We start from the raw sequence: 144,179 nt of genomic DNA on the forward strand, positions 1-144,179 counted from the left end.
ATAGCGTTTAATTTTGTATCGTGATAAACATGTTGCCTGGTAGCAATTTCAGCCACACTTTAAAGTGAAATGGGTAACGTAATGTCGAAACAAAAACTCACTCATCCTCCCCTACCGCATTCACCCCCCCCCCCAGCCCACAATGAAGCACTGTGATCATAGTAATAGAGATGACCAGAGAACCTTGGCACTTGGGCTGACTCCTGGCAGCTGGACTGGCAGGATTTAATAGTAAGGATACAGTTTTGTGATAGAGGTGAGTGGACCACGTTGTTTATTCCTGAAAGGATGCGTTTTGCCTGAGGTTGCTGTTTCTCATCGTTGCAGGCAAGCTGTGGAAGACTCAGCTGGCCTCTGCTGGTCTCAGAGGTCAGCAGGTATATTCACACGAGTTTTCTTGAAATCTACATGCCATTGCACAAACTCTTTTAGATTTCGTAAACTCGGTAAAACCATTTCATTTATTCAGGAATCAATATAGAAAGATCTAAAAGTTAATTCATGATATTTATCAAATGCCTATTTTTTGGGACACCATACCAAACCTTTCAAGGTTCATCACAACTGCGGACAATTTGTGATTCGTGAATGCCAGGTGTGCCAGATTTCGTATTCTAAGGCAAAGAAAATATATATATAAGCAAAATAGGTTAGTAGCTCAGCTTCTTTGTTGAGATTTATTTTCAAAAGCAAATGTGACTTATTTTTTCTTGGCAAACTAGGGCCTGTCCTGAGAAGCATAACCAGGTTGGTGAGAGGATCTAGAATCTTGTAATATGAAGAGCAGGTGAGGGAATTAGGGATTTTAGCCTGGGGAAGAGAAAACATAATGGGAACAAGATAGCTGTCTTTAAATGTTTGAAAAGCTGTCAGGTGGGAAAAGGATTAGACAGATTCTGTGAAACTCCAGAGGGCATAAATATGGGTGGAAGTTTCAAGGAAGCGGGTTTTGGTTGAAAGAAATTTCTAACAATTTGAGCTATAGATAAAACAAATGATGTGTTCTAAAACACCGCAGGGTGTGTTCAAGAAAGGAATTTCTGCACCAATTAATCCGTGGACGTTTGGATTAGATATCCTCTGAGGGGACTTTCAACTCTAAGACTGTGTTTCTTGGGGATGAAAATCACACTTTACACAAAGAGTTTGGTTTGCCATAACCAGTTACAACAGCAAACTTACAGATGTCTTGAGAAGCAAACTCAAACACTGCTTATGTGGACCTCTGAGCCCAACCCCTGCCCGCGTCTCCATTTTCGTCCAAGATCCTCTCTTCCCCACTGTCCAACTTGCAACCTTCTTGGTGGTTCTAGATTTTTCTTTTTTGGTGAGAACCACCTATAGGCCAATTCCTCTGCCTAGAATTTCTTCTTTTCACTTTTTCCTTAGCTGACTATGCCTCTCAACGTAAATGTCTCTGTTTCCAAAGAAGACATTCTTTTTCTTTTTCCCTGTTAATATTTACAGGTCCTGTGCAATGCTTTCATACATGTATACACTGCATAAGATCAAATCAAGGTGATTAGCATATTAATCACCTCAAATATTTATCAATTAGTTTTAGTGAGAATGTTCAAATTCCTCTTTTAGCTTCTTTGAAATGTACAGTACATTGCTGTTAACTATAGTGACCCTCCTGTCCATTAGAACACCACAACTTATTCCTCGTGTCTACCTGTAATCTTGGACCCATTGTCCAAACTCACCCATTTCCCCTGCCCCTTACCCTTCCTAGCCTCCGGTAACTTCCATTCTACTCTGTACTTCTATGAGCTTACCTTTTAAACATTCCATGTATGAGTGAGATCATAGTACCTGTCTTTCTGTGCCTGGCTTATTTCATTTAACATCATGTCCTCCAACTTCATTTGTGTTGTTGCAAATGGCAGGATTTCATTCTTTCTGATGGCTGAATACTATTCCAGGGTGTATTTGTACCACATTTTCTTTACCCACTCATCAGTTGATGGACACCTTGGTTGATTTCACATTTTGACTATTGTGGATAGCACTGCAGTGAGCGTGGAGGTGCAGAGATCTCTCTGACATGCTGGTTTTATTTCTTTTAGATATATACCTAGCAGTGGGATTGCTGGATCATATGGTAGTTCTGTTTTTTATTTGTTGAGGAATTGCTGTACTGTGTTCCATAATGGCTGTCCTAATTTACATTCCCATCAATGTTTGTTATTGTTTGACCTTTTGATAATAGAAATTCTAACTGGAATATGGTGATATCCCATTGTGATTTGGATTTGCATCTCCCTGATGATTAGTCATGTTGAGCTTTTTTTTTTAATATATGCCTATTGGCAAGTTGGATGTTGTCTTTTGAGAACTGTCTATTCAGGTCAGGGGAAGCCATTCTTGATTCAGTGGTTAACTTCGTCTGTGAAGACCCTGCATGGCTTGGCACATTGCCCTTTTAGAATACTCTTTACTCTGTTTGAGAATTATTTGTTCCCTGTCTGTTTTTCCTATAGGACTGGAGGCTGTATGAGGGCAGGAACATGTCCCTTGTTCTTGACTGCATTACCAGTTTTAGACAGTTCTGAGCAAAGGTTTCTGTTTAGAAACGTCTGCTAGATTAATGTTATTCTGGTGCATTTAAAAAATACTCATGTATTGATATTGAATTTACTTTTCAATTTTCAAGAACTCATATATTGTGTGGGGTAGCAATGTGTTGCTATGAGGGATGATGAACTGTGAAGATTTAGAAACTGGGAAGCTTTAAAAAATTTAAAGCTTTTAGTATCTTTACAAGGCTGAAGGATTTCTTTCTCATGATAATACCTTTGGAGTTCTTAGAATAGCTGTCCACACATAGCACCATAATTCTTCACCTAACCGGAACAAAAATGCATGATCAGAATTACCTGATTTTTGCACAGAGTGAGGCTAGCAGAGAAGACAATGCTAATAGTGAGACCAGATGAAAAGGTGATAAATAAGAAAGTCAAGAAATGACTTTGCACATAATTATACTTGGTTTACTTCTCAGCTGCAGTTGATCTCAGTTACCAGCTTGAGAGTCAAGCCATTCTTCTCCACTCTAAACTCTAATGACCTGGTCAGCTGACCAAACAGGAAAATGTTTGACTGTAAGCTCCAGGAGAGAAATTTATAATACTTTATTACAACCCAGTAATATTTACTTGTTTTATTGTCTGAAAAACTGTTCTTTCTTATACCTGCTGTTTTTGCCTGGGAAAAGTTAGTTTTCTTTCTCCAAGAGATTTTCCATCTGTTGACAGGCGTTCACACCAGTTGGCATGAAAGATCACGGAACAGCTTTCATGGTGGAGTTTGAATCCATGTTTATCATCTACAGTTAATTAGAGGTGATTTCCCTGAACTTCTTGGGTAGTTTTGAGACCAGATTGAGAGGAAGAGATTTTTCGTTTCTTTGTGTTTGTGTCACCACATGAAACAGTTTGTCTCCTCCTGCCCATCCATCCCCTTTTTGCTTTTGCTGTAAGAAATAATTCCAGTCTTGTGCTGCTAACTCTCCTGATAAAATTACTGGCCTTTTGTTAGGCAAAACAAACTAAACCCGTGGCCCAGATTCATTGATAATATGTTTGGGGTTAACTGCTTAGAGAGATCGTTAAAAGTTATTATTATCCAGAGAAGAGATAGCAATAATAGTTATGGACCATTTTGTAGCAATCACCACTGTCCTGGAAATATCAGCACAGAACTGTTGATTTTCCAGTGAAGAGAAGAGTAAGGCATAGAAGTAGTTGTCATGTGTGTAGCGCAGAGAATAAGGTTGATCCATTTTCAGTTATTTTTCCAGGACTGATGATGAGTCTTTGATGAGTCATCCTTACTCTCAGCTGGTTATGGTCAAGTCAACAAATATTTCCTGAGAAATGTAGAGAAGCACCAAGACAAGTAAGGATTTTACACTAAGGATTTCTTTGGGAATGAAGGTACAAGCTATCTGGGCCTGTGGATCTCACCGCATTGTTTGGGAACATATGGATTGGATTTATGATGTTAGTCATATTAGCAAGATGCTCAGGTCAACAGAGTCAAGAAGTGTGTGTGTGTCTAAGTCACATAATAAAACAATAAATTCTTTTGGTTATCTTTTATTTTAAACACAGTGAGACCTTTTGTCTGACAAAAGCCAGGTGTGCTCATGTATGCTGGTGGTCCTAGCTACTCTGAAGGCTGAGGTGGGAGGATTGCTTGAGCTCAGGAGGTGGAGGCTGTAGTGAGCTGTACTCCAGCCTGGGCAACGGAACAAGACTCTGTCTCAAAAAAGTAAAATAAAACAAAGCGGCAATTAGAGCGTCCGAAGAGTGCCTCCAGATAGTCATGGTGAGAACAGGTCAGCCAGCTGGGAATTGAAAACAACTGTGATGAAGGTGGCAACTGAGGTCAAGGGCAGCAGTTTAAGCACTTTGGTAAACAATGCTTTAGATCCTATAGTTTGAGAACGTTGCAATAAAGTCAGTTAAGGGAAATAAATGAAATTGACCAGCAAGAAGATTGTTAACATAATTGCCCTTGAGAGAAAAAGAAGTCTTATCTTCTGGAGGAGCAAACTCTCTCCACGAGTCAAACGTCTCCACTGCGACACTTCCTTGGTATGACTTCAGTTACCTGGAGGTGCTGCCTGTGGACGCTCTAATCTTGGGGTGACTCTTTCCAAACTGCTGCCTGGGTACTCACGCATTCCTGCAGAAGCCCACAGCGGCAGGCATTCCCGTCCTGTGCCGCACGTGCCTGTGGAATTCTTGTCTCTGGGAGTGTCAGGCTGTCACATTTGATAAATCCTAGATTTGAAAAGGAAAAATGAAGCAAAACATTTACATTAAACCAATATGCAATGGCCAGAGCTGAGAAGAAAAATGGTCCACTCCACTGGCCGCCTCTGTCTCCTGCCCTCCTGCCCTCCTCCTCCTCCTCCTCCTCTTCTCTCTCTCAGCAAAACCTGGCAGATTCTTTCGAATTCGAAGTTGGAACAAGACTGCTTTCTCCCCAACGCCTGCTTTGTTAAGCCCTTGGATGTTCGTGGCCCCACTGCACTGCTGAGCCTGGCAAGGGAGAGGAGGTCACGCAGGAGACACTGAAGCAGTGAAAGGATATTTGGCACCAAATTTAGCAAGAAATCCTTCAATCCTGTGGGCCAGCTGAGTCCATTACTGTGTAGGATACATCTACACGGAGCCTTTCTGTGGCCCTCAAGGACAACTGATGGAGCAGTGGCAGAATGCCCTGTGGTCTTAGAAAAGGCTTTTAAATCTCTTGTTCTTATTTTCTAAAGCTCATACACTTTTTTTTTTTAAATGCTGGAAAATTCTTTTGCTATTGGCCTTCCATTACCTAATTAAAATGAGAACAGTATGTGAGGAAACTAATGTATAAGAAGAAAGCTCCTTCAATCTTGAGCAAGTTGCACTTCCAAGCCCTGTAAGATGCTCTCCCTGGAGGGCAGCTCACACCCCAGGAGTACCCCTCCCGACTTTGGTGATTTCAGGCACTTCAGAAGGAGCAACATTGGGTATGTCAAAGAAGGGATGCGCGAGAAGGGGAGAATTTTCCACAAAAGCACAGCTCGCTGCCAGAGAGCACACATGAGGCCTGAGCATTTGAGCAGAAACCACTCCGATGTTTGAAAAAGCTGCAGCGAGGCAGAGAGAACTGGAGGAGAAGGCTGAAGAAGCCAATATATTTTTCAGAATGTGGCAAAAGTTCTCTGTGGTAATCCTACCTGAGGCAAAAATATAAAAGCAGATTTAGACCTCCTTATTATGTTAAGCCAAATGTGACTGTCACCTTCCAAGAAAGAAATCGAAAAAAAAGTGAAAAAAAAAAATTGGGCAGGAAACTGAAATCCCGATTTTTCATGTGATCCAGCGTAGAGGACCTAAATTCTTTGTACTTTATGTTCTCACTGTTTAAATGTAAATCACATCATATATGGTCTGTGGGCTCTGTGATGGTTAAGAAAGTCAAGTCACAGTTCTGCTCTCCTTCCTCCACCATGGAGCGTGAATGCCGTTTCTCCGGGGGCAGCCTCCAGGGGGTGCTCCACACCAGGAGGAGGGCGGAAGTGTCTTGTCCACTGAGGGCTTTCAGACTTAGGGACTTAGGCCACGTGGTTAGGGGTCAGGAGCAGAATGGGAATGAGCCCTTTCCTTTTTGTCTCTGGTGATAGTTCCATACTATTAAGAGAGATAGTATTAGGATTGTCTCTTTTGAGCTCCCCATCCGCACATGTGCCTACCTTTTTTGAATTCCTGCAGTGCTGCCTTTCTCCAAGTCCGTATCTTGGCTCTTGTTGCGTTTCCCTCAATCCTCTGCCCCCTGGTGATGCTTGCTGGGCAGAGGTGTTGCTCGCCTTCACCTGTAGCTTGCATTGACTCCAGAGCCAGCCTGCCAGCCTGAAGGTCTTGAAGGTGCCTCAAAGTCAATATTTCCAAAATCAGAATTATTCATGCATTTATTTATCAACAACATGCTGTGTACCAGATCCAACCACTTACACACTCAGTGATAGAGCAGCTTTAGCATCATTTTAGGAGCATGGACTTTGGAGAAGGGAAGGCTGGGGCACATTTAAGCTGTATGAACTTAGGCAAGTTACAGAACTTCTCAGAACCTCATTTTTCCACGACAAAGGGTGGATAGTAACACTGTTGTCTTGAAGTGTCATTGCAAGAATAAAATGGGATGATGTTATAAAGCATATAAACAATGCATGCTGTGTAACTGAGATCAATAATATTAGCTGTTGTGAAAGAGATGTGTAAAATAAATATATGAACACCTAACTGTGTGTTAGTGCATCAGGGACAGCGTCATAGAAACAGAGCTGTTGAGGTCCTGCCTCAGAGACGAGAGGCAGTCAGCCTGGTAGGAGAGCAGGAAGGGTGTTCTATTCTTCTATTTGTGAAGGTAGCAGGAGGCAGCATGAAATAGCATGAGTATTTGGTGAACATTAAGTAGTGTAATACTGAGAGTCAGACTTCGTGCAGATAAGTGAGGAGATATGGAGGTAGAATGTACACAGGCATCACATCATCATGTACCTTTGTGTTAAGCTAAATAGTTTCAATTTTATCCTGGAAGCTATGGGGAGCAATTACAGGGCTGTAAGAATGGGAATGGCATGATCAGATTTATATTTTAGAAATAACACATTGGCAACTGTGTGGAGTAGGCATTGGAGTCATGCCAGGCTGGAGGCGGTGAGACTAGTTAGGAGGCAGTCGCAGTAATCCAGGCAAGACTTGATGAGGGCCTGGATTAAAGCAGTGACTTTGCAGATAGAGAGAATGGTGTGGATATGAGTGAATATTAAAGAGGTAGAATCTGTAGGACTTAGTAACTTTAGGTGAGATCTAAATGAGGAAAGAGAATCTGGGATGCCTGCCACATTTCTGCTCTGGGCAAGTGGATGGACGAGTCCACGGTAGCACCACTCAGATACAGAATACTGAAAGATGAAAACATCTTGACAATGGGCCCAGTTTGGGACCCAAGGAATTTTCTTTTAGATTAATTTGAGGAGAGATGGCTAATAAGGTCTGGTCGTTTCTTTTCTTTCAGAAGTAGGGAACCAACATCCAGGAGATGGTAAATGGAGTAGTGTGTTCAGGTGAAGAGTTGTGTGTTGAGTGAGAAGAGCCAAGGCCAAGATCCGGAAACATGGGCCCTGAAAAGGAGGAGGATGATGAACTAGTCAGTGACATAGACTTCACCAACAAGCCATGGAGCCCCAGAGAGAATCAGGAAAGACCATTCAGTATCACAGAAGGCAAAGGAGAGACTGAGTCATGTAGTCACAAGACACAGACACATCAAGTTAGAGAAGAGAAAACTGACCACTGGGTTGGAAACATGGAGGCCATTAGTGACCCTAGTAAGAGCAGTTTTATGGGCACTGTGGGAGGAATGCCCGAATGTAGTGCATTGGAAAGAATGTGGGAAGTGAGAAAGGGTAGGTATCCAATATATTCTACTGCTTCAAGAAGCTTTGCAGTGAAAAACAGAGAGGCGTAGAGAATGGAATTTAGAAAGGAATTTGAATTTGAAGAAATTCAAATTTGCTTTCTTTTTACTTTTAATTTCTTTATTTTTGGAGTACAAATGTGGGAGAACACTCTGTGTGTGTGTGTGTGTGTGTGTGTGTGTGTGTGTTGTGGGGAAAATCCAGTAGGAGTAGAAATATTGAAATAAGTGATGGAATGCAGCCCTTGAGGAGGTGAGAAGGGGAGGGCCACAGAGCATGAGTGATGGCAGGGCCCAGGTAGAAAGGTCACCTCCTGCATTGAGACAAAAGAGAGTGAGGAAAGACCAGTGCAGGCATAAATATGTGTCAATGGTGGGAGAAAAGAGTTTCTTCTCGATACATTATATTTGTTTCTGTTAGGCAGGAGCAAGTTGATTTGTTGAGAATATGTAGCAAGGAGGCTTGAGGATGGGTATAACATTTTAAGTAGAGGAAATAGCTAACATGCATTGAGTGCTTACTGTGTTCCAGTCGGAATTTACTTGAGAGGTATTTACCCTTTTAATCTTCACAATCACCCTCTAAGTTAGGTAAAATAAGCACCCTCATTTTACAGATGAGGACACTGAGGCACAGAGATTAAATATCTTGACAGATGAGAGCTGGAACCCAAAGTTTTGCCTCCATGACCCATTCTTTTTTTTTTTTTTATTTTTTTATTTATTTTTTTTTTGAGACGGAGTCTCACTCTGTCACCCAGGCTGGAGTGCAGTGGCCGAATCTCAGCTCACTGCAAGCTCCGCCTCCCAGGTTCACGCCATTCTCCTGCCTCAGCCTCCCGAGTAGCTGGGACTACAGGCGCCCGCCACCGCGCCCGGCTAGTTTTTTGTATTTTTTAGTAGAGACGGGGTTTCACCGTGTTAGCCAGGATGGTCTCGATCTCCTGACCTCGTGATCCGCCCGTCTCGGCCTCCCAAAGTGCTGGGATTACAGGCGTGAGCCACCGCGCCCGGCCCCATGACCCATTCTTTTATGCATTTATACATCCATGGAGCACCAAATTCGGAAGTACTACAGCTGATTGAAATAATAGAGCATGAGGTCCAGTCTTCAAAGGAAAGAAAATTAAAACTCAAAAAGGTAACAGTGGCTTCAGATATTCCTTCACCATATGAAGGAGTCTGGGATGGGCGTCTTCAGAGAGTATCTGTGACCTGGAATGTGGCTGTGGTGAGACTTAAGAGTAATGAACTAGATCAGAAACAAACAAACCCTGGAGGGGTTGCTGAAGGGAAGTGTTGTCAGACAAGTGAAACTGCTGTAAGGTTAGGGTGTTGGCTGGATTGACCACTTATATTTTAGCTTTACTGAGATATATTTGGTATACAATAAACAGCATGTACTAAAGTGTAAAATTTGATAGCTTTCAACAGCATATTTCATGAAGCAATCACTACAATCAGGATGATGAACCTAACCATCACCCTCAAAAGTTTCCTCACACCTCTTTGCCATCCCTCCTGACTCTTTCCCATTTCCCTCTGCCCACCCCATGCCCAAGGAAACACTGTTTTAGCTCATTCTGGTTGCCATAACAAACTACCATAAACACGTTTGTTGATAAACAACAGCAATTTATTTCTCACAGTTCTGGGGACGGGGAAGTCCAAGTCCAAGGTGCAGGCAGATGCGGTGTCTGGTGAGGATCTGCTTCGTGGCTATAGATGGCAGTCTTCTGTTTGTAGCCTCACAGGGTGAAGAGAGGAGGCAGCCTCTCTCAGAAATCTTATTAAGGACGTTCATCCCATTCCTGAGGGCTCAAGCCTCATGACCTTTGATAACTCTAATTACTTCTTAAAGACTTTACCTCCCCATACCATCACCTTGGGAGCACAGATTTCAACACATGAGCTTTTTGAAGGGAAACACACTTTCAGACCACAGCACTGATCTGCTTTCTGTCACTATAGGTTAATTTGCATTTTCTAGAATTTTACATAAGCTAAATCATAGCACATGTGTCTTTTTTTTTTTTATCGTCATTGATTTTTTCACTTGCCATAATTATTTTGAGTTATTCACAGTGTTGCAAGTATCAATAGTTAATTCCTTTTTACTACTGAGTAATATCCATTGTTTGGTTATGCCACAATTTCGTAATCTGTTCATTGGTTAATAAACCTGAGGGTTGGTTCCAGTTTTGGGTTATTACAAATAGAACTTCTATGAATGTCTACATATGAGTCCTTGTGTAAACAAATGCTTTCATTTCTCTTGGATAAATACCCAGGAGTTTATTGGCTAAGTCACATGGTAGGTATAACCTTCACTTAGTAAGAAATGACCAGATTGACTTCCAAGGTCAAAGTGGATTGTATCATGTTACCTTCCCAACAGAATTGTATAAGAGTTCTAGTTGCTCTGTATCCTCTCTGAAATGTGATATGGCCAATCTTTTTAATTTTATTAATTATAGTTAGTGTGTAATAACATCTCATTGTAATTTAATTAGCATTTCACTAGTGACTAATGCTGTTCAGCATGCTTTAATATGGTTTTTGATATCTGTATTTTTTTGGTAAAGTGTCTAAATATTTTTTGTCATTGTTGACTTATTTCCTTTTGTATTAAGTATGAGTTCTTCATATATCTTTTGTACAAAGTCCTTTGCCAGATATATGATTTGCAAATATTTTCACCCATTCTATGGCATTTTTTTCATATTCTTATGCAGTTAATGTTTTTGGAAGAATAAAAGTATTTAATTTGGATGAAGTTCAATTTATGGATTTTTATTTTATACCTTGTGATTTTTAGTTCTATTTAAAACATATTTGCCAAACCCAAGGACACTAACATTTTTCTCTTAAGATTCATTTGTATACGTTGTAAGGTTACATTTTTTTTCTTTGCATATGGCTATTCACCTTACAGCACAATTTGCTGAAAAGATTATCCTTCCCTTATTGAAACGCTTTAAGGCATTTGTTGTAAGTTAGTTGATCATATGTATGGGAGTCTATTTCTGGACCCTCTATACATTGCCCTTGATGTATTTGTCCACCTTTATGCCAGAACCACATTGTCATGATTATTGTAGTTTTATAGTAAGCCTTCAAACCACATAGTGTAAATGCTGTAACTTTGTTCTTCTTTTTCAAAGCAGTTTTGACTATTCTAGGTCTCTCACATTTTTATATAAATTTTAGAATCAGCTTACCAATTTCTGTAAAATCCTGCTGGAATTTAATTGGAAAAGGCTTGAATCTGTGGCTCCATTTGGGGGTGATTGGATCTTAAGAACTGGGTCTTAACCTTGAAATGTGTATTTCTCTATTTAGGTCTTGAATTTCTCTCATCAATGTTTTGCAGTTTTCAGTAAGCATACCTTGCACATCTTTTGTCAAATTTATTCCTGAGCACTGTATTTTTGTCCCTATAATCAATGATTTTTAAAAAATATGTTTTATTTTAGAACACTTTTAGATTTGCAGAAATTTGAGCAGATCATTCAGATATCAAGTAATCACCTTTCACACACACTTTATCCTGTTACTAATATCTTACATTAGTGTGGTGCATTGAAGAACCAATATTGCTCTATAATTATTAACTGAAGTCTATAGTTTATTTAGAGTTCTTCAGGTTTTCCCTGTTCTTTTTTTCTGTTTTATGTCCTTGCAGAATACCATGATACACTTAGTTATCGTGTCTCCTCAAACTCTGCTTGGCTATAACATTCCTCAGACTTTCCTTATTTTGAGGATCTTGACGGTTTTGAGTCATAATGATCAGGCATATTGTGGGATGCCCTCTGTTGGAATTTGTATTACGTTTTTCTCATGTTTAGACTAGGGCTATGTGTTTGAGGAAGAAGGTCACAGGAACAAAGAGCCATTTTCATTATATTAAGAGTACATGCTATCAACATGATTTATGAATGATGTTGATCTTGATACCTGGTTGAAGTAGTGTTTGTCAGGTTTCTCCACTGCAAAGTTAGTGTTTTCTTCCTGTTTTTCATATTGTACTCTTTGGAACAAAAGTCACTATGCACAGCCTACCATTACAGAGTGGGAAAGTTATGTTCTGTTAGAGGGACAGAACTAATAGGATATATATAGATATACATATATACCATATATATACACACCCCCCCATATATACACCCTATATATATATACATCTCATATATATGTATGTATGTATATAAATGGGAGTTTATTAAGGAGTCTTACACGATCACAGGGTCCCACAATAGGCTGTCTACAGACTGAGGAACAAGGAAGCCAGTCTGCATCCCAAAGCTGAAGAACTTGGAGTCTGATGTTCGAGGGCAGGAAGCATCCAGCTCTGGAGACAGACAGACTGGGAGGCTAGGCCAGTCTAATCTCTCCACGTTCTTCTGTCTGCTTTTATTCTGGCCATATTGGCAGCTAATTAGATTGTGCCCACCCAGATTGAGGGTGGGTCCGCCTTTCCCAGTCCACTGATTCAAATATTAATCTCCTTTGGCAACACCCTCACAGACACACCCAGCAACAATACTTTGCATCCTTCAGTCCAATCACGTTGATCCTCAGTATTAACCATCACATGTTCCTTCTCTTTTAGGGTGAAGAATACACATGATTTATTTAAAATTCTTATGCAGGGGAGATTTGTCTATTCTCCGTTTATGGATGTGTTCATTTATTTATACCAATAAAGGCTCAAAGGTATTAATTTTAATCTTTAGATTATAATCCAATACTAATTAATTTATTTCATTGCTCAAATTATTCCAGCTTTTCATCATCAGGAACCCTTATAGTTGGTTTCTATGCCTCCTTTGACATACCCTATCAGTGTGTGTGTGTGCATTTTTTTTTAGTACTTTCTTACTTTCTGATATTATAAGATGCCTCAGGCACACCCTGTATATTTTCTGCTGCAGTCCTAGATTCATCCATTTTCTCCAAGGAGTCCTGGTCCCTTGGAATTTGAAACCAAGATTTGGGCACTAGATACATTTGTTGCTGCTGGATTTCATTTCTTTTAGGCCATCTCAACTGACAGAGTAAAGAAATATGTGTACATATGCTAATCCATGTATAAACATATCTGCAAATATTCCCACATATAACTGTATCAACATCAAGCTAGACATGAGTTCATACTGATGTCCCCAAATCTAGTCCATTACCTCAGCCTTCTCGCCATGCTCATCTGTGAAATTCTCACTACAACAGAGAGATAACTGACTCCTACTATCCATCATCTATTTACTTAATTTATCAATTACAGTATACTTGAGTAGCAGTATCAGAATCATTAACCCCTCGCCCCATGGGGAGCAACTTTGTCATGTAGAGTACAATGCTTATATGCAGCTCCTTTTGCCTTTAGCACTACAGATTCCATTCATTTCCAGAGGTATTGGGTCAGCACCTTGCCCCCACCCCCTTCATTGAGATGGTCTCACACATTTGTAATACAGTTAGACCCTTTTGTCAGTCTGCATTCTTTCCTTGGATCTCCTGACTCCCTAAATTATTTTTTTAATTCACATACTTTAAGGTGCACTCTTAAAACTTTTATTATTTTATTTTATTTTTTCATAAATTATTGGGGTACAGGTGGTATTTGGTTACATGAGTAAGTTCTTTAGTCATGATTTTTGAGATTTTGGTGCACCCATCACCCAAGCAGTACACACTGCACCATATTTGTAGTCTTCTATCCCTTGCCCCCTTCCAACTCTTCCCCGCAAGTCTCCAAAGTTCCATTGTATCATTCTTAGGCCTTTGCGTCCTCATATCCATGAGAACATATCATGTTTGGTTTTCCATTCCTGAGTTACTTCGCTTAGAATAATAGTCTCCCATCTCATCCAACACTGCAAATATTGTCAACTCATTCCTTTTTATGGCTGAGTAGTAGTCCATTACGTATATATCACAGTTTCTTTATCCGCTCGTTGATTGATGGGCATTTGGGTTGGTACCACGATTTTGCAATTGTGAATTGTACTGCTATAAACATGCATGTGCAAGCATCTTTTTCAAATAATGACTTCTTTTCCTCTGGGTGGATATCTAGTAGTGGGATTGTTGGCTCTTGTGTTGTAAAGTTCTATGGATTTCAACAAATGCCTAATGTCATATATGCAAAATTGTAGTTTCATAGAGAATAGTTTCACTGCCCTAATAATACCTTGTATTTCACCTATGCTTTCTTTCCACCCTCCCTGACAACCACTGAATGTTTTACTCTTTCTGTGGTCTTGTCTTCCAGAATTGAATAATTGGAATCATGTGGTATGTAGCCTTGTTGGAGTGGCTTCTTTCACCTACCAATATGCGGTTAAGTTTCTTCCATGTCTTTTTATGGCTTGACAGCTCATTTCTTCTTATCATGGAATAATATTCTGTTGTATAAATTTTCTAGTTTGTTTATCCACTCACTTACTGAAGGATATCTTGGTTGTTTCCAGTTTTGGGTAATTATGAATAAACCTGCCATAAATATTTCTGTATAGGATTTGTGTGTGAGGGGAGTACCTAAGTTTTCCACTCAATTGGGTAAATACCTAAGTACGTGGTTGCTTTGTTGTGTAGTAAGACTATTTTAGCGTTGTAAGAAATTTGAACTGCACTATTTTGCATTCCTACCAGCCATGAATGAGAGTTCCTATTGCCTTGCATCCTCTTCAGCATTTGGAATCATTATTTTTTCTTTTTTCTTTGGATTTTAACCATTCTAATAGGTGTGTGGTGGTATCTTATTAATAATTGAATTAGCAATTTCACAATAACAAATGATGTTGATCATCTTTTAATATGCTTATTTGACATTTGTGTATCTTTTCTAGTGAGGTCATTGTTTAAATCTTTTGCCCATTTTTAATTGGATTGTTTGTTTTCTTATTGTCAAGTTTAAGAGATCTCGTGTATTTTGGATACAGGGACATTGTCAGACATGTATTTTGCAAATATTCTGTCTCAGTCTGTGACTTGTGTTTTTATTCTCTTTCTCTCTCTCTCTGTTTGCAAAGGAGTATCTTTTGCAGAGGAGTTTTTAATTTTAAAAAAGTTTAACATACCTATTTTCTTCTATCTTGGGTTGTGCTTCTGGTGTATCCAAACATTCATTAGACCCCAAATCACTTAAATTTTATCTTATGTTATCTTCTAGAGGTTTTATAGTTTTGCTTTTTACACTTGTCCATTATCCATTTGAATTCATTTTTGTGAAAGGTGTAAAGAGTATGTCTAGATTCTATTTTTTTGCAAATAGATGTCAATTGCTCCAGCATCATTTGTTGGAAAGATGATCCTTTTGCCATTTAATTGACTTCACTCCTTTGCAAAGGATGTGTGTTCATTCTTTTGCCCATGCCACAGTGTCTTGCTATGGCTTATATATTACGTCTTGCATTTGGGTAGTGCGAGTCCACAATTCTGCTTTACTTAAGTATTTTGTTTGCTATTCTGGGTCTTTTGCCTTGCTATATAAAGTTAAGTTTGGTTTATCGATTTCCACTAAGTAGCTTGTTGGGATTTTGATTGAAATTGCATTGAATGGATAGATCAATTTGGGAAAAAACAGTATCTTGACAATATTGAATCTTTTTGTTCATGAACATAGAATATCTCTTCATTTATTTAGACCTTTTTTGCTTACTTTCACCAGAATCTTGGTGTTTTCTGCAAATAGATCTTGTAGATATTATTTATACCTAAGAATTTTAGGATTTTTTGGTACTAATATAAATAGTACTATGTTTTAAATTTCAAATTCTAGTTATTCACTACTGGTACATGGGAAAACAACTTCCTTTGGTGTATTAACCTTGTGTCCTAAAACCTTGCTGTAATCTAAGAGTTACATGCTTTTTGTTTGTTTTGCTTTGTTTTCTGTTTTGACAAATCTTTGAGTTTTGTTTTGACAAATCATTGTGTCCTCTATGAACCAAGAGAGATTTATTTCTTGATTCTCAATCTGTATACTTTTCATTTTTATTTGTTGGTTTATTACACTATCCAGGGATTCCAGTATGACGTTCAGGAGTGGTGAGAGAGAACATCATTGCCTTGTGTCTTAGGGGCAAAGCATCAAGTTTCTCACCATTAAGTATGATGTTAGCTGTAGGTTTTTGTAGATGTGTTTTTTACCAAGTTGAGGAAGTTGTTCTCCTCTATTTCTAGTTTGCTGAGAGATTTTATCATTCATCATTGTTAGATTTTGTCAATTGCTTTTTCTGCATCTGTTGATACATATTTTTTTTTCTTTAATCTGTTGATGTGATTGGTTAATTAATTGATTTTCAAATGTTGGACCAGCCTTGATACCTGGAAAAAGTCTCACTTGGTCATGGTGTATAACTCTTTTCTGTACCCGCTGATGGATGTAGTCCCATGTTATCTCTCTTTTTTTTTTTTTTTTTTTTGAGTCGGAGTCTCGCTTTGTCGCCGAGGCTGGAGTGCAGTGGCGCGATCTTGGCTCACTGCAAGCTCCGCCTCCCGGGTTCCCGCCATTCTCCTGCCTCAGCCTCCCGAGTAGCTGGGACTACAGGCGCCCGCCACCTCGCCCGGCTAGTTTTTTGTATTTTTTTTTTAGTAGAGACGGTTTCACCGTGTTAGCCAGGATGGTCTCGATCTCCTGACCTCGTGATCCGCCCGCCTCGGCCTCCCAAAATGCTGGGATTACAGGCGTGAGCCACCGCGCCTGGCCCATGTTATCTCGTATGTAATGTCCTGCTTGAACCTCTAGGGAGTGAATTGCCTTCTACTTTAGGGGCTCACACAAAACTTTGCTTCTACTTTATTAAGGTACTCATTATGATATATTGTTTTGATGTGTTTTAAGTTCCACCACTGTAAGCATTTGAGAGCAGATTTTTTTTTTTTTAATTCTTTCTCTGTCTTTATACTTGTAGGCCCCCAGGTGTTGCTATTTAATGATAGTTACTCTCATTATTCTTTCCATAGCTAATGCTTAGTTCTCTGCTTGACACATGTATGTATTCATAATTGTTTGTTGAAAGCAACAAAATTAATTCCAGACACAGAGCATGTTTTGAAGCCAACCAGCAGAATGCTGAACTATTTTAGTGATAGAAAGCTAGTGCTGATGGTGACACATAGAAAGGAATCCTCATTTATTTGTGGTGTCATTTTAAATTAATAAGCTGGTAGACTTTATTAGTAATGCAGCTACCGATTTCTGACCTCTCTACAGATTTCTGACCTCTGGACTCCTCAGGACGAGGAAGGGCAGAGAAGGTAGATGTGGGACTTGATCACTGGGCCACCAGAGATACGGATTAGATGTGTGTATTGCTCTGTAAACATGCTGACAATAGTGCAAGATTTTGGGGTTGCTTCAATAACCCTGTCTTGGCTCTGAGCTCAGATTCTTCTATCCTATTTCCAGCCTGTCCTTTCCTATCTCAGGGAGGAGGAATAAAACGGGAAAATGTGTTTTGTGTAATTGTTGAAGGTTAGAGAGGTCTAAAATGAATAGCACCGTCTTGAGTCTGTAGAATCAATCAGAGCAGGAATAATGAGCAAAAAAAAAAAAAAAAAAAATCTTTTCAACAAAGTTTCAATGAAATCATAACAAGAAAGAAGTGACCATGTACACCTCCTTCATTCTCCTTTATTATGAGTCAGACGTTTAGGAGGACTTTGGAATGTTCCTACTCTAAAAAAATGAAGACACCTGTTGTAAAACACTTAACCCAATCAAGGATCACAGCCATGTTTCTAGGGCTTTCCTGATTGTCTTTCTGACCCTTGCTATTGTTATTGAGAATGTTTTACAGCCATGAATGAATCATGGAAAAAGCCTCTCAAAGTCAAGCTTGAGCACTCCTGGGCTATCATGAACATTTATCAGCTTTTTTGGTGGGAACTTTCTCTTCAATGTAGTAAACAGTCCTGAAAACCCGGGCTGCTAATTGCATTGAGTTGCTTGAACAGGCTATTTTTGTCTTAAGAAATCAGTGCCCTTGCTGGAATGAACCAGGCTGTTTCTTCCTGAAAATTTTACTGTTGTCTTCTTACCCTGGTTCTCTCCTGCCTGGTTCTTTGGGTAAACCCACCTTCTAACCCTGGTATTCTCTCTTTAAAACTTCAGATGTGCATAATTACTTTCAAAGATAATAGTATAGAATTTTTTTGCAAGTACTTTTACTTTTGATTACTTCAACATTCCCATGAGATAAAGGTCAAAACATTTAAGCATCACAAGATGATAGTTAAGGTCACACATTTGTAGAGGTGGAACCTAGGCTTCCGTCTCCTAAACCAGGATCACTCCACTGGACTACACAGCATTGAGCACTTAAAGGCAGCTGGCTGCTTTGCTACAGACTTTGCATATATTAACTCATAATTTTGAAATGTGATTTAATGCCAATTTTACCTATGAAGGGACTGAGGCTTAGAGAGATAAAACCATGCTCTCCAAATGATACAGTAATAAATCCCAAAGCTGGTTAATATTTGGATGTGATTGAGTCCAACCTTTGAGCCATGCTCTAACACTTCTGCGGCTTGGCCAGAGCTATTTTTCTAAGACCAAGGTCACTTCATTTGGTTGCTTAGGAAATGCCCTGCATAAAGGTGCCTAACTTTGGAGATTAGCGAGGCTGAAATCAGCCCGAGGTTTACTGGCTGGATTCATCAGGCCTAGGGCATGTCGGAGTCATCAGGGAGGAATAATGAACTGGAATATCCAGTGGGGATGCTTCTCCTAGGCTTTTTGGAGAGCTGCCTTTCAGTACATGCAAAGATGCTGTATGTGCTGGCTGTGAGCCTGGCTGGATCTTTCACGTGTACTCCTACCTTGGGATCATAGTCCTTGCTGTCTTATCCAGCCCTCCTATAAAATCAGCCTGGGGTATGATCAGGGCTTAAGAGGGAGGAGTTTAGAAATTCCAAAGTTAGTTTATAAGTTTTCAGCTAAGTCATGAGGGAAAAACGCGATTTTCATTGGAAATTGCCTCTATCCCATTTAGGTAGAACTCAAAATCTAGGCTTGAGATTATGTACTTTTATAAAGAAACTTCAGAGCTTGTTGAAAATGTTATCAGCTACCTACTTGCTACTGATAAAAAAAGACTGTAATACTTACTAAGCAGTTAAAGTATCAGGCTACAAACTGTAAACTTTCCTATTGCTGATATTCGATGTTTCTGGTGAAACTCAATTCAGTGCCTGAGATGATACTTGGAAAGTCTGTAAAACTTCAAAGATCTATAAACGAGTCAACCTAACTACCCCAAATATCCCAGCGTGCCATTTGTACTTCAGCTTTCCCACGTGTTTACTGAGAAAGAAAACTCAAACCACACGCAGAGGTTTGAAGCAAAGTGGGTCTGTTAGCTGGGGAATTCTGAGCTTCTAAAAGAGATGTAGAGCGATGGAGTTCCGGATTACCTGGGAGAGGTTAGCCTTGTAAGAGTGTCCTTTGTTTAGCTCCAGGTAATGGGAACTAGAGTGCTGCTTAGAATGGGAAGGGATTTAACAAGTGTTACTTACACACTGAATACGACGAGGGGCCCAACCGGTTTGCAAGTCAAGGAAAGTTAGGGAACTGGGCAGCTCACTGGGCTCCACTGTATCTGCATCACGCTGCTAAACATAACACCTATTGCAGGAGTGGAAAATGCTGTGGACACGTGAGTTACGATTGCTGTGAAAACCATAGCTTTGCATTTATTGACTTGGTTGTGTGTAAAGTTTTAGTGTTGTGTCAGCATGTTTGAGGAAGGTGTGCAAGGTAGAATATACGCCTCACTTTCAGATGAAGGTCAGTCTACCTTAATGCATTCTTTCCCCCTGAACAGAAAGTTACAGAAAGCTGTCAGACTTTAACTCTGGTGCAACAGCTCCAGTTCCATTGGCCCGGCTTAGAAAATACATCAGTCTGGGTCCAACTCACAAAATTTAGACCAGAAGGAAAAATAAATTCCTTGTGAGGTCATCCCTCCAGTCTGAACACTATCTGGTAGACTCCTTGAGCCACTAAAATGGCAAAGATCTTGGCCGTCTGCCCAGATATTGGAGAGGATGGAAGAGTTAAGCAAAGGAGCCAGGAGTTGTGGCGCAGGAGAGCACTGAGCCTGAGCAGGGAAACGAGCGACTCAAGGCTCTGCGGACTGTGTGGCGGAGAAGAGCAGACTCCGTGTGTGCCTGGGGTGGGGAACTGGGGATCCCTGAGAACCGTTCAGAGAAAAAGAAAATGCTTACTCATTACTTCACAAGTGTGGAGTCACAAAGAGTTTCAGAAAATGCAAGAACATCACTGTCTGCCTTTTCTTGCTTTCAAAAGTCCAGCAGAAATGTAAAGGTTTAAAAAAGTAGGGGCAGAGCTTTGATGTTTGTGAGCTCTATTTGGTAAGTAGGTTGGGTGTAAGTGTGCATCTGTGCTTCTGGCCTTGCTCCTCAGTACTCAGCACCTCCTCGGTCTGCATTCACAGCCAGCAGCCTGTTACTGACCTTTATAAAAATCAGCCTGAGATGGGGCATTTCAGCAGTGCAGCTCAGAAGCTGCAAGCCGAGGAGATCTTTCTTTCTGTAGGGTTGTGTTTTCAAGCTGACTGGATATCTGAATGTAGTTGAGAGGACCAAGCACCCCCTGAGTCCTAATACTGTATGTCTCAGATTTGTTTTCCAACAGTTTTTTTTTTTCAGGCATTTGAGAATATTGAGACAATATTATAATGTTTATTTTATTTTATTTTACAAATGTTTCTAAAAAGCAATGTAGTACCTTTGTATTTCTCTCTGGATAAAATCATGTGAAATTATTTTTTATTGCTGGACAGACTGCATTGTTAACCCTTATCGTATGCAGTGTGTGTCAGTAATGCATTACAGACAGCACACACTTATTGGACTCTGTAGCCTCTTAAAATACGGGTAAAAGCTGCTGTAAGCATCAAAATATCTCTGTTCTCCCAAGAGCAGTAGATATTGAGTTACTGATTGTTAGTTTGATGGATATGGTTTAAACACTTACTTTAAATAAAAGTACACATAAAACAGACCCCATTTTTGAAACACCTTTGATCTATAAGAGGTATGAAACAAGAATAGATTTTTACTGAGAACTAACATATTCTCCATCAACCTGGTTGGCTTTTTACATATTTTTATAAAAGATAAATATTTTGCGTATCCCTTGAGATGGAAAGAAAGTTCTAGAAAGGTGTTACAGTGCAAGTTTTCTTTTGTAAAAGCTGTTTTTGGTTTGCCAGAATCTTCTACTTCTGCAGAATTTCCCTGCAGCCTATTTCAGCTGAAGACCTAACGGCAGCTGATGTCCATGGGAGAACATTCACAAGCCCATGCATTCAGGTCCTCTGGGCGCTTTCATTATGAGGATAACATCTTTGTTGGTTTAAGTTACTCTTGCACGTTACAGGAGCCTGATACAGAAGGTTGTCTGACTTTATATTTCAAGTTTTTCTTTGCTGAGAATACACATAAAAATCCATATCTTTGAAGATGGAAAAAAGAATAATTCGCACATCTGCATAATGTCCTAGATGTATTCCTTACAGTAAAAGCATTTCTCTGCCCATAGTTGGTGGGGAGAATTAGGCTGATAATGGTTTATTTATTCAGCATTCAAAACTTACAAGTATACTTAAAAATTATATGAACCTAAAAGTTTTACATATACCAAGCTAAAGTCATATATATAATGCTAAAACCATTTAGATATTCATATTCATATGTGTATGAATCCAAAAAAGATGGTCTTTTGTTACGACAAATGCCTTGATTGGTCATTTGGGAGACAAGTCAGGCCCCAGGGCTGTCCCCAAAGACAGAGAGAGGACGTGGCAGCCTGCTGGAGAGCTGAAGCAAGAGTTTGAAGAAGTAAGCACATTTCTAGGAATAATGGATCTAATAGGCAAATATGTGAGTAGTTAACATTGTCCGTTGTCCTGATGTGAATTTTGTTTTGTATCTTCAAATCTTTAATAACTTTGGCTTTTTATATGATAGAAATCATATAAAAAGGACCCTGCTCATGCAGGCTTATAACCCAAGGTGTGAGGAAAATATATTTTTTAATGAAACCAGCAGACAAGCATCATCTTGTGGATCGTGATTTTGTTTAGTCATTTTAATGTATACAGACAGGTTTCCATGTGCAGGAGAAAAAGGACTACCTTCCATGAAAATTCATTTTTCTACAGGAGTTCTTCAATTCATGAATGTATTCACATTGACCTTTCTCTGGGGGTACGTATAACATGGTTCGGCATCTGTGTTCAATTAGATGTGAAAATTTTCTGCTACTATAACAGGTTTTAAAATATAGGACACTAGCATTTTTTTATTTCAAGCTGATTTCATATATCAGTTCAGGCTTTTTATTACTGTGATATTTCACTCAATTGGTTTTTTTTAATCCCTTCTGTGCCGTTAGATTTAATTGTTTTCATTAAATGTGCTAAGATAATATTTTAAATGGCTTTATAAAATTGGCCATACAATGAGTTCTTGTTTGGGGAAAATATGCCATAGACACATATAAATAGAGGAAAAAATTAGACTTGCAACATACTGGGTCTGTGAAGTCTGTGTAAATGTAATGGTGGAACATTTACTTGTAGCTTCCTTTCAATAAATCATGTGAGATTTACTGATTTCTGCAGTATTATGGGAAGGTTGCATTGCAGATATTAAATCATGGTTCTATACAGAAGTCCTAATGAATGAGTTTTTAGATGGATGCTAGATTAATGAGATTTCTAATCTGTGTTACTGGGCAAGTTTTTCAAAAACAGATGCAAAATCAATTACATAAATTGAACTACTGAATTAAATTGATCGCTTGGATGATTGTTCAAGCAAATACAAACAAAAGAAAATGTTTGAATCATGAAATAATGGAATTTACATAGGGCTCATGGTGACTAATTCAGACACTGTGCCCAGATTTGCAACTGTATTTTGAGTGCTGCTCATTAGGTACAGAATTGTATCTGTTGACCTAATTTGCGATCTCTTGCATTGATCACGGCCTTTTGCAGCTTCTTTATGCGGCTGCCCGTTGTAGTGGCTGGGGGAGTGCTCACGACTGGAGATCCTGACTTCACTGCTCTGAGGAAGGACTTGGTCAGTGGATTTTCCTTAAAGCTCCCCAGGAGAGTCTAATACATAGCCTTGGGTTCAAAATCACTACTGTACTGCATTTGTTGGCTTTTTACCTTTTTATTAAAAAAAGACAAAAAGCAAAGCTTGTTTCTCTGATTCAGCACTCAGCTGGGGACAGTACCTGGTATAGAGTGTGGCCATCATGAGCCTCAGGAAGTGCTGCCTAAACGAGCTACTGTGTTGTCTTCTAAGATGATTACATGGCCCTCTAAGCAACACCGCTTCTAATAAGACAGTCCAGAAATTAAGCTGAGCTGCTGACAAGTAGAATCAGCCTTAACTCAACAAAATATGAGGACAGAGGAAATTTTCTCAATGGTCCTACCTAGTGTGACCTCAGGAGGAGGTGAAGAAAGGGGCTCTAAGCTCAACACTTGAAGGCATGAGGTACAGAAGATTCTAGAATGGCATCATCATCCTGACACCCAGAATCAGGAAGGACACAGAGAGGACCAGGGAGGTGTATATATATATATTTTTTGGATGGAGTCTCGCTCTGTCGCCCAGGCTGGAGTGCAGTGGCGTGATCTCAGCTCACCCTGAGCTCTGCCTCCCGAGTTCCCGCCATTCTCCTGCTCAGCCTCCCGAGGAGCTGGGACTACAGGTGCCGCCACCACGCCTGGCTAATTTTTTTTTTTTTTTTATAGAGATGGGGTTTCACCTTGTTAGCCAGGATGGTCTCGATCTCCTGACCCCGTGATCCTCCTGCCTCGGCCTCCCAAAGTGCTGGGATTACAGGCGTGAGCCACCGCGCCCAGCCAGGGAGGTGTATGTTTTCTAATGGTGTGTTGTTCAGAGGAGGAATTGGCAACCCAAGCCCATGGAACTGTATCCACGCGTAAAGGAACTGAGGCCCCACCACCCAGAGACATAATGACTGCCAAAGAACACCTCAGACAGATAAGAAACTTGGGGATTTGTGTTTCGCTTCTAACCCAAACAAGTTTAGGTGAGAATATTACCAAGGTTTAGGTGTCCCATCAGCCAAGTCAGGTGAGTCAAAATTGATCTAAGATTACAAACTTTGTAGTATTTTCTTTGATACTCCCATGCTTTTGAGTCTGATAGAATATTTGTTTCGAGATAGTCCAGTATTGTCACCATGCTTTTGAGTCTGATAGACTATTTGATTGGAGATAGTCCAGTATTGTCACCATGCTTTTGAGTCTGATAGACTATTTGATTGGAGATAGTCCAGTATTGTCACCATGCTTTTGAGTCTGATAGACTATTTGATTGGAGATAGTCCAGTATTGTCACTACTAAACCAGGGAGTTGGTAGAAGATTTCGTTTCCTCTAGGCTTTGGTCAGCATTAGGAATGATGATAAGATGGCAAGCAGTTAGTGTGAATTTGCTTAGGCACAGGCACTATACTAAGTGTTATCCAGGCTTATGTTATGTAATTTTCCCAATAGACTTGAACCAGGATTCTGTGTTGCAAGTGACAGAAAACCCAATCCATACTGGCTTAAACAAAAACAGAAAATGTGCTGGCTCCTATCACAGCATCTAGGTCCAGTGGGCAGTTCCAGCTTCAGCTGCAGCACAGATGAAACTGCCGTGACCTGGCTTCTCTCCTGCTCTCAGCCTTGCTTCTCCTGCAGCGGCTCTGTTCCCTTGAGGCAGCTTTTCCAGGGCAAAACCTGACTCACCCCAAGCTTCGTGTCCTGTGAGGAAGAGAAAACATCTTTGTTGTCAGCAGCAACAGAATGCATGAGATTCAACTTGGTCATTTGCTCGCTCCTGAGTCTGTTGCTTTGAGCAGGGGACCACAGTGAACGGATTGACTTCAACTTGGGGAACTGCAGCTACAGGTAGAAATAAGCATGCACAAGAGGACAATGTGCAAATAAAAATCAAAGGCAGCTGTGAAAAGAAGGAGCCCTCTGGAGGCTTAGAGAGTTGAAATCGTTCGCCTAAGCTGAGACAGTTAGCACGTGGCCTTGTTGGCATTTGGAAGAGGAGTGGATGACAGAGCACAAGTGGCTGCTCTACAGGGTCATATTTTCTTCCCAATCACGTAGCGGGGACAGCAGAGCCTGGGGGAGGATCAGAGCCCAGGAGGACGAGCAGCCTTCCTTCCCCAGGGCCCCTCTCCTGGTCTCTCCAATCGCAAACCCATGTTTTCAAAAGAAATTCTGTGAGGCACACAGCTGTGAGCACTTGTTTATAATAAGTTGTTTCTTTTAATAATAACTAGATTAAAATATTGGTCCCATGACCATTTTTCCCCCACCTATTAAGAGGCATTTTCCACACGAGTTCTTATAATTGGCAGTAGGTTCGTCTTTTTAAAATCCTCAACCTTTAACAAATATTTTCACACTGTGTAGGCCAAAGATAAGCAGGAAGGGCAATTTTTTGACAAAGAAAATTAAAATTAACTTTGGCCATGCTTGCTTTGTGCAGATCAAGCCTGTCAACACAGGCTTGTGGGATCTGCTCTGTGATGTCGAATGTGTTACATATTTTAATCCATTTAGATGTCTTCTGTTTCTCCTTCTAGTTGGCCTTTGACTGTCAAATTATCTTTACCCTATCCAGTATATTATATGCTTAGTTTTTCCATTGCCTCTGGGATAGTCGTTGATTTTATATAACTCTTTTATGCTTTTTGCATTTTTTTCTTTAAAACTCATGTTAGCCACCAAATCAATTTTCAGTCACAGACTGGTTTATCAATGACAGTTCCTCATCTTGTATATTACCTACTCTTGTTCATTTTGGCTGCCAATTAAAAGACTCGGCCCTAATTCTACACAATCTGGTTCTGACACTTGAGGTATTGCTTTTTTGTTTCCACATCATCTTGTCTGTGAAAACTTTCTTGTCCTGATTTGCAATTAGACTTACTTTATATGCTACAGTTTTTAGTTCATCTTCTTATTTAGTATTAATTACTTGATCAAGGATGATGGATTCTTAACAATATAAACATCCTGAATCAAATGCTTATAAAGATGAAAATGTAAGTGTAATATTTTGGTTGTGTTTGGCAAGGGAATCCTGAAATACTGAACATTTCCCTTGATAAGTTACCTCATCAAACCAGATCTCTGTACAGAGAAAAAAGCAAAATAATTTAACTTTTCATACTAACAGTGCCTTTAGCCTCTAGGTTACAAACTCTAGTAGACTAGGTGAAATTCCATGGAGAATGATCTTCAGCAGTCATTCAGAATGAACACTAACAGTGCATGGGTGCTAGTCTGCCTGCAGTCACCCATCAGCTGGCCTTGTCCCCATCTTTCCAGCCCACTGCCCAGAAAAATGAGAGTAGATCTGCCCATGAGAAAGCCAGAGGAGATCAGTGAGCAAGAGGGTTTGAGCCAAATCAGAAAAAGGAAATGGCTGCAGTTTATCAAGACTCTTCTTGGTTGGTGGCTGGACACGGTAGCTCATGACCACTGAGGTCAGTCATGCCATGGCACTCCGGCCTGGGTTACAAAGTGAGAGCCTGTCACTAAAATGAATCAATCAGTCATACATGCATACATACATACAAAGACTCTTCTTGGTAGGGGGAAGGATTTGGGAAAACAGGGTGTTGCTTCCTAGGTCCACCTAACTTAGCTATATCAGAGAAGAGGACACTGAAAATGGCAAAAGAGGTGGCCAGGTCTCCCCAAAGAGGAGATCCACCAGGCCTAAAGTCTCCAGGTGTCTTGGATGAACAGATTCAAGCAAAAGAGAAAAACATGAGGACTCATCAGTCTTGCTTCCTTGGAGGAATTGCCCAGGCCAGACTTTGTACTTCTTCATCCAAACATATGTGCATGTGCACACACACACCAAGAGAAACAAAAAAGAGTGACAGAGACAGGGACAGAAAAAGAGAACCAAGTAAAATGAGATGGCTAGGCCTTCTTTCAAGGGAAGTAGAACCTACTTACTTCTCTTTATATCTAAGAAAATAATTCTCAAACCTTCACCCTTTCAACCAGTTTGAAAGCTTTACCTCAGGGTAAAATGAGGGGCTTATGCTAGCGGCTCTCTGAGAGGAAGCATATGTGAAGGAGACCGGAGTCTCTGACATTTTCCCCATAGGGATCAGCGATTCCATTGTATACTACCTTCAATACAGAGCAGTGGAGAAGAGAGCAAAACAGATGTCTGCTCACTTTGTTCCACCATTTTTTTTTTAATACTGTGCACTTCTTTGCCAATCTGGTGATGCCCACGGACCCCTTCATGGAAAAATGTTTTTAAATACATAAAATAAATGACAAAGAATAATAAAAGAGACTTATGCTGAGATAGACTTCTACCAATAGATGGCTCAGGGGAGGGAATTCAGGGAGCCCAGGTTAGGAATTAGTGTTACACAGGGCTGTGCACCAAGCCAGGTCCCTGCAGGAAACAGGTGGCATACTCAGGCTGGGATAATTTGAGGATGATTTCATAAAAAGATACGTACAAAGCATGGGCAGGTATGGGGAAACCATGAAGAGCAATGCAGTGCATGTTTCCAGAAAAGGCAGGCCTATGATCAACCCCAGATCCAAAGGAAAGAGGGGCAGCATTTACTGGAAGGAGGGTAATTTCAGAAGAGAAGTTACTCGTCTTGAGTAACCAGAGGTGACCCTTACAGAGAGGGAGTCAGGAGCATATATGCTCTCTCCTTACGCCTCGTCTGATCTGCTGGGATCCCCAGAGGTGCCATACATTAAGCAGGCTTTAAAAAAATCTACATCAAATTAGGTCGCAAGAATTCTCATTTCCTAGAGCCAGAGCCAGCCCAAGCCCATCAGTCCCCCTGCGGGCGACCTCCTGCCAGTGGATATACAGTGTTAGGAAAAGGTGGAGCAGGGAAGGAGACGAATCACTGAGCGCAGATGATATTGGTAAGAAGTGCCTTCACTATAACCTGGTCTTTATTTTTGTTGGCAAATATTTAGAAATACTTTAAACCATATGTGGAATTAAGAGTAATTGACCCCCCTCCCTTTTGCTAGAGTAAGTTTTCTTTTGTGATTTATTTAAAAAGCAATACCCACTGATAGATTTCCCAAGAAAATCTCTCTCTCTGCAGGTTAGCTGGCCCGAGGTGTCATCTGTGCTGAAGGAGAAATCCTTTACAAGTTGCACCTTGAGAAATGGTTAAAATCACCAAATTCTTTGGGCAGAGCTATCTGGTCTTTGAAAATATAGGTGGAGTACTTGAAAACTATTTGGAAAGTCATTTGTTCCAATGGGTTGTATTGTCATTCTGCAAATTACCCAAAACATTTTTAAAAATGAAAAAAAAAAAAACAAAACGATTATCATCTACCCACAGAGATTCATTGACAATGTATACACAATGTTCTGTGATGGTTTTGCCTTTTATAATAATAGAGGGTTAACAAAGACCCCACCTGTCTGTGTTCCCCAGACGAGAGGCATGTGGTCAGTTACCTTGGTGCGAAGATAGTGTCGATACAGAAGTGAAAATCATTTACTCTGGGAACTCAGCCTGCCAGCACGTCTGTGAAATGATTTGCATACGGTTGTACCAGGAGTTCCCAGAACTCGTTCCTGGGTGTTCCCTCCTCTATTTCCACTGCTGGCTGGCTGATCCTGTTTGGGTGTATGTCTCCATGTGTCATGATGTTCTCTTTCAAAATACAGCAAAGTTCAAGAAGTTTTGCTTCCTTAAAAGCACACTTGGTGCGCAAATATGAAATACTGAGCCTTTTTTTTTTTTTCCACAGGGCATTTTTGTTTGTTTTTCAACTGCAAAGCAGTTTTCTGAAACTGATTTCCCAGAGTGACTGATGGGAGTATATTTTCTTCTAACGCTGCCTTTCCTGAATACTAAACTGCCACTATAGGTGTCCTGCTGGTTATCTTCCTTTCCTGGAGATCCTAACATTGTCGGGGACTCGATGACTCAAGAGGGCATTTGCAAAGATGAGGATGTCTGTGAAACATTGCCTTTTCTTTTTCTTTTTCTTTTTTTTTTCAGGCAGTGATTCTCTGCAGAAGCATTTTTCTTTTTAAATGAATTCTCAGAGGGCAAACAGAGATGAAAAGGGAGGAACAGCTGAATATTTCTGCTAGTGTTTTGACCAGAACAGCCCTAAAATGTTCTGTTTATTACCAGGAGGAGAACGGTTTGTGTAAGGTGAATGCTGGCATTACTTAGCCGGGTCCCTCCTGTAGAGCATCTGCATGAGTTAGGAAAGGCTGCCAGGTTTCCATCTGTCAGCAGTGCAAGCCCAGCCACAAACACAACTGTCGTGACAACCACACTGAGTTAGTCTTTCAAATAAAACTTGTTAAAAGCTACTGCCTCCAGCCTCCACCCACTGCAGCTAACTCCATTAAATCACCCTCTAACTAGTATTTATTTTCTTAGGCATTCCGTACTTGTGCAGCTGTGGGCATGCTGGCCTTTGATTTAAAATAACCCCACCAGGAGGAGCGTTTACAGTCCCTGAAGGTCAAGATGTGTTGAGGAGGATGTCTGAAAGCAATGTCCCACCTGAACCTTCTCAGGCTGCAGTGCCTGTGTCCGGGCCCTCTGCGTCTTCCCTGTGGGACATGGTCTGTGAGTCTGGGAACTGCTGGATCAGCTGATTTCTTTCAGATGATGGCAAACCAGAACGATCCCCTTAGAGTAAGGCCATACTCTAGATGGTGGAAGGCCCGCCCTCAGGCCAGTTCCTCTCCCCAGCCCCCCTCCACCGCCCCGGTTTTCCCATTATGATGAGCTTGGGTGGCAAAGGCAAGTTTGGGTTAACTTTAGCTCACCTGTGAAATCCGAGTTGACAAGGGAATCAAAGCTATCGCGGAGTCCACTGGCACTGTGTCTCCTGGGGTGTGCGTTTTCTTTTAACTCACATGCTTGAAATCTGTGAGATCAAATGGTCTGGTGACCCCCTGGTAGGACTCTGTTATGTAAAAGCGATTTAATGTTCTCAATATGCTCTTTTAGGTGCGAGGTCCTTTCAGAAGATTTCTCCATAGTAGAGGGGTATCTTCCCTATTGGTCAGTGTGGGCTGTAAAAATGGACACTTGGTTAAAAAAATGCTGAGGGTAGAAAAAGTGAAGTGATGGTGAAACATACTGTGTATTTCTATACTCTGTACATTTTTGAAAAAAAAGGGACAGGCCCTTTCTGGTTGTTAGAGGAATACTCAGAGGCCCTGCCTGTATCTGAACAATGTGGTTAGTACCAAACCTTTAAAGAAACATTTATGCCTAAAATATTGTGAGATAAATAGGGGCTTTTAAACGTCCAATTCCAACTTCTGCACAGCTTCTGAAGTATTGTAGGAATTGGAGGAGCTTACGGTGTTTAGTACCTGGTGGTTACTCACTAATATCTGTTAAGTGAATGAGTGAGTAAATAAAATAAAAATGATGGTGATGATGATGACGGTGTTAAAGGATTAACTTTAAAAGAGAATAAGATCATGATTCTCAGGCAAATATAAAATCAGCACAAGTCAAAAACTGCATTGAATGTGTAAATTAATGAAGAAACCAATATGATAACATTACCATTGGTTCATAAGAGAACTCGAAGAACTATATTCCTTATAGTCAGACAAGGATTGCTGAAATGAATTTGCAAATGGATGTAAGCTGGCAAAATTGGTCCACATCCACAGGGTGACACTGAATTGGCTTCCAGGAGATGAGATACAGTATGTATGTCTACAGGCAGGAATTGTTTGTATAACTAAGAGTTTTCTACAAATCAACTTGCATTTTACAGAGTTACAAAGTAGTCTAGTGAAAGAAAAGCAAACAAGCAAATGTGCACACGCTATAGAATCAAATAATCCTTGTAATAGTAGCATTCCACTGAGGGCTACCCAAAAATCCCTTAGGCATGTTTCAAACTCTTCCATAATCTTCTCCACAGCAGTTAACATACCTATAATACACATTCAGTGCCAGACACTATTCTGGATGATACGCTTTACACAACAATTTATTGAATCTTCCCAAGGAACTGGCCCAGGGTTTCAAAGCAAGTCAATAAGGGGTCAGAATTTGAGTCCAGCCTGTCCGACTCCACCACCTCAGGCTCTCACTGACCACGCAGAACTGCCAGGGAATGGATGTGGTCAATGGGTGTCTGCTAGCACAGCTGAGAGGCTACTGCTACCTACTGCTGCAATTAGCATAAGATATCATGGGAGAAAAAGGGGTGATTGAGGCTCTGCTAGATTATCCCAGGTCTGTGGCAGTAGACGTAGGTGCGTTGTGTTTTCTGGTTTACCTTTGTTTACTCATCAAGTCTGCACCTGGCACAGCGTGTTTCATCTCACTGTGATTGGCACGTTCACCGACTGACGCCACAAGCCACGGTGTGACGAAAGGAGTTCATTGCAGGTTGAGTAGAATGGAATAATCAAGTTAGATTTTTTTAAAAAAAAAAATTAAAAGCCCAAGTAAAACAGGAGGATTCTGGCAAAATACTAGTCAAAAAATGGTTGCTTTGGGACCCACTCTGTGTTTGCCCAGAAAGGTCTTGCAGGAGGTTGTAGGCCTGCTTGCTCCTACACACAGGAGGCCTGGCATGGCCCAGGCACTGCCTTCAATCTTTAGCCACAGGGGACCAGGCCTAGTTTTGTAAAGTGGAGAATGGCAAATACAGAAAGCTGCAAATTTCCCAAATTGGCAAAAAGTTCATCCTATTCATTTTCTCCCCCAGTTTTACTGCTTTGTATTAAAAAAGAAAGTCCAGGAAATATTTAGTACAGTTGTAGAGCTGTGCCCTGGGAATTCTCAAATTTACCATCCTTTGCCGTTTACTCTCTGTCATCCCCACACACCCTGACAATGGGAAGATTATGCTTGAAGGCCTATGCATTGTGGGATGTGTTTGCAAAGGCTCAAGAAAAGCAGAGCACCTACAAAGCTCACAGTCTCTCTTGGCCTCCGCCTGCACTCAGTGGGGACAGCTTATTCCACAGTTCAGTGGTCCCCAAGAGGAAGAAACCGTGGTGGATCCTCCTCCATTCTGTGCGGGATCCCCTTTGCTCTGGGTAAGACCATAGCAAAGAGAATAAGTCATTTACAGTTTTGGAGGAGTGCAATTTTTTTTTGGCTGGGTTTTTGTTTTTAAATAAGTTTTAGTCCCTTGCATGTAAGTAAAGTTTGGGCAGGAGCCCATGTTTTATTTGTTGATGCTTTGGGTAGGAAAAAAAATATTGTGATGATAATATGAATAGTTTAAAATCTGTATCACTTCTTTTATGTTCACCACATCTCTGAAAACCTACTTGTAAGAGATTGGTGAAGGAGGGGTATTGGGTCATATTTCACCTGCAGGGGGGAATGTCAGAAAGGGAGGTCTGTGAGGGTGGATGGGATTGGCGGTGGTTTATTTATTGATTTATATGTAAGCCATCTGGGCTCGGGCTGGAGCCAGAGCTGACAGTGCACATTCTCTTCCTCACTCTGCATCTCACAGATTGTTGGAAATTGGCTGTGGTGGAAGAATTTACACCACAGTAACTGGCAAATGCTACAAATCAGGGCTTGTTCATTGCCTCCTCTCAGAGTGTCATTTTGTTGTTAAATACTTATTAGCAACCCACTTAGGGTACCACAGGTACAGGTACACTCCACTTAGGGTACCACAGGTACACTCCACTTAGGGTACCCCAGGTACCAGAACAGCACTTGGCATATAGTTAGTGCTCCAAAAATACTTGGAAATGAATTTAAGAATGAATGTTTCTAGGAACCCTGAAGTAAATTTCACTCCAGTGAAATAATATCTTTAAGGTACCTAAGTTTAGAATTTTGTCTTCAATTTCCTTAACAGCATAATTTAACTTACTGTTTGGTCTGCAGGATGCCAGTTGCTTTTTCATGCTTTGCTTCTTCTAGTTTCTATATACTCTCAGGAAAAGTGAGAATTATTCTTATTTTACAGAGAGGGAAGGGAGGCTCAGAGTAACGAAGTGTCACTGCTCTATTGAGAGGCAGAGTGTGTGTTCACTTCCAAGTTCTGGTTGATTTTCAGGCTGCCGCATGGCCGTGAGCCAACACTGCCTGGCCTTACTGTGAAGGGAACCCCACAACCTTACCGTGAAGGGAGCCCCACAACCTTACTGTGAAGGGAACCTCTGTCCTGTCATGGAAGGCAAAGAATGTCAGGCTCATTAACTGCAGGCACCATCCCGAGAGCTCCACGGCCCTTCTTCAGGCCTGATGTTTCTTGAAGAGCAGAATCCATGAATTTCCAGCTCCATGTATGCTTCCCTTATCCCCTGCTGGGAGATCTTAAAGCAGATCTAATACTTACTATTAGACCACGACAGCAGTTAATACATTTTAAACTCAGAGCAGTGAAATTCGGCTTGCTGGTTTGGGAAGTCTTGAACAATGAACCATGAGTACACTGGCTGAGCAGAAAAGATGGAGTGATATAAGATTGCTGCAGTGTCTGGTGTGACTGTCATCCCAGGCACCCAGTGTGAAGACGGCTGTCTTTGAATATAAGTACAATATTTCACTTGCTGCAAGGACATCAGCACCTGCCCCAGTCTGCCTCTGTGGCTCGAGGTTTGGGGATGCTTTCTGTGTCCTGTCATCAGTAGAGGAGGCACAGGCGAGGGGATGGGAGCAGCTGGGCTCAGCTCTTTGAAGGCCTTCAGAGAAAAGGCTGAGATGATAAAGGAATTTAAATGCAACGCCTAGCAGCCCACCCACCTGTACCTGAGCCTGCCGTCAGGGATGAAAGGGCAGCCGCTCGCCCATCCATTCTCCCTTCATTAATTTTCTTCGAAAATTGGGTCCCCTTTACCTGCCCGCTCGCTGGGACCAAATTTCAGTGTGGACGTGGAAAGGGAAATAATGGGGAAGCATGTGATACGCAGAACAATAGCCAGTTCCACCAGGCCCACATTCCTCACGAGGCAGAGAAATAACGGCAATCAAGAACCATATTGTTATGGTCTGCTTTGAATAAAATTCACAAAAGTTCAGTTAAGAAACCCTGTAGTGTGGCTTCCCTGAAATTTCAGTGCGTTCATCACAAAGAGTGTCTGCTATTCCCTGTCTCTAAAGACTGGTTGTGTCTGAGATGCAGTTTATCAGGCTGCTGGCTTTGAGGGTCGTTCTGCAGCTTCTCTCCTTTTCTCCAAGGCATGGTCTGTTCCAGGTGGATTCGCCAGGCGAGGCGGGCCAGGTGCTTCCATTTGCTGAGGTGGCCGCAGCATCAGAAGTAACTGCTGACGTATTATTTGCCATCGTCTGCAAGAGCATAGAGAACATGGCGATTTCAGTCCTAAAAGCCCAAATCCGGGGAAATACTTGCAGAATCTCTAACAGAAAATTAGTACTGTTGCTACATAAAGAGCTCTTTAAAATCGATAAAATATAACTAGAGTTGTGAGAGTAAAATAAAGTTCCCATGTTTTGGGCCCAAATTGCCAGCATCCGTGGGAAGAGTCGGGATGAGCTGGAGCTATCGGGGCGGCACCCTGTAGGGGTGAGTCCAGGCATTTTGACTTCACTCCTGGAGCAGAGAGCAGATTGTGAAGGGAGGGTGTTGGGGATGGATGGAAGAGAAGGTGACATTGCAGCTGCAGTTCAAACATTTCTTTCTTGGGGAGAGAGCGGGATGAGGGAGCTGGAATAATAGCCTGTGTTAGAGAAGCCGGGAGTTGCAGGAGAAAGACCTCTGTGGCACTGAAAGAAACTGAATGGTATCAATAGACTTTTAGGAGGAAAAATGGACTTAGTGATAGTTTGGAGGTGAGACTGAGGGGGAAGAAGGTTCCAAGGCTAACTCCTGGCTTTCTGTCTGAACAACAAAAACAGTGCAGATGGCACTGCCTCAGACAACAGATAAGCCTGGGAGAGGACCTCCCGGGTTGTTGCTAGAGACCAGAGGAGGAATCAGGGGGTCAGCCTGTGAGGTTACTGTGTGGTTCCCTGATGAATGACAGAGGAAGGGTTGAACTGCAGGTCTCAATTTATACTTATCGTGGCATAGTTAGAAATTTGGGCCCAGGTAGAGAGTTAACCTTTGAGGAACTTCGGAATTAAATGTCCAGGTGGAAGATGATGTCTTTGCAAATGACTAAGAAAAGGAAAGGCCAGGGAGAATGGGGAAACCAGAAAATAAGGGGAGAGAGCACTGGATGTGAAGCACGTTGGATGCTGCTGGGAAGGGACTGACAAGTCTCCTGGGTTCAGTGATGGGGAGCTTATTTGTCACCTCTGCAAGAGTTGTGAAGTTACGCAATGAGGGCAGGGCCTAAGCTGGAGCAGGCTGAGAAGTGAGAGGGAGCTAGGAAACAAAAATGGCAGCTCCCAAGATCCGTAAAGAAGCGTGGGTGTTACAGAGCAGGAGGAACCAGGAGCCATTTGATAGCCATGGGGTGAGCATGGAAGACACAGAAGAGTCAATGAGTAGGAAAAGTTCCAGACTCCAAGGCACAGGCCTTGGAAAGGGGGACAGATTAAGTGGAATTGTCAGCGTGGAGACAGTGGGAATTCCCGTTTGATGACTCCAAGTTTTCTGTGCGAAGCAGGACTCAGGTGACTATTGCCGGAGGAGAGCGGGGAAGAACTGAACCATCCAATCATAGTGAACAGTGTCATGGCAGAACATCTGCTGAAGACAGCAGCTGTTCTCATCTCTGCTTCAGAATCTTGTCTGCATGGAGTTAAAAATTGTTGCTTTGCCACTGTAGCTAGGGTGGGAAACAGCATGAGGTAGTGTCTTAGTTTGCTGGAGCTGCCTAGCAAAGGACCACCGATTGGAAGGCCGAAGCAAGAGATATTTATTTGTCTTGGTTCTGGAGGCTGGAAGTCTGAGATCAAGGCATCTGTAGGGCTGATTTCTTGTGTGTCCTCTCTCCTTGGCTTGTAGATGGCTGTCTTCTCCCTGTGTCCTCACATGGTCATCCTATATGTGTCTGTGCCCTAATCTCTTCTTACAAGGACAGCAGTCATGTTGGATTAGGGCCTGTACTAAGGACCACATTTAACCTTAATCACCTCTTCGAACGCCCTGTCTCCTGACACAGTAGTTCTATTCTGATATACTGGGTGTTAAGGCTTCAACATTTGAATTCTGAAGGATGCAATTCAGTTCATAACAGGTAGATGAAGATGAATATCTCTCGTTAGAAAATGGCAATGTCTTACTCACTGTCTTTAAAGTTTTATTTAAATGTTCCAAGTGAGCGCTTGCCTTTAAAAACAAAAAACAACAAAAAAACTTTTATTACCTCTTGTATCCCTGAAGTCTGAAGGTACACTTTGCAATACATTTATAGCTTGCTTTCTTTCTCATTCACTGAAGTATCAAATACTTCATAGAAATTTTCCATACTTTGTCTTAGTCCAAAAATTTGTTTTGAGAAGAAAGGGCAAGTAAAAGTCACCCAATTCTCTTTCAAGTAGATCCAGAGAAATGATAGTGTTTTTCCTGTTTCTTTGAGAATTCTCTGGAGCAGCTTTGCTCTAAAATGCTTTTAATAGGAGCTGAATTAATTTTTTTTTTTAAACAACAACCAGTCGCGTAGTAAAGATAGGCTTAAAAAAGTGGATATTGATTTTTTTTACACCAAAAATGAGATCGTTTCAGTATTAGTTTTCTGAGAAAATGTTAAATTTAATCTTAGAAGAGTCCGACAAAGTAAATGAAATACAGTGTTTAAAGGTTTGATAGGTATTTTTCCCCTCATTTAAACTTATAGATACTATGATCAGATTTTTTATTTTTTATTTTTTGAGACGGACTCTTGCTCTGTCCCCCAGGCTGGAGTGCAGTGGCGCGATCTCGGCTCACTGCAAGCTCCGCCTCCTGGGTTCATGCCATTCTCCTGCCTCAGCCTCCCGAGTAGCTGGGACCACAGGTGCCCATCACCACGCCCGGCTAATTTTTTGTGTTTTTAGTAGAGACGGGGTTTCACTGTGTGAGCCAGGATGGTCTCAATCTCCTGACCTTGTATGATCACATTCTTTATGAATACATAACCCATTTTACTCCTTCATACTCTTTGTATTAGGGTAAAACTACCGATGGCTTGCTAGGATGTCAGATGTATCACTTCACATTAGATTTATCTGTGAGTTACAAAGGCCTGAAAAACAGTAGGTTAAACAGGATAGGAAAATGTTTATTCCTCAGGTAAGTCTGCTCAGAGCAGAGGAGTCCAGGACTTGGAAGTGCCTCCATCGCCATATGGAATACAGACTGATGCCTTGGTGAAAAACCTCCTCCTCATAGTCCAAAGTGGCTGCAAGAAGTCCAGCCATCTCATCTGAGTTCTGATCAAAAGTGTGAATAAAGTAGTGAAAAATGTCATACCCTGTCCTTTCAAGGAACATTTCCGGAAGTTCCATCCATTTGCACTTAAATCTCACTGGCCAGAATTTACACCTAGATTCCTGGGATCCTGAAGAGTATGATGTTTTAGTAGGGTGAAATATTGTCCAGAATAAATTCTGTTGAATGCTGTGCAGTGCTCCTAAGGAAGAGATGGAGAAGAGATGTTTGTGGTCACAAGGACTGCTGGTTCCTTTGCGTGCCATAAGCATACCGTGGCTGCTCTGAAGGACATTAAGATGGGGCAACTGTGGATGCCCTGGCTCTGGGCAGAGAGGGGCCTGGACTGCACAAGAATAATAATGGTTGCAAGAAAGTGAGAAAACACATGAGCAGTGTTTTCCAGAGCTAGCACTTTCAGAGCCATTATCTCAATCAGTCCTTATAATGATGTTCTGAGGTAAACAGTATCCTAGTGTCGTGGACTCTCATGGTATAACGTAAATTTTCTAAAATAATTCAATCCATAAGGGATGAGTCCCTCATTCCGGGATCTGAGCTAAAAATCTGCCTGCTGTCTGCTGGGCCAGGCTGCCTTGGCATCTCTCGTGGTAGTGAACGCTCTGCCGGCTGGTCCCACAGGGAGGTGGGGTCATCCCTGCCCCTCCACCTGACCTCGCAAATCCCATGATTTTTCTTTGCTCATATCCTTGACATCTGTTCATTCCCTCTCTCTGCCACCACCACTGTCTCTCCCCTGGATGGTTGCAGTGGCCTTGCGAGTTACATGTGTTTATGGCATTCTCATATTCCCTTCCAAACGATCCAAAATGTAAAGCCAGGCGCATCCCTTACCTCCATCAAACCCTTCTGTGGCTCTTCTTGCCTTCTTGATAAAGCCAGCTTCTGGGTCAAACGCCACCCTCCACGATCTCGTCCTGACATCCTCTCTCTTACTGGTGCTTTTTCCCACAAGCTTGGGCTTCCTAGCAATTTTGAGCTACTTTCATTTTCTGAATTGTTCCCCTCCTCCTCCGTCTCTCTTTTTTGTGCTTCCTCCATCGAGATGTCCTGTTTGTCTGACTGGCTCCTGTCCACCCCTCAGGGCTCGAGAGAAGCTTCCACAGAGAAGCCCATCCCTCCAGAGGCTGGCTGGGGGCCCCGGCTGTGTGTGTAGCTGTGTGGCATGGTCAGCTCGTGCTCATCTCTCCCGGTAAACAGCTAAAACTCAAGGGCAATGCATTAACTCTGTCTTTTTTTTTCTGATGCTTTGACATCTGGGTCCTGTGGACCCTGGAGAGGCTGCCCCTCCCAGGGTGAGCCAGGGTCTGTAGGGTTAAAACACATGCCTGCAAGCACACCCTCTTATGCAAACCAACTAATGCAGAGCCCACACCCCACACCTCCGTCAGGCTCCAGTCCTCTGGGCCACTGGAATTCCCCTGATCACCCCGAGGTTAGGGACCAGACAACTAGGAATAGCCCTGTGCCAGGGCTGAAATGATTCAAACCAGCTGGTCCTGAGCCTATCCACCCTGCTCTACCTGTTCCTTTCTATGGAAACCACAGTAATGCCTCCTCCCCACCATGTCCTCTTGCTCCCGATGCCGGCGGTTCCCGTGTGCCCTGTGTGGTTTGGAGTGCCCTCTTCTCTTGGGAACTGAGTAACACACTCTGATGGTGTTGTCTCCCGAGCAGTTGGCCTCATCATACCTGAATAAGAATGCAGTTGTCAAACAGGCGAGGGCTTTGTCTTCTTCCCCACGGCACCGGGTGTCCTCACAGTGCTTGACACACAGTAGGTGCTTAGTAGACACTTATTGAGTGATTGGCTGGAGGAAAGAAGGGGGTTGGTTGAGAGAATCCAGGAAGACTTCCTAAAGGGTGTCATTCAAATGGTGCATCAAGGGGAAGCAGGGCTCTCCAGGCGGGGATGCCTGGGAAGGATGTCCTAGGAGGCGCCGCAGGCATCCTCTCTGCCTGGGATACTGTTGGCTTGCCTGCCTTTCTTAGCTGTCCACACATCCCTGAGATGTGTGCTCCCTGCCCACTCACACTGAGTAAAAGCACTCAATTATATGGATTGTCACAGCACTTTGTCACTCTCCTTTTGGTACCAGGAACAATTTGTAATTTTATACTTGCTTGTGTAATATGATGGCTGGTCGTGTCCCTTTCTCTAGGTCATTAGCTCTCGGAGGGCAAAGACTTGGCTCATGCCTGTAATCCCAGCACTTTGGGAGGCCAGTGTGGGCAGATCACGAGGTCAGGAATTCGAGACCAGCTTGGCCAACACGGTGAAACCCTCTCTCTACTAAAGATACAAAAAAAAAAAAATTTAGCTGGGCATAGTGGCGCATGCCTGTAATCCCAGCTACTCAGGAGGCTGAGGCAGGAGAATCACTTGAATCTGGGAGGCGGTGGTTGCAGTGAGCTGAGATCATGCCATTGCACTCCAGCCTGGGCAACAGGGTGAGACTCTGTCTCAAGAAGAAAAGAAAGAAAAAGTGCGGTAATATTTGTTGGATAGATGAACGCATACATTTAGGACACAGACGGTGTTTTAGAGTCGCTGAACGATGTGGTCCCCACCGGGGCATGAAAGGAGCTGCCCTGGAAAGGTAGGCTGGGGCTGGGTGAGGTGACCCTGCTCAGGTTCCAGTCCTGCAGCTGCCATTTTGGAAACAACCATCTTATAAAGAGAAGGTGAGACCGTTGGTGAGGCTGGAAATAGGGGAATGAGGAAGAGGTGGCAGGGCGCTGGAGAGGGGGAAGGGTGTTCTGAAGTGTGTTTCTGCAGTTCTGTGGAAGGAGTTGAGGTTGAACCCCTTACAAATATGTGTTGCCTTTTTTTCTGGCCTCAACTCCACAAACAGTGTGAAAGTGCTCCCGGTTCTAATGATGGGAAACGTAGTTTCAGGGTTCATTCATCTGCTCCTTGTCAGCAATTTTCCACGGGCCCTCTTTTTTTTTTTTTTTTGTAAGTCAGAAAAGATACACATAAGAAAATACAGCACATTTGAGAAAAATGCATACAAGCTAAACGCAGATCCATTGTTTACTGAGCTGGTGAACCCAAGGCTCCCTTGCAAGGCTGCATTAGGAGTCTTTGAGGAGAATTGACCCTATGCTGTGTGTTGCCGTGTGAAGTGCTCCTGTGATTAGGTTTTCAACAAAGACAGTATGAAAAGGAGAAAATCTGATCCCAGTTTTTCTATGTGTAATAAAAAATATTGACAAAACTTACAGGGCAAAATCTCGAATTCTTAAGTCTCTAATCACACACATGTACACACAAGGTACACATTAATCCACCTCCCTTTGTATGAGGAAAGGCCACTATGTCACAATTTCCCTTTGCTAACAATTCCATGTTATCTCTTAACTGGAATGGATTTAATAACTGGGAGACTGAGAGCCATTGAGCTTTGATGACCCTTTAGTGGCCTCAAGTTATAGGACAAAAACTACTGAGGAAGTATCTTCTAAGGACTTTGGTGATTTCCGTAAATGACTCCACTTTAAATTGCTAGGATTGTGTAGCCTCCTACAATTACTGGTGTTCTAATTTCCTGGGACTAATTTTAGAGGGTGGAAGATTTTAATCATGGAAAGGAATTGTTTCCATTGTTCAGACTAACTTCAGAAGCAGAGTTGAAAGCCAGTGCCAGAGAGAGCCCCCAGAACATTCCACAGGGACTGGGCGGGCCCGGCCCGGGGCCTGCCTATCGCCTGAAAGAGAAAACCTGCCACGGAGCCCGGGCTTCTCTGATCCTCCCGCCAAACTTTGTCTCTCGTTTAGCTTTCTTTGTGTCTGAGGATTTAGCGAAGGCCTCAGAGTGAGTTTCTGCATATCCTTTTTCCTCGGGAACCCCAGTGGCTGACAGGGCTCCTGGTAATGTGGTCTTAGGATGCTGGCCTTCTGAGTTCCTGTGGAGGGAGCAGACACAGGGGAGGGTTGAAGTGTGGGTCTCTCTCTCTTTGGCGCCCGCCCACATACAGGTTTGTGCACCTTCCTTTCTCTCTGTTCACACCCCCGTGGCCAGGAGATGGGAGCAGACACCAGCAGGGCTTCCCATTCTAGCCCCAAGGAGTACCCATGCGCCTGGAAGGACATCTCAGTGTCCACGCTGTCCAGCCTGTCAGGCCGTGTGACCGCTTCAGAGCTAACTCACCTTTCTCTCCTGTCCGTATGAATCTGCACCCCCAACCTGCACCATCTTCAGCTCAAGATTTTGGATTTATGGAAAAATAGCTATTTCATTTACTGTCACCTACTAAAGGTGAGCCACAAGTGCCAGGTGATGGGCAAAGTCATACTGCTGGTGTCTGTGGCTCCCTTCCCGCTTGGTCTCCTATGCAAGACCTCCTGGTGGAAGGAAGCCTCTCACACTGATTTTTATTTGGAAATTCCCGTGCTGCCTTCCTGCCTGTGGAGTACTCAGTCTCTGCTTTGAAATGTCCTAGGAATGCTTGCATTGGAAGAAAATACTCAACACAATACATTTCAATAGATACAAGTTCAAAAGGAAACTCCCGGGTGCTGGGGTGGTCAGAAGACTGTATTAATAAAATTTACAGTAAATGAAAAATGAGGAGAAAATACACATATACACTGTATGTCTCCCGCTAACCTTGTTCATTCCTAATACATTGAATAGTGGTTCGTTTTCTTTCCTGTGTCTCTAATTTTTCTGCGAGGAACATCCATATAGACCATGGGAAGGACACATGCTGAAATGTGTCGTTGCACACCAGCCTGGGGACGCTGCTCTGAGTCACACTTCAGGTCCTGGAGTCTGGGCTCTTGAGCAAATGTTACAGGTTTTCCAGTCCAGGGTCCTGCCTCATTTAAGCTGGTATTTTCCTGAAAGTCCTTCCAGAATGCAGTCCACCCCTGCCTGAACAGTCCGAGGTAGAGGGAGGCCACCACCTTCCAGGCCACAGAATCCCTTGTTGGGCAGCTTTATTGCTAGAAAGAAAAAGAATGAGAAACAGTGGGGTTAGGTAAAGATGAGAAGGATGGAGAGGGAACAGAAAACATGGCTAATATGTTGAATTTCAGCTTTCTGGTGACGTCTAGATATTTGGCCCGGTTTCCCGTTTGAGCCACACAGAGCCAGGCGATCTGTCACAGGCTTGGCACCCTGTCCTCTCTGAGAGCCGAATCATGCTTCCTCTTCATTTCCACATTCTCAACACCCCAAGTTCCTTCAGTCCCTCGTTAAACAGGCTTGGTTTAGCTCCTCACCATTTGAGTTACCTCCTTCTAGACTAATCATAGTCGAACTGTCCTTGAAAAGTGTATTCCCGGACCCCAGCGTGGGGCCCTGCAGTGGGCATGGGCACGGGCACACGCAGTGCACTGCATGGGATTTTTCCTTCTCTCCATCCGGGTGCCATACACGAGGGTTTCCAGCTTAGGGCAGCAATCGCGTTTTCAGTGGTTACGTCACACTGTCAGCTTGCATTAACTTTGTGGTCATCTCTACTCCAATATCTCAAACTCATCGAGTAAGTGAGTCAGAACCAGGGTCAGGGGAGACCTTTCCATTGTGTCTTTGTGGGGGCGTCAGGGGACATTAAGGCAGTCACCATATGGGACCTTAGGAGAGGAGCCAGCAGGGAGGAGCGGCTGTCTGACAGCAGGGCCTGAGGGATGAGGGAGCCGCACCTGCTGTGAGAGTCCCTTCAGAGCCAGTGCCCCTTGAGGTGCGTGCACACTCTTGGGATGACAGAGTTTTGCAAAAACTAAAAGCTTCAGCTGGGCGCAGTGCCTCACGCCTGTAATCCCAGCACTTTGGGAGACCGAGGCGGGCGGATCACCTGAGGTCAGGAGTTTGAGACCAGCCTGGGCAACATGGCAAAACCTACTAAAAATACGAAATTTAGCTGGGTGTGCTGGCGCCCGCCTGTATCTCAGCTACTCAGGAGGCTGAGGCAGGAAAATCACTTGAACCTAAGAGGCGGAGGCTGCAGTGATCCGAGATGGCACCACTTCACTCCAGCCTGGGCGATAGAGCAAGACTCTGTCTCAAAAAACCAAAAAACAAAACTCTAAAAGCTCCTCCGTGAGGGGCTCAAGCATCCTTGTGGTAGAAAAGCAGGTACGCAGAGCACAGCAACTGGGGGCCCCGGGCAGTGGTGTGCCCGGCAAGCCAAGTGGAGGGGAAGACAGACACAGGTGTGGGAGTGGGGAGCAATGGGGGCATGGCCGCTGTCTGAAGAGGCAGAGTGGACTTGGAGAGAATTCTGGAGCAGTGAAGAGACACAGAGCAGGCGGCAGCCTTGAGTTTAGTGCAGGGACTGAGTGGCCCCATCAGGCACATATACGTGGGCAGGAGCAGCTGTGTTGTGATCCGAGGGCCACAGGCCACGTGGCTTGGGACGAGGGCAGTCCTTCCTTACCTGGTTGTTTTCTGAGAGAGTATAGTCTGAAAGGAGAGCAGCTCATGCCTGGAACAAAGCCCCACCCAAGTGCCGGTCACACGCCATGCAGATATCAAGGCAGATGAGAGGCTTCTCTGTGACTTCCGGGAGGATGTTAGAGGAATGAGGACCTCAGAATGGGGCCAGATGAGGTCCTGCCAAGGGCAGATAAGAGCCATTTGGGCTGTACATGGGACCTTAGTGGTATCCACAGATAATCTGGCCTGGGGGTTACAAGGCTTTTTTTATCCACAGAAATGTTTTAAACTAACCATGTGAACATTGTTTTAATAGAGGCTTTATGGTGAGAAATCACAGAGTAAAATCACCATTGAATTCCGTGACTTCCTGAACGGAGCTGGGTCCAGGGTAGACCCGCGTGTTTGGGTTGTGTGGACTGGGCCACATCTGGGGTATTAGCAGTTCTGTTCAGTTCTTCCTCTCAGCGTGTGGGGCTCTCCTGCATGGGAGCCCCAGCCCAGACAACGGAGGACTTCCCCACACGCTCTGGAAGACTTGGGGATAAAAACTGTTTGGTGCCCAGGTCAGACCATAGGGATGTTTAAACCTCGATTTTACCTTTAAGGTTTGAAAATCAGACCACTTTAATGTTTCATTTTAGACTTACTCGTGCTGTTTCCCTATTGCCGAATTTCACTTTCATAAGGATTTTACTGTAAAGGGGATTCTCAGGTGAGATTCTGTGGTTCACGCTTTGACATTCTAATTCCATAAAATTAAGCAACAGATAGGATCACTATAAAAAACCCACTTAATACTGCTGTGATGACGTACATGCTCCTCTGTAAACTCACTTGAATCATCAACATGTGTCTTTCTTCATGAGAATGTACAGACGCTGAAAAAATCATTTTGCACGTAACTTGGATTGGAGATCTGTTTTAAGACGTGTGATACATTTCGATTTAGAATTTTTCCAGAAGAGATTTTTAATTTACAGGCCATTGACTTGCCTTTTCTTTTTCTCCCCCTTACATTGTGCTGAACTTAAAACCCATTTTAGCTGTTATTTTTGTATTTATTGGATTGCAACCCTCTTAATGAGATTTAAATGAAAAGTCCTGAAGTGCCCCATCTAGACTTCATATTGCGCCCACATGGCTTGCTGAAGCAGGTACCGTACCAGCGGGGGTCCCTCGCTGTCACAGCTGTACGAGCCTCCTAATTGCTTGTGACATGGCACTGCCTTTTGATCTTGACCATGTTCTCCTAATTATTTAATCTTTGACAACATGAAAACATGTTTAACCACATACCATGAATAAAGATCTAGCACGACTTTTCTCCTGAGGCCTAGTTCAGGCTGCATATTCTTTATGTGCACAGCAGCTAAGGCAAAGAAAAAAAAAAGGGTTGATTTCCTGTAATCTGTTGAAGGGGAACTAGGGGATGGGGGTGGTGTGTGTGTGTGAACATCCCTCCAGCCTCTCCCACTCTAGACTTCTTCTGCTGAGACTTTTGTTTGTTCTGAATCACCCCTGGAGTTGTTGAATTCTCAAATGCACTGTGTTTAGGCTGACACTGTCTGACAATTCTTCCTAGGCTAGGGAAGGCAGGGAGTGGGCACTCATTGTTAGACAAAGAAACAAGGAACTGATTCTGGTGTGTTACACTTGCGCTCTTCTATTTAGGAATATTTATGTTTTATTTTATTTAGTTCACGTGTCTCTTTTCTTCAATGGATTCTAAGCTGCTTGTTGGTAGGGCCCTTACTATGTCATCTATGAATCACCTGTGCTTAAAAAATAATTGCTGTGTGAATGAATGAATGAATGAATGAGCAAATGAGTAAGTTAATTTCATCAATCAATGAGTGAACAGTAACTGACGTTTGTCTTTGGGGACTTTGCTAATGCCATATGTGTACCTACTGAGGCTTCTCTGTGAAAGTCTCAGGAAAATCTGCATTGTTTCTTATTGGGGCATCTTGCTCTATGCTTTCTCTGCATCTCCTCTTAATTATGGCAAAAAGAATATACCACATAAAGATTTTCCTCCTGGGTCTGAACAGTACAGCCCAGTGTTCTGTAACTGACAGAGGCACGCCAAACTGTTTTGCCTAGGGCACCAATATCCACCACATATGCTAGAAGGATTTATCTCAGCTCTGGACCTACTGCTATTTCCTGGCAGAATTGTTTGCCAGGGTAACAGGCTGCCTTATGTATTTTGTTTTAATATTTGTTGGGTAGAGGGTTAGGGTTAGGGTGAGGGTGAGGGTTAGAGTTAGGGAATCGAGGCTGTGTGGGAATTCTCACCAGTGGGCTAGAAATGGAATACATCACAGGTTGCAAACTTTTCTGCAAGGATCAAGGTAATAACATGTCAGCCTTGTAGCCTTGTAGGTCTCTGTCACAGTGGCTCAACTTTGCGGTTATAGGACAAAAACAGACCTAGACAATGCAAAATGGCCATGGTGTGTTCTAGTAAATCTGAAATTCGAATTTCTTGTGATTTTCCATGTCAGGAAATATTATTGAACTTTTGATTCTCTCCGCTGATCATTTAAAAATGTAAAAACCATTCTTAGCTTGTGGACTGTAGTTGGCTGCCCCTGTAAGGCAGGGACAACATCTACTTATTGTACTTTGGGGGACCGATGAGAAGACTGCAGTGAGATGGAGCAGGACAAAGACAGCACCCCTACTGAGGAAGCCTTTCACATGCAAGGACAGCATTGTCGTGAAGGACGGCATTGTTGTTCACCATAAACTTCTTTTCCATTGGCTTCCAACAAGTTTGTTGGTAGGTTTTTTGTTTGTTTTGAGACAGTCTCACTCTGTCGCCCAGGCTGGAGTGCAGTGGCGCGATCTCGGCTCACTGCAAGCTCCAGCTCCCGGGTTCAAGCGTTTCTCCTGCCTCAGCCTCCCGAGTAGTTGGGATTACAGGCATACGCCACCATGCCCTGCTGATTTTTGTATTTTTAGGAGAGAAGGGGTTTCACCATACTGGCCAGGCTGGTCTCGAACTCCTGACCTTGTGATCAGCCTGCCTCGGCCTCCCAAAGTGCTGGGATTACAGGCGTGAGCCACCGTGCCTGGCCCTGTCAGTAGTTCCTGTTTGTTTTTGCTTTTTGAGATGGAGTCTGGCTGTGTCATCCAGGCTGGAGTGCAGTGGCGCAATCTTGGCTCAAAGCAACCTCCACCTCCTGGGTTAAAGCAATTCTCCTGCTTCAGCCTCCAGAGTAGCTGGGATTACAGGGGCACGCCATGGCTAATTTTTGTATTTTTAGTAGAGATGGGGTTTCACCATATTGGCCAGGCTGATTTCAAACTCCTGACCTTGTAATCTGCCCACCTCGGCCTCCCAAAGTGCTGAGATTATAGGTGTGAGCCACTGTGCCCAACCCTGTCGGTGGTTCTTAAGGCCATTCTTAACTTTAGCATTCTCCCTTTGGTTGTGTTGCCCTCTGAGACTGCGCGGCCTTTAACAGGCCGGGAGCTGGAACTTCAAAGTCCCAGAGTCGTCTCTGCAGAAGGCATATTTCCGCCAGCATCCTGTTTCCTGTATAAGATTATATCATGGTTGTTGTGCCTATCAGTTTGGCTACGGAGAAGAGATGCTTTGGGATTGGAACAAATGATGCTATGGCGTCTGTGCCATTGAGCAGCTCCACGGGAGTGATTGGAGAGGAGAAGGATCAGGCAGTGGAAGCCAAGAGGTTCCCTGGACTTGAATGCCACAGTGTTCACCGCACACTTACAGGGGCTACAGGTCTTCTCTAGTCTGTGTGGAGTCTCAGCTGTCCTATTTGTACCAAAAACATAAAGGGAAAGGGTGAAAGAGATTCTTTTTCCCTTCCCGTAACAGCATTTTTTTTTTTTTTTTTTTACTCTGAATGAGTTAATCAAGCCATCACATATTCCCATGCCTGTATCATTAATTAGGTAAAGGTCTGGACTTCATGCCTGCAAGAATTGATAAGAAACCAATCCTTGGGATTTTAGACTCTAATTCTTTTTTTCTTTTTATAAAATTACTTTTGAAATGAAAGGAGATAGAGGGAAAATATGACATTGAGTCATCTCAGACCAACTTCATCCCATGAAGTTTTAATTTCAGGAATATTTTGCCAGAACTCATTCCAGAATTGGACAAAAAAATAGAGTAAGTCTAAGGAAAGATTTACCTGCATTTTTTCCCCCAATTTTTTGCCAAGTCCTCTGTTCCAACTCCCATTTGTCACACAGGGCCACATTATCTGATACTTAGGCCTGAAAAATAACAACGATGCATTCACATATAGATGGAAAGTTATTTTCTTAGAAATTCAAGGAGCAAAATCAGCTGTCAATAAGCTTTTAGAAGGAAAGGAAAGGATTGCTAGGAATGTGAGTGTGATGGATCATTTCTAGTAACATTTGAGACACTATTTGCAACACCTGTCCCAAACTAAATAAAACATTATATAGAGCGCATGGAGCAACTTCTGCTCACATCTCATGTTTGCTGCGGGAATACAGAACGCACACACACTCATGTCATGGACACATGTGTCAAATTGATCATACTCCAGAATCTGCATGATCAAACAGTTCTGAAGTAATTTTAGTCCTTGACATAATCCACTTCTCAGTTTCAGGACCTTTTAAAGCTGTTTCCATGAATACTGACTTAAAGTCACCCATGTGTGCAGAACGAAGAATGGAATGAGAAACATCACACGGCAGCAGAATGCAGAGGGATCTCTCATTTCAAAACAAAACCGGTATTTGGGTTTGCCATGACTGCACAACTGTACTTCTGCACAAGTGTCTTCGTTGCAGGCACATGGTTCTTTTATTTAAAGGTTTAGAGTGCGGGTCAGGGTCTGTGCTGATTTTATGGATCAGTTTTTTACAACTTGTGTGATATAAGGGATGAATCGAATTTCTTTAAATAATTTCCATACAATGTTATTTATTCTCATCACTTTAGAAAAATGTGCTTCATAGTAATCATTTGTTCTAGGTGGGAGTCACATAGAACTGGGTAAGTGGGTCCAGTCTCACCCAGTCCATGCACCCGTCATCTGAATAAGACACAGCAACATATAGGGAGGCATAGTATGGCTCACCCTGCTGGGATAGAATTGTGTTTGTCTCCGTTTTAGTGAATTCTTTCATTCACATTTCTCCATTGACCATCCTTCTCAATATAGAGTGTGTGGGAAATAAAAGCCTAGCAACATCTGAAAGAAGTGAGTTTTAAGGAGAGTTATAAAACAAGTGCAAAGATTGACAAAACAAACGTTTTCTGGGAATCACTACACAGGAGGATTTACCGAGTTTTGAGGGCACGCTCATGTGAGTCCGCAGATACATTTGTCGTAAGGTTTGGCCAGACAGTAGGACAAAGTGGCTGAGACAGAAAGGAGTCCTAACCTCAAGGCTCTCCACACCTGGGCAGACAAACTGGCGATGGGAGTAGCCAGACCTAATACAGAGGTGGCAGTGAGGCTCGGCAATCCAGAGAACGTTTGTCGTGGCTCCAGGGATGTGGATCCAATTTTTAAATAATAAATGTGCAGGCCAGACAGAAATGCACCTGTGGGCTATGATTTGTAACCCATGAACCAAGTGTTCGTTGGGGGCAGGGTGTGTCCCCACAGTCGAACCACCCAAATGCACAGACAGAATGTTTGAACTCTGTGTAGCGAACAAAGGGCTATAAATAGAGCTGAGTTCTGGAGTCACTGCTGAATCTTGGCAAAGAGATCTCAAGATCACAATCAGTGAGGGAAGGCATCCAACGAGCAAGAGGAGGAGGAGGAAAATAACAGCTCACATGCTTCAGGAAGGTGGACAATTGCTCATTTATCCACTCATTCTTTCTTTCTTTCTAAAAATTGTTGCTGGTTTTGAGTAATATGTTGCCTGCTTTCATTATTCATGAGGCAGTCATCTCCCTGGGATGATGTCAAAACAGAATAAAAATGGCAAACATTGGTAATGTGTCCTTTGCCCTGCTGGGGTCGTTCCTTGCTTTCCTGAACGCATTTAAGAAGAAGGTTATTTCCTTGCTGCAGAGACAGTGTCTGCTGGGTGGTGGGACTCGGGGGACACAGTGTGGATGTGGCTTCCTCAGAAGAAGGATAATCTTCTTCTTCTGCACTTTCTAAGGAGAAGGGCAGCTTCAGTGAGTGGCTGAAGCTGTGAGGGCTTTTCAGACATCAGATGGGTGACTTATGAACGCTGTAGAAGATAATGTTGCATCGTGCTGGTGCTTTACATTCTAAAGAGCATAGAAAACACAGAAAAATACATTTCCTTTTACAGTAAAAAAAAAAAAAAACAACTTAATGTGCAGGTCCTCTTGATATCAAACCTGAATTGTGTGTCTGATCAATGTTCCCTAGACGATGAACGTCAGGGAAAGATGACAATTGTAGGGTGACAATTGGGAAATGAGGTGCAGGGTGGAATCTTGGAGAACCGCAGACCTTAAAGAGAAAATGTCATTTCCGATGGGAAGATGAGGATGAAAATGGCTTTCAAGCCACAGGACCCACAGGGCTGGGCGATGACATCATTCCAGCGCCACTCTCTTTCCCCTTGCCTTCTTGTCTTTCTCCTCGCTCCTCTCTTTTGTTCCCTGGTTTTCTTTCCACTTCCTGCTGCTTCCTAGGAGACTCAGGAGACTGGACCCAGAGCTTCAGCAAGTGAGTCTTTCCCACCCTGTTCTACTCATTTTTCTCAACCCAGGTCTGAAGACCACCTTGAGGGATGACAGGGTAATTCAATTTCCAATCCCATTTCATTCTCAGTCTCTCGGTAGAGACTACCAACAAGGCACCAATTAGGGGAAACAAGAGGCCCAAGGAAAACAGAAGTTTGCTACTGTATTGCCTGTGTGTGTTTTGACATTTAGTTTGAACTTCAACCTGGCCTGTGCTCCTTTGGGAGCTTTTAAAAAGAAATAAACTTCGTCTCATTACCATCAGATACAATGATGGGGGAAATGGGCTGGAAAAACCCTGAATCTTTTCTGAGCCCTATTTTGCGCTTACAAAGAGAAGGGCAAATTCTTCACTGCTGTGCCATTCAGCTATTATGTTTAACAATCTAATTAGAAAGGCCGGGTAGCCTATTCCCATTGTAAAAGCTAAGACAGTACACACAAGCAAATCCAATTAGACAGCTGTCCTTTACAGATCTGAGCTGCCCTCCGGCCAGGTTCTAATGAACGAGCCGCCACCCCAGCCCCTCGCTGCAGCCCCCAAGAGATGGATTTTGTCCATAAACTGGGCCAGATGACAGTGGCGGCACACTGAGTGTTGCCCACCCTGTGACAGGCATCTGCAGTTACCTGCTCATTGGCACGCAGCAGGAAGTCTTCTCTGGGTCTCCTGCCCAGCAGACTTTACTGCACCTTCGCCGGCCTCGGCTCCTGCCCAGACCTGAGCCCTGTTCTCCTTCTGGACTATAATGCCTGCCCCATTCAAGCAGGTCAGAGTCATGCTAACAGGTGGCAATAAATCAGAGCCATTGCTTTCGCTTTTATGGATGTTACTTTCTGCACACCAGGGACTTATTTAACTTGAAACAGACCAAAAGCTATACACTGAGCCGCATGTTCGCCGCGCCTTCGTTTTTCACCACGTATGGCTTAAATTAAGGCACCCTGTGTTGAGCAGATTGCTCACTGCAACTGAGTCATCTGTTTAGTGTTTGGCATGTCCCACAAGGCAGTTGTGGTTATTCACAAGTCTATTAATTAAAAGGAGAACTGGTAGGTGACTACCAAGTGGGCTGAGGGATTGTGCGGCCACTTCCAATCAAAAGATGTATGAAAAGGTGTGCCTTCAGAACCTCCTGTGCTCCCTCTCTGGGTTCATCTGGCATCAGCAGTAATTGTTGGGACCCAGCTTGTGAAGAAACCCTCTTGTCACCACTGCATCTAAAGAAGTTTTACGTCAAAAATTAGAGCAGTGCGATCTGAGTTGACAAAATTGAGGTTGTGTGAAGGTTTCCATTTTTCACCCTTGAATTTCAACAGGTAATGACTCACTGAAAAACATCCAAATTATGTTGAAACTGCACCTTATCAGAACAGAAAATACAAATTCTAGGAAGCGGAACAGAACATACTGTCTATTAGCAAGGTGTAGGTACTAACGGAACCTGCCTTCATTTTCCTCAGCATCTCAGGGACCAAGTATTTCTCACATCATCTAGTTTTTCTCAAAGCCATGAAACAAGAACCGTGGAACACATTTGTTTTATAGGCGAGGAACTGAGTAATTAGTATTGCAAGCTTATCCAAAATAGTTTTACCACCTATGGTAATGGCAGAAGTGAGAATTATTGAATAATAATTGTTTGCTTATGAATTCCCAATCTTCTGACGTCATCCTACGAAAAAGAACTAGATTTTGAAACTATCCTGGAAAGCAAGTGTTGCAAAGTTTAGATTTGGTCAACATTTTGTGAAAATAACAGCTTGCCTTTCCAAGGATGTTCTGTGGTAGGTTGTTCTGGAAAGACTGGGTAGAGTGATTGCATATTAGCTGATGGGTACATAAGACAAATATCTTGGCAGATGAGACTGACATTCCTGGCTGGTAGAAAGCACTGTTTCTGTGTTTTGTGGGGTCTGGGAGTTCAGGGTAAAGTTGAAAACAATATTCTTACAGAAACGCAGGCGAGAGAGGCAAAGTCATTGGATTACAGTAAGGGCCAGTGTCGTTAGCAAATGATGATATCTCAGTGGCAAATCAGTTAGCAAATGTATACTTAGTTCCGTAAGAATGTATTGATTACCTACTCTGTGAAACCAAAGAATGCATACAGACTTCTCTGTGTCTCCAGCAAGTGTGTAATCCAGTTGGGGAACCAGACACTTGACCCCCAAAACATAACCAGTAATTTATAATGGCCAGCTTTATAGTCATTGGAAATGGAGAAAATGCTACAGACTGATATAGCAATGAGCAATGTATTTTTCAAGGTTTTAAAATAATTTGTAGAATAAATAAAGCTCTGAGCAGTAGAATTCTCAAATCTGCAGATGGCATGAATTTCCAGGTATAGTTTTATGCTGGATCCATGAATAAGAACCTAAGAATAATAGGACAAGTTGGAATGGTGATTCTCACACAGCAAAATCTAATGAAAACAAAAATAAAGAACCAGACTTAGGTCTTAAAATGTAAATGCTTAATTGCCTAATGGGGCAAATATTTTTCAGCAGACTGCTTAACAAAGCCTGTTGGGGCTGGATGTGGTGGCTCACACCTGTAATCCCAGCACTCTGGGAGGCCGAGGTGGGTGGATCACCTTGGTGATCACCTGGAGTTTGAGACCAGCCTGGGAAACATGGTGAAACTAGATACACAAAAACTTAGCCGGGCGTGGTGGTGGCAGGCACCTTTAATCCCAGCTGCTTTGGAGGCTGAGGCAGGAGAATTGCTTGAACCCAGGAGGCAGAGATTGCAGTGAACTGATACTGCACCAGTGCGCTCCGGCCTGAGCAACAGAGCAAGACTCCGTCTCAAAAAAAAAAAAACAACACCTGTAGGGTAAATGAGTCAAAAGTGAAAGAGGAGAGAGGGGGAACCTGAATTAAGCAGCTGCAGTCAGGGCCCAGCAGCTGAGCTGGGCGTTCTACTCAGGTTTCCTCGTTTCTGCCTGTTCTGCCCACGGCAACACTGCCCATTGCTGAGCATCACACACAGCGTGAGCATTTTCTGCTGTTCACTGTGCAGGCGCACCTTGCAGGGTGGATGCCAGCTTCGTTTTACAGATGAGGTAACTGAGGCTCAGAGAAGTTAAGTCCCTTGGCCAAGGTACACGGACGGCAAAGGAGAGGAAATGTGCTATTTCTTAAAGTCTCTCTCTTGTGTTTTGAACCAAGCCATTCTGTCTTTCCAAGATGTGATGCAGCTTCACGGATAGGCTTGCAGTACCCAGAGAAGGGGAGGCAGCAGTCCTGTTCTGTGGGGCGAAGGTGGATTTCAGTAATAAGTGCGTGATCATGGCACCAGATGGCCTGGGTTCTGTTAAAGCAAGTTTAGCCTAAAGCTACCCTTTACATATTTAAAGTTCAGCCTAAAGATTCCTCTGTATATAGTGAATTCTAACCTAAATGGAGGTTTAAACAAACTGTAACCTACGCTTGTGCCAATCACTGAATTCTGGCCAATCACAGGCATCCAGTTGTTCAAACCTTACTCCAATAAGGCAAACGCTGGGCTGTAACCAGTCCTGCTGGTCGTGTGCTTCCCTTCTGTTTGCTGCACGTCACTTCCCTTTTTGTGTATAAATCTCCTTCCACCACGTGGCTGTGCTGGAGTCTCTCTGAGCTTGTTCTGGTTCAAGAGGCGACCAATTCCTGGCCTAGTATGGTGAGTCTGTAAGCCCCATGGCTCCTGCTTCCTCATGGGTCACTAGAGAAGGATTATGCATTGGGTGCTTCTCGCTGGACCTTTGCTTCTTTTGTAGTTCCAGGTGGGAGAAGCAGTTGTAAAAATGCATGAATTTAGGGTGAATAGGGTCCCCCTGTGTTCTTGGCACAGTGACCTTGAGAAAACTGGTCAGAGGCAGCTACTGCGGCAGTGAAATCTGTGTTGCGTGTGGTACCTTCAGTCCTTAGCAAGCAGTGGCTGTGTTCTCAGCTCCAGTGAGAACCACCGAGGAGGCTGTTGATAATCAGAGTCGGGTTTCTGCTGTCTGTCACAGAGCCCATCACACGTGCTCCCCAGGCAAGGTGCTGAGGTAGGGAGCACTCATTTCCCCCACAGACGGATGGGACAACGGGGCTCTCTAGGGCGAAGGTACTCAGGAGTATAGGGAATCATCCTATCATGGGGCCTCTTTGGTGGCTACACATCCTGAGAAACATCCCTCAAGGCTGGAGCCTGCTGGGTCAGTGCCTGCGCTCACACACGGCCCCACTGCAGCTCTGAGCTGTACAGATGGGAGAAACTGGGCGGCATTTGGGCCATGTTATAGCATATTGGGATAGAGGTGTGACAGCACATGATTCTCTCCCATGTCCAGGAGCCTCACATTAGGCAGAAAGTGGAAATTCAGGGCAATGTACATCTTACTGGGACATCAAGTCCTTTGCATGAGACGTATGAGTTTAGGGTTTCTAAGACTTTCCCTTTACAATCCCATGAGTGTACTTCCTTGGGCTAATTTTCTGTAGCTTAGATCTATCTCTAGGAAACATTCTTCTGGAGCTGAAGGTTTATCTTTGCTTTTAAAGTTTTAATCTCATTCTTTTCTCCCAGTCGCAGCCTTCGGGTGCCATGAGAAACAACAGTCCCCTTTTTCCTCAGTGGCACTCACATCCTCTAAAGACTTGTAGGCAGAGAGCCAGCAGCCATCTCTCTCTTGGTTCACTCGTTTGTCTGCTTCCAAACTCATCTTTCTCCAACTTAGATACAGTTATTTTACTTTCCTAAATAGCCAGTTCCTTTTAATTAATCTTGGGACTCATCTCCGCTCCGACTGCCTTATGTTGGTAATAGTATAGCACTTTAAAATAGACTAATTTGCACATGTAGACATAGCTATAAAATTCACCCATTATAATGAGGATATATATATACTTCCACATTTATATGCAACACCTTCTGGAAAATTCTACTTCCAGTCTCCATCCCAACCTTGTCCACTCACATCATAGAATGACAGAGAAGCAAACATCTTGAGTTCATACATTCTCAGTCTATGCCAGGAGACAACTGCACAAACACAGTGTTTAAATGTTGGCTCTTGTTATGCAAATTGTTTACATGAAAATGATCACAAAAATCACTATTTGATACAGGAAAGAAAAAAAATTTTAGTTCGGAAAGTCTTAATAGAATAGAAATGAATTCCTAGTTCTCATAGTCCGAAGAGGAGCCTTCCCTTTCCATGTTGCTATAGAAATGATTTCAGGGTGTACAAATAGGTACAACCAGCCAAACGGGATTATTTGATACATACTTAATTTCTGCAGTGTCATTTGGAAATGATTGCAAATATGCCTCTTCAGATTGGAGGAAAATCCTGCTCTGAAGACTGTGGTCCATGCAGTCTGCATCGTAACCTCTGCGACATAAAGAGAAAGCCATGTGCTCTGACAGTCTGCCCTTGAGTACCTGTCCTGGTGGGAATGAGCCAAATTCAGTACCCACCTCATAAAGTCTGAATGTGTGTCTCACTAGGGCTGGGTTTTCTGGAGAACCACCCCCATTCACATGGAATGAAATTCCATCAAAGCACTGAAGAGAGAAGAGGCATCTAACATAATGTCCTAATAAAAAGGCCAAGAGGACTGGCCCTTATCTCAGGTATGCACACACATTAGCTCCTGCTATGGGCAACTGAGTGTTTGGGCATTGGGATTAAAGATAAAAAGAAATCATTCTTCATAATGAGAGAGAGTGCCAGGAATTTTTCTTGCTTCATGAAATAAGGTAATTCCCTGAGCTAAGAAATAATGAACAAGACAAACTGGCAGGCAGGCTGGAGGGCCTCAGACAGGTGCCTACTTTCAAGGAGTCTATAGGGCGAAGAGGCGTTTGCTGCCGAAGGAGGACTTTAAATAACCATTTGTTACACCAATCTTATTAATAGACTGAAGTAGGGATGTGATTAGGCTTGGGTGGGGAATGTGTGTGGATAAATAGCAGTGGAGGAGATGTGCTTTAAATATTCTTTCTGCGTAGGATCTGAGAGTAGCACTGAAGATGATGTTAACCCTTCAAGGAGCCACCTTTTAACCAGATAGCAGTAGACAACAAGGGCATTTCCCCAGGGGTGGATCCGGCTCCGCTTTGAAAACCAGTCACCCCGATGACTCCTTGACCTTGTTGGGAGAAACAGCCTATTGTACCTGGCCCAGTCTATCCTGAGGGGATTCCAACTTGGAGGGAGACTCTGTGTGGCAGGAGGTGGCTCTGGGGACCCTGTTTTCACGTTGGGGAAGCCCAGCCTTGTATCAGGGATGGTGCTGGTGCAACAGCACCTGAAACATGGCCTCCCATAGGGTAGCTACTTGATTAATATCAAGTGAATGAGTGAATGATTTAATCAGCGATGTTCAGGTTCATCAATCTCCTTTTGACCTGAGCCTCTATCCAGAAGCCTAAAAATATATCTCACTGGACACTCAGTAGGCTTGCTTCAACTGTCCCTTGTTCCTCTTTTTTTCTTCAACGTCTTAACTGTATGTGGGTTTGTGGAAGATACAGGAAGAAGGCACACTTCATTGCTGAGCCTGAGAAGACTTTGCAAACCTTATGAGAGCCACCTCTCATTCTACTTTCTCTCCAGTCTGAGCCCTGGAGCCTGCTGGCAACCCAGGGAGCATCTATCTGCCCCGTGAAAACTGGGACTAGCAAAGGAGTGGGTGAGGAAGCTGCCGTGAGGACTCCATAACTTCCGCTGGTTCTTGGCTCCAGGGATGCCAGGTGGAGTTGTGTCTCCGGGATTTGCCAGGTGGCTCCCAAATTCCTATTGTCTACTTTAGAGCAATGAGGCTCAAATTTCAGCATCCCCACATACGCCTGAGGATCTTGTGAAAATGTGGACCCTGTTTCAGCAGCCCCGAGGTGGAGCCTGTTTCAGCAGCCCCGAGGTGGAGCCTGGTTCCGCAGCCCCGAGGTGGAGCCTGGTTCCGCAGCCCCGAGGTGGAGCCTGGTTCCGCAGCCCCGAGGTGGAGCCCTGACTCTGCGTTTCTAGCAATTCTGCAGGCGACACTGATGCTGCCGGACCTCCGACCAGCTTGGAACTGAAGCAGAAGACACAGTCTCTGTCTGAGTTCTTTTTTTTTTTTTTTTTTTTGGTTTTAATAGAGATGAGGTATTGCTCTATTGCCAGGCTGAAGGGCAGTGGTGCCATCAGAGCTCATTGCAGCCTTGAACTCCTGGGCTCAAGTGATCCTCCTGCCTCTGCCTCCCGAGTAGTGAGGACTACAGGTGCATGCCACCATACCTGGCTAATTTTTTTTAAAAAAGTTTTCGCCATGCTGTGCAGGCTGGTCTTAAATTCCCGGCATCCATTAATCCCCCAGCCTCGGCCTCCCAAAGTGTTGGGATTACAGGCATGAACCACTGTGCTCTTCCTCTGTTTGAGCTCCTATATATCACAGCACAACCTCAACACTTGTAAGAATTTATTGAGCAACTTGGTGGTGCAAGCTAAGGACTTTGGTACTGACACTCATTGTAACTGCCTGCAGTGTGACCTTTGGAGAGTGCTGATTTCTCAGTGCAGCTTAAAACTAATGGATGATGTACCTTCTAATTGTCTCCTGGATGTGCTGCCATTACTCTTTTGGGAGCACGGACACACACACACACACACACACACACACGTGCCCCAGGTCAACTGTTAACAAAGCTCCATGGCTGTTGGTTGAGCTCAGTGATTGTGTACACAGTATGCACCTGTGCAGGTGGGACCCACAGTCCTAGAACAGGGCCGGCTTCTGGAAGGATAGTGTCTGTGCCTAAAGAGTCTAGCAACTCACAAGGCTGTTGAGCACTTGGCAGTTCAACCTATGAATATCCAGTCTATTAGAAAAAAATACATATGGTATCTTGGAGTAATTAAATGTTTGATTGATTAAATAGCTTTTGGTTTAATTATTCCTATAGGAACTTTCAGGAGAAAAAAAGCCAACCAGACAAACAAAAACACAAGAATTCCATTTCTTGCCAAAATATTGGCAGTCACTGTTTTCAGGCAGGTGTGCACTGTATGCTTTGCGGGACAGGCCCTGTGAACTAATGTTGGAGGATGCTGTCCCCAGATGTGGGAGATTCCATCTCTGTCAGGTCACATGATGATGGACAGCAAGAGTGTTACTAAGGAGCCTAAGACAGAATTCCTAGACAAAGGCAGCCCTCTGCACAAACCCGTTCCTGCTTGGCTAGAATCCCTTGTCACCTTGGGACCACACTGCCCAGGTGTGGCTTTCGATCCCAGGCCTTTGATTACCCACAGGTCTCCCCGTGGCTCCTCCCCCGGCACTGAAATCATTTCAGCAACATTCTAAAGTGGATTTCAAGACATTTCCTAAGCCTTCAGGTGCGTAAAGATCAGTAAATAATGTGTATGGAGCACTCACCATCTCTGGACGTGATAACAGGTAGAATTGACCTTTTGATGTTAACGAAGTAAACTGCAGTGCTATTGGGGGTGGACAGAGGGTTTCTACTGAGAATCCATGTGCTAGCATTCTAAACCACGCACCACCCCGAGAGGAATTCCTGGTAAGCAGTGGGGCTAACTGAAACCCACAGTGTTGTCTTTCTAAAGTACAGGCTCCCACACAGACCTGCTTTGCTTTAAAATGTCATTACAATGAACCATCACTTGAAAACCTCCATGATCTTGACAAAATTGGAACAGTGATATAAAAATAAAAGGTCAGAAAAACCATGTATGATAGAGCTGAGCTGGCCTGGTATAGATTTCTTCAAAGACCTCTTTTGCTTACTGCTAAAGCCAAGATGATGTGTCAAAGTTGTTTAAGAGAGGAATCATTTTTAATGAATGTGACCTCAGCTTTCCAAGGTGTTTAGGTCTGGGAACACTTAAAGTACATCTGTTATTATTTTGGTTGTGCTGAATTTCTTATTTTATATGGTTTCATTTCAAGAGGGGCTGTTTGAGGGAATATGGAGGTAAGCTCTTGTCACCATTTTCTGCTTGAGTTTTTTAGGATTATTTATGTCTCTAGTTCTTACTGATATTTCTTGCTTCCCTAAACTTGCCTTCTGGTAGTAATTTTACATTAAAATTTTACTTTAGAATTTACATCTCTGCCTTTGTGATAAAACCTGGTGCCAAATTGTCTCTCAGTGACTTAATTGGTATTAGATGTACATCCCATCAATCCCCAAATTTAAAACAAATCTGTTCCCTATGTGTGGTTTTGTACTAGAGTTCCTTTATGGAGACAATTCATAGAGACCTGGCTCTGCCACCTGTGAGTTTATCGTTTGAAAGCGATGTGAAGGAAACAGAATCAATCACAGATACATTCAGCATATGAACATGGGGTAAATAAAAACTGGAAAATAAGTCAATGCTTGAAGTGCAGACAAAAATGGTGTATATCTTCCCTGTCCATCTTCTCCCATTCTGTCATCTAATTCTACTATTCATCTAACTGCCTTTCTCTCTATCCCTTCACCCAGCCATTCATCCATCTATATGTTCATTCATCCATCCATCCACTCACTCAGCCATCCACCCATCCGCTCGCTTACCCATCCATCCACCCACCCATCGACCCATCCATCCATCCACCCACCCACCCACCCACCCACCCACCCACCCATCCATCCACCCATCCATCCATCCATCCGTCCACCCGTCCGTCCACCCGTCCGTCCACCCACCCAGCCATTCATCCATCTATATGTTCATTCATCCATCTATATGTTCATTCATCCATCCATCCACTCACTCAGCCATCCACCCATCTGCTCACTTACCCATCCATCCACCCACCCATCGACCTGTCCATCCATCCACCCACTCACCCACCCACCCACCCATCCAGTCATCCATCCATCCATCCATCCATCCATCCATCCATCCGTCCGTCCGTCCGTCCATCCGTCCGTCCACCCACCCAGCCATTCATCCATCTATATGTTCATTCCTCCATCCACTCAGCCATCCACCCATCCACTCACTTACCCATCCATCCACCCACCCATCGACCTGTCCATCCATCCACCCACCCACCCACCCATTCATCCACTTAACCATCCATCCGTCCGTCCGTCCGTCTACCCATCCATCCACCCACCCACCCACCCACCCATTCATCCATCCATCCACCCACCCACCCACCCATTCATCCATCCATCCACCCACCCACCCACCCATTCATCCATCCATCCATCCATCCATCCATCCATCCATCCATCCATCCATCCATCGATCTATCCATCCATCTGTATGAAGAAGTTCATAGAATAGAAAAGAGTTGGGCTTTATTTTATTTATTTTATTTTTATTTTTATTTTTTTGAGACGGAGTCTCGCTCTGTCGCCCAGACTGGAGTGCAGTGGGGGATCTCCACTCACTGCAAGCTCCGCCCCTCGGGTTCACGCCATTGTCCTGCCTCAGCCTCCCGAGTAGCTGGGACTACAGGCACCCACCACCATGTCTGGATAATTTTTTGTATTTTTAGTAGAGACGGAGTTTCACCGTGTTAGCCAGGATGGTCTCAATCTCCTGACCTCGTGATCCGCCCGTCTCAGCCTCCCAAAGTGCTGGGATTATAGGCGTGAGCCACCGCGCCTGGCCAAGAGTTGGGCTTTGTATAGCCTCAGGTATTGCTGACCTGGTTTTGCCAGACCTTGAATGACGTAGTTTAAATATCTATCTACAACGAAAACTAGACGGGTCTTTTAACGAGGTACTATATGACCTGTCCAGATAAACGAAGGGTAAGCCAAGAAAACACCATAGAATAACTATACTGGTAACCTAGGTATTGTTAGGGATAAACAAATATTGTTTAGTATCAGCAAAGAGACTGTGAAAACTTTCAGCCATGTTTGGGTAAGAGATAGATTTCCTTTTGATTTGGTCAAGGCTATGCTTTGTGGGTGGCCTAATTTCTGCTCAAATTGTTTTTCTCCCACTGGGATGTCACTTTCTAGTTTCAAAGCCCTCATCATGTTTTGTGGATGATCTTTTATTTCTCTAAGTTCACTTGAATTTCAAATCTTGATGCCATGCACCTTTGGAAATGGCTTTTCCCTGCACCATGTGCTGGTCAACACCGAGGCCGTGTGTGTTACCCCCTGTAGTGGGGTCTCAGCTGGCCTCCCTTTCAGTGTTCTGTGTCTGGCGTATGCAAGCTTGGCCCAGCAGCATTTTGCTTTTGATGTCTTTGCGGTTCTGAGAAGCATGAGGAGGATTGTATTTTTCCCTTTCCCCATCTGCTTTCTCATCAGATGGGTCCCTTCCTGAATCAGCTCTAAATTGAAGAGGGATCCTCTGTTGGATACAAACATTGATACTAGGGCACCTCCTGTGCAACATTGTCAAATAGCCTTTAACGATAATGAGAGCTTGGAGATAATGAGAGTCGTTGTTTCCAACTCTGTTCTCTATGTCCACTTGACTCAGTGTAACAGCTAATTAGTTCACCTAAGAGCTATCTTGTAAAGCTCTCTTAGTGCTACACCTCCAGCCTCCCGAGTACCACCGACCTGTTTTTGGCCTCGGTCCTTCACTTTGCTGCAGGAAATGTGCTTCGTCTAGCTCAGCTGGTTTCTGGGTTCAGGCCAGCCTGTGCCTGTGGCCATCCTTCCGTAGTTACTGCTCCACACTGCTTGGCTCCCAGATGAAAATTCTTTTTAGTTGTCTCTCTGTTGCCTAGACATTTTCCTCTGCGGACCCAAATCTTCTGGGCTTTAAAAGAGATGTGGCCGTAGCTCATGCCTGTAATCCCAGCACTTTGGGAGGCAGAGATGGGCGGATCACTTGAGACCAGGAATTTGAGACCAGCCTGGACAACATAATGAAACTCCGTCTCTATGAGAAACACAAAAATTAGCTGGGTGTGGTGGTGCACACCTGTGGTCCCAGCTACTGGGGAGGCTGAGGTGTGGGGATTGCTTGAGCCCAGGAAGCAGAGGTTGCAGTGAGCCGGGATCACACCACTGCCTCATTTTCTTCCATTTGAAAATTAATAGCTGAATAGGCAGCACAAGTTAAAAACAAAACAAGAAACAACTTTGGACTCAAAGCTACACTAACCATGTAACTCAGGGCAGATTTCTCAGATTTGCCAGACCTGTGTTATTCGTATGGTAAATGAAGATGACACCGCTTTCTGCTTTTTAATAAGGTGCTCTTGGACTGAAAAACACTTTGATCCTCTTTAACAATGTGAATTCACTCTTAATTTTATTACTTGTTAAAGCACGCAATTAAATTTTTGTCTAGAATTAGCCATAACCTGCATGCCAAATTTTGAAAGTAGTTGTTTATTTTACTAAGTATGTTTTCTAGGTTAATACTTTATTTTAAAACCTATACTTGCTATTTTATTTTGAATGAGTTTAAGTTTTTTTCACAACGAAATGGTCAATTATAAAATACTATCCGAGTCTCTAAATTTGCTCTTCCTAAAATTATCTGAAAAAGTATGACCTTATTCAGGTTCAAACATACAGAAAAAGCAACAGTGAATCATTAAACCTCCTTTGATACAAGCTGCCACTTTCTTCCATACACTTTTGATGCCTGCACATTATTTAAATATCAATATTTAAAAGTTTAGTCATTAACATAACTGTAAGATAGGCCCCTAGATATTTGGCCCTGCCAAAAGATTTTCTGCTCCAAAAAAATATATTTTTCTTAATCCCCTGTACAATTAATCTTCAAAATGCAACGTGAATAGCAGAACAATTTAAAAGCATCTTTACCAACCCAAATTCCTTATGAACATACAATGTCCTTTCACTTGGTCTTTACAGCCACCCTAAGAAGGCGGCAGATGTGTTTTTTATACCTACTTTTTAGATGAAGATAGTGAGGCTTGTATAAAATTATTCAAGGTCACACAACTAAGTGGAGGGAAGCCAGGCCTGGAACTCAAATACCTACGTTCAGTTCTAACAGTCCTTTTCTTAGAGCCACAAAGAGAAACAGCTTATAAAATTTTTCTATCGCCCATTACACAGAATTCTTCAGGTTCAGTCTGATGTCTAGGCACATGTTAAGTTATTCTAAATTATACAGAGACCAACCTATAATATTATTATAGCTTAATCTTTTTAAGGTCTGTATCAGATTCTGGAATACTGCTGTCTGACCGCTTCTATCAAGGCTTGAGTTTTGGCCACTGTTTATAGAAGTCTAAGACACTGAATTACGTATTTTAGTGTTACAGGAAAAGGTTTGTTCCGGAGGATCTGTTCATTTTAACAACTAAGGATTAGAGCGTGGTAATTTATGCTTTGGTGCTTAGAAAGTTTATTTTCTGTTCTGGTGTACTCCCTTTTACAGCTAGCCACCTGAGTGTTTGGGAGTGCTGCGTGGATGCTTTTGAAGGTTTGGTTTGGCACTTACTACTGTACTGACATTGCCATCCACCGGAGCGAGTACATCATTCACATCAGAGTTAATGCAGTTGTTTTCTGGTCATAAAGAGCGAAAGGCTTTTGAATATTTAATTATTCTTATTAGATAACTTTAGAATCCTTACTGGGTATCATTATGGCTCAGATAAAGATATCCTCTTGTTGAATCCTTATTCACACACACTTGAAAAAGGCTGTTCATCAGTGATACGATGTCCTCCGGGACATTTCTAAGTCTTCAACGCCCAAGTTTTCCCACAGCTGTAAAACAGTCCAAAATAACTATTGCTTTTCTTTTCTATGTGTATGGCCATTGTGGAAAGAGGATGTGCTGACACTAGAATATAATTATTCCTCTCCCGGGCTGCCTAAAATGTGGTCAGCCAGCCTTCTTTAGATTTCCAGTGCCTATTCCACAGGCTGTGGTGTTTTATTTCTGAATGGACCAGCATTTGTTTTTGTTGAATTGTGCAATTTATTTTTCATTACACATTCAAATATGTTTCTTGTTTTCAGTTGACTGTCTTCATTCATGACACTTTTTTTCTTTCATTCTCTCTCCCAAATTCTACCTCTATTTTTTCTTCTCTCTCGTTTGAACATTTCCATGTGAAATAGATGAAATTTTACATGGGCAAACAGGAGAGCAATGACTCAGTCAGAAGCCAACAAACCTACTTACAGTTGATGATCCTTTAAAACAGACGGATTGAGACTGGGGGCTGTGGAGGAGGGTTTTCCAATTACTGTTTCTCATCAACCTGACCACCCTAAGCCATTAAGCCACTGTAATAGTTTTGCTAATTTGATTTCCTGCGCATAAACAACCTTTGCTGTTCTTTGAAGTTCTCAGGAAAGGTATGAGGAGTTTCAAATTGCAATAATTCAACTCCAAGCATAAGGCTAATTCATCTTTTTTTAAAAAATAAATCAGTAAAACAGAAGTTAATTAAAGTGTAAACAATGGGCAGCATTGTGGCTGACAGTCTCAGAAAAGGAACCTTTGAAATTCTTTGTGTAATGGATATTACCTGATTGCACCAGAGCAGGGTGGGGTTTAGGAAGGGATCACATTACTGAGCTCTTTCTCCTCTTCCCCTTACTTAAAAAAAAAAGAAAGAAAGAAAACCACCAACAACAGATGCTTTCTTTCTTTTTTTTTTTTTTTTTACTGAGTTGGGTGATAGCTTCCTAAACCCAAGCTTCTCCAAACGCTGGGGGCTTCCTTTCCCCAGAAAGGCCCTGACACTGTAGGCCCTTGTGAGGGCTGACTCTAGGTGGGTCTGAGAGTGGGTGGCTGGGAAGCAGTTTGCAGGGAGTTCTGTAGGCAGGATGTCACTGCAGTGTGATTCACACCAGGCCAGGTTATGCAGAGGACATGGGGTTCCTCATCACGGATGCCATTGAGTTCCACATAGGCAGACAGGACCCTGCCAGTGACACAGGGATGAACAGCTCCCACCCCCTGCCCTCATCTCAAACCACAGGCCTGGCTGAGAGAAGCGCAGAAGAGGGAAAATGGGCCAAAATAGCTAAAACACCGAAGTGTTTTCAGTAAGGATTCTTTTGTTTTGATCTTGAGAGAATACAGAGAAGATATGTGGTAGGAGGCCAGGCAGAAATTCCAGCACCCCTGCGGAGGGGGATCCAGCTAAGCCTCTCTGTCTGCAGGAGTAGAGCCTCTCCTACACAGAGCCAGGAAACTGAACTCCTGCTTTCTTTGAAGGTCAGTTGGTGTAAGGAGATGAAATGTTTTGCTTCAGAAGCAAAATCCAAAGGAGAGCAGAGTGACACTGCACATTGTCTCTCATCACATAATAGGTAACAGGTAAACCCATTTGCTGGGGGTACCTGCTGACCATGTGACACCACAGATGGCGTGTGTGTGTGTGTGTGTGTGTGTCCACATGTGTATGCATGTGTGCAGGTGATTCTTTGTGTATGCTCTTAGTTGGGGGCGGAAGGCGAACGTGGGGAGCCCAGAGGAGATGCAATGCCAAAACCATGGCCAGCAGAGGAGGAGGTGGCCCCCCATGTGGAGTATGTTAAGAGGTTCCAACACGTCTCCTTGCAAAACAGTCCATTCCAGATGGTGCAAAAATTCTTAACTTCACTTCTCTGCTACCAGAATTTCTATCATTAATGATTGAATTTTACAGATAACAAGGTTCTCTTTTAACAGGCAGACATTGCTTTTAAATGGCTAGAAGCCACAGATATCTTAGAATCAATTAGCCTAATGAAAAACTTTATAATATCAAGCTAAAAATGTCAGCTTAATGGAGTAAAAATAAGTATAATTTTGTAAGCAGAGAGGTGCGAGCCTGGTATAAAGGTTCTGAGCAAAAAAAAAAAGGGGCTGCATGCTGCAGTAAATGATGTAAGAGCTAAATAAATAGAGAGATCTGGAAGAAATACGCCACTTAACCACTTACTTACTGGCTTCGTCAAGGGCTGGCCTTGGGTATTAGGCCTCAGAGCCCAGGAAGAGTTTCCGGGGTCATGGCTAGCACGTGAAGTCCTGTCTCCCATTCAGGTGGGGATGTGTGCTTCCCCGAGGCCCTCAGATACCCTGAGTCAAGTGTAACAGAGCTGATGCATTCTCTCCAGAGAGGCGGAAGCAGCCGGGGCTCCCTCCAGTAGTGTACCCCTGGCCTGCACACAGGGCCCTGTCCCCGTAAGGGTCTCTCAGACAGCCAGCATGCCCCAGGCCTTGAGGGCACCCGGCAACTCTCCAAATAGAACTCACCCATGTGTACAAATGCAAACTCCTGTCTTCTCCAGGAATAAGATTCACAGGCATTTAGATTTAAAGTAACTTGTAAAATATCCTAAACTTTAAAACTTACTTATGGATCAAAAAGTGTATCTACTAGCAAGTGGGGTTTTTTGGGAAAGATTTATCCTTAGCTACAGAATTTACTGTGGCTGGAAGAAGGTAGACCCACATTTACCAGAAAAATCCTATGGTGTCCCAAGAATGTCACAAGCAGTATTTTACTCAACTTAATCATCCCAACAACACTGTCAAGTCAGTATCCTCATTCCCATGATACAGATGACGGGAATGAATTTCAGAGCTGGCAAGTGCTAAAGCCAGCATTCAAATACAGGCTTGCAGGTTTCCCAGGCTGGTGTGCCTTTTGCTATACTGTGCCACCAGGCTGAGAATTAATGCCTAAAATATTATGTGTATATTTTTCATCTAAATGTTGGCCACCCTTTAGAAAAGCATGGACTTTTCTTGGTAATATCTGGAAGAGCAGTAAGTACATTCTTTCACTTTCTTTTCCTCAGTCCACAAACTGAGAGCTGAGATCAGTTTAGCACCATATGGAATCATGGCAACATAACTGGGTAGCGAGTGCCTCTGTTTATAGCCTGGTTACGTCGATAAACGGAGCTACGTCTACCATTCAGGAAGCTAAGTGAAACTTGCAGCATCTCACTTGCTCCTCTCAGATGCAAACCAAATCTATGGAACCTTCCCTCATGAGGTACATTTGTCAGTCTTTGTACACCTGTGGAGATAGATTAACTTCTGGTCTTATCTTTTAGTCTGGCTTTTGTTTTTTCTCAGCAAAATTAGATCCCTTTAAAAAGTAGGACTTTTATCTTCCGCAAGTAGGTGCTCTCTACAGGCAGCTGCCCAGGGACAGGGCATGCCCCTCGGTTGGACCTGATCAATACACAGGACAGGATCCTGGACAGCCTTCCTGGGCGCTGTCTTGGTGGAGTTTACATTCCAGGAGGAAAGAAAGGCAACTGAAGGAGTAAACAATGTCGAGCCATCATGGTGCTGGGAAAAAGGACCACTCTCTGTGTGTGTGTGTGTGTGTGTGTGTGTGTATGAGTATACATGAGAGTGTTGTGACTGAGTGTGTGTATGAATTAGTGTGTGTGCGTGTGACTGTGTGTGTGAAAATGAGTTTGTGTGTCAGTGCCGGTGTGTGAGTGTGAGAGAGAGACACTGCGAGTATGAGAGTGTGTATGAGAGTGTGCGGTTGGGGTCGGTCATAGTGCTGCTGTGGAGACTGCTATCTGGAGGAAGCCCGCCTCCCTTCACCTCATGGCATGGTGTGGCATTCATCTGGATGCTGCCACTTACTTGCTGTGTGATCTTGAGGAAGTTCCTTAATGTCTTTGTGCCTCAGTTTCCTCATCTACAAAATGGGGATAATGACAGTAACGGATCCATAGAGTCATTTTCTGAATTAAATGAGTTAGTATATAAAGTCCTTGGTCTAACACAGCGAGTGCCACAGACAAGTTAGCTAACGAGAGCTGAAGATGAGTGGAAGCCTCATGATGGAGGGAAGGGGTTGCAGGCAGCCAGTGAGGACGCAGAGGCTGGGATGGAAGAGAGCCCTATTGGAGAAGATTTTCCATATAAGAGACTTCATTTTTTAACCATTTAGGTAAAACTTACTCATTTAAATACTGACACTTTTATCATATTGAAATATAGCTATAAGTTTTTCAGAAACAAAATTTCCTATTAAATGTACATGGACCATTTTAAGCTATTTCTGAACTACTCGTTATTAAAATCGATTGCACTATGATACAGTCAGGTTCAGAGGACTCTTGTTCCCTAAACTAAATGGCCCCGGATTTGACTTTTTGAGCCAATTTTTTACTCATCTTTATCCCTCTGTTCACATGGTCAAACTCTAACTATCTCTTTTGATTTCTGCATGTCTTATTACACCTGACGACAGCAACCTAGAGTCCTTCTAATGTTCTGTTTCCATCCATGAGATCTGAGAACAATGTAACTGCGTTGGCATTTGGAGGTGATGTGAAGGATACGCACTTGGAAAGAGGGCTGCAGAGACCGTACATCACTTACGGACTTGGTTCTGCTGTGTCTGTTTCTCTTATTAAGAAACACCATCAGGCCGGGCGCGGCGGCTCACGCCTGGAATCCCAGCACTTTGGGAGGCCGAGGCGGGCGGATCACGAGGTCAGGAGATGGAGACCATCCTGGCTGACACGGTGAAACCCCGTCTCTACTAAAAATACAAAAAATTAGCTGGGTGTGGTGGCGGGCGCCTGTAGTCCCAGCTACTTGGGAGGCTGAGGCAGGAGAATGGCGTGAACCCAGGAGGCGGAGCTTGCAGCGAGTGGAGATCGCGCCACTGCACTCCAGCCTGGGCCACAGAGCGAGACTCCGTCTCAAAAAAAAAAAAAAAAAAAGAAACACCATCCACTTTAGGTTCTGGTGTATCTACAGCAATGGCTTTCATGTAATAGTAACATGATGGTGTGAATTCACTGCTTCCTGGGGCTCACAGGGCTGTAGTGGGATTGGTGGCCATCCCTCACTGAATAAGCAGAGCCTTGAATTACAAAAGTTGTGTTGCCCTCTTGAGAAGCATAAAATTTAGAGCCAAATGAGCCCATTTTATCTAATTCCATCCCCACTCTAATGAAATGGGAAAAGTTCCCTTGTCCCCCAAAATCTGGGGGTCTTGACCAGCCCAGTTAGGGCGGAGTTTTAAAAACTCGTGAAGGGAACTAGAGCCTCTTAACCTGCAGGAAAGAGAAGTGTCAGGGTTTTGGAAGAGAGGCAGGCCTGACAGTTGTGCATTCATTCACATTCACCTCCCGGGATCACGGGCAAGGTCCCTGGTTGTAACAGGAAAAGTTCCCTTGTCCCCCTAGCAGCCTGTGCGTTGGGGGATGGCTCACCTGCTGCTCAGACCTCTAGAGGCGCATACAGAACGGCAGGCTGTGGGGCTGCGACCGCATATCAGTGTCTAGAGGTGAACTAGGGGTGAATGTTTACAGCTCCTGAACCCCAGTGGGCCTGTGTTACAGGGTGCTCTTTTAGTTTAGCTCTCCGTAGACAGCTTGTGTTAACCAGCTCAATCAGACCCTCTACTTTGTCACAAGGACGGAGGGCTTTCTGTATCCCAGTTTCTTGCCTTGGTGGATCAGAAGAATCAGATCCCACCTGGGCTTGGAGAATGAGTGCAAGATTTTATTGAGTGGAGGTAGCTTGGGGGAAGTCAGAAGTGGGCAGAGTGGGAAGGTTTTCCCCTGGAGTTGGGCCGCTCAGCTGCCTGGCCTCTCTTCTGACTCAGGCCAAACTCCGCTACTTCCGCTTTGGTCAGTGTCGGTCAGTGGGCTGCCGGGATGCCGCTGCCTGTCAGTGCCTTCCTCTTGACGTCCAGCCAGCTGTGTACTCCTCTGCTGATGTGCTCTTCTAGACGTTCAGCCACCTGTTTGTCTGCCTGCTAGGGTCGTGGGGGGTTTTATAGGCTGGATGGGGGTGTGGCAGCCCAGGGTGGTCTTGGGAAATGCAACATATGGGCGGGAAGTGCAGCATATGGGCAGGATATGCCTGTCCTCACCTAGGTCCATGGGGGTGGAGCCCTAGCCAGGGACCATGCCCTCCTCTACCCAGCACTCCCCGACTTCTGAAACATTTAAAGGGACCACCCTTCCCTTCCCAGCACTTCTATATCAATAAGAGAAATCCAAGCTCAATAATGGGGCAGGTGGGTTATTCAAAGTCATGCAGCATCAAAATGCCAATAGGACTATGGCCTTCCGTTTCTGGGCTTCCCCATTTCGCTGGAGCTGCTGGAGCAGCCATCTCCCCTAAAAGTTGAACCTAAAAATGTTTCACACCCCCCTCCCGGCAGCAGAATGAGCCCTGGCACTTGCCCAGTGGGCCCCCTGAGCTCCCAGGGCTGCCCCCACAGCCACTGGGCTACCTCCTCCATCCCACCTTCCTGGTTTCTGAAACAGAAGATAAAACAAAAGAAGGAAAACAGTCTGTGGGTTTGGAGTTTAAATAAACAGGGAGGTTAACCAAAAGGCTGGTTTCAATAGATCAGAGGCAAAAGGGATTCCTACAGCTGGAGGCAATTAAATGAAACTAAAAAAAGGATTCTCACACTAACTACTAGACAAGTTCTAGAGACCGAAGGAAGCTTTTGTTGAAGTGGACAAACCCTCACTTTAGCTCAAGACTAAAACAAGCAGCCTTTTCCAGCATCCCTTTAGGGATGAGAGTTTTTCTTTCATTTTTTTTTTTCCTAGTTGCCCCTCAGTCATTACAATTATGATAGTTCTTGGAGGAGATACTAACTCTCTTCATAGATTGAATACCGCCCAATCCCAGCAGTGTAGAGTTAGAAGCGACCTTACCATCAGTGGAATGCTGTTAAATATTAAACAACTGAATCTCCAAAAAAAAAAAAAAAAATGAAAGAAAGGAAAAAGGCCTGGTGTGTAGCATTTGGAAATGTTTATGGTGTAAATACCCTACAATGGCTGATTTTTAAGTAACCAACATGAAGTCCCTAGTGCACTGATTGTGAAGCTGGGAGGAAGGACTAAAGATCAGCTGCAATGCACAGGTACAAGCTCAGGACTCCACTGTTGACCATTTGAGAGTGATAGGAAATGCTCATGTGCCATTGTGAAGAGAGAAAATTTGGATATAAGCTTGTGTACATAGTATGACTTCAACCCATTCTTTCTATCTATCTATCTATCCATCTACTCACCATCTATCCATCATCCATCCATTATTTATGCATGTATCCTCCATCCACCCACCGACCCATCCATCCATCCACCCACCCACTCACCTACTTACCTACCTCAAGTGTGGAACCAGATGATAAGGTACTTTCCATGTTTACCTTTTTGTGATTCTACATATATTTCTTTTCACAGAATCACTTGATTCATGGATTAGCCGAGGAAGTGTACTTTGTTTTTAATGTTGCCCATGCTCTCCTTTATTTATCCTTATAGTACTCATTACATCTCAAAATCTTAGCTATTTACTTCATGCTGTGTTTTCCCTAGAAGGTGACCTCCCTGAAGGCAGGGACTTTGTTTGTTTTGGTCACTTCTGTATCCTAGGATCTCAACAGGGCCTGGAGCATGAAGGAGCCCTTATTCACTTAAAGACATTGAGGCCTTAGGGAATGAAGTGACTTTACACAAGTCACACAGCAAATTTGTGGCAGAAGCTAATATAGAACCTAAATCTTGCAATTCAGTTTTATTCTGTTAATTATTCTTTAGCTTATCTCACAAAGACAGGGCCTACGAAGAAGTGCATGTATATTTCTAGATTGCAAGTTGCAATTTGTGGAGATGAAGTAGAATAAAGAGAGTTGAGCAATCTACCTGCTCTTCTCCACTTACTCTCAGACCCTTTGCCTGAAGCCCTTTTCCCCTCTGCTCGTTTTGGTCTCTGCGGGAAAGATGGGCATCACTGGCTTGCTTTACATGATCACGTTAATTTGTGGTCTGCATATATCTGACTGGAGATGGAATCAGGGAAAGTTTTATTCTCCACTAGAGGAACCCTTCTTTTTAGGTTCCATATCATCAGAGGATCTGTTCTCTTTTTGTTGTTTTTGTTCTAGCTCCCAGTTCGCTTCAGCAAATACTGGTAACAGGTACTAATTTAGGTGCTGAAGATACAAACATGAATAATACAAGATACCTTATCTCAAGGAATGGACATTCTCTGGGGGAACTGATTAGGAAAAGGTAATGTCAATGTAATGGTGATAGGTGTCATGCAAAGGGAAATTCCAAAGCTGTAGGAGTCCAATAGAGAGCTGAACACAGATATTGACGGAAGGCTCTTTAAAAGAGACTAATTTGGGTAATCTCTATCTGACGAACAGTTTTCTCATTTCTAAAATAAAGTGTTGGTGAATAATGAAGGTGTCTATCCATTTGTATAAGGTTCTACAAAATCTATAGAGTGAGAGTTCATGGGAGAGCCAAGTCATCTCCAGTCTCCTTCCAGAGCCTGCAGTCAGATGGTAGACCAGTTACCCCTGCATGCCAGGTCCCACCTGATGCTAACCTTGTAGTTGTGTCAAAAAATGGATACCCTAATTTAATCAGCCGTTAGTACTTGCGTACTTAATGGAAAAAACAGCAGTGACTTTAAACATCGTTAAAACATCTGAGCCTGATTTTAAAAAATTACTAGATAGAAATTCAACTGACTGAATCATCAACACTATTCAGTTACCATGAAGTTACTTTAGGCATGGGGTTGTTATAAAATGTTACTGGTTTTCCAAATGATTGAGGGTCTGCAGTTTTAGGGCTTTAAATCAATAAGGGCTCACTGAAAAGAAACCTCCCTGTGGGTCCATGTAGATTTTAATTAGCTGGTAGAGTCCAGCGTTAAACATCTTTTTTTTTTTTTTTTTGAGACGGAGTCTTTGCTCTGTCACCCAGGCTGGAGTGCAGTGGCACGATCTAGGCTCACTACAAGCTCTGCCTCCTGGGTTCACGCCATACTCCTGCCTCAGCCTCCCGAGTAGCTGGGACTACAGGTGCCCGCCACCACGCCTGGCTAATTTTTTTGTATTTTTAGTAGAGACGGGGTTTCACTGTGTTAGCCAGGATGGTCTTGATCTCCTGACCTTGTGATCCGCCCGTCTCGGCCTCCCAAAGTGCTGGGATTACAGGCTTGAGCCACCGCGCCCGGCCCAGCGTTAAACATCTTAAGAAACTGTCATGGTGTAGCTTCCTTTCTCTGTTGCTTTTGTTCCTTTGAACTGCAGTGCAAACCCATGCACACAGAAAGTCAAGAGAAATAAGAGCGGTTTCGTGCTTGGGGAGTCATAAGTCATCTCAGGTAATGGTGAGGTAGGAAAACCGTTTTGGTCTCAGCCCACTGATAATGGATGGAAGCTACACCCCGTGTGATGGTCGCTCTATGTTTTCGCTGTTGACAATTGAAAGGGAACACATCAACATTTACTTATCTGACTTAATGAATGTTATCAAGTGGAAAAGGTAAATCAATAACAGCCAAGATCAAACATACCAATCTCCTTTTGAACACACAATGCCCTCATTTGTATAAATCTCAGCTGCTTGACGGGTCCCCATTTGAACACCCGTGGGCCAGCCTGGCTAAGAGGCCTTCCATCTTAGGGCGCTGGTGTCAGGTACTTTTCAGTATGGAAACTGATTTAAGAGCCGGCAAAGCTATAATTCCAGTGGTTTCCTAATTAACGTGTGAGTGGAGAACTAGAGTGGCCATGGGTTATCTGAAGTTTTTAGTTCCTGCCTTCCTGCCCCTCCTCCCCAGAGCCCCAGACTCATTGAACGGAAAGGTTAGAAGTGGCCTGCTGGTGACCCCAGGCAGGAACAGATTGCGATCTGCTTAATTAGGCTGCTGTCTTCATCTTACACCTCCAGTTTTAACACGGCTTTCCCCTGAGGGGATGTTGCTGCTGAGGTTGTGAACAGGTTTAAAAAGGGGATCTGAGAATCGCTGGGTGGGCTTCCAACTCTCAGGGTCCTCTCTGAACTCAGCGCTGCTCCATTTACCCTTCCTCCCATCTTTTTCGCCTGTTTCCTCTCCCTTGTCAGCCCTTCATAGGGTAGAAGGGATTCAGCTAGGGGACCGTGGGCCCAGCCAGACCCAGCTGTGAGAAGCCACACGGGGGAGACCATCTCGCCGTATTCATTCTTGTCTCCGGCTTCTTGTCTCTGTTCCACTTCATCCCTCACCCCCAAATCCCACCCTCCAACCTGAATTTCCAAGCCTTGTGATTCTCACAGAAGGTGGTTTTGAGCAGTAGAATACTCTGCTTTTCATTTTACTTGTGTTGACCAAAGTTTATGGGACTAAGCTGCTGGACTGGGATCCAGCAGGTCAAACCAAACCGGAATGGAGTTGCTGGTGCTAAGTGGCGCTCATCAAAGGGAACTTTGAAATGGGCAGTTTTCCCCCAACCCAGAAGATTCTAGACAACCTTTAGCCCTAAGGAGGTTAACTTTGAAATAAATGACCAGTCGCGTTTTGTTCTCGCTGTCTGCTTTCCTCAGCTCTTTTCTGCGTATGAAGCTGAACTCTGCTGCGTTCGTTGGAACACCCATTCTGTTTTATAGAAGGAGGTGTTGCTGGATTCCGCAATCACAAATCCAAGCCGATGAGATCATCAAACTGAATCTGCTGTCGTTTTCTTTTGACACTTGTCTTGGTGTTGCTCTTCACGCTAAGGCCTTAAAATCTCTCCCAATACCCTGTTTACTGCTTTTCCTTGAAGTTGCATTTTGATTGCACTGGGAGGTGGCTTTATTGCAAGTTCCTCAATTTAGGCATTTAACTAAGTTTTACATAATCACTGGTGGTAGATTAGCTAGCCTTAATCTCTTAGGGTTTTTAACAGACATGGAGCTTGAGTTGTGATAACTGAGGCTGAATACAAGAAACGTAATACATTTCAAAAGGTGAAATGGTGATTTTGTGGGTTTTCAGTATTCCTCAGGCAAGAGTTCAAGAAAAAAGTGTGTGTGTGTGTTACTGCTTCTAGTTTGATACATCTGTCAGTCCAGTTTCCTTATATTAATACTTACGTGGTTCTCGATGAACTCCAACTGCAACTATGTGTGAGGGCTTTAAAATATTTTAAAACAAACAGAAAAAAATTGAGTGCCTTAGAGTCTGAGGAAATCAGAAAGACTATCTGTAGGCCTTCCTGCCAGTTCACAGTCAAAGCTAGGCCCGTGGCTGCCGTTCCCTGGTGTCCTTGGAGGAGTGGGAGCACAGGGTGTGGTCAGTGGTTCCTTCTGTATTTCAGGCCTCAGGGGACTTGAGCCCATCTCCCAGCCCTTGTCAAAGGCTTTTCAGGCTTAAGAGCAGATTCTCAAGTTTAGTATTCTTACATTAAAATATGAATGTAGGGGCCAAATTCAATACATATGGAATGAGGCCCCAAAATCTCTTATAAGCCAGCACTAAATTCTGAGACCACATTGCTTTGGGAAACTGAAAGAAAATCTCTTCACCCTGTAAAAGTTTGGACACGCTTAAAATGAGAATTCATTTATGAGTTTCGTTACTCGGTATTTCAAATTCTGCCTTTTGAAATATAAACATAGACTCAGGGAACAGTGAATACATACACACTATCTATCTCTATCTGTCTGTGTATCTATCTATCTATCTATCTATCTATCTATCTATCTATCTGTCTTCTATCATGAACCTCTATCTATGTATCTATGTATGTATCTATGTATGTATCTGTGTATACGTGTATGTATGTATCTACGTATGTATGTATATATGTATATATCTAATCTATCTCCCTCTTTACAAATAGCTGTTGATCAAATAATAACGGCATTGTTAAAAAGTCAGCCTCAGGGCCTCACAATGCCCTCTTAGAATCTGTAAGTGTATGAGACAGATCTGTAGGCTCTGTTGCTGCTGGTACATTATATTTCGCAGTGTGGTAGTAACTTTGGCAAGACCTATTTATTGGGCGAGAGGGAACAGTGATTGATGTGGGGACAGCATGTGAGTGAGGCATTCTCACTTCGTCATTGGATTCTTTTAGTGGTCCCTATCATTGTGAGAGATGCAGGATCCCTGCCCCAGTTTAGGCAGAGCAGCCTTCCCTCTCCTCCCACCAGCTCCCTGCTGCCACCCTGCTCTGCACGCCCCGGCGGAGCACAGGCAGGGTGCACTGGCGTCTCTGCCATCCCTCCCTGTCAATTCTCCAAGCAGAGTCCTTAAAGGTAGGTTATATCCCCAGCTCCTAGCGGGGGGCCTAGCAATTAGTACGTGTTCAAAGAGAATTTGTGAAAGTATGTTTTTCTTGAAGGAGACTAAATGTACCAGGATTTACATAAGGGAGTCGAAATGCACCAGAATGTACCCCTTTTCTGCTTACAGACCTCAACTCCCAGTGTCTGAGTCAGCTCAGGCTGCCGTCACAAAGGATGATAGACTGAGTGGCTTACACAGCAGACATTTATTTGTCTTAGTCCTGGAGGCTAGAAATCTGAGATCTGGGTGCCAACATGGCCGAGCTCTGGCCAGGACTGTCCTCCAGATTGCAGGCTGCCATCTTCACATTCTGTCCCCATGTGGCCAGAAGAGAGTGCGAGAGCTCTCCCGAGCCTCCTCCCTAAGGGCAAGGATCTTAATCATGATGGGATCCGTCTCTTAATACCACATATTGGAGGGTTAGGATTTCAACACGTGAATTTTGGGGGAAAACAAATACTCAATCCATAATACCAGGGATCCCGAAAACTCAACTCACAAGTGTTATTCACAGAATCATCAGTTTAGTAGAAGGCATCAATAACTCTGAGATATTCCTCAGTCAGCTCTCGAGTCAAGATGAATGGGAGGTTTCACTAGTGAAAGCCATATTAAGTTGAATCAATGTGATCTAGAGTCCAAGTCCTGGACGGTACATAACTATTTTGTAGGGACTGAGGCCGTTTGAAATGGCTTCCTGTTCTTGTCTAGGTAGATGAACAAAGTACCCCAGAAGTCCTTTCTTAGTTTACTCTTCAATCCCTAGGGTTCACAGTGTCATGTTATACTTTCACAAAAGAAGGAGGCATGCTGTACTGCTGGTGTGTGTGGTGTGGGTGGGAAATCATCTTTGCCTTCTAGACAGTCTTGGTTTAGGAGAATAAGCCGAGTCTTGATCCACTTAGAAGGCCAGGACACTGAATTAGAGAGATTTCTGCACAAAGAGAAGATTCCTGAAGTCCCATTTTCATGGAATAATAATATCTTATGTGGCATATTCCAGCAGGATTCTAGTTTAACTACAATTCTTACACTGAGATTCTGAGACTATTCTGTTATACTTCCTTCTAGGATTATTAGTGATGGAGAGGGCAATGTTTAAGACTACTTGTTTCTTAACATTACAGGTGAGGATTACAAATCAGCACAGCTCTCCAAATAATGAAATACTCGTCACCTTTTCCTTGTGACTTTATAATCTCTCGCGGTTTAAATGAGTTAGCAAGGCTGCCATATACATCCATACAGGTCATGGTTGCCCCAATCCAGAGAGCACCATCACACAGATATCAATTGCACACAGTCCCTCTGGTGGTTGTTCGTTGCACAGTCTGTACTGACATCAATAATAGCCCTGTATTTTGGCATCTGTCACCCTTATGGAGTAGAGACTGTAGATTTTGGAACATCCGTTTTCTAACAAAGGCACCTAGCCCATGACAGCACTCACAGCTCACCCTTATCTCCCTGCCTCAAGCTAATGTCCAAGAATGGCCACTTAACTGATCACCTGTAACCTCTGTGTTGAGTCATACTTTCAGAGTCACCTGTATGCTGGTCACCTTCCATTGGTCCCTCCTGATTTATTCTTAGACCTTGTCTTTCATGACCAGGAGGCTGGCCTGTCAGACTGCATCCCCTGTGCTCCGCTGGTGTTTGGCTGCTGGCTGGGTTTGGTCAAACAGAAACACTGGCAGGTGAATGGGGAACAGATGAGAGAGTTTGGGATATTCAGTTCTGCTGTACTTTTGCCAGGCTGTCGTTTCGGTAGCGATGTGTCTTCTCAAGCCGCCACCACAGTTCCTACAGGGCAGCCCCTTTCCCAGGAATACAGCGCTTGCAAGACTTGGAACATTGCTGTCTCGCCTTCCCAGTCCCAGGTGGCAGTGGCTTTCTACTGCCATTGTCCCCAGATCCCTCACCATCCCTTGCTGCTTCCTTTACAACTACAAACAGGACTTTTCTAAAGCTCCTCAGTCTCACCTTTGAGCGTGGGACTGTCTGTTTTGTTCTGGAGTCATGACTGGTAACAGTCTGCTGTTGCTGCTTCTTACCCCTGACATCCTGAATGTTGAGCTCATCAAAATCAGATCTCCTATCATCATTTCCCTTTGGGCATCCTGGCCATTGTCTGTTGCCCTCTGAGCCAGCCTTATGACCAAATTAGTCCTCCTTACTCTACAGTTACTCACACTCTAAAACCTTTAAGATGTGTGAAGACGGGGTCTTAGAACCTTCTCCACTGCTGTGATTTCTGCACATTTGCTACCAAAGTCTCCAAAGATTTGGATCAATTCTTGTTAGTACTTCATCAAAGCCTTTTACTGGAGTGTAAACTCCGTGACTGGAGAGATTGTAAACGCAGCTTCGTATTCTCCATAGTACTTAGAAGAACGCTTTTTATGTTAAGTTTGCTCAATAGATTTTCATTGGTGTAAGTGGCATTTGGGAGCAGTATTGGCAAATATGGTGCATCCGACATTAGACATTATGATATGCATCTTTAAAAAATATTCAAATTGAATTGAACCTCTTCTTTCATGTGCATCTTCAAAAAATATCGATTCCAATGAAATTACACTGCATACACTTACTTATCTGCACCCATTTTCATTTAACGTTATACATCTATATTTGAAAGCTCTCCATATCATTATGGGATTATTAGTCTTTTTATTATTTTATTAATCTCTTTGTTTGCAATGTGATATTTTATACATACTTTTTGAAAATCTATCTTTAATAATAAAGAATTTCAGCATACAGAAAGGGCTGAGAATAAGGTAAGAAACTTTCATCCAGATTATAAGTATGAACATTTTGACCCTTTTGGTTCACATCTCTTTCTTTTTGAATAAAGGAAAAGACATTTGCCATGCTCTTTGTACCCTTCCCCGTCCCACTCCTTGCTTCCTTCTCTGCCTTCTTCCTCCCTCTCCAGAAATATTCACTACAGTAGTTCCCCTTATCCATAGTTTTGCTTTCTGCAGTTTCAGTTACCTGCAGTAAACCTCAGCCTGAAAATATTAAATAAAAATTCTAGAAATAAATAATTCATAAGTATTAATTCACTTACATTTCTGAGTAGTGTGATGTAATCTTGTGCCACCCAGTTGTTAATCATTCCTTTGTCCAGCAGACCCAGTCACTTACTAGCTGTCTTGATCATCAGATCAACTGTTTCAGTACCACAGGGCTTAGGCTCAATGGCCACAAGCTCAAGAGTAGTGATGCTGGCATATCATCCTGATTGTTCTATTTTATTATAAGTTACTGTTGTTGATCTCTTACTGTGCCTAATCTATAAATCAAAGTTTAACACAGGTATGTATGCATAGAAAAACCCTATATACAAGTATTGTATATAGGGTTCAGTAGCGATAGAGACAGGAGGCAGGGAAATTCTGGGCAGAAGAGGGTAGGTCCCCAGTGAGAGCCCCACCCTCAAGCCCAGAACTGTGGCCCAAAGTGAGAACGTACATCCCTGTTTTCCTGTTCAAATGTTGCCTTTTCCAGAACCACCCATGGCCTGCCCCATCCCCTTTCCTGTGCCCATAAAAACCCCAGGCCGAACCGGCAGAGAGAGGAGATGCAGCTGGATGTCAGAGACTATGGTTAGGCATTGAAGAAAAGTGGCTTGACTTCAGATGGATGTCTGAAGATGCTGTCTTGGCAGCGTATCTTTAAAGGGAAGTCTGGCTGCAGATGGTCCGACTTCAGGGAAGATTCCTTTCCCACTCCATCCCCTTTTCAGCTCCCCTTCCCACTGAGAGCCACTTTCCTCACAATAAAACCCCCCGCATTTACTGTCTTCAGGTTTGTACAACCTCATTCCTCCTGGATGTGGGACAAGAACTCAGGTGCAGGTGCGAAAGGCTGTCACCCTGACCCTCCACTGACCTGTTAACTCATAAAACATCTGCAGATGGCAAAGCTACAAGGGCAGTGTAACACTTTCTCTGGGGCTTCAAGGGTCGCGGGCACCCTCCCCAAGCTGCTGCTGCAGGGCTGGCATGGAGTTCACTCTTGCTGGCATCCAAAAGTGCCCACCCCAGCTCCTGTACCTGCTCACCTGCACTCCCCCTCCTGTGAGAGGTGAAGCAGCGAGTGAGTGGAGTTTGCCCCTGCCAGTGCCTGTGCACTCCAGATCCTGCCTCTGAAGAGGTCAGGGAAATTTCCTACTTCAGCACTATCCGTCATTTCAGGCATCCACTGGGGGTCTTGGAACATATCCCCCACTGATAAGGGGGGACAACTGCATTCTGAAGTTAGTAGTATCCTTCTCACTCATGAACTTATACTCATCCTACATTCCAGTGTGTCCACACACAGGACTACAGTGCTATTTTTGTTTTTAAAATGATCACAAACTGTATTGTCAACTCTCTTTTAACAGTTTTAGACATTTTATTTGTTAATAATTTAAAATTTTTAAAAAAGTTACATGAATAGTATAATTAATTTTCTTATACACTTAATCTAGATTTCACTGATTTTTAATATTTTGCCACATGAATTTATCATTTCCTTTGATATACACTCATACGCACATATCCATCCCCCTATATGCAATTTTTTGAACCTTTTGAGAATAGATTATATACGTTATGTCCCTTGACCTCAGTGTTTATTTTGTAATATACAAGTGTCTTATCAAATTTTAAAAATTTAATATTGATATATTTTATCTAATCTACTGTTTCTATACCAATTTTATCATTTGTCCCAACAATTTCTCTTATAACAGCTTTTGCTAAGACTCGGTGTAGCCCGAGATTATGCACCAAATTTAATCATCATATCTCTTTATCTGCTTTATCTGGAATATTCCTTGGTTATTTGTTGTCTTTTATTATGTTTGCATTTTTTTAAGCACATAGGTCACTCGTTTCATCAGATGTCTCTAAATTGGAATTCTCTTAAATTTCCTTATGATTATATTCAGCTTTTTGTCTGCAATACCATTTGTTATGATTACTAATACATCCAGACTTCTTTGTATCTATTTTTATATACCAGACCTTTTCTTTGATTTTTGTTTTATTCTTTAACATTCTTTATTGGATAAGTAGATTTACTCACTCCTCTTTTTATCTATATTGGTATAGACTTTCCCTTTGTGTTCTTTTAGTAGTTACCTTTGAATTTTTAATGTAATGCAACATAAAGTCTTCACATCTTAATACTGCTGTCTAGTATTCTTATTCTTTTAACAAATGCCTTTAACGTAGTCATTTGCAGGGTGAAATACATAATGGGCATTCCTGATGTTTTCTTTGAGGGCAGGCACTAGACTTGTCACAGCTTTGGCCTGTCTTCACCCCTTTATCCGTCCACCCCAGGTCGGGGGGCAACGCTTTCCTCACGGATGAGCTCTGGAGGGGACGTGAGCACGGAAAGCAGTTTCTTCCCTTCTTTTTTCTCGGTGGCAGCTGGCTGCTCCTGTGTTTATTACACGGAGCGCAGTTCTGCGGTTCAGTATGAAGAAGCCCACTGTTGCCACCATCTTACTTTCTCAAATATCAGTTTGTTAAGCAAGGAAGGCAATATTTGATCTCCAACTGCTAATGCTTATGTCCTATCTGTTAAGATCAATAGTTAGGTGCAAGAGGTCCATGTAATTTACTGAGCATCCTCAAACCCCACTTCATAGTCATTTTTATTATCTTTACTAACCATAGTAACTTACTTTGATATATGAACTTTTTTTTTTTTTTTTTTTTTTTTTGAGACGGAGTCTCGCTTTGTCGCCCAGGCTGGAGTGAGCGGCGCCATTTTGGCTCACTGCAAGCTCCGCCCCCCGGGTTCCCGCCATTCTCCTGCCTCAGCCTCCCGAGTAGCTGGGACCACAGGCGCCGCCACCGCGCCCGGCTCATTTTTTTGTATTTTTTAGTAGAGACGGGGTTTCACCGTGTTAGCCAGGATGGTCTCGATCTCCTGACCTCGTGATGCGCCCGCCTCGGCCTCCCAGAGTGCTGGGATTACAGGCGTGAGCCACCACGCCTGGCGTGTTTTCTTTGTTTTACTACTATTATTTTGCTTCTTTTTGCTTTTTGAATCCTAATGATGGCAGCCGCCCATGTAGAGCCATGGCTGCCAAGACACAGGCTGCAGGGGGGAGGCGTGGCTGGGGCTGTAATGCTCCGTGGTGCAGGCAGCAGTCCTGCCCCTCTGGGCCGGGCCTTCCGCTCCGGGTGACGCTGCAGCCGCCCTGCCACGGCTCCAGACACCATCATCTCTCTGCTCTTGCGGGGCCAGGAAGGCTCCTCCCCGCCACCAACCCCTGCAGGCTCAGGACTGCCTGCTCCAGCTGCCTGGCTCCTCCCTGCTATTGCTGTTGGTGCCTGCTCCAATCTCGGAGGCGCCCCCAGGGCTGCATGCGCTACAGAGAGCCAGCGACAGCCAGGGTGCAAGTGGGAGGCCCGCCCCTTCTCAGTTGGTGGGACAGGCCCTTCGCTGGTGCAGCTTTAGTTGTCCTCCCAGGCCCAGGAAGCAGAGGAATAGTTTGTGAAAAAGCAAGAATGTCATAACTAGGTAGCTCGAAGTGGCTGCACCATTGGTGTGTAGGCAAATGTGGGGAGTGGGGTGAGGAAAGAAACATGGAAAGGCAGAGGTCAGATTATATGGGAATTGATTTTTTTTTTTGTTTGTCCCACACCGTTGCCCAGGCTGGAGTGCAGTGGCACCATTTCGGCTCAATGTAAACTCTGCCTTCTGGGTTCAAGTGGTTATCCTGCCTCAGCCTCCCTGAGTAGCCAGTAGCTGGGATTATGGGCATGCACCACTATGCCCGGCTAATTTTTGTATTTTTAGTAGAGATGGGGTTTCACCTTGTTGGCCAGACTGATCTCGAACTCCTGACCTCGAGTGATCACCCACCTCGGCCTCCCAAAGTGTTAGAATTACAGCCATGAGCCACTGCACCCGGCCTAATATGTTATATAAGGATTACGGAGTCTATCCTGAAAAGGGTGAGGAACAACTGGAATATTTCAGGTAGAGGGTAAAATGATGAGGTTGCAATTTAGGAAATTTAAGCAATCGTGGAATATCATGGCGGAGGTGAGGCAGCACTTGAAACAGGGTCTGGGTGGCATCCATCATAATACTCCAAGTCTGAGACAACAGGAGGGTGAGGAATAAAGAAAACAGCAGAGTGGGGTTTTAAAGATTGAGAGACATGACAGTGTAGTCAGTCCATGATAAATGTGGCAAAACAGATCAGTGGGATAATTAGAATTATGAAATCATTGATGCACAACTGATTTTGTGACACCATGTGTGTTTCTTTTTGATTCACTGATAGCCTGAGTTGGAGCTGAACCTATTTGAGTTTTGTGACTATAATACACTGGTTTCTGTCTGTGTAGCTGCTTACATTATTTGGGTAATTTTAAAAAATAGTATCTATATATATGATGTATATCATATATACATCTTAAAAACTTCCAACCTCAACTACCATGATATTTAGAAATAAAAGGTGATTTTACTTCCTTATTTTAGGTTCCAACTTTATTTGTCCATGCTTCTAATATGTCTAAATTTAGCATTCATTAAATGACATAATTTTATGTAGTATTAAAAGTTGGCATGTCTAAATTATCCCATTTAACTGATATCAGATTAGAACTTGAAAACTTTATGCTACAATTTTGATGTGTAAATATTGATCCACTCAGACATAAAAAAGCTCCCTTTTTAACCAGCTGCATGAATGGTGCTATCTTTAATTTTATTAGTTTTGGAACAATTTGGAGAATGTGATATTATAGCTGAATGGTGAAACTAATATTTTGAAAATGCTGACACAGCAAAATCAAAACAAACCAAGTCTCTCTGTTATTCTCTTTGCTGTCATCATTAAAATCAGTACATTAATAAGGGAGAACTTGGCAGCCGGGGCAGCACGGCGGATTGGCAGCCACAAGGGGGTGTTCCTCATGCTGCAAAGTTTACAAAATTTTATTCCAACTACATATGCCTCATTTTTCTTGGAATTCTGTTCCTTCACTTGAATATGCAACCTCATGGTACCAACCGAAAGCATCAAAACACTAGCCATTTCTGATATACTTTGGGGAAGGGAATCACATGTCTATCTCATCACCTGCTACCACAGTATTCTTCCATGATGGAAGATGTTTTCAGACTTCGTTCTTCTATTTTTTTCTTTTTCTTTTAATTTTCAGACTTTCTTTTTTTATTTTCATCCAATAGCTCATGCACGGATACCCTGAGAGAGGATGCATGTAATTCAAAGATCCACTAAAGTAATAAACTAAATTTCTATGTATCATTTTTCCATGTGTTAGTAGATGGAAACTTCTCCTGTCTATATGGAGAGCTAAAATCCTAGCTCACATCAAAGTGTTACTTAGAAATGCACACCGTGGCCTCCTTTTGCTTCTGTTTATCTTTCATATTACATAGTAGAAGAAAGATCATAATTGGATAGTGCTCTTCATGGCCACTGAATCCACGTCAGCTCCAGGAGCTAGATCACCTAACATTTGGTCCTGATGTTTTTTTCTGTTTTAAATTTCTTTGATTTCTGCTCTTAACTTTATTATTTTTCTCCTTCTGCTTGTTTCAGATTTGTCTTGTTCTTCTTTTTCTAGGTCCTTGAAGTAGGAGGTTAGATTATGTATTTGAATTTTTTCTCTTTACTATTATAGACATTTAATTTCCTAAGGTTTTCTCTCAGCACTGCTTTAAGTGTGTCCTATAAATTTTGACATGTTGTGTTTTTATTTCTCTTCAAGTCTCTCTCTCTCTCTCTATATATATATTTAATTTTGCTTGAGGCTTCCTCTGTGACCCATGGTCACTATATATATATCTATATAGATATATATAGTTTATATATATCTAAACATATATAGTTTAACTTCCAAATGTCTGGAGGTTTTTCTGTTATCGTTCCATTATTGATTTCTAGTTTGATTCCACTGGGGTCATAAAACACTCTGTATGATTTCAGTTCTTTTAAATTTGTTGAGGTTTGTTTAATGGCCCAGGAGATGGTCTCTCATGGGTTAAGGTTCTGTAAGTGTAAAAAAATGTTTCTGATTGAAGTATGAATGTTGGTTAGACTCCGCTGGGTGATGTGTTTTCAATTCTTACAGATCCTGGCTGATTTTCTCTCCAGTTGTTTTATGATTGTTGAGAGAGGGATGTTGAAGTTCCCAACTTTAATTGTGAGTTTGTCTATTTCTCCTTTTAGTTCTGTTTTTGCCTCACATATTTTGCAGCTTTGTTGTTTCATTTATACACATTTAGAATTTGTATGTTTTGGTGGATTTACCCTTTTATCATTATGTAATACTCTTCTCTGTCTGGTAATTTTCTTTTTTCCACAGTCTACTTTGTTTGATGTTAATATAGCTATTCTTAATTTCTTTAGATTAATGGCTGCATAATATATTTTCCCCATCTTTTTACTTTTGGCCTACTCCTATCATTATATTTGACTTCAGTTTCTTATACACAACATATAGTTTGGTCATGTTTTCAAATTCATTCTGCCAATCTCTGTTACTGAATTGATGTATTTGGACCATTTACATTTAATATGATTACTGATATGTTAAGGCTTAAGTCTGATATTTATTTTTGTTTTCCATTCGTTCTGTCTTGTTTTGACTTCTCTGTTTTGATACCTTCCTGTGGGTCACTTGAACACGTTTTAGAATAACGTTTTGGTTTGTCTGTAGTGTTTTGAAGTATCTCTTTGTATAGCAATTTTAGTAGTTTTTCTAGATAGTACATTATAGGTACATAATTTATTATAGCCGACTGGCCTTGATATTTTATCAGTTCAAGTGAAGTATAGAATCCTTACATCTTTTTACATTTCTTTACCTTCTCCCATTCATAACAAAATTGTAAATATTTTCTCTCCATATATTTAGAACTACATTAGAGAATATTATATTTTTTAAACCCTCAAACATAATTTAGAAACTTAAGAGGAAGAGGAAAATGTATTTGCTTATACTTACCTCTTTCCTTTGTTCTTTTCTTTTTTGCAATGTTCCAAGATTCTTTCTGTTATGATTTCTTTTTAGAGAATTTTTATTAGCAACATTTTTTAAAAGATAGATCTGTTGGCAGCAAATTCTATTGCTTTTTCTTCCTCAGAAAATGTCTTGGTTTCTTGTTCGTTACTGAAGGATTATTTTTCACTGGATATAGATTCTTCCCTTGACAGTTCCCTTTCAGCACTTGGGAAGTAGATTACTTCCTTATGGCCTCCATGGTTTCCAGTGAAAAATATGCCACCATTTAAATTATTTTTTTCAACATAGACAATTGCTTATTTCTATCTTGCTTTTTTCAGGACTTTTTCATTGTCTTCAGTGTTCAGAAATTTGACTATGCTATGTCCTGGGGTGGACTTCTTAAGAGTTTTTCTTTTTTTTTTTTCTATCATTTACATGTTTATGAACCATATTCGCCCATTTTCAAACTGCTGATAACGGCATATCCCAGACTGGGCAGTTTACAAAAGAAAGAGTTTTACTGGACTTACAGTTCCACATGGCTGGGGAGGCCTCACAATCATGGTGGAAGGCAAGAAGGAGCACGTGGCATCTTACATGGATGGCAGCAGGCAAAGAGAGAGCTTGTGCAGAGGAACTCCCATTTTAAAAACCATGGCCCAGTTCGGTCTGGGAGGCTGAGGTGGGCGGATCACCTGCGATCGAGAGTTCAAGATATGTCTGACCAACATGGAGAGACCCGTCTCTACTAAAAATACAAAATTAGCCGGGCGTCGTGGTGGTGCATGCTGTAATCTCAGCTACTCAGGAGGCGGAAGCAGGAGAATCGCTTGAACCCGGGAGGTGGGGGTTACACTGAGACGTGATCGCACCATTGTACTCCAGCCTGGGCAACTAGAGTCCAGAGCTTTTCCATTTGGTTTTCTCTTAGATTCTTAAATTTGTAGGTTTAGGTCTTTTGCTAAATTTGGGCCATTTCAGCCATTATTTCTTTGAGTACTTGTCAGCTTCACTCTATTTCCCCTCTCCTTCCGAGGTCTCAATGGTAAGAATTTTAGATCTATAGTCCCGTAGGTCTTAGAGGCCTTGTTTATTTATTTTTTTTCCAGTTTATTTACTCTCCATTGTTAATATTGGGTTATTTATGTTGTTCTATGTTTTAGCTCACTAATTCTTCTTTTTGTACGTTTAATTCCACTGTTGAACTCATACACTAAGTTTTAAAAAAAATATTCTGTTACTGTGTTTTTCAGTTCTACAATTTCCATTTGATTTTTTATATCTTCTACTTATTTGCTGAGAGATTCTATTTTTCAATTGCTTCATGTATGTTCAGAATAGCTCACTGAAGTATTTTTATTGTGGCTGCTTTAAAGTATTTATCAGATAATTGCAACATCTTTGTTATCTTTGTGTTAGCCTCTATTGATTGTCTTTTCATTCAAATTGAGATTTTTCTCATTCTTGTTGTGATGAGTGATTTTTTTTATTGAAATGAGGACATTTTAGGTATTATGTTAGGAGACTCTCTGGGTCTTATTTCAACATGTATCAGTTCGCTTCCTCTGACATCCTCTGACAGAAAAATGGGGAGTGAGTTGCCTCTTTATCGCCAGTTAGGGCAAGAAATCCAGTCCCTTGGCACTCATCGATACCTGAAATGGAGAGTTTCCTGTTACTGCTGGAAAGTCATGGGAGTTCTGCATCCTCCAGCCCCTGGGCCCCTGTTTATTCCCCTGGGAAGGAGAGGAAGAAGTACATCATGAGTGCTCCCTACATGGTCCCACTGACAGCATGGAGAATGATCTTATGATCACTGAGTGATGGCGAAAACCTAGTGCACTTACCTTGCACTAGGCCACCTGTGACACCAACATATCAAGGAGAGGGAGGGGCATCTCATTACTACTGGTTGGGGTGGAAGTCCAGGTTTCCCACAAAGTCTCCACTGACCCTGCAGTGAGGCAGCCTCATTACCATGTGGCAAGGATGAACGTCCCAGTTCCCTTCTCTGCCTTCTCTGACATGACCCCAGTGGGGAGGTTGAGATGTCTCCGTTCACCCTGGAGTAAGTGGAAGTCTAGGCTTCTCACTCTGTCTTTGCTGGCATGAATATGGGGCCACTGTCTTTTCTTTGGCTGGAGCAGAGCAGTTATGCTCTGAAAGTTTTCTGTCTTGCTAAGCTGCTCCTTTCTGGTTCTTTGGTTAAGGAGAGCAGGCATTTTTATTGGGGGCTTGCTTTTATCTGCTCCTGTTGACATTTGGACTTGTCAGCTTCTCCCGCTAAAACCCAAACTAAAGCCCCCCAGGAACTCACCATGATGTTGTTCCTTGTATCCTACCATCTCCAGCCAGTGAGCTTTCTCCTTTGTCTTTCAGAGGCTTTTTATGTTTGTTTTATACACAACGTGCAGGGTTTTAAATGGTACTTAGCAGAAGGAATGAGAAAAAGTACTTCTATTTCATCTCTTTGGAAGTGGAAGTCTAATATTAACATCTAATTGAACCTGGCCACGACTTAGTGAAATGCTTAAGAAAACTTTTTTCTAATTCTAATACGTATTATCTTTTTTCATTATCTTGGTCCTATTAAATGTGCATTCCATATTATTCCCATCCAGTATACTATTATGATTATAGTAGCAGTGATAGTAGTGGCTGACGTCTATATGGTGTTATATTTAGAAGTATAGTTTAATATTCATGATGATCTAATAATTAGTTATCATTATTACTTCCTTAATGCAGAGGAGGAACTAATGCACAGAGAGATTAGATAATTTCACCAAGGTCTTTCAGCTGGGCTTTGAGCTGAGGCAGATGTGGACGCTTTCCTGAATTTCAGAGAATTTAGTGAACATTTCAGAGAACTCTTACTAATTATTTTAATTTGCAGTTCCTGGAGTTCAAACTTGAAGCACAATCTTTACCTCTAGCTGTATTTCTGAAAGGGCTTTGATTTCTTCAAAATACCAGCCACCAATGATGATTATCCTAACAGTGGTTTCATGATGTGCATGGTGCCTGTTGGGAGACACTCGTCACTGGGAGTCTTGTGCTCATTTATATCTTACGATGTCCCCAAAATGCAAGTCCCCGACTGATCCTTACCTGGACTTTAGGATTTTCTTTGCAGTAAGAGCAACTTTGAGGCATGAGGTACTATCACCCTGCAGAAAAAAGAAATCTGGCTTTCACTTACTCTAAAAGCAGTGAATACCCCAAACTCAGGATTTCTCTTTTGTAAAGCCACCCATGGTCAACGTAGATGTCATTTGTCTGTTTAAGCTCTTGTGGGACTTGGGGCTTGGAAAATTGATGTAATTACACAGTCACTGACTACTGTTTTTGCTGGGGGTAATAAAATTTTTTGTCTCTAGCCCAGGAGTCTCGTATCTTCAGGGGTAACCATGAAATGGTGGCAGGCTAACTTTTAGCTTGCAGGTACGGTAAAATACCTGATCCCTCACAGTTTTCACAATGGTACAAGGTCCACTCTTGCTTTCTGAGTACTCCAGGAGCTCAGCCCACACATAGATAAGTGGGATTTATACATTGTTTCTTTAGGCAGGAAGAGTAGGTTAACATTTGAGTCCAGGCAGAAACAAATTTCTTTACCCTTCAGAAGCATGAACTTTATGATTCTGCCTATGTAACATTATTAGAAATTTTAGCAGCTTAAAACTTCACCAGTTCATCGTTCCATACGTACAACCACATCGACTGAATTGACCATTTGGTAATTTGTTATCTTCTAATATTATCTCCTTCTCACCATCCTGGGGATAATTCTAGCAGATACAGGCTAATGGTGTTTTTTTGTTTGTTTGTTTTTGTTTTTGTTTTGTTTTTTATGGGGGGGGGGGCCCAGTCCAAAAATAAAGGCAAATTGGATAAATGGGATGGAAATTAATATGTTTCCTTCTGGGACCCAGACACAGTAATAAAAGAAACAAAAACAGGCCAGGAGTTTGAAGATTTCTAATTAAGGGTTTCCACCTCAGTTTCCTCCCATTGCAGGACATTTGACATAATGTGCTGGCTCCTGAAGGCAGAGCCTTATGGAGAAAGGTGGGCTTCGCATTTCCGTGTTTTACTTGCTTCTGCCTTCTGTTCTTTCATTTCCCAGGCCTTCCCATTGTGTAAACACACTTGTTCATGCTGTTTTTCTTGCTTCCTTTTTTTTCCCCCATAGTTTGCTAAATATGCCTTTCAAGTATTCTCTTTAAAAAAAAAAAAAAAATCTGTTTTTTTTTTTTTTTCCCTCCAGATTTTGCCTTCGTTCGCTTGATTTTCTGGGCAGAAGGCCCAGTCTGGTTTATACTTATTGTGCATCTATATCTTTTCAAAGTGATTCCTTCCTTTATTATTCTCATTCATTTATTTTCTCATTAGAGAATTGAGTGATGTGGAAAGGGGACCTCCCAGCTGATCTTTCAGGAGGAATACTTCCTTCTGCGTCTTTAAAAATATTCTTCTCTGGTGTTGGAAGATGAGGCTTAATGCCTTCCTTACATGCTTTGCTGCTGAGTAGAATGACATTTGTTTTGACCAGTGCCCGCTTAATTTTCTTCCCTCTTATTGAATCAGATAGAAATCATGCACATGTCTGTGTGTTTGCACGCCTGAGTGTGGTGGAGTTGCAAAGGCGAAGCTCTGTGTGTGTTTGTGTGTCTGCGGGTTTGTGTGCTGAGTGTGGTGCAGCGTGGATGCATAGGAGAACACTCTGCTGCACTTTGGCATGTTTATTTTGGAATGTCATTTCCAATCAAATCTAACATTTATAACTGGCCTCCCTTCATGGCTTTCTGGGCCACAGTTTAAATGCCCAAGAATAAACATGTCAGCTGTAAATGGAAGATTATGGCAGCAACCAAGACAGATTGCCATCTCATCAGCTGCTTAAAAATTAAAATTTCCTTCTGTGGCTAGACTTTCTTACAGCTATGTCTGTGGACTGTGAAGAAAGCAGATATTTAGTGGAGTGAATGGATATAAGATGTTAAAATAACACAAAGTGCCTTGTCTGTCAGTAAAAGACAACCATGGAGAATACTAAGCTGAGCCAGAATGCTTTTTAAGAAATTTCTCTCAAGCAACCAGAACCTAGTGATTCTAGGATCTAACAAGAACATTTTCTAGTGGGATATGTATTTTATAGGTATGGAAATGCAGAATTATATATTCACGTGTAAGCCTGTAAGTTTTCAAGATGCAAAGAGAAGTGTAACAAATTTTATTTTTCTATTTGAAAGTAGAGTATTTTTCACAGATGACTACACTCAGCTTGCTGACACATTCTCTGGATTTATCAAGTGAAACTGCACAGTGTCAGGAATGATTTGCCCATGTCTTCAGTAGGTATGAACTTAATACATCTTTCACATTTAAGAAGCCACAAGAAGCTGTCAACTGGCCAAATGAAGGGGGGTATCCCACTGAGCTGGGTTAACATCGTCAAATGAATGCGGTGAAATGTTACTTCATTAATGATGGCATGTTGTGATTCCATCAGAGCTTTCCCTTAGGAAACACCATGCAGTATGGTACTTTTCTTGATTATTATAAAATATATGGATTCCTATCCTTCATTTTAGCAGGTTGGAGGCATTTGAATAAAAGATGTTTCATGAACAATCCAAACTGATTCTTTACCATAAAGCTCTGACTTTTATTGCTGTTACAAGTTTGGACTTTCTCGGTAAAATTAAACAATCCTCTGGGTGCTGCAGTTTATTCCTTTAAAAATCAAGGTGTGGTGTTGTGGGTGGGGATGGTGGAAAGAGTGATGCATGATACGTTCATGGCCATTTCATCATGCTCCCCTGCTTTCATCAGAGATACCGACGGACGAGCAGCTGTTGACCCAGAAAGGTGGATCAATGCTTACGGCCATACCCTGTATTAGTTTCCTTATCTTTGCAAGTTGGGTCCTACTGGGTTTCAAATCCAGCTGCCTTTAATAGCCCGAATGCTTAGGGCCACGCACGTGAAGGACTTACTAGGTATTGCTTAACTCTGTTTTTGTTCACAAACAGGCATCAAGGATAGAGATGCGCTAAGGCTGATGATGTACACAGTACAAATAGTGCAAATAAGGATGAGAATACAAGCCCTGGTGATTAACAGAGGTCACTAATATTTTTCAAGGAGCACTTAGCTTTTTAAATGATTGTTTAAAAGAATGTTGTTTCCATGTATTAAGTCTGAATTGTCCTTAGATGAATGGCAGGAAATTATGTCTATCTTTTCTTTAATATGTCTGTGTTCATCCAAACACAATAAAATAAAACACTGAAGCTTTCTCTGTATGATTCAAGTCCCCTAACTTATCTTTATCTGAATATTACAAGAGAAAAATCTTGGTAGATAGGAATAAGAACTAAATTATCTACAAAATTGATTTCTCATTTTATTTTTTTTTAAATTTTGACATGACCTATAGGACATCACTTGTAACACAATAAAGAAAGAAGATATTATTCTTTAATACAGATTACAAAGTTGACAGTAAAAATTGCATCATGATTGGTTGAAAGAGATGTTGATAGGACTTAATAGTCCTTTACTTTAATCGCTACTGTGTCCAATTAGGCAGAGTTGGTGTTTGTCAGCCTGAGAATTCTGGACTCTGACTTCTAGAGCCTCTACAGCTCTAAAATGTTCGGGTTCACTGTTGTGCTAACTTTACATTTAAGCATTAGTAATGATATTTTTAGATAATTTTAATGTTTTTATAGTAGTTATGAATACACTAACTTTTTCATCCCATGCTTCCTGTAAAAATAAGATTAGCCAATGATTATCTAATGATACATACATATATTTGACAATCCCCTGGTTCTGGTAAATTTCACACATACTGACATTACTTTGAGAAAACTGATTTGTATCCCTACTCCCATCCCAGGAGAAGGTTCTTACTATCTCAGTAGTGTCCTGCAGATGATATGACGACATGGGTCAGCTGGTGAGCACATGTGGGATTATAAGAAAATTGGCTTGAAACAGCTCAAATTCACCAATAAGCCATTCCATGCATGGTATTTTATTTATCAGGAATCTTAGTAAACACTTCCATCATAATTCTCTTCAGGTAGCCTTGGCCCAGCTTGGATTTCTTCCTTCTTATGGTCTTTATAACTCTGCTTGCACCAACTCTGTTATAGCTGTAGATGACTGAGGGAAGTTAGCTGGTTTGGTAGCTCTACATACCATCCCCAGGACCTGGATTAATAACCAGCAGAACATTTATTGTTGAACAATGAATTCACTCCTTGTCTAATGCTTTAATGTAAGAAATTTTTCCCTCCATTGATTTGAGCCCTTTCTTAAACTCACATTCATTAGTGAGCTAGGAAGTGTATTGTTGGACTACTGGTAATTCTTAGCAGTGTAGAAAGACCAGTATGTTCCGTGTATTAGTAACTAACACTTACTGAGCAGAAGCTTTATGTGCTAAGTGCATTGGCAGGTGCTCTATATTTAAAGTGGAAAGTACAAGGAGTACTTGTTCCTTCCCCTGAGTGTAAAAGGAGTAGGTGGAACTCTTAGTATGGAAACTAGCAAATTTGAGTGTAGCTGACATGGGTGGGGGTTTGCCTATCTTGGCTAATAGCAGGAAAAAAGTAGGTAAGTCATATATGTATACCTAAGACCAAGACTCACTAGGGCATAAGAAATTGTGTGAAATTATTTGAAGTTATTGAGATAAAATTTTGTTTTTAACAAAGGCAGAACTTTTCTAAATGTCGGCTTTGCGAACTATATCTTACGTATTTTCAGTCCATGTGCCAAAACTGTACTAGTCTCTCCTCCATCAGAGACTAACAAAAACATCATGAAGATTCACCTGCTGTTATGATGGCCTGAATGATGCAGGAGAATGGTTTCCAAGGAGGTGCATCACCAGTCATAAAACCTGAACACATGTTATTGATTCTAGAGCCAAGATGTTGACACCGTCTGCACCCAGATCAAAAGTAGATAAAATAACATTAGATTTCTGTAATTACAGAAAGTAGCATATAACTTGAGACAAAGTTTCTAAAATACTGCATTACAGAACACTGCATTACAGAACACTTAGTAATTCAATCTTCCGTTGCTCCCTAGTTTAAACACAATGACTATTCATTACTGTGCTGTCCTCCCCAAAACTCCATTGGAGCCTTCTAGTTAGTGCCTAGTCTTTCACTCTCTCTGGAAAACCTTTTCTATTTTACATGAACATTTTAGAGGTGTAGAGGCTGTAGAAGTCAGAGTACAGACTTTTCAGGTTGAGTAACACCAACTCTGCCATATTGGTAACAGTATATAAAGTTATATACATCAAATATGAACAGAGGTAAAGTTATATACATAAACCATGAAACAATTCCTTCCCTTCCTTATTATTTGCCTGTCTGCTCAGCAAAGCTTCTCTCCTCTTTGGTCTCTGTTTCTGCCCAAGATCAGTCTGCCGTCAGGTCTTCGATCTCAGTTTCTTCTGTTCCAATAGTGTATCTTAGATTTATTCCTTCTTTACTAAGTTCTTTTCCTCAACCTATACACATGCTCAAATAGCCTATCCTTACAGAAACTCTCTTGTGATCCTGAAATGCTCTCTAATTACTATCCATTCTCTTTTCTTTCTCATCCAATGTCCTTCATTAATCCAATAAAAGTTTGTTGAGCAGCTATTATGTGCCACGTACAATGCTAAACTTCTTTAATTCTATGATCAACATAATACTTATTCTTTTTCAGACTCAAAAAGCATATATGTATTAAATTAGAAATATAAATTGGGAAAACATAGAAATATATAAAAGATAAAAATTACAAATAATCCTACTCACATGCCAAACACTGATAATATCAATATATAACTAACCACATATGCGCATATGTACTGCTGCCTATTGGTAATGATATATTTTAGATACAGGTAGAGTAAAAATACGAAATATGCCTTACAATGTAACTTATTTTAAGTTTGTAATTATTGTAAGTATTTTAATGAGATGTTCCTCACACTCTTGAATAGTGTTGGAATGCAAAGTTTGTGCTAGTTAATGGTCCTGGGTTGCAGACCCAACTTCTCATTGTGTCCTTACGTGACAGAGAGACCTGTCCCTTCTCTAAGGACACTCACCCTGTTCATGAGGGCTCCATGTTCACACTCTAGTTGTCTTCCAAAGACCCTGCCTCCTAATGCTATCACATTGGGGGTTAGGATTTCACATATGAATTTTATGGGAACACAAACATTCAGCCCACTGCAATGCTCTTTTTCCCTTCTGTAAAGTTGTTTCCGGGGTGTGGCTGTCCTTCCAGGACACCTTCACCACAGTAGGGCCATGTGACTAAGCGCTTATTAAAAGTGGTGTGTGTTGCTTATGGGCCAAAATAGTGAAGAAGTGGGTATTCTCCAAGCTCTGTGACTTCTTTCATCTGTTTACCTGGTCACAATGGCCAGGGTCACCTTGGAAGCTATGTGTTGAGGATTGGCAGAGCCCGTATCAAAGTAGGGTCACGAATGACCCCCCGGAGTAGAACACTTCCACGCCCGGGCCCCCCTCTCCCCCCAACTGCCGGCTAGATTTACAGAGTGAGAAACAAAATTTCATGGGATTAAGCCACTGAAATATGGAGTTTATCTGTTATATTGATTAGCGTTACTTTAATATAGGAACTAGTATCTTAAAGTGAGTGCTAGTATAATAAATATCCTAAAACATGTGACATTGCTTGAGATGTCAGGCAGGGAACAGTAAAAGACCCTGCGCCGAAGCATGGGAAGACAGAGGCCCAGGGTATGGGGTAACAAAACATTTGGTTACATTGTCTCCAAAAATAAGTTTAAAGATCGTCAATTTGCCTGTAGCCGTAACTGCAGAAAGCGAAAATAGAATGTTTGTGGGATGTGTTGGTTGAATGCAGACTGTATTCGTTTCTTAGGGCTGCCACAACCTGGGCCCGTGAAACAACAGAAATTCATTCCCTCATAGTTCTGAAGCCTAGAAGTCCAAAATCATGTTGTTGGCAGGGCCTTTCTCCTTAAAAGCTCTGGGAAGTAATCCCTCTGTGCCTCTTGGCTGCTGGTGGTGGCGGTTGACGCTCCTTCACACTCCTTGGCTTGGAGCTGCATCATTTTAATTTCTGCCTGTATCATCTTCATCCATCTTCACGTGTGTGTGTGTGTGTGTGTGTATATGTGTGTGTGTGTGTGTGTATCTAAATCTCTCTCTCCTTATAAAGTTACCAATCCTTGGAGGTAGGGCCCACCCTAATCCAGTATAATCTTATCTCAACTTGATTATATCTGCAAAGATCCTAATTCCAAATAAGGTCACACGCACAGGTATCAGGGATTAGGTCTTCCGTACAGCTTTTCCAAATTTAATTCAATTGTGGAATTCCACAACTCAACTCACAAAATGGACGTTGGAAAATTACATGGCCTCAGGCAAAATGTTTCTGTTTGTAGGCAGACATTGAGAGAGAATAGAAATAATACACGTGTTTGGCGTTTGTTGGAGAAGCAGAATGCTGCTGCATTCGGTCACATGGGGAGCCAGACTGACCAGGGTATCTAACACGTTCAACATGGGGCTTCGAAGTCTACTGGGGTGTGGGGAATAGATCCTGTATGTAGGAATGGGGATGCACATGGATACATTTTGACCAGAGAAGAGGACTGTGGCAGAGAAGGCTAGCTATGCACAGAGATCCTGTTCCCCTTCCATACTAGAAAATGCTTGTTGGGAGTAACTGCCTATTTAAGGACTACATTTTTTACTTCCCCTTGCATCTGAGGGGGATGGAAGGAATGTATTTTACTTCCACCTGGTTAAGAAGTACATATGCCTTCTCCTTTCTCTCTTCCTCCATCTTCTGACTAGATATTTTCAAGATGACTTTAGGCTCTGCCTGTTTACTAGGGTGGGACTTGTGTCAGACCGGATCCCTTAGCAACTGGTTGGAGAAATAAAGGTATATTTTGTTAAGCCACTGAGAATTTAGGGCTTATCTGCTATGGTAATAAAAAATTTTACCTTTACCAACGTATAAAGTATTCCTTAATTTATTTGAAATATCTTCTATGGTTAGGCATTTCAGATGTTTTTAGGTTTCCACTGTGACAATAATATTAACCTATGAAGTTTTGGATCAATTCCCTTCCTCCCTCCTATGAAGTTTTGGATCAATTCCTTCCCTCCTCTCCTCTCTCCTCTCCTCTCCTCTCCTCTCCTCTCCTCTCCTCTCCCCTCCTCTCCTCTCCCCTCCCCTCCCCTCCCCTCACCTCATTCCTTCCCTCCTCTCCTCTCCTCTCCTCTCCTCTCCTCTCCTCTCCTCTCCTCTCCTCTCCCCTCCCCTCCCCTCCCCTCCCCTCCCCTCCCCTCCCCTCCCCTCCCCTCCCCTCCCCTCCCCTCCCCTCCATCTCACTCTGTCACCTAGACTGGAGCACAGTGGCGCGATCTCGGCTCACTGCAACCTCCACCTCCTGGGTTTAAGCAGTTCTCCTGCCTCAGCCCTGAGTAGTTGGGATTACAAGCATGCACCACCATGTCCAGCTAATTTTTTTGTATTTTTAGTAGAGACGGGATTTCACCACGCTGGTCAGGCTGGTCTCTAACTCTTGACTTCAGATGATCCACGTGCCTCAGCCTCCCACAGTACTGGGATTACAGGCATGAGCCAAGCCACTCTGCCCGACCTCGTCCCTGCTTATTTCTTTGGAATACATTCCTAGTGTGAAATGTGGGGGTTATGAGAGGCTGTCAATATTTGTTGCCTTTCGGAAAGAATATTTCAATTTGTAATTATTTCTACCAGAAATGGATGGTAGTACCATATTTTTACACCATTGTCAACATACTTTCAAAAATTTACCAAATTGACAGGAGAAAGAAAAATCTTATCTTGACTAAGCTTGAAGTGTAGCCTGTATGGGTTGCCATCACTTCATCACCTTTTAGTCACTTCTAAACCTATTACAATTTATCTTCCACACCATTAAGCAAATGAAAATGTACTTGTTAATGGTCTCTAATGACTTCTGAATTATCAGATAACATGGACATATTTAATTCCTTGTCTTATTTTATCTTTGTATTACTTTAACGATGAAACAGAAGCTTTTTCTTTCTTATTTTCTTATTTCCTCACTTCTGCTTTTGTCTTTTCTGTAATATTATTACGATGACAGCTCTCTCTTTGTGACCATTCCTTCTAAGTTCCCTTTCTGGATCCTCTTTCTCTGCCTCGTCCTGCATGTTGGAGCTCCTTAGTGTTCTGTCCTTGTCCTCATATTTTCTTTCTCTACCCCTGCTCCCAAACCTACCTCTCGTGTGCTAATGGCTTTCTTATCTATGTGGTCAGCTTGACCTCTCACAGACCCTGTATCAGGTGCCTACGGGACATCCTCCACCTGATCATCCCATGGAGACTTCAAACTAAACAGAACTGAATTCATTATCTCCTCCTCCCTCAAACCTATCCTTTCATCTTTACTTCCTACATAGGTTGGTAACACTCCGCTCTTTAGATCTTTACTCACTTCCCTAGGCAGTTGGAGTCAATCGGTCTTCTTGAGTGTTCATATTCACGTTCTCTTGAGTGTACACTGGACCCAGTGACTTGTTTCTAACACATAGAGTAAATAACAGTAGGGGGATATCACCTCTGGGAGTAGGGTATAGAAGACTGTGATTTCCATCTCACTGGTATACTCTTCTTCACTCTACCCCGAGCTTGCTGTAATGGACAGGGCCAGATGGTATGGCGCTAAGCCAGCAAGGGGCTGAAGCCCTAAGTCCAACAGTCTTTGAGGGTCGGGATTCTGCCTGCAACCACCGAGAGAGCTGCGAAGCTGATTCTAGCTCTCTTGAGCCCCGAGATGGCTGTGGTCTTAAATGTCACCTGGATCACAGCCTTGTCAGAAATCCTGAAGCAGAAGACACAGCTAAGTTGTGCCCAGATTTCTGACCCACGGGAGTATTAAACAATAAATATGTGTTATTTTAGGGCATAAGTTTTGGAGTACTAATTTGTTACACAGCAAATAAATAATACAGGGAATAAGGCAATGGCAAGATATGCTAAAATTTATGAATTTTTACCTTTGAAATGTGTGAATATTAATGAGGGAAATTCATAGTGATAATATTTGAATAACTTCATATAAAAATATGTCAAAATAGCATATTTTAACTTTTGTCAGCATTTGATGTACCAACAATATTTTTCTTCAACATGTTTATTCATTCTTGGTATAATGAACTATATGAAAATTGTAAGTGCATATTTAAATGGCTAAGAAATTACATAAATTTTGATTAATTATAAAGTAATGAGAGTATGTGGCTAAATTAAACCTCAGTTATTTGGCAGAAAGCTATAACTGATCAAAGCACTGTCCCTTGAACTTACCTTGATTAGCATTTCCTGTGTAATAAAAATGCCCCAGATTCCTTGAGAATATGCAGTGTTGGTTCATTCAGTGAAAATTTGTGTTATAATTTTGCATACACAACTACATGGTGAGTGGCTGTAGTTCCCAATACATTGGCTAATTGGGTGGATGTGACTTAATTTAAGTAGCTGTCTTGTTTAATTCATTATCTTAATACTTTAACCCTCCCCCTCTATATTTCAAATTACCTCCAGGATGAAATAGAATGCTGTAGTTCTAAGGATAGAAAAACATTACTTCTGAGCAATATTTCAGTCACAAGTCAGTAATCTTGATAGCTGGTGTTACATTTGCCTCATCTAGTGGGGTGGATATAGATGTTCTTATAGCTCAGAGAGAATCACCAAGGTACTAAACACGTGCATAGGACAAAGACAAGCATCATTAGGAAGGGCAAGTATCGCAGCATATTTTATTGTGTGCTATGGCTGCATGATGAAGTTTGGTGCCCCGACAGCCATAAATCACATTCACAGATTAAACTCATTTTCTGTGTCCTAAAGGAGCTTTTCTAGATTCAGTCATTAAATTTTTAGTTTAACCATTTTCATATGTGGAAAAAATGATGTTTTTTACAGAGATGTAATGGTTATCCCTACTCTGGAGAAATTTACTGCATTATATTGCTGAGGCTTAATAGAGATTTAGGTTTCATGTCGGGAACATACTGAAGATAAAATTTAATGGTGCGTTGAACCACTAAGGTGGGTTGTCATCGTAAGTCATACAAAAAAGCCGTCAGTGATGAGACTTGCTATCTTCCCACTGAAAGAAAAATATGAAAAACCAAATTTAAAATAATGCCTTATACCATAAATTTTTATTTCCATGTACTTTTGCCTGTCACCAAGTATCACAGATCATTTCATTCTTTGATGTGTTGACTGTAAGTCTACATTGAACACTAAAAATAATATCAAATAGTGTCTTATTAACCTGATTTAAAACAATGATTTTTCCCTCTTTGTATTTTACAACACAAAAACTAAGCAGATGGATTTAGATGATTGAGTGGTTTTTCCCCTGGGATTTTACCTGCAAAATGAATCTCAGATATTCTGTATGTCCCCATAAAAATGTATATTTTTCTCCTTTTTTTTTTTTTTTGAGATGGAGTCTCACTCTGCTGCCCAGGCTGGAGTGCAGTGTCACGGTCTCACTCACTGCAACCTCTGCCTCCAGGGTTCAAGCTATTCTCTTGCCTCAGCTGCCCAAGTAGCTGGGATTACAGGCATGTGCCACCATGCCTGGCTAATTTTTGTATTGTTCGTAGAGCCGTGGTTTCACCATGTTGGCCAGGCTGGTCTCGAACTCCTGACCTCAGGTGATCAGCCCACCTTGGCCTTCTAAAGTGCTAGGATTATAGGCGTGAGCCACCACGCCTGACCTTTTTTCTCCTCCTTTTGGATATCACATGAATTAGCTTTCCTGTGAAGCACCATTTGCTCTGTCCTTTCTATGTATTTCCTCCATCAAAAATTTCAGAGCCGTGTTTTATTCCTTCAGATGTCTTCCAGGCAATTGTTTAGAGCAGCACTACTTTTAAATAGAACCTTGTTTGATGATGAAAATGTTCTATATCTTTGTGTCTGCTACAGTGTACATACAGTCCTAAGTGCCTGTTAGTCACTTGAAATGTGTCTAGTGCAATGGAGGAACTAATTTTTAAATTTCATCACATTTTAATTAGTTAAAATTTAAATAGTCACATGTGGCTACTGTATCGAACAGTTCAGTCTAGATAACCAAGCGATAATGCGTGCTTTATTTTAAATTTATTGTTCCTTTCAGTTAGAACTCACGATGTTCTCTTGGTGTTTAATCTTACTTTGTTTTATTTCATTTTATTGAGTGTTATGTGCCAGGTACAGTGCAATATTCATCAACATGGATGCTTATCTATTTCTGTTGTTTTTATTTATTTCTGAACTCCAGTTGGCCACTAAGCCTCACAGGAAACTATCTTTGACCCCAGCGTGACCTGAAGATGCAGTTTCTTGAAACTTTCACCTAGAATACCAGGATTCTCTCAGCCACATGCCTTCAGTAGCTAGGCTGTCTTGCTGTGATCTGCCTCTGTCACCATCCAATGGGGACAGGTCCTAGGTGCAGAGCCAAGAGAACAATACGTGTGACTTGATATAAAATACGTTAATCAAAGGCCTTCTGTCTCCCTTTTTTGTCTTTTCCCAAAATTCTCTCTGAGATTTTCCATTAAAGGAGTAGAAATTTCTTCAAATGGAAAAAGAACCTCATATTGTAATGTGTATGGGATTTTCATAGACTCTCTGAAAACCAAACTCCAAATTCCTAAATACCTAGACACTGTTGAAAGCACTTTACTTGAGAGCATTCAGGTATTATAATAACAATTACGTAAATTTTTCAGAACACTTCTGCCTGATTGGATTAAGATCAAATTTATTAAAATATGTCTGAACCAATTAAGTAAATTGTGATATAATGTAAAGTACAAAACACCGACCAATGATAATAATTTCTATCAACATTTCACATCTGCAGTTAACTTGAAGCAGATGCTCTAAGACATGGCCCATTGTTTTATATTTGCATGTGACAACATGTTTTGATGTTTTCTTTTTAATTGTAACATCATGTCTTGCAGCTTTTTGAAAGTACATGTGTGGTAAGTGTCAAAGCCTGAGCTAAAATTTCATTTCCAAAACTCTCTGTAGCATTTCCAATGATCCTGTCTTTTTTTCCGTATACTCCACAGAATTCAACAGAGTTGGATTGCTGAGAATAAAATTATGGATTTCTCCATAATGGACACACACATTTTTTGTTTGTGCTGTTTCCTGTAGAATGGGTGATGAGTCAAAATTGTTCGTTTATGTTTTTTCACAGAAGGATCTTCTGTGTCATAGGCCCGCAGCAATCTGGACATTCAGTGGTCCTCCTATCATTAATAAGTGAACGGATGAGCTATTCTGATAAGGACTGGGGAGCTTTCGCCATTCAAGAGCAAATAGGAGAACTGGGAGATTCCTCAACTTAGCTTTTCTTTTTTTGGTTCTAAAGTGACTGTGAACAGAGGTAGAAGAGAAGAAAAGCTTTTAAAAACATCTTCCATTAAGAAAAATATGTGTCTTCATTAAGACCTATCTGAGTAAAATTACTAAAACATAATGGCTTTCTTGAGATAGAATAGAATGAAAGGCATATTAGGGAGTATGAGGGTATGAAGATTTTATTAACATACTTCTAGAAGTTTGTTAAATATCTGCACAGGAACCGTAATTCGAGATCAGTGGTGAAAAGAGAATAAAGGAATCACATGGACATCAGCTCTGGGGCCTGTGGTCCCACTTGTTTCTGGGCTTTCTAGAGACATTTGCTGGTGACCTGCCAGGCAGGCCAGAGTACCGTGTCTCATAGCACCCTGTGCTCCCGTCCTCCTTCCTTCCTTCCTTTCTTCCTTCATCCCTTATGAAACGCCGTTGTGCAGTTACTTATTAGGTGCTGTGTGAGCATCTGTAGTCTCTCCTCACCCACTTTTCCATTTGGGCCACTAGGCCAGCCAGTGATTGCACCAGTACCAGGGTTCTAGGAGCCGTGCATGGATCCCCAGTGGGCAGAGCTGGCCATAGCATTTGGAAAAGAAGAGAGAGAACTGGAGACATTGCCTAGGAACAAAAGCAGAGTCCAGACCCAGGCATCAAGTGCAAATCCAAAGGCTCTGGATGAGTCAGTTCCCAGCAGAGGGACTGCAGGTAGGCACAGAAGGAAGGACAGCAGAAAACCCTGGTCCAGAGAGGGCCTGCAGAGCCAGAAGTGATGACACATCCAAGGTTGTGCTTGACTTCTGCACTGTCTCTGCAACCTGTAAGTGCCTCTGAGCCAGTTCAGGAAGGAGGAAAACCGAAGTATATCAGAAATAGCCTCTTAACATCAAGGAGATTTTGGTCTAGATTGCTTATTGCTCAGGAGAAGGCACCACTTTTTAAAAAGAGATGATGAGCTAGGATTTAGTTGGGATAGAAAAGGTTATTAAACCATGGGACACCCTTTGTTTACAGAGTGTAACCATTACTACCCCTTTTGTTTGTCTGTTTTTCTTATTTTTCTCACAGACGCAGTTCCTGCGTTAGTATTGATAAATGTGTGCTTGCTCCACTTGGAGCATTTTCAAAGCGTAAATCACAGCATTGATGGTGCTGTGGTTTGGCTCTTCCAGCCCTGTTAACAACGGTCTGATGGACTTGGCGAGAGTCTAGCCACGTGTTCTGGCCGCTGTCACTCCCGTGGCTGAAACACGTGCACGCCCACGGACGGGGGCCCCGCGGTAGAGCCGTGCCTCTACTTGTCAAACAGACGGATTCCAAATTCTGAAATATGCCTCAGGAATCTAGAAACAGAAGAGGAGTCTTCATCGTGGTGGGGTCTCATTCACAACGCGGAGGAGAGATGGAGGGGAGCTTTTGGTATAAATTACGCCTCATAAAAATTCTCCACGTTAATTTTGTACTGGATGAGGGTAGTAAGAAATTAGTTGATGGTTATCAAGCTGGAGAAGAATATCCTCAATTTTTCACGTGAAAAATGAAAAACTACAACTCCTTCCGAATATATGTATGTTTCTTTTCTGAAGACAGACGTGTGTGTATGTGTGTGTCATATAACATTGATTTTTTTCTTTCTTTGTTATCAACAGTAAAAATATAGAAAATGATGCCAAAGAGAATTTCTGATTTTTCTTTCCTTGTTTTCTGTTACAATGTATTACAAATACTAGTGTCTTTAAACACAAGACCATGCATGATGGCTTGAGTTGGGTTCTTCTTGGACCACTCTCTTTCGATCCAGGTTTTTACATTGTTCTTCTAAGTGCATTCGTGTTTCCTGAGATCCACAAAGCTTGATCTCATCCGTGGAACCACCTGGCCTACAACCAACCGTGGCTCTCACTGTGGCCCCCAGACTGGCAGCCTCTGCATCACTGGGAGCTCCTTTAAATGTCAGGTTCTTGGGCTTTACCCAAGACCCACTCAGTCAGAAACTCCAGTGGGGGGAACGGGGGCTAGCCGTCTATGTTGTAACAGGGCGAGGCTGGTGCTGGAGCAGGCTTTACTGCTTCTAATAGTTGCAGAAACTTGAACTGGATGATTAAGTTCCTTAAATTTCAGTTTCTTTACTTGTAAAGTGAAGCTAGTATTATTTACTCATCGGACTATTAGGAACACCAAGTTTAATATATTGTCTAACACGCTGTACGTATCACTTAATAAGTGTTTTCTTCCTCTTCCTTATCCAGAGCATTTTCTACCCTCTTCCCCCTCACCTGCCTCTAGACCAATAATATATCAATTCTGTTTTTATAAGGAATTAGTCAACATAAAAATTTCAGTGTAGATCTTGCATCAGTTTGGTGCAATGCAATACTTGGGGGCTGTTTCTAGTAGTACATCTTTAAAACAAAATGCTGAGCAACTGCTGTGTTGTTTTCTAGGTTAAAAAGAATCCCCCCAAAGAAGTAGAGGTCTCAACTTTTTACATCTTGATCTTACTGCAAAGAATATAGAAAGTTTAAAAGGCAGGGTCTCTTTATGTCTCTAGGCACTTTTGTATTTCCCTCATCTCCTAGAAGACCCAGGAGTGACTCCTTCATTGGACATCATCTTTCACTTGGAGTTTAAAGCATTTTGCTTATATGACACCCTTTTTTGAAATGGCCTTTTTGATGGGGAGAGGGAGAGGGTATCTTGATGATTTCTAGACTGCTTCCTGCACAGTCCGTTTCTGAAAGCTGAGGAAGATGGATCCTGTTTTGTCATCTAGCTTCTAGCTACTCAGTACATGTTCCGTAGGGACCAACAGCAGTGGTCACACCTGGGAGCTGGTGAGAAATGAGGAATCTCGGATCCTCCCTAGGCCTACAAAACCAGAATCTGCATTTTCATAAGATCTTCAAATAATTTTCACTCGTATTACTGACCAGGCATGGGCTTTTGACGCCGGATGAGTTCATTGTGTCTGTTTAGGCAAACAGATGTGAAAAATTAAAGGGAACTTTTCTGGCTGTTTGAAGACACCTTATTTTCAATGAAAATTTTAAAGTGCTTCCTGTGGCTCACAATGGACCCAAAATTAGAACGAAATTCTGCCTACACGCGTTTCTTTAAACTATCACCTAAGGGATATAAAGAGGCAAGAGTTTAGAACTCACTAAATCTAGAAGACATAACTGTAAATAAGACCGTGATGCAGGAAGTTAGTTGGTTGGTGGTGTCCCTGCATCACCTTCTTGGAGACCGTCTTGCCCATCCTGTAACCACACACTCTTCTTATGCTTTCTCTAATTCCCTAAGCATTGACGGGAGCATTTCCATTAATGGAGTTGCCTTTCTCAGAGATTTTTATTACAGGGTTTTAAAAATGAGGCCTTCAAATTCTTAAGACCAAAAGGAATGGAAGTGTAACTGTGATTATAAGATTCTAGAAATCATCACGGGTCGAACTTTGGGAGTAAGAGCTCCTGTCTTGAACTCTTTAAAACATGCTAGGAAGGTGACTGCAGATTTGTTAAAGTCTGTCTATATCCCAAGAACTGTATTCGGTGTGAGGGATACTAGGGAACGGTGTCCTCTTCGCAACACTTGGAGTCTATGGTTTTCTTGGGTATACCATCTTGTACGATTTTGAACCAGCAGAATACTAGGGTGTACCCAAATTTGTAATGTAGCTGGTGCCCCCTGCTGGAACAGGGTTACTTAAATTTCCATCTTTTGGGCCATCTGTGCCAGCAACCCTGTTAAGACACAGCCTTGCCAACATAGCCTACGGGTATAAGAGTAAGTCATTTAATTAACCTCTGCTTCAGTTCCCTGACATATAAGAGTAGAATAACAATAGCAGCCAATCCCGAGCTTCTTGTTGAAAGGTAGAATTAATTAGGGATGACAGTAAAATACTTCATGAAAACTGGATACTAAATAGTGATAAATGTCTGAACATGCCTCCAGTGTTCCTCTGGCAGGAAATGACAATGTGCTATGTATTATTACTAGACTCGATGTTGCTAATTTTATCGGGTTATTAATTTTCACTGGTCTTAAAGTTGAAATGCACACACACACCTTCATCCACCCCAATCAATATTACATGAGTGGAAGATTTTTGCTTATGTAATATTCTCTAGTGAGCAAGATGTGATGAAGAATGTGCTTCAAACAGAGAGGACAAGTGTCAGTAAGTGTCTTTGTGTATTACAGGTGTAATACTTTGAAAATCACTGATTTGTACTCCTTTATTGATAGGGGGACTTCTCCTGACACAAGAATGAGTCCCAGAGAATAAGGGTCCCAGAGAATGAATTCCGTGTGAAGAAGGGAGGGAGTATGAGATTGAGGAGACACAAGGAGAAGTGAGAGTCCCCCACTTTCCTGGCTGAGAAGCTGATGGAAGAAGTAAAAAAGAAAGTGTTAAGGTAGAAAAGTCAGTGTGCATCCTGATCTCTCCTTTCATGGATAGAACCCCAGTGTGGGGTTGGGAGTGGGGGAGTTTGTAGATAGAGTAGGGCAAAAACCCAAGGACATTCCAGGAGAAGTGCTGTAGTTGGAAAGCTGTTTCTCCCAGGAGAAGCTGGGCTCAGGTGGCATCCAGTATGATGTGCGGTTTGCTGAAGGAGGAGGCAAAACAGACAGGACTGAGGCAGGCTCCTGGTCCCACAGCCTGTGGGTGGTGTGCAGGAGATTTTTAAAGTCCCTGCAGAAAATGATGAAGGAGTCAACAATCCTGGGCTTGAGACCAAGGCTGCAGTTTGTAAAACCTTCAGGGATGAGGCAGGTAGCTGAGACCAAGGATTTTGGAAAGAAGAGCCATCACGATGCCTGGGTGGCTGTGGAGTTAGGCACACCACAGTGCTGTGGGCTCAGGGAGAGGGGCAGCTCACCTAGAGCACAAGGGAGATTGCAGAATGCTATGCATTTGTAGGGCCCTGTTCTCTGGCACTCATGCCACAGCCAGACTGCAGCAGGCTCACCTAAAAGGCCTAGAAGTTACCTTGGAGAAGAGCAAAAGTTATGGAACACCGCGAATTTCCCTAAGGAAATATTCGAATTATTGGATCAGACTAAGTATAACAAACTGAGAAACTGGATCAGCCCCAAGAAACAAGGAAACTCCACTTGTCTTCACACATCTCACCCTAATGTATACAGTTGTGAACCTTCTACATGGCTCAAAAATTGTACCAAAATATGCCCAGATTTCCAGAATAATTGGTGGCCCAATTATTCTAAGTACTATGAGGTATCAAAGCATTTGTGTGATGCCGAAGCCTACATCTTAGAGCTTGTTACAAAGGATCTGGCATTTGTAGGAATATAAGGTTAATGGAGTTTCTAGAGCCTCGATGAGATGAGGAGGCCATTGCGACATCATATTATCAAAATTATTATGGGATATCATGTTAGCAGAAAAGAGATACGGGAAAAAGAAATAGGGGATGGAAAATCTTCAGTTGTTTACTAGAAAAGAAAAAAGCCAAATGTGTTCACTGTGATGACACAGAGATGTTAGGGAAAAAAATAAGAAGAAGCCAAATTCACTAATGTTTGGAAACATGTGGAAGCTGCACACGTCTCTGATCGTTCTGTTGATGCCAGCTTTACAAAATGGAGGCCCACTTCAAAAATACATGGACTGAAGGGTTAGGCAAAGAAGATGTTTTGTTTTTTTTCTGAAATCTGCAGTCACTGAGATTGATATTAATGACCTCACTCTTATGAATGCTGTGATTTCATCTAATATCTATTCAGTTAACTGCGAGCTTGAGGTCTGAACAAGTCCTGTCTTCCTGCTCCTCCCTGCTAAACACAACTTTCAACTCTGGAAATAACCCAAGAGACAACCGAAGGAGGATACCAGAAAAAGGAAGAGGAAGGCGGACTGATGAGGGATCCTATGGGTTAGGGACAACACAGAACCGGTGTCCTGTGTCTTAACCAGGCATCTAATCTGACAAGAAAGGGAACCCCAGGCCTGAAAGAAGGCAGTCCAGATAGGCCCATTTCTCCTTGGATCCAATGGGAATCCTACTGAAAACACCAGGTGGGCTGGAGCACCGGCTGTCAAGGATTGAACAAGAGTTATGCCAAGGGCTGACACCTAGGGCCAGGGCCAGGGCCAGGGCAGTGATCCTGTTTCTGCAGATGTGAAGGGACTCTCTTCTTCCATCTGGGGACACTTGGGTGCAGTGAGGAGGCCAAGCACCCTGCCAGGGAGTCCTCTTCACACTGACCACAAAACCAATATCGATTAAAAATGGGTGAGTCCGATATGATTTATAAATAATAATTTGAAAACAAATACAGTGTTAACATATAGGATTCCATAACATTAAAAAAATACACCATGATCAACGTGTTTATTTCAGGAATGCAAGCCTATTTAATATTTATAAATCTATTAATTCTCATCTACATTAATGAATTTAAGCATAAAAATTTATATGCTAATCTTCCCAGATATTACAAAGGAATAAGTAATAGCCAATCATAATAAAAAGAAAATATGTTATGAAACAAGTGTAGATGAATTCTTCATCGACCTGATAAAATATATTTACAGTAATGCTAAAGATAGTAGTATGACTAGCAAGAAAAAATATTAGAAACACTCCATTAAAATAAGAGGACCAGGGTGTTTGCTGCCTCTGGTATTTAGCACTTTTCTGGAGCTATACGCCAATGCAAGTTGACAAGAGGATAAAGTAAAAAAAAAAACCTGAAAATTGAAAAAAGGAAGGGTACAATTTTATTTATTGGCAAATTGTATAGTAGCATATCTTCAAATAATCTAGACAATTAACTGAAAAACTCTTCTGTAAATTAGGGGCACGCAAAATGATCTGCAGAGTATATACAGAACCTATACAGCAAGAGAAGACCCCATTTATAATCCGATACACATGACAGAGTACCTTGGAATAAATTTAATGAGAAATGTGCTAAAAACAGTAAGGTTATATTTCTGGACTTTCTTATTCTGTTCCATTGATCTATTTAACAACTCTTATACCACTTTTAATCATGATAGCTTTATAATATGTTTTAATATTTAGTAAATCTACTTCTGCCTAAATGCCTCTGAATGGGAAGCTGGTTTTATTAACGTCGTGTACAAGTCTGCATCCATTACAAATACTGGATTTTCAGATACTGATCTAAAATTATTCTGTGTTGTTCAATGAAAAAAGCAAGGTGCAGAACACTTTGAGCAGTTGTGCGAAAGCAGGTGTAAAATGTATATACATTTTTAGAATGAAGAGACTATCTTTGGGACGGTTTGTAAAAAAAATCGTAACACTTTATTTCCTCTGGAGAGGAGAACTGGCAGCTGGGAGATAAGGACAGGATAGAGTGTCATTGTAAAAAGTTTTATTCTCCTTGATTTATGAAATACATAAATACTCAAAAATAAGTAAATACAAATTTTAAAATATGATCATAGTCTCTACATTTGAATCCTCAGAGATGCCTTTTAAGTTTTTCTGTTAGAAACTTTTAATTCTACTATGCGTATGTAGGCATTACTTTGCTCTTTAATGTTTTTTTTCAGAGAAAATGACATAAAAATTTAAAAAACCCAGGCAATAACTTTCTCCATTACCAGGTTTTATTACACTAAATTACATTTACTAAATGCTGTAGGCCGGGCGCGGTGGCTCACGCCTGTAATCCCAGCACTTTGGGAGGCCGAGGCTGGCGGATCACAAGGTCAGGAGATCGAGACCACGGTGAAACCCCGTCTCTACTAAAAATACAAAAAAAAATTAGCCGGGCGCGGTGGCGGGCGCCTGTAGTCCCAGCTACTCAGGAGGCTGAGGCAGGAGAATGGCGTAAACCCAGGAGGCGGAGCTTGCAGTGAGCCGAGATCGCGCCACTGCACTCCAGCCTGGGCGACAGAGCGAGACTCCGTCTCAAAACAAACAAACAAACAAACAAAAAATAAATGCTGTTAGTTAAATTTTAGTAAATGCTTTTAGAGTATAATATGTTCTTTTAATTGATATGATGGTACTATTCTCATGATACATTATGTGGAGTCTATAAAGGAAAGTTAATATCACAATGTCTAGAAAAGTTAAAGTTTCTGCCTCATGGGGAAATGTGGCTATTTTCAAATAGCCTGCTCAGCCCTCAAAGCTATGTTGTCTTCTCTGACCTGTTTCTTAATTTGGACGTAACTTTGAAATCTTGAAAAGGATATTTCAATTTATTTTTATTTTATTATTATTATTTTTTGAAATGGAGCCTCACTACGTTGTCCAGGTTGGTCTGGGATCCTCCCGCCTCAGCCTCCTACGTAGCCAGGATTAACAGGCTTGCACCACCCTGCCCAGCAATTTTAATAGCGTGGACTTTCTGTTTCATCCTTTCTGTTTCCCTGTGTCCAATATTCATCTCTAGTCTCTTCCACGCACATCCGATTCTTCATGTTCCTTGACTGTCTCACACCTCCATGCAAGCATAGACCCAGGCTGGCAATGTCCTCTTTAAGAAACATAGCATAAACTTAGAAATATATAATTAGTACCAAAGGAAATATTTGTTTAGAGGGACAGAAACAACATAACAAATTATACATTTTAAAAAGCTTACAAAGGGTATAAACATAAAATCCAGAAAAATAAGATTCTTTTATATCCTCACACAACTTCATAATATTTTTTCCTCCTATTTTTGTAGGGGTTCGGGGAGCCACTTGTATTTTGCCTTGACATATAACAAACATTTTGTAAAACTAGTTTCTGTAGGGAAAATAGAAAAAAATAATTCAGCCTTTTTTCCAGCATTGTTGGTTAAAATAACCTGGAAGAGTTACTGTTAGCTTCACAACGCATCTCCGGTAACACGTACATTTTTAGGATTGTTGTCACATGTGGATAATCCTCTACTGACTCTCTTTCATATATGAGTTGTAAGAGTTCAAGTCATTTCAAGCATTCTTGGTCCATGACTAATCTTACATACTTTTTGAACCCACAATATCCATTCACTCATGGAAGTGGTGTATTTTGAGTTTTCACTATGTTTGTGAAAGTCAGGGAGAAACTTACATCTTTTCTCAATATGTTCATGCAATTTACTCTCTTTAGTCATTGGTACAGTCCCAAAAGTTATTTATTATTTCTTTTTGCAATTTGTTTCTTCCTCTAAATGAGTTACAGCTTTTGTATGATCTGAATTTTTATTATTGCCAGTGCTGCAATTTGCTTCTTGATGTCAGAATAGTATCTGTTGATTTCATTGCCATTTTTGCTTGTATTTCATTAATTGAAATTTCTCTTCATCCTTTAACTATAAATTTTAAGACGACAAAAGGAGGTAACAGAATGATCTTTTAAAAAGATCACCCCCATTCCCCCGCTCCCAGATTCTTTAATGGCTTCCTGTTTTAATCAATATTGAATTGGAACCACATGGCCCTGTATTACCTGGCCTGCCTTGACTCTCCCACCATAATTTCCTTTTGTTCCTCAGGCTTCACCCCCTCTGAACTTCCATTCTGTTCTGGGATACACCGAGCTTGCTGTACCTCAAGGCCCTTACACCTGCTCCTCCCTGTTCCTGGGACACTTTTTGTTCAGATCTTTGCATTAAGGACTCTGTCTCATAATTTTTTTTCCTTTTCTTTTTTAGAGACAGGATCTCACCCCACATAATGTATCAGCCTGTCAACGAGGCTGAAGTGCAGTGATATGATCATAGTTCCCCACAACATTGAACTCCTGGGCTTAAGCAGTCTTCCTGTCCCAGCTTCCCAAGTAACTGGGACCACAGGTGTATGCCACCGTGCCCAGATGATTTAAAAAGAAATTGTATAGAGATGGAGTTTAGCTATATGCCGCACAGGCTGGTCTGGCACTCCTGGCTTCAAGTGATCCTTCCACCTCAGCCTCTCAGAGTGTTGGGATTACAGGCGTGAGGTACTGAGACCAGCTTCTTCTCACCTTTATGTACCTGTTGCATGGACCTTCCCTGATCACTCTTCCCTAATCAGTCTTGCACCCCTTCCCATCATGATTTCATGACTTATTTTATCCTGTCAGCAGCACTGATGAAAGGATTTTTATTTTTATTTTATTTTTATTTTTATTTTTATTTTTTTTTGAGGCGGAGTCTCGCTCTGTAGCCCGGGCTGGAGTGCAGTGGCCGGATCTCAGCTCACTGCAAGCTCCGCCTCCCGGGTTTACGCCATTCTCCTGCCTCAGCCTCCCGAGTAGCTGGGACTACAGGCGCCCGCCACCTCGCCCGGCTAGTTTTTTGTATTTTTTTTAGTAGAGATGGGGTTTCACCGTGTTCGCCAGGATGGTCTCGATCTCCTGACCTCGTGATCCGCCCGTCTCGGCCTCCCAAAGTGCTGGGATTACAGGCTTGAGCCACCACGCCCGGCCCTGATGAAAGGATTTTTAAACTCCTCTTTGTATTTGATCATTTGATTACGTGTTTGTTTCGCTGTATATTGTCTGTCTGTCCTGACTGGACAGCCAGTTTGTTTGATGACAGGGACCCCATGAGAAGTGTTGGCAGGGCATGTATGTTCTGAAAGGGTTCTTTGGCCCAAGAAAGCTTAGACGATGCTTCACACAGCAACCTTTGCTAGACTTATGTTTCATCTGAGTATTTTGAAGCTTCTGAGACTTTTCTGCAATAAAGAAATCTATTTCATTTTGTTTACTCCAGAGTTTCACAAATGTATTTAACCGGCCGGGCGCGGTGGCTCAAGCCTGTAATCCCAGCACTTTGGGAGGCCGAGACGGGCAGATCACGAGGTCAGGAGATCGAGACCATCCTGGCTAACACGGTGAAACCCCGTCTCTACTAAAAAATATAAAAAACTAGCCGGGCGAGGTGGCGGCGCCTGTAGTTCCAGCTACTCGGGAGGCTGAGGCAGGAGAATGGTCTAAACCCGGGAGGCGGAGCTTGCAGTGAGCTGAGATCCGGCCACTGCACCCCAGCCTGGGCGACAGAGCAAGACTCTGTCTCAAAAAAAAAAAAAAAAAAAAAAAAAAAAAAAAAAAAATGTATTTAACCACAGGAGCTTCTTGTTTTATTACCCTATTACCAACTACCATTTTGGAAATAGTCACACAAATCCGTAAAATAATTTCTAACACCAGAGGAACTCTACACAATTCCATAAAACTACTTAGGTAAGGATTTACGGTAAACAGACATTGGAAAATAATTCCTTCATAGCTCTTGGACATCTCCCCTGTACCAGCCATGACGTCATGTCTCAGAGATACGGTGATTGGCACAGTCCCTGTATCTCTGAGCCTCAGAATCTACGGCATGGTGTCTGACACCGTCCTCTATGGGAGAGCATGTTGGAGCAGTGCTGAGCCCAGTCTTGGGCTCTGGGAAGGCTTCCTGGTGAGGCGTCCTCTGAGCCAAGACCTGAAAGATTCATAGACATTTGCCAAATGAAGAGCCAAGGGAGACCACTACAGACGTGGAGAGCAGCCTGTGTCCCTAGCTGGCAGCGCGAAGCGGCGTGGGCATTGGAGGGACTGGGGGAGCCCAGTGTGGTGGGGCAGACTGTGAGAAACAAGTGCTGAGATACGAGGACAGAGCAGTAAGCAGTGGCCAGGTCACACAGAAGCGAACTGAAACAGATCACTTCTTTATCTGTCCTACTAACCTGAACGTAGATTCATTGAAGTGGCTTTGTATTGTTGACTCCATTTCTCTGGCTTACCTTGTCACCTGGTGCTGAGTGAACGTTCTGTCAAGTTTTATGCAATAGAGGAAGTGAAAGAAGTTGAAGACTGGAGGACTCTTTCAGTAACATTGCCAGTGGGGGGAGAAGCTGCTCTTAGGTGTACTGTGATCAACTGCTGCTTCGTTTACTACTCATTTGCAAGCAACTTCTAGGAGCAGCAGGAAAACACACCAGCGACGTGATAGCAATCGCAGGCCGTTCTCATGGAGCAACTGGCCCGCGTAGCTGTCTCAGGAAAAGGGAGCAGCCGTTCCTGACACCACTGGGAATATCTTTCTAGCTTTTGAGTAATTCTAAGTGTCAGGATCATTTAACTTTTCAGAGTGTGCAATGTAAAACAAGTGGTAAATTGGGGTGGGGGGAGGAGTCCAAAAGGGGAAAAATAGTCGATGTTGCAGACTTGTTTCCACTATTCAGTGGCCAATAAATGATGTCTAGACTCTGTCCCTTATTCCCATCTGGAGACTTCTGCTGTTCTTACATAATAAACGAATCAAAAGAAAAACAGTCATGGGTGGGAGAAACAGCAGGGTCTTCGCATGTTGTTTCCCTTATGATTTCTTTGCCAACAGGAAGGCAACTATTCTAACTGAGCCAATGAACACTTTATGAAAACTGCTTTAATCCCAGACTTTCTTACCCTCCTGACTAGCCAAGTCATTTTTGGGTAGCTCAACACTTCTTATTTTGGCTCCGGCCCAGAGCTTTCTTATACCCTGAGAATTCATATGAAGACGATTATATACACTTTCTGGGACTACTTCTTTTTGTCAGAGTTTGAAACCAAAGAAATATTTAAACACTTTATTGTCTTTTTATGGTGATTCTGTCTGTGTAACTGATCAAACTTTTATAAGGGAAAGAAAAATACAGGTTTTGTTGAGTGAAGGGAGATGGTGAAGAAAGAACTTGTTTCTTGTGAAACTGGTTCTGTGAATAAAGGAAGTAAGGATGGCAGTTTTGAAGGAATCGTCTGAATTCCTCCCTAGCCTTGGAGAGTTTTGCACCTTTTTTTTTGTGCTAAAATTTAACTTTTCTTCTTCTTTTTTCATATCGATACCTAAAACAGTACATATTGTTGGGGTGCAGGCGATAATTCGACACATGCGTACAATGTGTACTGATTAAATCAGAGTAATTGAGATTTTGGTTAGACTTCCGTTCATATTGTGTAGTTTTCTTTGTTGCTCAGTTCTTGCCTTAAACAAGCACAAATGTCTTTGCTTCCTGAGTTCTTCGGAGGAGAAAGGGATTGTCAAATGGTGAAGGCAAGGGGCCGGGGCAGGAACCTGGTTTTCCAGACTGGTCAGGAATGGAGGCTCCTGGAATTTTCCATAGGGTTTTATGATTCCCCCAGTCCCCTTCTTCTGCATCTTCAGACTGTTGTAAAAAAGGAAGCAGTTGGAGGTTTTGAGAATTGTTTTTGAGCAGGTGTGACAGGCTGTGGTGTGGAACCATGCACCCATGTTTGAACTTGGACCCTTGAAAATGCAGCTAGAGTGCTGGACCTACAAGCTCAGGCAGTTTTAAGGACTTAACTCTGTCAAATGACTACTTCTCCTTACATGCCTACACCTCCAGTTATTGGCCTATGTTGTCATCTTGCTGCTGTGTTTCTGGGCATGTGATATAATTCAATGTGTCATGACAAAGAAAACAAAGCGCGCACTCACTTTTCTCTAAGCCACACAGCTGTTGCGCTCACTCTTCTGTTACATAAAACCTTGTTTCTCACTCATATATCTTAAGTTGGTTTGTTTCAGCCTGGTGTTTTCTCCAGTGAATCTAGAACAAGGAATAAGATGCTAGATTCACATCATTTTCTGAACATGAGATTTTTATGTGACACTATTGGTTACCTAACATCTGTAAGTTTAGATGCTTGAGGTCAGCATGTAACACTCTTACAGGAATGTTATATGATCCATTCATGTCTAAAATTTTAGTGTTTTAATAACATCAACGACTGCAGTAATACTAAATGACACTGTGAGCTCAAGATCAGTGAGTATCTGTATTAGTCTGTTCTCATGTGGCTAATAAAGACATACCTGAGACTGGGTGATTTATAAAGGAAAGAGGTTTAATGGACTCACAGTTCCACATGGCCTCACAATCATGGTGAAAAGCGAAGGAAGAGCAAAGGCATGTCTTACATAGTGGCAGGCAAGAGAGCTTGTGCAGGGGAACTCCCATGTATAAAACCATCAGATCTCGTGAGACTTATTCACTACCATGAGAACAGTACGGGAGAAACTGCCCCCGTGATTCAGTTATCTCCACCTGGCCTCGCCCTTCGTACATGGGGATTATTTCAATTCAAGGTGAGATTTGGGTGGGGACACAGCCAAATGATACCAGTATCTCATTTATTACTGAATTCTAATATTTAGTATGAAACCTTGTATCAGATGAGACTCAATGAAAAGTTGTTGTTGCTGTTGTTTAGACTGTGACTTAGGTTCTCACAGAATTAAATCCTAAGACAGGGATTTAAATGCATTTTTGGAGGGTTCAGGGTCATGATAAGAGGAGTGAGGAAGTGATAAAAAGAAGAGAAGGAAGCCAATAGAACGTGCGGTATTCAGTCTACTTCCACAGTAGCCTAATGTGGGTGTGTAATCACACAGAGAAACTCTGGGGCATATTGAGGAACACATATCTCAGAATTTTCCCACCCAAGAAACAATGGCGCTGCTCTATTTAAACACCGACCTCTGAAAATGAATTAAAGGCTGCTGCCAGGGGTGTTCATTCTATCATTTCCAGCCTGCCTTTCTGTGACCAGAGTGGCCTTTCTTGGCCGAGGAACTGAGTGCCCTCAGGCACAGAGATGCAGAGCCAGGCAGAAGGACGCCCAGCAGCCAGCCGCAATGGCAGTCAAAGGCTGTGCCGGGAGTGTGAGCAGAGCACTGACTGTGTCTCCTCAAGGTAATTTTGAAGTGAAAGTAGTTGCTAATTCTTCTGATTCCTCTGCATATTGCTTTAGGTGTACCAATGACATTTTTATCACAGTCATTTAAGTAATACAAAATGGCCATTTAGTTGTCCCAGCACCACTAGTTGAAGAGATTGAAGAGACTGTTTTTTCCTCATTGATTGGTCTTGGCGCCCTCATCAAAAATCAGTTAGTCATAGAGGTATGGGCTGATTTCTGGACTTTGAAACTTATTCCTTTGGTCTGTTTGTCTATCCTTAAGCCAATACTATACTCTTGTAACACTGTAGCTTTGTAGCAAGTTTTCAAATTGGAAAGCGTGAGTCTTCCAACTTTGTTCTTTCTCAAGATTATTTTGGCTACTTGAGACTCCTTATAATTCCATGTGAATTTGAAAAACTGATTTACCATTTCTGCAAAAAAAGAAAAAAAACCCCAACCTGCTGGGATTTTGATAGGGATTGCATTAGATTTTTACTAGGGTTTGTTTTGGGCAGCATTGCTGTTCTAATGATGTTAACTCTTCTAATCCATAAACATGGGATTTTTTTTTTTTTTTTTTACAATTTATTTAGAGCTTCTTTAATTTTTTTCAGTAATATTTCATAGTTTTCAATGCGCAAATCTTTCCCCTACTTGGTTAAATGTATTCCTAGGCATTCTATTTTTTGAATGAAAATACAAGTAGAATTGTTTTCATAATTTCCTTTCTGGGTTGTTAATTACCAGTTTATAAAGACACTAATGTTTTATGTGGTGATCTGATACCCTGAAGTTGCTAAATTGTTTATTAGCTTTAGTTTTTGTGTGGAATTTTTGAGATTTTCTATATATAGGATCATGGCATCCATGAATAAAGATAATTTTACATCTTTCCTTTCAATTTGAATACCTTTTTTCTTGCCAAATTACTCTGGCTAGAACTTCCAGTAAAATGGAATAGCAATGCTGAAAGCGGAGATCTCTTTCTTATTCCTGATTTTAGAGGGGAAGCTGTCAGTCTTCAGCATTGAGTGTGATACGAGCTGTGCATTTGTCACAAGTGCTTCTTACCATGGTGAGGAAGTTCCCTTCTATTACTGTGTGTCTTTAGCATGAAGGAATGCTTGATTTTGTGAAATACTTTTGTGTGTGTGTTTCTCTCAATGAGATAATCATGCAATTTCTGCCCTTCATACTGTTAATATAATTTGTTACATTGATTGATTTTCTTATGTTGAAACACCCCTGCATTCCAAACTTTTGTACATCAAAGCACATTATCAGGAAAGTGAAAAAGCAATTTTCAGAATGGGAGAAAACTTGAAAATCATTCATATGAAAAGTATCATGTCCAGAGTAAATAAAGATATCTTACAACTCAACACTAACAACAAAAACCAAAAAAACTAATTAAGAAATGGGAAAAGGACTGCAACAGATACTTCTCCACAGAAGATGCACAAATGGCTTAAAAATAAGCACATGAAAAGACGCTCAACGTTATCTCTTGTTAGAGAGACACACATTAAAAACCACAAAGAGAACACTTTACACCCATGAATATGGCTACAAGTTTAAAAAGAAGAAGTAAAGAAGAAAATAGAAAACAGCAAATGTTGATTAGCATGAGGAGACACTGGACCCTTGCGCGTTGCTGGTGGAAAGGTCAATGGGTCAGCCACTGTGGGGAAGAGTTTGGTGGTTCCTTCAAAAGGTAAAGAAATTGACCATACGACCCACTAATTCCACTCCCAGGTATAATCCCCGGAGAATTGAAAACAGACATTCAGACAAATAACTGTGCATGAATATTAATAGCAGCACTACTGACAATAGCCGAAAGATGGAAACAGCTCAAATATCCATCGACAGATGAATGAATAAGCAAACTGTCAGATATCCATACAATGGAATATTCTTCAGTTATGAAAAAAGGAAATACTGGCCGGGTGTGGTGGCTCACGCCTGTAATCCCAGCACTTTGGGGGGTCGAGGCGGGCGGATCACGAGGTCAGGAGATGGAGACCATCCTGGATAACATGGTGAAACCCCGTCTCTACTACAAATACAAAAACAAAATTAGCCGGGCCTGGTGGCAGGCGCCTGTAGTCCCACCTGATTGGGAGGCTAAGGCGGGAGAAAGGCGTGACTTGGAAGGCGGAGCTTACAGTGAGCCTAGATCATGCCACTGCACTCCAGCCTGGGTGACAGAGTGAAACTCTGTCTCAAAAAAAGTCAAAAAACAAAATACACACAAAAAGTACTGATGCACGCTATAGCATGAAGCTGAAAAAGATTAAGTAAAAGAAGCCAGATGAAAAGATTACATATTGTACAATTTTTAATTACATATCAAAAAATAGGTAAATATATAAACACAGAAAACAAATTGGTCATTGCCAGGAGCTTGGAGCTTGGGTAATGGGAAGTAATTGCTTAATAGATAACAGCGTTTTATTTTGGAGCAAGGAAAACATTTTGAAACTAGATAAAGATATGATTAAACAACATTATTAATATACTAAAAGCCACAGAATTGTCACTCATGTCTCATATATTATGCATTTTTATGTGGGTTACTGTCTTTGGAAACTATCATCCTGAATGTAGCTGAAGTTCTGGGAAAATTTGAGTTAGCCATTATTTTTTAACACATAATTTTTGCATCTATTTTGGTTACTATTATTTTAAGAACAAAATAAATGTGTGTATTGGATGGTTTAACTAGCCAGGAATGCCATATGGAGTCCAGACTAAAGAAAAAGAAAAAATATATTCTAGATTAGTTCTTATGGCAAAGTACTTAGTCACATTTTAGAAGAATGTTTTTCCCCCTGTATGGTATTTGGAGACAATCTTTTTCTCCAATTAATGGTTGAGGCTGAGGATTTTGCAGGGGAAAGTACGGTCTTAGAAGGGAGCCTTTGAGTCCATCTTTCACTGTGGAAAATCAGAAGGCTGGGCTGCCGTAGTCTTTGGGCCTAATTTGGGGCAAATGATGTTTTCTGAAGCTAAACGATAGAAAGGAGGTTAAAAAAAAAAAAAAAGAATGTTTTTTCTGAGTATGTCATTTAAATGTTATTTAAACAATCATTAGGGTTTTCCTAACCAGTACTACACTTCATTCAAGCACATTTACTTGCATCTCACCTGTTTTAACATTAGAGAATTTAGTTAGGAGTAGGGTGTTGAAGCGAATTCAGTTACAAACAGGCTTGCCTATCCAACTTAGTCTATGTTGTGACTAGCAGACAAAAGAGGGGTTGGCCATGTGTCCTCTTGGAGCCTACCTGGAAAAAGTGATGCTTAAGAAAGTCACTATATTCAAGAGGAAGCTGCCAACTTCACTTATTCATCAAAAGGTGACTGTACAATGCATGTTTGCTGTGAAAGTAAAGGAATTCGATCTCCTTTGCTGAAACCTACTAGAGGAACCAAGGAGAAAGATTTAATGACTAAACTAGTTGTAGTTTCCCGCAGTGCTGTGTGCAACGCCAAATTCCTGGATCTGTACACAAGAGAGTGCATTCGGTGAAGCCGTGATGATTTGAAAGCAATTTCCTGGGCTCATTCTATATAGGGGAGAATTGATATTTTCTATGACTTATGCTCCAGTTATTGTATTATATTTATGGCTTTCAACTTGGCAGAAATGCTTTTAATAACTTTTTTTTTTAAATTTTTTTTTGAGACGGAGTCTTGCTGTGTGGCCCAGGCTGGAGTGAGCGGCGGGATCTCGGCTCACTGCAAGCTCCGCCTCCCGGGTTCCCGCCATTCTCCTGCCTCAGCCTCCCGAGTAGCTGGGATCACAGGCGCCGCCACCACGCCCGGCTAATTTTTTATATTTTTAGTAGAGACGGGGTTTCACCGTGTTAACCAGGATGGTCTCGATCTCCTGACCTCGTGATCCGCCCGTCTCGGCCTCCCAAAGTGCTGGGATTACAGGCTTGAGCCACCGCGCCCGGCCTTTTAGTAACTTTTTAATGTTATATCTTGGCATTATCAATTCCTGGCTCCCATTAGTTCAATGTCTCCTGCTTTGTACAGGTTTGGCTGAGGTAGTGATTTTAGGTTGTTATTAATCCCCTTATTTGCTCTCATGGCTTAAGAGTGATGGCCAAATAATATTAAATTATTATGACCCATATTCAATTCATATTTGAATTGGAGTTTTTATGTTTACATTTTTGTGTTTATGTATATTACATAAAAACATTAAAGGAGATGTAGAAAACATATAAATAAATTATGAGTGAAAAATTAGAATCAACCATTACTCAGAAATAACAGCATTAACTCTTTAAAATTTCTATTCCAGCCTTTTTCTACATATATAATTATGCATTTCATATACATATATGTTACAAAATTACATTCGTGCTGTATGTATAGTAGGTATCTCACTTTTAATTTAAAATATATTATGACTGTTTTAGCAGGCCATTAGTTCCTGTTTTATTAACTTTCTTACTCATACCTTTAATTTCTATCTTTCTGTATATATAAAATACATTTTGTTTGCTAATATCTTCTGTAGTTATGTACAAAGTCCATAATGTGCTATTTATAGTAATAGTTATCTTTCTGCATTTCAAAATACTGTTAATCGATAACTTTTGTATTGTCAAAGTCAATAAATTAGAACATTTTTAGACTTTCAGTTCCTTCTGTAAAAGAAAACTAAATGAACACTTTTTCTCTTTTTTTTTGATTGGATTGTTTAGTCCATTCACATTTATTTTAGTGTTAACACCATTGTATTCATGCTTGCCTTTTGCTTTTTGTTTTCTGTAGATACCATGTCTTTCCTTCCTTTGTTCCTCCATTTTTCCTTTATATTTTTTCGTGTATTACCTCCTTTTTTAAAACTTATTAAGTTTGGAGGTATAAGTGCAGGTTTCCTACATATGTAAACTCATGTCACGGGGATTCGTGGTACAGATTATTTTGTCATCCAGGTATAAGGCCTTGTACCCATTAGTTATTCTTCCTGAACTTCTCCCTCCTGCCATCCTCCACCTTCTGACCGGCTCCTGTGTGTGTCATTCCTCTCTATGGATTTTTCTATGCTCTATTTTCTTCAATATCTTCAACATCATTTAAAATCTATGATTTTAAGTAAAACATACTTTAATGAAATTATTTTAACTCATTTGTCATCTTTCTTACAAACAGTTAATGGTATATGTTTTGTACCAAACATTCATTACATTTTATTTAATGCAATGGTATTCTGATTTCAAATGCTCAGGTATAGTATGAATATTAGAATGTTGATACCATAGTACTCTAAAATGTGATTCTCTGTCAATTTAAGTGCGTTTCTTACTCCATTTTTGATCACAGAATTTTTTGTTAATAAACTTTTCAGTTTTTAGATCTGCTTTAGGTTTACAGAAAAAATGAGTGAAAAGTACAGAGTTCCCATATATTCTCTTCCTCCCCTCAACAGCTTTCCCCACTATCAAATTCTTTTAATATCCACCATTAGAGTGGCAAATTTGTCGTTACTGATGAACCTAGATTGACACCCAAAGTGTATAGTGTACATTAGTGTTCCCTCTTGGTGTTGGAGTCTATGTGTTTTGACAAATATCTAATGGCATGTCTATACCACTGCAGCATCATACACAGTAGTTTCACCGCCCTGAAGATCCACTGTGCCCTGCCTACTCACCTCTCCCTCTCCTAAACCTCTGGCAGCCACTAATAATTTTATTCTCTCCACAGATGTAGCTTTTCCAGAATATCATCAAGTTGGAATAATAGTGTAGCCTTTTCACACTGGCTTCTTTTACTTAGTAATATGTACTTAAGTTTCTTCTATTTCTCTTCATGGCTTGATAAGCTCATTTGTACTAAGTTTATTCATTCATCTGCTATTTTGATTGCTTCCAAACCAATGTGGCAATTATGAATAAAGCTGCCATAAACATCCATATGCAGGGTTTTATGTGGACATACATTTTCAATTACGGGTAGGTACCAAGGAGCAGAAATGCTGAATTACATGGTAAGGGTATATTTACTTTTGTAAGAAACTGCCAAATTGTCTTCAAAAGAGGTGGTATCATTTCGAATTCCTGCCAGTGATGAATGACTGTTTCTGTTGCTCCTCATCCTCACCAGCATGTGATACTGTCAGTGTCCTGGATTTTGGCCATTCTAATAGATGTATAGTAGCATCATGAATGGATTACCATAATAATCTCTGGAGTCGGTTGTCTTAGGACTTCGGCGCCCGTTTCTTTTTTTGCTCCCAGTATGCACTTCCTCGCCATGTGATGCCTTCTGCCATGTTTTGCAGCAAGAAGCCCTCACCAGATTCAGCCCCTCAATCTTGGACTTCCAAGCCTCCAGAACCATGAGCCAAATAAGACTCCTTTCTTCATTAATTACCCAGTTTGTGGTATTCTGTTAAAGCAGCAGAAAACAGACTAGGACACATTTTACAGGTTAGGCTTAGAGAGTTTGCTCTTTTCTTTTCCAGGTTAAATGCCCAAACCTCAGGGATCACATCTTTGACTTTGGTTTCCTGTTATTTGTATTTTAAGTGCCTCTGACTTTTTCTATAAACCATTTATCACAATTATAATTAAATACTTTCACAACCCATATGGGCTGATGCTGGCCTCTCTTAGACTTAAAGGTTATAATATTCAAAGCAGATTTCTGACTATGAAAGAAGTGAGGCCTAACAGATTGTTATCCATGAGATTGAGAAGGCGGATAACCTGCTCGTTGCTCTGCAAACTCACTAAATATCACCTTTGCACATATTCCTTTTATCCCAAATTCCCTCGGCTTTAAGTTCACTCCTTCATTTCTCTCTCTTCATCCCCCTTTTATGAAAGTCTCTTTCTTCTCTCAGTCACAGTGGTGTGAGGTCTTTCCTTTCTTCCCCTTCTCCAGCCCTCCTGGCCACACTGCATTGGTTCTGTGCTTCCTGCTATACATTTCCCTTATGGTTTTCTGGACAAGCATTGATACCACAGCTTGCATCAAAATACCCATGAATTTTCACATTCTAGGCCAGCACTATAAAAGGGTGGGTGTCTGGAGACAATGAGGAGAAGGATAATAAGTGTTTATAAATTAATGCATTTTTCTTGTCACACATAATGATGTGACTATTTTCTCTATCTCCTACTGGGCAAGGACCGTGTCACAATGCCTGACTTGGTAGCTGACAAAGTAGAAGAGCAGAAAATATTTGTTGAATGGGTATATAAATGTAGTTTGTTGGAAGACACATAACTAGGATGTGGAAAGTCTTAATTCAAACCCAGATCTATCTGACTCCAGCGTTCTTCGTTTTGAAATAGTGACGGAAATTTGGTTTCTGAAACAGTGATGGAAACGTACTTCCGTGGTAAGAAACGGATGGTTTTTGGAACAAAGTTTTGGAACAAAGTTTAAAAGGAAACAGCGGAGATGGGATCCAACTGGTGTGTGTAGGTGGATGGGAGGATAACCATGTAGGCGTGCAGGTACTGAAGGAGGAAACTTAGTGAAGCCTTGCCTAGAGGAATCTTGTTCTATTAACGAGCTAGAAAAAAATCATCTACCAAGAATAAGAAGGAAAACTGATGGTGACACAGTGAGTTAAAAGTGTAATTTGAAAATGATTAGTAGAGATAACTGAGTATTGATCCTTAGAGATTGTTGGGCAGTACTGAAGACTATGAATTATCAGTAGCACAAATCCCCCAAGCTTTGTAGTTGTTTAAACAGCAGGATTTAGTAGTCCTTGTATGGGAAGAGCTAAGTCAGACCTCGTTTTTCTGATTTGGGTTTTGCACATAGATTAAATGAAAGGACAGTGATTCAGTGGATATGATGATTATAGCAAAGGGATACATATAATGAGGATCGGTGTGACCTAGACTGTTCAAAGACTAAAGGTGCCTCAAAGGGCTGTGAGCTTCTGGTAGTCACTGCATGATGGAAATCCCTCTTCTCAGATGGCCAAATAACACTGTGAACTCAAGAAGTAATAGATCATAGTGAGCCAGCCTGGAGTAACACAGCTCTCATAGTTGGCTCAGACACACTGAATCAGATGAGGGAAGCAGAGTTTTAGGACAGTAATTCTCCTCATCCATGGTAACAGGAACATTACGTGCCATCCTCCCGTATCATTTGTAATTGTCTACCACTCTGAATGTCCAAATTAACTGCAAGGAAATTTTGTGTAGCCTTGTTCTTATTGTGCATTAAAAGACAAGTGTCTTTCATCTTTTTATTGACCTCATAGATTCATATTAATTAAAGTCAATGGGTTTTAAGAAGATTAGGGCACCCACAAATTAGGGCAGCTCAGTTGTTTAGTTCAAAAAACATTTATTGAGAAACTATGGTTCCTGCCAGACATAAAAGATACTGAAATGGAAAAGTAACATCCTCTGCTCCTGAAAAATTTCTGGACTAACTTTCACATTATGTGAATGTGCTTTCAAAATCGTAATACATTCAGTGGTGATAGCGCTTTGATTCCAAAGCCCTGAAAATTTACCTATGAATTCTCTCTTTCCCATCTTCTCTTTTTGGAAGAAGGTTGTCCAGCATGTGCTTGAGTACATCTGACAAAGGGAAGCATGCTGTGTCCTGAGAGCTTCACAAGGCGTGATCAGCCCGTGAGAAGCGCGTGAGTTCCCTCTCCCAGGACCGTGCTAGCACGGGAGACACACTTTCATGCATCTGAGCTCGTTCAAGTGAAGTACTAAGCAAAGGCAAAGTAGCAACATCAATATTTCCTTCAGACCCTGAGGTCTCTGAGTCTCACGTTTATTTTTATTTTTATCATCTTTCTCTTTCTTTGGGCCATGTAATCAATGATAAATTGTCCACCAGAAAGCAAAACTTAGTAAAATAAAAGTCCTGTTTAAATATATCCCTTTGACTCCAAATTTTTTATTACTTTCACTACCATGGTAGAGAGGAGGATATGTAATTTAATTGTAAAACTGCTTATCCTAAAAAGTTGATAAGTACCATACACCTCTACATTAGTTACACTTACATGCATGATATTAGTTACATTTACATGCATGACTACCATTTATTGAACACACATTATTGGCAGAGGTTGTATACAGAATGCTTTGAAACAAGGAATGAAAAGAAAAATAAGATGGGCAAGAATAAGGGAGAAAAAAATGGATTTAAAAACTAAGTTTCTTTCTTTAAGTCAGGCTGAAGGGACTTTTACTATTGTATGTTAGATATTTTTTAATTTGAAGCACATAAATTCAGGAACAGAAAATTATTTTTAGATGCATTCTGAATTGTGCAATTTTTCTTTTTTTTTTTTTTTTGAGACAGAGTCTCGTTCTATTGCCCAGGCTGGAGTGCAGTGGTGTGATCTTGCCTCACTGCACTGCAAGCTCTGCCTCCCGGGTTCACGCCATTCTCCAGCCTCAGCTTTCCAAGTAGCTGGGACTGTAGGTGCCTGCCACCACGCTGGGATATATATATATATATATATATATTTGTAGTTTTAGTAGAGACGGGGTTTCACCGTGTTAGCCAGGATGGTCTTGATCTCCTGACCTCGTGATCTACCCGCCTTGGCCTCCTAAAGTTCTGGGATTACAGGCATGAGCCACTGTGCCCGACCTGAAATGTGCAATTGTTTTTTAATGGTAAATGAATTTTGGCAAGGAAACCTGAAATTCTGATTTCGTTTTTTAAAATTATTATTTAAAAAAAATCTCAAATAGATTTCTTGCACAAGTTTGAGGCACTGTCTTTTTGGCTGTAGACCTTGGCTGCCATGCTTATCATTTTCTCGGTTGGCTCACTCTATGGCAACAGGCATACTACTCTTTACTCTTTTCATTTTGATTCTTCTTTTCTCTCTTTTTCATCCTGTCTCTTGGCCAGATCCCACTTGTATTCTGGAGCTATTCCTTGCCTAGAGGAAGCACTTCAGTTGTTCCCTAGTCTAAAGAATAATTCATTTGTGTCTTTGAGTTCTGGGTAACCTTGATATATTTCCTCCCTCGTCATTCATGGTTTTTATACCTATCTTCTCTGGACAGGTTTACTCCAATCAAGAAACAGTTAAAAAGAATCCTCTAGCACCCTGTCTTCATTTAGAGAGCTGGCAGAAGCAAAGAGGAGTTCTCCTGCCGGCATCAGAGGGTAGATGGAGGCTTTAGATGTCATTTCATTTTCCAAAGAACTGCTGAGTTCTGCGGAGACTCTCTTGAACAAATCTTTTCTTTCAATTTTTCCCTCTCTGAGTAACCTCTGACTTTCTGTTATCAATACCAACTTCATCTCACTGATTTTATTCAACTTTCACTTCAAGGCCCTAGTGACATGTACCCCTTCCCTTTGCCATAATTTTTATTTGATTGTAAAGTTTTTCTTGTTTTCAAAAGCACCTTAAATATAAAATATTGTATTCAGTAAAATGGCCAACCCTATCATGAAATTATGAAATCATTTTATTTTGTGTATTACAGAGATATTGATGGAGAAATGTTAAACCTCTGGGAAAGATGGCTCACTCACTGAGAGAGATCTAGTTATTGCATAATCTCATTTGCAACTTATTTTAACAATTGTTTGTGGCCAGATGAATGCACATGAGTAAGAGAACACTTATTTAGCTCAATTATATTATATACAAACTGGCTACTTTAATTGGAGATAAAAGCTGGGCATTTTCTGCCTAGCTTTTATCTTGTTCTACGTGAAAAGGAACTTATCTTCAGGGAATACAAGCCACTCTATGTCTACCTCCTAAGTCTTACTTAGGTAGCCTCCCACCTGTGTGAAAGAACTGGTTCAGTGTAGAATTGCCAGTGAATTAGTGAGTAATTCTGTCTAATCTGGAATTCAGTTAACATGACACCACTTGGTCTCATAACATAGAAATACAAGGTCTAACTTTGCTTCCATTTGACTCTCCTTATTTTCAAATGAAGTCTGAACAAAAGAAGAAGGTTGTTTTTGGAGGACCTCTCTTATTAGGTTCTCCAGAGGCTCCTCAACATTTGGAAACTCTTATCTGAACTTGTCATTTGTATTACACAGATGGGGAAAATTTGGGCCATGTTTAGTTTTTACTCAGCCACCTATGACATTGAGATAAACATACATAACTAACGGGGTCATCTTTCCTTCCGTAGAAATGGCAGTGAAATATATTTTTGTTGATTCATTCATATGACAAATATTTTTTGGGCTTTTGGGCAATTTCTGTAAACCAGGCACAGATGATAGAATCATGCTATGGGTAAAAGCTATGGGCTGGCCCCATTCAATGGTAGGAAATAGAGATGTTAAATTATTTCTGTCATGACAAATGTGACAAAGGATGACCAAGCCTGCATGAAAGCAAGGGTGCAGTGAGGAGAATCTAGCACATGTGAATATCTGGACTGGCCATGCCAGAATGGGAGCTGCTAGCTACATGTGGCTATTTAAGTTTATATCTAAATTAATTCAAATGGAATGAAATTAAACATTCACTTCCTCAGTTTGCCTAGTCATTTTCATGTGTTTAATAGATACATATGGATAATGGCTATCATATTGAAAAACACAAATATAGAATTTTCCATAATCCTAGAAAGTTCAGTTAAACAGCTCTAGATTATATAGGAGTCAAAACCAGTAGCTGAGTTCTATTATTTTACGTCATCTTTTTACCCATCCATCCCAAGTTTTACGAAGTCAGTAGCCAAGTGCTTAGAACTTTTGTTTAATCCTATAAGTGTTTCCAGTAAATATCTACACTATTTAAAACAATAAAAGCAACTTGATTCAAAAGGGAGTAAAAACAATTATTGTCTCATGCCTAACAGTCTATATTTAAAGACTTTTTAAGTATTGAAATTTGTTCTTTTGGTATTAGAAAATCTATTATGTAACTGTGGTTTGATTCCAAACACCTAATAACCATAATCTATTTCAGGTTAAATGGGATATTTTTTCAGTTATTCAACAAATACTTACTGAGTTATTCTATAATCCAGGCACTGTTTAGGTGGTGAGCACACAGTGATAGACAAAGGAGTACAAGTTTCTACTTTTGGATAGCTTACATTCTAATAGAGACTATCAACAAACAGTTTATATAGCTCTGGTGGTGATAAACCCATATGAAGAAGAATAAAGTAACATAAGAGAATGAAGAATAATAAGAAGGATGGGTGTGTGCCATTTTGTTGTGTTTTTAATTGATGAACTGATCCTTTTTTTCATTAAGAAATGTACTATCTCAGGTATTACACAGAGTGTTGAAATCTACTTTAATATATCAATTCCATGTTTTATAAAATTAATGTATAGCATTTTCCTTTCTTAACTTTTAACCTATGTATTTATATTTAGAGTGTGATTTTTGCAGACAGCATACAATGAGGTCTTACTTATTTTTTAATCCAGACTCATAATCTTTGCCTTTTGATTGGATTGTTTACTTGACATTTAATGTAATTATTTATATATTTTAAGGATATCATCCTACTATTTGTTCTCTGTTTGTCCCATGTGTGTTTTGTCTATTTCCCTCTTCTTTTTCTTTTTTGAATTGTGTATTTTTAGTGTTCTATTTTTATTATGTTTACTGGCTTATTAGCTATAGTAGTGTCCTCAATTATTTTGGTCATTTCCTTAAGAATATTCATCTTTGAGTTATAACAGTCTACCTTCAAATACTATTAACCACTTTATATATGAGAATTTTACAATACATTTCTTTTTTTTTTTTTTGAGATGGAGTCTCACTCTGTCACCTAGGTTGGAGTGCAGCGGCACAATCTCGGCTCACTGCAACCTCTGCCTCCGGGTTCAAGTGACTCTCCTGCCTCAGCCTCCTGAGTAGCTGGGATTACAGGCACTCACCACCACGCCTGGCTAATTTTTGTAGTTTTAGTAGAGATGGGATTTCATCATGTTGTCCAGGCTGGTCTTGAACTCCTGCCCTCCCAAGTGATCCACCTGCCTCAGCCTCCCAAAGTGCTGGGATTACAGGCGTGAGCCACTGCACCCGGCCCAATACCCTTCTGTTTTTCCTTCCTTTCTTTGTGTTCCTATTGTTGTCCTACTTTCTACTCTTACATATGGTATATATCCCTTTTACAATATTATTATATTTGCTTTGAGCAGTTAATTATATTTTAAGAAATATTTTTAAAGTGAGGAAAACAACTTTTTATTAATACACATTTATCATTTCTTGCATCCCTTTATTTAGATCTGTGTTTTCTATAATGTTTAATATAATGCTAATTTGTTGCATCTAAGTTATCTCAGATTTGTTTGTCTAAAATGTCTTTATATCACTTATGGTTTTGAAAATATTTTTACTGGTTGTAGGCTTCTAGGACAAGTTTTTTTTTTTTTTAATTTTAATGTATTGAATGTGTACTGTTGTCTTCTTGTTTGCATTGTTTCTGATTAGAAGTCTAGTTATTCTTGATCCCCTGTATATATTGTGTCTTTATATTTTAGCAAAAAGCTTTTAAAATTTTTCTCTAAGTGATTTTGTTATGGTGCTTCTTGATGTGGTTGGTTGCTTTTATACATTTTGGGGGCTTGTAGAGATTTTTGGATCTGTTAGTGTATTAGCCAATTTTCATGTTTCTAAAAGGACACAGTCAGGACTGGGTAATTTATAAAAGAAAGAGGTTTAATTGACTCACAGTACTGCAGGGCTGGGAAGGCCTCAGGAAACTTACACTCATAGTGGAAGGGAAGGCAAACACGTCCTTTTCCACATGGCAGCAGCAAGGAGAAATGCAGAGTGAAGGGGGAAAAAATCCTTATAAAACCATCAGATCTTATGACAACTCACTCACTGTCACAAGAAGAGCATGGAGGTAAACGCCCTCATGATTCAATTACTTCCCATTGGGTACCCCCATGACATGTGGGGATTATGGGAACTACAGTTCAAGGTGAGATTTGGGTGGAGACACAGCCAAACCATATAATTCCACTCTTGACCCCTCCCAAATCTCATATCCTCACATTTCAAAGCCAGTCATGACCTCCCAACACTCCTCCAAAGTCTTAACTCATTCCAGCATTAACTCAAAAGTTCAAGTCCAGGGCCGGGCGCGGTGGCTCAAGCCTGTAATCCCAGCACTTTGGGAGGCCGAGACGGGCGGATCACAAGGTCAGGAGATCGAGACCATCCTGGCTAACACGGTGAAACCCCGTCTCTACTAAAAAATACAAAAAACTAGCCGGGCGAGGTGGCGGGCGCCTGTAGTCCCAGCTACTCGGGAGGCTGAGGCAGGAGAATGGCGTAAACCCGGGAGGCGGAGCTTGCAGTGAGCTGAGATCTCGCCACTGCACTCCAGCCTGGGCAACAGAGCGAGACTCCGTCTCAAAAAAAAAAAAAAAAAAAAAAAAAAAAAGTTCAAGTCCAAAGTCTCATCTGAGACAAGGCAACTCCCTTCCACCTATGAGCCTGTAAAATCCAAAGCAAGTTAGTTACTTCCTAGATACAATGAGGGTACAGACATTGGGTAAATACACCCAATCCAAATGGGAGACATTGGCCAAAACAAAGGGGCTATAGGCCCCTTGCAAGTCCAAATCTGATAGGGCAGTCATTAAACCTTAAAGTTCCAAAATTATCTCTTTTGATTCCATGTGTTACATCCAGATTATGCTGATGCAAGAGATAGGCTCCCACAGCCCTGGGCAACTCTGCCCCTGTGGCTTTGCAGGGTACAGCCCCCTTCTGAGTTGCTTTCACAGGCTCGTGTCAAGTGTCCACAGCTTTTTCAGGTTCAGAGTGCAAGCTGTTGATGGACCTACCATTCTGGTATCTGGAGGATGGTGGCCCTCTTCTCGCAGGCCCACTAGGCAGTGCCCCAGTGGGGACTCTGTGTGGGGGCTCCAACCTGGCATTTTCCTTCTGCACTGCCCTAGCACAGGTTCTCATGAGGGCTCTGCCCCTGCAGCAGAGTTCTGCCTGGATAACCAGGTGTTTCCATACATCCTCGGAAATCTAGGTGGAGGTTCCGAAGCCTCAATTTTTGACTTCTATGCACCATATGGAAGGTGCCAAGGCTTGGGGCTTGCATCCTCTGAAGCCATGGCCTGAGCTGTACCTTGGCCTATTTTAGCTATGACTGGAGCAGCTAGGATGCAGGGCACCAAATCCTGAGTCTGCACACAGTAGGGGGTGCCTGGACCCAGCCCAGGAAACCATTTTTCCCTCCTTGGCCTCTGGGCCTGTGATGGGAAGGGCTGCTGTGAAGGTCTCTGACATGTCCTGGAGACATTTTCCCCCTTTGTGTTGGTTATTAGCATTTGGCTCCTTTTTGCTTTTGCAAATTTCTGCTGCTGGCTTTAATTTCTTCCCAGAAAATGGGTTTTTGTTTTGTACTGCATCATCAAGCTGCCAGTTTTTCAAACTTTTATGCTCTACTTCCTTTGAACATTCTGCCACTTAGAAATTTCTTCTGCCCGATACCCTAAATTATCTCTCTCAAGTTCAAAGTTCACATATATCTAGGTCAGGGGTAAAATCCCACCAGTCTCTTTGCATAGCAAGAGTGACCTTTACTCCAGTTCCCAACAAGTTCCTCATCTCCATCTGAGACCACCTTACCCTAGACTTTATTGTCCATATCACTATCAGCATCTTGGTCAAAGCCTTTCAACAAGTCTCTTAAGAAGTTCCAAACCTTCCCACATTTTTCTGTCTTCTTCTGAGTCCTCTGAACTATTCCAACCTCTGCCTGTTACCCAGCTCCAAAGTCGCTTCCACATTTTTGGGTATCTTTACAGCAGCAGTCCACTCTACTGATACCAGCTTACTGTATCAGTCCATTCTCATGCTGCTATAAGGACATACCCAAGACTGGGTAATTTATAAAGGAAAGAGATCTAATTGACTCACAGTTCCATAGGGTTGTGGAGGCCTCAGGAAACTTACAATCATGGCAGAAGGGGAAGCCTTCTTTTTTCCCATGGCAGCAGTAGGGAGAAGTGCAGAGCAAATGGTGGTGGGGAAAGCCCTTTACAAAACCGTGAGATCTCATGAGAACTCACTCACTTCCATAAGGACAGCCTGGAGGTAACTGCCCCCATGATTCAATTACCTCCCACCGGGTCCCTCCCATGACATGTGGGTATTATGGGAACTACAGTTCAAGATGAGATTTTGGTGGGAGCACAGCCATACCATATCAGTTAGTTTATATATTTTTTATCGCATTTCGAAGTGTTTTGGCAATTGTTTCTTCAAACTTTTTCTTCAGCTGGATGCAGTGGCTCATGCCTGTAATCGCTGCATTTTGGGAGGCTAAGGCAGATGAATCACTTGAGTCCAGGACTTCAAGACCAGCCTGGGCAACATGGTGAATCCTCATCTCTACAAAATGTTTTTAGAAAAATCTAGGTGGTTTTGGTGGTTTGCACCTGTAGTCTCTGCTCCTTGGGAGGCTAGCTGGGAGGATTGCTTAACCTCGGGAGACAGAGGCGGCACTGACCCATAACTGTACCACTACTCTCCAGCCTGGGTGACAGAGTGTGACCCTGTCACAAAAAAAACTTTTTTGTTTTTCATCCTAATAGCTTTCTTTTCTCCATCTAAGACTGAAATTACATTTAAGTTAGACTGCCTGCTACAGGTTCTTTGTAGGCAGAGTAGCTGCTGTGTTCCCATTAGAGGTGAGAAATATTAAAATCCAAGATCTGGGAACACTCCTTAGTATTTGGTTTAAGCTACTATGTGATCTTGACATAAACAGAGATAAAAAGAAAAAAGTTAGATTTTGAGTGAGGGGAGTATATTAGTCATGTTAAATTTGAGATTCCTGTTAAAAATACAGCTGCAGATGAAAATATGTATTTGTTCATACAAGTATGATTCTTGGGAGAAAAATTGGAGATGGTGATGTAAATTTAAGAGTTACTAAGATGTAGATAGAGTAATAAACTATGACACTGAATGACATCACTGTGGCTTGAATTATACATATAAAAGAGAAGAATGCCTAGGATGGAGCTCTACGTCACTCCAACATTAAGAGATTACACAAAAGCAACTGTAATTTTTATACATTTAAAGGATACTCAAATTTGGCTTTGTGTTACTTAGTTTGAACCCAAATTTTAAAATAAAAAATTAAAACTGGAATAGAAATCTGATCTAATAGGAAACAAATTTTGTTGTTACAGTAGGATACAACTTAATTTTGTATATTAACCTTGTAGTCTGCAAACTTACTGAAATCCTGTGTTAACTTTTACGGGTTGAGTGTGTGTGTGTCTGTGTATTCCCTAGGAATTTCTACATATAAGATCTTGTAATCAGAAAATAGTTTTACTTCTTCCTTTCAAATCTGGATACCGTTTATTTCTGTTTCTTTCTTGATTGCTTTGACTAGAATTTCCAGTATAATTCTGAAAAGAAGCTGTGAGATTGAAATGCTAATCTTGTTCCTGTTATTGGGGTAAAGCAGTCAGTCTTTCCTCATTAAACTTGATGTTATTCATGAGATTTTTGTTGATGTCCATTATCTGGTTGAGAAATGTCCTTTCTATGCATAGTTTGTTGGGATGAAAAGTTACTGGATTTTGCCAAATTCTTTTTGTGTATCTATTGAGATGATCATGTAGTTTTCCTGCTTCATTAATTCCATCTGTTCTATTGATTGATTTTAAATGTTGAGCCATCCTTGCATTCTTGGAATAAATAGCACTTTGTAAAGGTGTACACTCACTTTTGTATGTTGCTGTAATCACTTTCCTAGTCTTTCTTAAAAGATTTTGTAGTGCCTATTTTCATAAGGGATATTGATCTATGGTTTTACGTATGTGTGAGGTGGAGGAGATGTCTTGGTCTGGTTTGGGTATCAGAGAAATACTGTTCTTCTAGAACAAATTGGGAAGTGTTTCCTCTTCTGTTTTTTGGTAAGAATTTATAAGGAATTAGTGTTAGTTGTTTGTATTAGTTTCTTAGTGCTGCCCTAGTAAGGTGAGCCTACAAGAGCTGAGTCCACAAAATTGGTGGCTTTAATAACATAAATTTATACTCTCACAGTTCTGGAGCTTAGATACCTGAAATAAACATGATGGCAGGTTCATTCTTCCACCAAAGCCTCTAGAAGAGGATCTTTCCTTGCCTGTTTAAGCTTCTGATAGTCCCAGGAATTCCTTTACTTGTGGTAGCATAACTGCAATCTCTGCCTGTGGCCATCTTCCCTCTATATCTGTTGTCTCTCCTCCTCTTATGAGGATACCAGTCATATTGGATTAAGGGCTACCCTACTCCCGTATGACCTCCTCTTAACTAATTACAATTAAACCACCTCTTTTCCCAAATAAGATCACATTCTGAGGTTCTAAGAAGAAAAATTATTGAGGGGAGGAATGAATGCACCTAGTATATTTTTCTTTAAATATTTGGTAAAAATTCACCAGTGAAGAAATCTCATACTGAGCTTTTCTTTGTGGGATGTTTTAAAATTACTAATTAAATATCTTAGTTACTATAGGTCTATTCAAATTATGTGTTTTATCTTGAATCAATTTCAGTAGTTTGTGTCTAAGAATATTTTCATTTTATCTATTTTATCTAACTTGTTGACATACAATTATTAATGGTATTTTTTTAAATTTTAAGTTCTGGGGTACATGTGCAGAATGTGCAGGTTTGTTACATAGGTATACACGTCCCATGGTGGTTTGCTGCACACATCAACCTGTCATCTACATTAGGTATTTCTCCTAATGCTATCCCTCTCCCAGGACCCCACCCCCTAACAGGCCCCAATGTGTGATGCCCCCACCCCCGTGTCCATGTGTTCTCATTGTTCAACTCCCACTTATGAGTGAGAACATGCAGTGTTCGGTTTTTCTGTTCTTGTGTTAGTTTGCTGAAAATAATGGTTTCCAGCTTCATCCACGTCCCTGCAAAGGACATGAACTCATCCTTCTCTATGGCTGCATAGTATTCCATAGTGTATATATGCCACATTTTCTTTACGTAGTCTATCACTGATGGGCATTTGGATTGGTACCAAGTCTTTACTGTTGTGAACAGTGCCACAATATACATACGTGTGCATGTGTCTTTATAGTAGAATGATTTATAATCCTTTGGGTATATACCCAATAATGGGATTGCTGGGTCAAATGGTATTTCTAGCTCTGGATCCTTGAGGAACCACCAACCTGTTTAAGCTTCTTTTTGTATATCTACAATGGTTGAACTAATTTACACTCCCACCAACAGTGTAAAAGCATTCCTATTTCTCCACATCCTCTCCAGCATCTGTTGTTTCCTGACTTTTTAATGAACGCCATTCTAATTGGCGTGAAATGGAATCTCATTGTGGTTTTGATTTACATTTCTGTAATGTAAATTCTGTAATGTTATGATGAGCTTTTTTTCATATGTTTGTTGGCTGCATAAATGTCTTTTAAGACGTTCATTGTCCTTTGCCCACTTTTTGATGGGGTTCACATCCTTTGCCCACTCTTTGATGGGGTTGTTTGTTTTTTTCTTGTAAATTTGTTTAAGTTCTTTGTAGTCTGCTATTCCTACTAAGATGCACCCTTGTTTCTTGAATACACATCATGGATTGCTGTAAGCCTCTTATTTCTGGAGTTTTTAAAAAGTAGATTCTGATAATTTTTGCTAGTGTTCTCTTGATTTCATGAAAGAGAATTTCAAAATTATTTCTCTGCCATTTCTGTCAATATCACTTTATAATTTGATTTTTGAATGTCCTTTCACAGATTTATCTTAAATGTGATATTTATTAGTTTAACATTTCAATTTAGGTTTACATTTTTCTAACATACACTGAGTATATTCTCTTATATTGAAAGACATGTAATCAATGGTCTTATCCCTTGTGATCAATATAATTACACTTAGTAATGTAATCTCATGGAATTCATTTATATATCAATTGTGATAAAAACTGTTTTTGGAGAATAATATAAATGGAGTAAGTGAATAATTCAGAAATATGACAGTGATCTTCATGGTGAAATAAAAGTAAGAAACACCAGAAGCAGAGATTGTTTTTCTCCAAAATGGCATGGTGATAAAAGATAATGAAAATAAAATTTAAAAGTGTGAAAATAATAAATGAAGACATAATTTTGCCATTTTATTAGTAGACTAAATTTTAAAAGTAGTGTTGTTCTAATGGGATTAAACAATAAATTACTCAAGCAATTTATAGGAGATATGAATAAATAACTTCAGTTTGAAAGAGTTGTAAAAAGAGAAGAGTCACTGAAGAAGAAAAGTTAGAATTACACAAGTTAAGAGTTAGAAGGAATTATAGACAACATCTGATTTCAACACATTCTTTTTTTTTTTTTAATGAAATAATGAGATTTAGAGAGGCTGAAACACTTGGCCAGAGTTAAACATTGAGGAATGGACCTAAGATGTTGACTAAAAGATGACTCTGCTTGTGAGTTGGACAGTGTCCTGAAAGGCAACTCAGAGTACTTTAGACTCAAGACTAGTGTCTTGTCTAGACTTAATCTTGTCTAGACTGAAGTCTAGATCTCCTCCTTCTCTAAAACGCCATGTATAGGTGCTCCGAGTGCTTATCGACATGACAGTTTCGTACATGGATTGGGATTTGTTTAACATAAAATTATCAGAAAAAACCTAGTTAGAAGTCTAGACATTGTGTTATCAGCTTTTAGCATTTTCTACTTCTTTTTTAAACAAAAAATCTTTCATCCTGTGAGTCAATACATATTTATGGAATACTATAAATTCCAGGCACTTTGCTAGGTGGTAGAGATACAAAGATAAGTAACAGTCCTGTCCTAAAGCATATCTAGCTGTAATATGCTTGGAAGAGCAGCTATTGTAAATCAAAGAATCACAGTACCACTTGGTGAGTGTTCTTCCTTTAGTATGAACCAAATCCTGCAGGACAAACATCTATACCCCTGACATTTCAAGCTTTGGCTTGTATTTTGATCAATAGCACAAAATACTTAGACTCCAGTCACCTTTCTACTTCTTATTCTTTGCTCTAAAAATCCAACTAAGAAAATGAACATGCAAAGAGAAAATCATGTGACATGTTAACTCATCATTCTTTTAAATTGCAAAATCTCTATCACTGTATCAATTAGAGTATCAGAAAGTCACTTACTTGGAGTTTATTCCCTTAGACTTCCATGGGGAAACCTGTACAGAACTACTATTCAACAGTTCTTGCCTTTTCTTAAAGGTCAATGTAAAAAATAAAGATGAACACTTTTTTTGTTGGTGTTATTGAAAGCACAGGTGATTCTAAGTCTACCTAACAAGCTGCTTCTTATTTATTCAAGACATATTTATTGGGCATTTATGTGCAAGAAAGGAAAAGTTTATCTTGTCAAGAACTATTAGGCTATCATTTAATAGATGGCTCTAATTATATAGGGTATTCCCTCTTTGCTTTTGCTGCCAGGAAGCTTAGAATTATTTTTTGGGCTCAGTGGAAGTGATGTTTTTAAACTTAAGGTTTCTGGTGAAATTCTCTCTACTCCACTCTTTTCATACCCCACCTCAACCTCTACTCTCTTCCTTGGCTATATTTTATCCTAATTAATATACTCTTACTTACTTTTACACATTTATATTTAGTGACCTAAACGTAGGCAAGGTTATATGTAATAAACGGTGGTGCTGCAGCGTAGTACATTTATTCTTTATCAACAGGAGTCCAAGATAGTATTAGAAGTCTTAATGATTATGGTAAAAGACACCAAGGTTTAAATGAAATTAATGTTATATGTAAACTAGAATCCATGGAATATGCAACCTTGAAATCCTAAACAATGATGCTATTTTTAAAGGGGTTAGCTGCCTTTCATTGGTTTTGTTGTATCATGGGATCAGATGAAGAGGCTTTGCTAAAATACCCCCTGTGTTTAGAAATAGCATATGACAAAGACCAATTGCTTGTGCCACCATCTACGGTCCAGTAAAAGAAAGTCAAAGATTAGAAACATCTTTGGTTTTGCCAGTTGGATATGATGATAGAATGGGTTACCTAAGTTTCTGTAGCATGTTAAGTTAAAATAAGACCATGCCAATATTAATGTAAGAGCTTTTAATAAAGGCTATTTATATCAACTCTGCTAGTAAAGAAAGTACGATGACAATTTATTAAAACAAAATCTTCATGATTTGGAAACAACAGCAATAGGCAGAGTGAATTGCAGCCCATCAACAAAGGGAGTGGCCATTTTAGGAGAAAGAAGAAACATCCTACCTTATAATAATGTAAACTATGTAGTTTGTGAATCAGTCCCACAATTATTTCTTTTGGTTTTTATAATGTTATGGGGTGGCTAGGGCAAGAATATTATGGAAGATTCTAAGGCTCAGAGAAGTCAATTTCAATTCTAAAGTCTCTGATGTAGCAATTAAAATAAGTTAGTTTTACTTGCATCATCATGTATACAATACTAAATAGTAAAAGCAAATTGCTATGCATGCAAACATACCTCAGGAATAGTGACTATATCTGGAGAGGGTAGGAGGAGAATGAGATGGAGGTTGTGATATCTATAATATCTCATTTTTTAAAGAGTAAAAAAGATGTAATAAATACGACGTGCTGATTTTTTTTAGTCTGGATTACGGTTACACGTGTGTCTATTTTCTTGATGTTTGAAATATTTAATTTCAAATTCTTATATTTTTTGTTAAGAATCCTCAGCACTTATAATTGTATGCTTTATCCATGGTCACGTTGCTGTAAAAGAGTGTAATAGTTTGAGTCGTGTTCCCCTCCCCTGCAAAAAAAAAAAGAAGAGTCTGCCAAGAACTTCAGAATATGGCCTTATTTGGAATAGGTGCTTTGTAAATATAATTAAAGTAAAGATCCTAAGATGAGATCATTCTGGATTAGGATGGTCCCTAAAATCAATGGTGAATGTCTTTCTAAGAGACAGAAAAGGAGAAGACACACAGGAGAAAGCCATGTGGCGATGGAGGCAGAGCTTGCAGTGATGTGTCTACGAGCTAAGCAAGGCCTGGGAACAACCAGAAGCTGGAAGAGACAAGGCAGGATTCTTCCCCCGCCTGCAGGAGGAGCGTGGCCCTGCTGCACCTGGATTTAGGACTTGGCCTCTAGAACTGTGAGATAATAAAATTCTGTTGTTTTAAGCTGCCAAATTAGTTCTAGTTTGTTACAGAAACCCTAGGAAGCAAACACTTGGAAATCTAAGACCCCAGCTTATTTCAAGACTCTAGTCCATCCTGTGTGAAATTCTAGGGAGATCCCAGGAAGCCGAACGAGCAAAGACTCAGGCCTTGCCCGTCTGCCACGTTGCAGGTCAGGTACAGCTACAGGAAACAACGCCTTCCCCAACAGCAATATGGAGAGACAGTCTCCTGGAAGATGGTGAGAAAAAGAATGTTCTTTTTCATTTAAAAATTTCAGAAAATGTCCAGACTTCTCAGTTATTTTCCTCTATCATTTGTTGGACTGAAATTGCCAGGGGAATCCCACACTCAAGTGAATTCTGGTATGGGTGGAGGAGATGAAATACGGGACCCAGGAGGGTTGTTATGGACCCATTATCAGACTGAACACTAAACTTACTATGAGGCCAGTGCTTCAGCTCCAGCCAGTATGAGAAACATGAGAAACAGCTGGAGATAAGGCAGGAAAATCTGCAGGTGTCTTGGCTTTGTTGAGCCCTCACCTGGTGGAGACAGTACTGGAGTTGGCAGACCGACACTCAGCACATCCCCCCTCCACACCTCGCAGCATGCCGAGCACTGCAGGACGGGAACCATGTGTGTCCCCAGCTGCTTCTGGCTGGGGCTGAGCCTCAGCTGGCACTGGGAGAGGCCTGTCTTATGCTGCTCCACTTTCTTGGCAGGAAGACCAGAGAAAAACATCAGCTTTGGAACAAACCATGCACTGGCATAGTGCAGCTCACTGCGGTGTGAACAAATCGTTTTTCCATCTGTTTGTGAGGCTTGCATGTGTGTTACAGGTTGGTGGGTGTAACCAATCCCCCCTTGCTCTTTGGTCTTGGTTCCATGAGTAATTGATGTTTCTGGGGATGCCTCATGCTGCTCATCAAACCTCTGGTGTTTTATCCAAGTGAGTCAATATTTTTACTTCTGTTTCTCTCGTTTTGTTTCTCTTTTCTTCTCTTCTCCTGTCTTTCTCTCTTTCCTTTCTTTTTTCTTTCATGATTCTTCTTTCTCTTTTTTCTCTTTCTCTTGCTTTTTCTCTCCCCCTTTCTCTTTTTCTCTTGCTCCCTGACTCTCTTTTCTCTCTCTCCCTTTTTCTTCCTCTTCCTTCCTCTCTCCTCCTCTTCCTCTGTTCTGTTCCTTCCCTTTTTCTTTCCCCTCCTGTTTCCTTGCTTTTGTCCCTCTCTCCTTCCCTCGCTTCTTTCCTTTCTCCCTCATTATTTCTGTTTTCTCCATGTTCTGTTTCTCCTCCTTTTTCCATGAGTCAGTTAGTGATGGCTCTGAAGTGGGGTTGGGGAGAGGGATTGGGAGGACATAGAGTTGAGATACGTTAGGTATTTCTCCTAATGCTATCCCTCCCCTAGGCTCCCACCCGCAGACAAGCCCTGGTATATGATGGTCCCCTCCCTGTGTCTATGTGTTCTCATTGTTCAGCTCACACTTATGAGTGAGAACATGCGGTGTTTGGTTTTCTGTTCCTCTGTTAGTGTGCTGAGAATGATGGTTTGTAGCTTCATCCATGTCCCTGCAAAGGACATGAACTCATTCTTTTTTATGGCTGCATAGTATTCCCTGGTGTATATGTGCCACATTTTCTTTATCCAGCCTATCATTGATGGCCATTTGGGTTGTTTCTAGGTCTTTGCTATTGTGACTAGTGCTGCAATAAACATACATGTGCATGTGTCTTTATAATAGAATGATTTATAATCCTTTGGGTATATACCCAGTAATGGGATCGCTGGGTCAAATGGTATTTCTGGTTCTAGATCCCTGAGGAATTGCGACACTGTCTTCCACAATGGTTGAACTAATTGACACTCCCACCAACAGTGTAAAAATGTTCCTGTTTCTCCACATCCTCTCCAGCATCTGTTGTTTCCTGACTTTTTAATGATTGCCATTCTAACTGGCATGAGATGGTATCTCATTGTGGTTTTGATTTGCATTTCTCTAATGACCAGTGATGATGAGCTTTTTTTTTTCATAGGTTTCTTGGCTGCATAAATGTCTTATTTTAACAGATACTTCCCCCACTTTTTGATGGGTTTTTTTTTCTTATAAATTTGTTTAAGTTCCTTATAGACTCTGGACATTAGACATTTGTCAGGTGGATAGATTGCAAAAATTTTCTCCCAGAGGAGTGTTTTACTTCTAATTATGGGGTCAGTTTTAGAACAAGTGTGATGTGGTGCTGAGAAGAATGTATATTCTGTTGATTTGGGATGGAGAGTTCTGTAGATGTCTATTAGGTCCGCTTGGTGCAGAGCTGAGTTCAAGTCCTGAATATCCTTGTTAATTTTCGGTGTCACTGATCTGTCTAATGTTGACAGTGGGGTGTTAAAGTCTCCCACTATTATTGTGTGGGAGTCTAAATCTCTTTGTAGGTGTCTAAGAACTTGCTTTATGAATCTGGATGTTCCTGTATTGGGGGCATATATATTTAAGATTGTTAGCTCTTGTTGCGTTCATCCCTTTACCATTTTGTAATGCCCTTCTCTGTCTTTTTTGATCTTTGTTGGTTTAAAGTCTTGTTTTATCAGAGACTAGGAGGCAACCACTGCTTTTTTTTTTGCTTTCCATTTGTTTGGTAAAAATTCCTCCATCCCTTTATTTTGGGCCTATATGTGTCTTTGTACATGAGATGGGTCTCCTGAATACAGCACACCGATGGGTCTTGAGTCTTTGTCAGATTTGCCAGTCTATGTCTTTTAATTGGGGCATTTAGCCCATCTGCATTTAAGATTAATATGTTATGTGTGAATTTGATCCTGTCATTATGATGCCAGCTGATATTTTGCCTGTTAGTTGATGCAGTTTCTTCATAGTGTCGATGGTCTTTACAATTTGTTATGTTTTTGCAGTGGCTGGTACTGGATTTTTCTTTCCATATTCAGTGCTTCCTTCAGGAGCTCTTGTAAGGCAGGCCTGGTGGTGACAAAATCTCTCAACATTTGCTTGTCCATAAAGGATTTTACATCTCCTTCGCTTATGAAGCTTAGTTTGGCTGGATATGTAATTCTGGGTTGAAAATTCTTCAAGAATGTTAATATTGGCCCCTGCTCTCTCTTGGCTTACAGGGTTTCTGCAGAGAGATCCACTGTTAGTCTGATGGGCTCTTCCCTTTGTGGGTAACCCGACCTTTCTCTCTGGCTGCCCTTAACATTTTTTTTTTTCTTCATTTCAACCTTGGTGAATCTGATGATTATGTGACTTGGGGTTGCTCTTCTCGAGGAGTATCTTTGTGGTGTTCTCTGTATTTCCTGAATTTGAATAATGACCTGTCTTGTTAGGTTGGGGAACTTCTCCTGCATAATTTCCTGAAGAGTGTTTTCCAACTTGGTTCCATTGTCCCTGTCACTTTCAGGTACACCAATCAAAATATAGGTTTGGTTTTTTCACATAGTCCCATATTTCTTGGAGGCTTTGTTCATTCCTTTTCACTCT

The 144,179-nt window shown here is 41.5% G+C and overlaps 1 protein-coding gene and 2 long non-coding RNA genes across 3 annotated transcripts; 1 reads left to right on the forward strand and 2 right to left on the reverse strand.

The window, feature by feature from the left end:
• Positions 1-24,039: 24,039 nt before the first annotated feature.
• On the reverse strand, positions 24,040-30,122 carry LOC144336199 (uncharacterized). Its single transcript, XR_013407769.1, has 2 exons — positions 29,874-30,122; positions 24,040-24,805 (listed from the first exon to the last, which is right to left on the reverse strand). It is a non-coding gene; the product is annotated as an uncharacterized LOC144336199 (long non-coding RNA).
• A 460-nt stretch (positions 30,123-30,582) lies between these two features.
• LOC144336325 (uncharacterized) lies at positions 30,583-39,080 on the reverse strand. The gene is made up of 4 exons (XM_077974353.1): positions 38,959-39,080; positions 38,228-38,358; positions 37,415-37,574; positions 30,583-34,341 (listed from the first exon to the last, which is right to left on the reverse strand). The coding sequence occupies exons 1-4, from the start codon at positions 39,078-39,080 to the stop codon at positions 34,182-34,184; spliced, it is 573 nt and encodes a 190-aa protein (XP_077830479.1). The 3' UTR covers positions 30,583-34,181.
• Positions 39,081-41,066: 1,986 nt separating this feature from the next.
• On the forward strand, positions 41,067-104,594 carry LOC144336144 (uncharacterized). The gene is made up of 2 exons (XR_013407649.1): positions 41,067-41,211; positions 102,632-104,594. It is a non-coding gene; the product is annotated as an uncharacterized LOC144336144 (long non-coding RNA).
• The last annotated feature ends 39,585 nt before the right edge of the window (positions 104,595-144,179 follow it).

This window comes from Macaca mulatta, chromosome 17 (assembly GCF_049350105.2).
Source record: "Macaca mulatta isolate MMU2019108-1 chromosome 17, T2T-MMU8v2.0, whole genome shotgun sequence".
In the NCBI taxonomy this organism is placed as follows: Eukaryota; Metazoa; Chordata; class Mammalia; order Primates; family Cercopithecidae; genus Macaca; species Macaca mulatta.

Excerpts from the sequence above, each read along its gene's own strand:
- LOC144336325 (XM_077974353.1), bottom strand. The coding sequence starts at position 39,080 with ATGAGGCCAACTGCTCGGGAGACAACACCATCAGAGTGTGTTACTCAG. Across the intron at positions 37,575-38,227 it reads CACAGAAGGGTTTGATGGAG|GAGCACTGCACAGCATTCAA; the intron begins GTAAGGGATGCG and ends TCTCTTCCTTAG. Across the intron at positions 34,342-37,414 it reads ATGTTCCTTGAAAGGACAGG|ACGATGGCAAATAATACGTC; the intron begins GTATGACATTTT and ends ATGCTCTTGCAG.